We start from the raw sequence: 131,923 nt of genomic DNA on the forward strand, positions 1-131,923 counted from the left end.
GGAGCAGGCCGCCGGTCGTCGCCGCGCCGCAGAGCCAGCCCCGCCGCCGCCGCCGCCGCCGCGCCGCAGAGCTGTTCTCCCCCGCCCGCAGGAGAGAGGTGCCGCCCCCGCGCAGCCGGCCCCGCGCCCCCCGGGAGCCCCCGCCTCGCGCGCCCCCGAGCAGGCGGCCCCGCCCGCCGGCCGGGCGACCCCCTCCGCGGGGCTGGGACCCCCGCGCCGCAGCCCGGAGGAGGGGGCTCCTTCCCGCCGGGCGGCTCGCCGCCCCCAGCCCGAATCCTCGTCTCGGGGAGGATCCAGTGGCCGGGGGGGGGGAATCGGTGGGCAGCCCCCGCCCCAGGATTGGTGCCTCCTCCTCGAGGTGCGAATGCTTTGATCCTGGTCGCAAGTTGGAAAAAAATCTCCCCCTTCCTTAAGAAGCGGGTTGAAGTCCTAGGATTATTAGGGGTTCAGATATCCCCCCTCCCAAGCCCGTGTGGGCGAGGGGTGACCTCCTTACTAGAGCCACCAAAGCCCCCTCCCCCCCATTCTGGGATCCCTTTTGTGCCATGATAGGTTAGCCCCCAGTATTTTCCCAGTTTCATGAATGGATACAGGTAGATTCCCCCCCCCCCCCCCCGCCCCTCCAGTCTCATTCACTGCAGTCACTTCTGAGGATTAGGATTTGGTGGATGGGAGGAAAGGGGGCACTGGGCGGTTGTTGGTTATTTCCATGTGCCCCCCCCCCCCTCCCGGTCCACTAACCTGTTTAGACTCATGAGGACTAGAGGGGTGAGGGAGCCATGTTTTTCTATGTACCTAGTCAACTCCCTAATCCCCCCTAATTTTGGGGAGCTTGGTCTGCAGAGATGCCCTTTTTGGACATTCCTACTTTCTCCCTCCCCTCCAATTTAATGGGGGGCGGTGTTTAGTTGTCAAAGCCCCTGGCTTTGCATTGCATAAGGTAAGGTGCCGGTGACATCTTGGCGAGAACTTAAGGATTCCTGCACCTCACCAAAGCTGGCCTCAGTGCGTGTGCGTTGGAGGAACAGGTCTTGGCATTGCCCTTAAGTGTAGATTGCTACCCCCTTCCGGTTGGTGCGAGTGCTTTGGGGGTGCAAAACGTGTTGCTGGAGGGGCTGCCTAGCGCATTGAGCCACACGCACGGAGAACCTGTTCCTTCTCTCTCCTTCACCTTTGTCCATAGTGACATCTTGCCCTGGCCCAGCCCCTTGCCATTTTCATGAGGTTCAAGCAGCAGGATTGACAACAAACCAGCCTTTTTCCAGAGAATAAAGTCTCCTTTATCCTGGCTGGCTTTGCTGTATTAATTGCTCATAAATATAAATATTATTTTCCAAGTGTCACGAAAGATAAGATACACAAAGTTAAACAGCTCCTTGGAGCCATGAAATTGTGATGAAAGAAGGGTGAGTGATAAAACGGAAGATGAAAAATTTTTTGTTTAAAATTGCCTTTCCAAGTCGCTTTTCTCAAAGATGCGTGGGCTCAAGGCAACAGACAGAAAAACATAGAAAGCGCTTTTTGCAAAACCAGTCCAGCGCATTCCTTCTGATTCTTTTAAAATACTTTCTCAAAACAACAGTGAGGTTTTGTGCTGAAGCTGATTGAGAGAAGCGGGTTGTTTTTCTCCAGGGCCTTGGGGTAGAAGTGCCCTTCTGACTGGCTTACACCCCAGTGATAACACCCCAGAGAGCTTTGGCTTGGGGCAGTATAGAAATGAAATTAATAATAGTAATGCAAAGTATCCCATTTGCTTGTTTTCTTAAAGCTGGGAATGAATCATTAACCACAGCAGGAGAAACCGAAGTGAGTGATGTGTCTTTCTGCAGCAGTGTTTGATGAGTGGAAAGGGGAAAAAGAGACATTTGCTAACAAAGCCTTCCTTTCCCTTCCCCCACAGTAACACGGCTGGATGGGTGTGTGTGTGTGTGTGGGGGGGTCCATCACCGCTTTCAGCTGCATCAACCTGGCATGCCTTGCGCTGAAATAATGTGCAAGCCGAAAGAGAATGTATCTTGGTGGAAATGTTCCAAGGCATAGTTCCACCACTGAAATTGCTGATAAATACATATAAAAGCTGTACCTACAGAGTTCAGGTAGATAGACCTAGGAAAATAAGATGGAGCATAATCTCCTTTCAGTCAGTGTTCTGTTGATTCCGATGATGAGGCGCACATATGAATTGCCCTGTTGGATCCAACCAAGGTCCAGCTAATCAGGTAGCCTGAACTCATCAACAAGATGAGAAGGCCTGGCTTTCACCTAGTAGCTCTGCCCCAAGCAGCTGATACATGGAATAATGGCTGGCAGCTCCATTGATAAGAAAATTCAAGCACAATGGGACTAAATGCCATTCACCATTTTTGCATTATCACTAAGATTTCTATACTGGGCTGTCTGCCAGAAAGCCATCAGGGCAAGGTGGAGAAAATGAAGCTTGACAACAATAAAAGCAAGAATATTTAGAGCAGTGGAAACATTCAGAGAGTGTGTTTATAAAATGTTTAGTGGAAAAGGTGCATCTTCACGCCCTTTCCAAAGGCCAGGAGTGTAGGGACCCAATGGTAATGCTTGAGGGACTGCACCCCACGGTTTGCGGGGTGGGGGGACTCGGGAGGGGCTGTTTTCCATGCACATGGGCCCTTGCAGGCCGTGGTACTTTCAGGAGTGAGGCAGACAGCAGCTTAGAGAGCCAGCCAGGTCCCAGTGCTGGGGTTTCCTTTGTGTTCAGGTAGGCACATGATCGCTTCTTTAGGACTGTAAAAGTTCAGACCAGAATCAAATCTCTCTCTCGCTCTCTCGCTCTCTCTCTAGAACTTTTATATCCTGTCTGGTACTGAGAACTCGGGACCATCTTACAATAAGCAGGGTGGAGCACAGCATCCAAATTAATTGCCATACAATGAAACCCACATTAAAATCACTCTCAAACCTTAAGCAACCAGTTCAAGTCCTTCGGGATGGGTGTAATATTTCCCAATACCATGCACCACCTTTTAAGGCTCAGATTATTCTTTAGGGGAGGGGCATGGGTGTTTTGACACCGTGTGTCTTCACTGAGTCTCCCCAGTCATGCGTGGTTGAGAAAAGTGTAAAAACCATTTTCTTTAGAGAGCCAGTGTGGCGTAATGGTGTGGACCTGCGAGATTCAGGTTGGCTCACTGGGTGACTTTGGGCCAGCCACTCACTCTCGGCCTATCCTACCTCACAGGGCTGTTGTTCCACAGATAAAATGCAGCTATGTAAGCCGCCCTGGCTTCCTTGCAAGAGGAAGAAAAGCAGGCTGTAAATGCAAAATAAAAATAGTGTTAGTGCACCCTTACAGCTGGCCAGCTAAGAAAGCTCAGCGGGTTGTGGGGAAACACACGAAGGTGGCTCCATCTCCTCCCCTCCAGGTTACCAGGAAGATGTGCGTCAGTAGACCTGCATTTCCTGGTGCTTCAGACTGAGGCTGATGGCCAGTGCTATGCCTTTCCGTGTATAAAATTATGACTTTTCTGTTCCCTGGCAATTTGACAGCATATAACAGGCTGAACTGCTTAACTGAACTGCTTTATCAGTTGCGCTGTTTTCTTGCAAATTGGTTTTAGCTGTTTAAGTTGTTCTAAGGTGCAGTTCTTTGTATGCTTCAATCCCTGTGGTAACAAAATATTATATTAGTGGTTCTGTTGCTTTAAGACTTTTCCACTGTTTTTAAAATTTGTGCTGTGGAAAACACTTATAGTTGTTTTTATTGTATATTGGTTCTATTTAGGACTGGTAGTAAACTAGCTTCAACTATTGGATGCTGCAAAGTTAAAGAAATTAAATAATGAAGCCAGCATTTACGCAGCACAGAAGTGTTCTAAGCGCTATACCTTCATTTTTTTTTTAACAATTGCATCTTGGCGGCAAAGAAATTGCAAGTACCATTTTACTATTGGCACTAAAACTTCTCACAAAAATGATGATCAGCATTGAAGCAAAAATCCAAACTCCTACACTGGGCATTTCCAGTGAAGGAATTGGTTGGTAATTGGCCTTTTGATATATTTTCCTGTATAACTTTGTTTGCTCTTATTGTAACCTGGCATACTCTGTTTCCCTGTCTATGAGATACTCTCATAGATGTTGATACAAATTAACTGTAGGTTCATTACTGCTTGTTTTTATACACCTTGATTTCCTAGAACAAGAAGCCCTTTTCAGCATTCTGATATTATCAAGAAATAAATCCTGAGCGGTTTGCCAGTGCATAAACATGAAGTGTATTGATGAAGCATTTGCCATGTGATCATCGTAATATTGCCAACTCTAGCCAGAAGTAAATAACACAGAAGTGAATTTCCTTGCCTTGAAGCAATTGTGCACAAGAAAGCAGCTGGGTCTTGTTCAAACCCTACCTGCATCCGTGCTCAGGTGTTCATTCTCCCCCTGGTGAGGTCTGCCGGTCTCCTTCGTTTCTGCACCTCCTTAAGACTTGCCTCGGCTCCCAGGCATTTGACAGCATAGAATGGGCCTCTTAATTCAGGTGATCGAACAGTTATTGGTTTTTTATTGTCACTTGGATCTAGAGGTTGTAAATTATTTGTTATGTTTTAATCCCTGTTACTGGATACCTTGAGTCCCTCTTTCTCTTTTTGAGAAAGGTGTCAAAATCAATATGTGGTAACAGCAGCAAGTCCCATAATGCCTGACCATTGACCGGGCTTATGGGAGCGTTGAGTGGGGGCTTATGGGAGTGTTGAGTGGGGGCTTATGGGAGTGTTGCTCACACTCTGGGCAGCACCAGGCTGCTCAAAGCGGGTACAGGAGAAATATGTGTTTGGAACCCAGGAGATGGAGGCACAGCATTTCCAGGCACCCTTTGAGGTGCAGAAGTAGCAGTCGGATGGCCACAACCCAGTTCCTTCCAGATGCGTCTTGCTACAACGCTCAGAATTCCCAGCCAGCGTGGCCGTCGGAAGTATAGCTCCATGCATCTGGAAGGCGCCGAGTTGAGGAAGTGCAGTAGGCATAGAAAAGAGTAAGGCACTCTGTTTTCTCTTGCTCCGCTTTCCTCCACAAGTTGCTTTCTTGATGCTGGTATTTAAATGAACGAAAAGCAAGCAAAATCGCCTCAGACCCCGCACTGAATGTTTGCACGTGTTGTGAACTGGTTCCCATGTTGCTCTGCGTACACATTCGTTTCTACATTTTCACTGCTCGTAGCTTTGTCATCTGCTGCTAAGTGGAAAGTTTAGTCTTTCCTTCACCCTTTTAATCCCATGTTTACACGGTGGTGCAGCACTTTTCGCAAAGTATTATAGCGAAGGAATAATATATGAGGTTAAGTTGAGGACACCGTGGGATTCTGCAGTATTGAATTTGGTGGGATGTAAACAGCCATGTTTATTTTAAGTATACTAGTTCAGTTTACCTGAGGGATAATTCCTTGTGTCACCCAGTGAGGCTTTTGGGTTTCAAAATATTTTTGAAACATAGCAGCATTTTGTCAGCATAGGTGAAAACTTGTACTTTGGAGGAAATAAAAATAAGTTTGTTCTTAGGGGTGTCCAGAATGTTTACTCTTGGCTGGTCAGTTTCCTTGTGTGTTTCAGCTTATTTTTCATCCAGGAAGAAATTGCATTCCTTTCATGGATTGTCGCTGAAAACTAAGTGACCTTAGAGGAAGTGGTCCGAGTCGGGGTAGTGTGGCAACTCTTTGTGGCTACTTCCCCATGAGGGATTGTCCTGCCGTGAGAACCCACTCATTTTCAGAAGGGAAGCATTTTATTTTTGGATTATTTGAAAGCATTGCCTGAATCAAACAGTGTCATAGATTCATTTACAGCAAACAGTAGGGCTATGTTCAAACACAGTTGCAAGACCAAAAGTCTCATTACAGTTAGAGGGAATTACTTCACAGTAAATTGGTTTAGTAGTGTGGTCTCCATTGTTGTTTCAGCTGAAGTTGGAAGATTGGCGATGCTCCATGATCTGCTCATAATTTGAGGTCGATAAGTGGGCATTTATGTTGTACATCCTAGTATTAAACCCATAATCTAGCCTTGTTATGGTGTTAGGATGTTGTAAAACAAGGGTATTGTTTTTCCCATGGTCCAGCTATGGTCTAACAAGCAAACCCCTTTACAACTATTTATTATATTATATCTCATTTTATTCCTTCCAAGGAACTCAAGGCGGCTTACCTCATTCTGTACCTCCACTCAGTCTTATCCTCACAACAACAACCCTGTGAGGTAGGTTGGGCTGAGAGACAGTGACTGGACCAAAGTCACCCAGTGAGCTCCATGGCTGAGGGGGGACTTGAACCCGGATTTCTTGAGACCCAGTCTTGCACTCCAGGATCAGTGCTGAATGCAGGATGCATAACTGGAGAGAAACCACAACCTGGTCTGTGAGAGGCTCTGCTTTACATTCAGAAAACCCATGGATTCATCCCTGCCTTCTCCAGTAGTTAGGGAATAACCCTTTCTGGAATGCTGTTGCTGCCAGTCAGTGTTGACAATACTGGGTTGGATGGAGGGAGGCTTGGACTCTGTATAAGGCACTTTTTGGCATTCCCGCATGTGAATACAGCTCCTGTGTCTCCTTTGTTATAGATTAACATCCTTTGAGCAAGCTTTGGAATGTCAAGTCAATTGACCGGCCAGATACTGCCAAACTGCCAATTGACTGATGGGTCAATTGACCATGTGTTATTTGATTGTGGTCAAATATTGTCCAAAGATTCTTTGAAGCTGAGAAGACTCTTTCCTGCTGTTTAGGATGTCATGTTTATGCAAGGAGAGAAGTGAGAGAACCTTGGCCACCTTGCAGTGGATCTCATGGGGCAGAGTTCCCAGCAGAGCATCGCTTGATGTAAGCTCTGCTTTGCTGGATCCGACCAAAGGCTTGTCTAATTCTGTTGTGCCCAGTTGCTTCCAGGAAGCTTAATATGAGGCAGTAGCCCCTGGTGTACTTATGTGCTGTCACGTCGTCTCTGATTTATGGTGATCCTACGAATGAAAGTCTTCCAAAATGCTCTATCTAAGACATCCCTGTTCTAAATCCAATGCTGTGGCTTTCTTTGTGGAGTCGATCCATTTCTTATTTGGTCTTCCTTTTCATATTTTCATAGAAGAGTTGTTGTTGTTAAATTAGATTTATATCCCACCCCGTTAGCTGGAAAGGCTCTCAGGGTGGGTTACAAGAATCATACAGTTAGAAGGAGCCTGGAAGGTCATTGACCCCGACCCTCTGCTCAGTGTAGGACTTAAGTCTCTCTTCCAAATGCCAACTAGGTTTGAGCCCACTGAACTTCTGAGATTCGGCAGGATCAGGCCAAGGAAGAAGGATCTTCCTACCCCTCTGACTTCCCCTGGCATGATTGTCTTCTCCATGGAGTCGTACCTTCTCAAGATGTGTGCCAAGTTCAGCAGCCTCAGTCTTTCATTTTTGTTTCTAGGGAAAGCTCTGGCTTGGTTTGGCCTAGGATCTACTTGCTTGTCTTTCTGCCAGCTCAGGGTATTTCTTCCACTCAGCTTGCTTCATTATCCAGCTTTCATGCCCTACACAGTGATCAGGAATCCAAGAGTGTGGACGATCTTGGCCTTAGCCTACAGTGAGATGTCTTACCTTTTGATGCTTTTCCCTGCTGTTAATGAGCAGCAATTGCTTAACTGGGGGGGCAGGCTTTATCTGAACTTGGAGGTTCCCCTCGGGTTGAATTGCCAGCAGATATCCATCCATTCTTTCTTTCATGTCCGTGTGACCGTCCATGAGCCCAACAGAACCAACAACTTCCTAAAGAAGAGAACAAGATGGCCAAGCACCTTTTTGTGAACTTCACTGACCTGCCCTGGACTAGAATTGAGTGTTTTCCTTGGCTTTTCCACTGGTTTCTCATTGCATTAGTGCCAGTTGCTTCTAACACATCTTGATTTTGTGCCCCTTTGGTTACCCTTTACCTGTCCCTCCAGGTGCTGCAGCTGTCTTCCCAGGAAAGGCCCCCCAATCCCCGTCAGTGGGGTCCCTGCTTTTTGCACCTTCTCCACATCTCCAGAAATCCTTTTAAGATGGGAGTGACCAGAATGCTGCACTTGAACTGTGCTGTAGAGGCTACTGTTTTAAAAATAATTGCATTGTTTCTCAGCCAATGTTTGGTAACTGGCCTGATTAAAGTTTTCAAGGGAATTGAATGCTTTAAAATCTTATTATTTGACCAGTTGCTCAATCAATTCTTGTCTTGCTAGATAAGACAATTAAATCTGCCTTGAGGGTGTTCAGGACAGATACACTTCATCATAAAATCAGTAGAGAGGATCCCAATGATCTTGGTTTGTTTTGGTCTTTTGGGGATTGGCTTTTGGCTTTTAAATTTGCAGTGCAATCTCATTTTACTGAGTTCAGCGGGATTTACTTCAAGATAAGTGTGTCTAGGCTGCAGTAGACAGTGGTCTGGCTCACATGTGAGAACAAAACATGGCTTGTTCAATTGATGGGTTGTTGGGGCTTTGCTGAATTTGCCATGTCCTAATTCGGCACTCTGGATTATTGAAGATTAGACAACCCAGAGTTTGAACCCATGGTTTGCTGATGCATTAGAACTCCAGGTTGTTTAACCTTCTTAGCCTGCCTTGCTCTGTTTGGGTATCGTGATTAACAACCATGGAGTGAGTTATTCCTGGCAGCCCTGCCTTGCCCATTTATGGGTTGTTTGACCCACGGACTGGCATTATGTGTGAACCAGGTCAATGGTAGAAAGAGTCCATGTTGAGCTCTGTTTCTAAACTTCTGTGGTTACAGAGGAGAAACTCATTCCTTCATAGGAGGAATCAAACTTAATTTTATAAAGTTTGAAATGGCCCTCAGGTTCTGTTTCCTAGAGCTGTAGTATGCAGGTTTAAAAATGGGAGGCTATACAAGGATTTTTTTGTTTTACCCTGGCAACAATTTGCACCCGAAGCAGTGAGGAGAGTGGAGCCCGGCCATCAGGAAAGCAGGGGATGAGTGCCCGGGCGTGCGTGGGGTGGGTCCTTGCTTCCCCACACGCTGTCGGCGATGTGTGAGTGGGGTTTCGCGGGAGGCCATGCATCATCCTGTTGCTTCGGAGCGGGTTTGGAATGTGTGTTGGGGATACCAGCAGGCAGTGCTTGAGGACGGGTGCATTTGTCCAAAAAGATGCCGGACTTCATGCGGAAGGGCTGCAGTGAAAGGCTTGCGTGCAGAAGGGCCCTTAAAGTCTTTAGCACGTCCAGGTAGGGCTGGAAAGCGGCTGCCAGTCAGGGCTGACAGTACTGAGTCAGGTGCACTGTGGGTCTAGATTTGCTCGGTGTGGTTGTCATCTGGAGTTGCTTAGTGCCTGGGCATTCCTGCGAGGTCGCTGGTGTCCACACTCTGGCTTGCCGAGGCACGACCCTGCCCCAGGGAAGGTGAAGCTAAACCCTGGCTCCGGCTCCATCCCAGGCTGAGGAGGTCGCTGGGGCATGCCCTGCAGCTGAGCTGGGCTTCGGAGGCACTCTGAGCCACTCCGGAGCCATGACGTGGGGGCAGAAACCTGGCTAGTGCTGAGGGCCAGCCTGGCCAGCGATCAAGGCTCGGCGCTGGTAGGGTTTGGTTACGCCAGGTGCCACTCAAGCTGCGGCAGAGGCAAGGACCTCCTCCCAGGCTTACAACTTGGGAGGACAGGGAGGTAGTCGAGCTCTAAATTCTGGCGTACACAGGGTGGTCCTGTTGCTAAGTAGGCCAGGACTTCTTAAACCGAGTTACGTAAACTGAGTGCGCATCACCTAGACCTGGTGGAGTGCGATTCCCATAATCCTGGAGCATTGTCCATGCTGGCTTGGGCTGGGGTGGGCTGGGGTGGAGCCCAGAGTACCCGGGAGACCCTCATGTGGAATGTCTCCCAAAATTTTATTCCCTGCTCTGGGATTCTGCACTCAAGGGGTTGGTTTGCAGAGCTGGTCAGGAGCTTTGATGCAAGCAAATTGAAACGTGAACCTTGAACTTTCTTCTTTATTGAATTATTATTTTTAATTATTTTAAACATTTATATGCCGTCCTTTACGACAGCGTCTCAGGACGGCTTGCAACATTAAAATGCTTTGGAAGGAGTGCCTAGTAAAAGAAAATAGTGTGGGAGAAGAACACTTCCAAAAGCACGGCCTGTTTCTATAGAACAGGTGGAGAAAGAGTTAGGAGGGTCCGGAAGTACCGTAGTTTGAATGCCATCTTTGCAACTAGGGGGAAGGATAGCTTTAAAGTCCCTGCACATGTTTCCACATTGCAAACTTGCTTGTCTTTGTGGGAAAAGCATCCCTGCTGTTTGCCAAGATAAGCCTGGTGCACGATTTCCCCATTCCTGCTATGTGTATTCATAGCAGCAGGTTGAAAAATACGTGCTTGACCTAGAAATTGTTCATCTCTGTAGGTGTGCTACAGAGAAGCTTTGGATACTCCTTTTGGAGAATGTGTAAAGTGTTCTAAAGCAGAAACCGAGAAGCATTTTGACATGCTTTGGAAAAGGGGGGAGTAAGAAGCAGCAGAGCAAAATAGAGTCCTATTTGAATCACAACAACATTTGGTATTAAAATGCAACTGCAAAACTGCCAAAAGGAAATTACATGATTAACGCAGGGTACCTATTGCCAAGGGATAGAGTTCTAGCCAAGAATTGAGCTGGATTTTGATCTGATAGGGTTGCATAATCAAATAACTTCCACTTCAGAATATTTAAAATGAGGAGCTCTTTCTGGGGGCATAAAAGGCTGCTTTTTGGAAAGTAAGGCAGGTGTCTTAAAAGTAGAAGGACATTTTTCTGGCGGAGGGAAAAGAGCAACTGCCTAAACTGTTGGCAAACCAGCCAACTTTGCCCAAGGCATTTCCGATTAGGAATGCAGTCCCTCTAAGTTTCTGCGGGACAGGGTGTGTGTCTGCGTGTTTGTTTGGTTCTGTTTGAGTGCAGGGTGCTAAACTGTCTTCCGCCTCTTCAGGACATCTCTCTGAGGTACAGTATGCTTATGGCTCTTAAACAGAGGGAGGGCCGAGGGTCGCTTCATGGAATAATTTCCCCAGGTGTGTCCTTGATTAGAACCCCTGTCCAGTGCCCCCTTGGACTTGTCCGGATCGGAGGCGAGCTGCATGTTTCGCGGTTTTATAGCCCTGCGTGGCAGCATCCTTGTTTTTCTGTTTGCAAAGCTGGACTCCACTGCTCTGTACATCACCTTCCGTGCACGCTGTCTTGCAAGTGGATTGCAGGAGAATGAGAGAACCGTGCTTGTCAAAGAAGAAAAACAGGAGCTGAAGGATTTTAGGAGGGTTCTCTGGATGAATGGACACATCCTGCTCTGGACTGATCTGTGTATCACTCTGGCAAAGGTTGATGCAGCCATGGGGTAGCTGATCTGCGGCAAAGAGGAAGGACGAAGACTCCCTTCCGCGCACTTTGGGTCCTCTCCTCTCGGCTTGCTTTAGGGCAGGGGGAAAAGACGTGGCTGCTAGTTACGTGTCCTTTGGGTCTGGTGCAGAAGCCCCTGGGAAGGTTCTTTGGGGCTTCGGGTATATCTGGCCGTTGAGAAGCCGTGCGTTGCCATGGCAAGGAAGGGTCTAAGCTGCCTCGCATCAAAACCTCCTCTGAAGTTTACAATGCCAACAGAAACTCATTTCCTAGCGATCCCAGCTGCACCGGGGCTGCAGGAAATACGTCCCGTGGGCATCACACTGCCTTCTCTCCTCATTGGCTGCTTGAGAGAAGCATCCCACGGCTGCAGAGGCAGAGCTGGACCTTTTGAACCCGGCCACATCTGGAGCTGTGGCATTTGAACCGGCACCTTCTGCAGGCTGCACAGCTGCTGAGCCCCCGAGTTCAGGCACACCCTGTCCAAAATATGGGACATTTGCACATCCGTGTTGACTGCAGGGCGTCCCGGTAGTTGTCTTGTGTCTCATTTTGTGTATTACCTTTCGGGGTGAAGAGCACGTGGCCGGGGAGATAACCCTGCTTCTGTCCTGTGCTGCAGTCCCCATACCGCTTGTGGCAGGCACACACCAGCCCAGCAGGGGGACACGTCTACCAGTGGTCAGTCTCTGTGTCCAAATGACTCCTGGCCCCTCCTTTTCTACCCTCCCTGCACCCCGATTGCCCCCTCCCTGTTTTGTAGAGCGAAAATCGGGATCTTAGTTCAGAGGCAGCTTTGAAGAAACTGGTGTGCTTTCATTCAAGGCACATCAAGGTGCTGCGTCTGTGCTTTCAGACCGTTCGGGGCGATTATGCAGCTGCCGAGAAGCCCGTTCATCTGTGTGCATTGATGGGTGTCTGTCTTTAAAAACTTAAAAAAAAAATTAACACTGAAAAATAAAATACTAAAATACATCAATACAAATAAATATATCAATAACGACAGCAAGTGACTCCAGGAAGGTTAATAATAGCAAAGAACTGGAAGGAGAAACGGGATTTCCAAATAAGCAAATGGTATAAAGAAATCTGGGATATGGCTGTTAATGATAAAATTAACCCATTGAGTTAAGGTGAAAAAAGGGCTGACAAGTAGGAATGAGATTAATGATATTTGGAGGTTGCTTGTCGAGCACATATTAATAAATGCGAAAGGTATCAAACCTTCGGGTGACTTAATGCAATTTTGGGTGGAAGGGGTTAGTCCTGAATCAAGGAAGCATGGAAGAAGGCATTGAGGAGGAGGAGGAGGAAAGTGAATATTTAATAATTATGTAGCCAAGGGGCACCGGTTGTGTTTATCGACTTTTTACTTGTTTTTGTTTTGTTTTGCTTGTTTAAAGGCTTTTTAAAATGGGGCTTTCCTGGTTGGTTCAAAATTTCCAGACTTTTTCCGTCCTGCCCACCACAAGCTAGGTGCAAGTACCACACTATCCCCATGCCCACACTGGTGCAGGGAATGGGTGTGTGTGTGTTGACTTGCGGCATAAGACAGCTGTGCTATCCTGCTGCTCCACGTGCGTAGCTCAAAATCGGGGCGTCAGGGCGCTCCAACCCCAGAGGTGCAGACAGATGTGCAGGCATAAGAAGGGAAAAGGAAGAGTTGCACAAAATAGTGGGTGTTTGTGGAGGTGGAAGTGAGGAAGGGTGGACGGTGCTTGTTGGAGTGGCGAGTCCTTTGTTTTGGAAATTCTTTAAAGTTTCAAAACAACAAAAATTGAGGATCACAAAAAGATCCCCATATGGGGTCCACATGAGTGAATAATTGCTCATCACAAGCTTTAAACAGGTTAGTTACCTCACTGTAAAATGTGAAGCCGTTGTAATGTATGTTTCATGTCCGATGTGTTGAAAAAGCACGGGGCAAATTCACAGAGCTTTTCCTGGGCTAACGGAGTGGATCTTCCAGGATAACATGGGTTGCAAACCAAATAACAGGACATCTTCCTGCTCCGATCACATCTTTGAAAAGGCATCTGCCTTGCTAGAGTTCGAGGCCTAAAGCTGAGGTAGATTTGGCCTGATCCAGCTGGGCTGTGAGCGCCCGTGTGAGCTTTGTGTGGCTGAACTGCAGGCGGGACAGCTGTGGCAGATCAGACCCCGGGTACCATCCAGCATCCGGAGTAGCCTTCTGCTCCTCAAATGAGCCACCCCCTTTGAAAGCCGTCCAGATGGTGGCTGGCAGCATCTCATGGGTGTGATTTCCATGGTTTAACTCCGCATTGTGTGAAGAAGGAGTTTCTGTATTTCCTTCCATGCCTTTTCCTCAATAGGGATGGATGTGGGAGAGGATGGGAAATGGCGCTTTCCCGGCGAGTGTTGCGCCCGAGAATCGGGAGAACGTGCTCTCCCAGCAGTCTTGAAGCCAGATCCCGGCGAGCCGTGCTACAGCTGTGTGTTTGTTGGCCCCTGTCGTTTCCTCTAGCCTGTTTCCAGCTCTTCAGCTCTTAGGAAAGAGCCGTCCTCATCATTCTCACGTCGGCTGCCGAGCTGAGTCACCACCTGCCGCAAGGCGTCCTTTGAAGCTGGGTGATGATGCAAGCAAGCAAGGGCAATTTTGGGTTTCCTGAGCCAAGCAGGTTTGGGAGCAGTCGTATTAAAAGGGGGTCGCTCCAGAATTGCCGGCAGCATGTCCCAAAATAGGCACGGATGAAAATGCCAGTCTTTGAAAGTGACTCTGGAAAGGGACGGGCTGGAGAGGAGACTGGGGTCACCTTGCTGTCTGATTTTAATTTTCCTCGACCAAGTCTTGGTTGTGAGGAAAGATGGGAACCCTTTTATATACCGTCTTTTCATCTTCTCATGTCTTTAAAAGCGGAAGCCCATGTGGAAAGGGGAGGCATCGTTCATGTGCACATTTTCCCTCTGTTTAAAAAATACGAGGAAGCCTTCCATTCTTTTTCAGGACTGACCTTTAACAAGTCGCAGCGGGGAGCAAAGCAGGTCAGAGGGTATAAGAGGACCTGTGCCGTGCAGTGAGAGGTGATCTAGCATTTCTTCCTTATGAAACAACACCCTCTACAAATTCATTTTAGACCACTATTCCATTTTAGACCCGGGGCCCAATCTGATGGGTAAACCCTCTCGCCTTTTCTCCTGTTTTCTGCCCCTCTGGTCTCCTTCCTCCTCCTCTTACCATTGTCTTAAGACACAAGTGACTGGCCAGTCTTTGATCAACTCATAGGAACATTGGAAGTTCCCTTTGCTGCCAGTCAGTGTTGGCCTTTGGTCCATCTAGCCCTGCATCGACCTCCCTGGCTGTATCCGTCCACAGTGGTAGACCAACCCCACCAGGTGAAGACCACTGTTAACCAATGAAGTGGTGCTGGTAATGTTTTGGGTCCATGTTATGGACTCCCTGCTTGCTTCAAACAGGACAGGTGGCCTTTGACTTGCTTTTGGGATGGTCATGGGCAGCAGCAGTGAGTCGAAAATGGCTTGGATACTGGGGTTGTGTAGATAGGCCTCCAAGGTGTGTTCTTGGAGGCCTGGTTGTCAGCTGACGAGCCAAACATGGGCTGCTGTGTCATGGTTCCTGCAGTATTACAACCACATCTTCCCAGGTCTGTAGGTCTTAGCCAGGTGGGTGATTTGAAAGCCTGTCCCTTGGAGAATTTCCTAAAGTTGAAAGCCAGCTTTAGGCTGATGGGTCAGTAAAACTGGAGTCCTGAGAATTTTGTGGGAAGCATGATGGAATGCTTCTTTCTATATGTATCTACCGAATCCTTAAGGTTATCCATGAACACCTTTTCTGGTGCTCTCTCATTCTTCGGCCCAGGAGGGTAGCAACAAGAAAGAGGGCTTTTCCAGGGGTGCCTTCCTCGCTCTGAAAAGCTCTTCTGGGGAAGTTGGCCTGGTGCCCACATTGCTGCCGTTTCATACTTCTCTGTTCTCCCAGGCTTATGAAATATTTTGCCACTTTTAGCGGTTAAGATTTTAGTCCATGCAATGTGGTTTTCATGCAATATATATCTCTCTCATATTTTATGCAATGATGGTGGGTTTATTAGCTTTATGTTGTTTTCTAAACCATTGTTTTCTGTTGTTTTCTTGGGGTACCATTTGTAGTTTTGGTGGTATTGTTCCTTTTTACAGTGTACAGTGCCTAAAGAAATGAATCAGGGAATCATGCAGTCGGAAGGGACCCCGCGGCCATCGGGTCCACCCCGCTGCTCGCTGCACGTCTCCCATCCAGATTCTGACTGGGCCTGGCCCTGCTTAGCTTCCGAGATTAGGCAGGATCAGGGAGTTCAGGCAAATGTGTTATAAGCAGTTTAATAGATAAAATAAACAAGCCACTATTTGATCCAGTCATCCACTTCCCGTCCTCTCTTGCCGCTTCCTCTCTCTCACTGATTAATTCGGATTTGACTGCATCTCTTGTTGTGACAGCTTTCGCTTGCCTAATACCCAGTCGGACTAGATAAAGAACCCCACTTTTGATGAGGCATAACTGGGCCCCAAAGCCCAACAGTGGAAGGAATACCCAGTTCACCTCTGCTTACATTCCCACTCTTTCCCGAGATTAGTGGATTTCTGAGAGCAAACCCCACAAGGGGAGTTCCCCCCAAACTCTGCAAGGCTGTGATCCGTGCCTCTTACCTGGCCGAACAGGCCGTGATCTGGGGGCTGAGATGCCCCTGTTTGCTGTGAGCAGACATGCGCTTTAGCATATGGTGCTCTGTCCATATGGTAGCAATCAGCACTCTGTCCAGACCATACGCCAACATGTGTGGTGTCTTAGTAAATACTCTTTTGCTTGTCAAGGAGTTCGTTGGGTTTGGGGGAATAAAATTAGGAGGCATCTTGTAGGGAATCCGCTCTGCATCTTGTAGGGAATCCGCTCTGAGAAGTTCTTTTTACCCTGGGGGCATGGCTGCTTGCAAAGTTTTCTGGAGAGCTGTGCTGAGAACTTGCCAGACTGGGATCAAAATGTGCTTCCATCGCTTTTCAGTCCAGCCTGCCTGCGGGGTATTTTCTGGCATAACCTTCTTCCTAGAGATAGGAAACAGATGATGATGATGATTTAATTATATTTATACCCAGCCCTTTTTCCTGCTCAGAACTCAAGGCAGCTCAGGTAATCCTCCATTTTTTCTCACAGCAATCCTGCAAGATAGGAGGGTGTCGATAGACTGGGCTAAAGGCATCCTGTTAGCTGAGTGGGAATTCGAACCTGGATCTCCTGAGTCCCAGTCCGACACTCTGAACACCTGTGCCATGAGGACTCCTGATCTAAAGCGTTGACGCTCAACCCAAATCTGGCCTTCCAGGGTTTTGCAAGTGGCCGGGTGCCCCCTTTCCTAGCCCACAGCCCTTTCCCTGCAGTTGCTGATCATTTGGTGATTTTCCAGGTTTTGTGTGGTAGCCCCGCCAGTGTAACAGAAGGAAACACGTCTTTCCTAAGGCTTTGCTCCTGGTGGTATGAACTTGAGGGTAAAGTAGGCATGTGTTTGGGTCCTGCTATGTTACATTTTGCTTTGCCCACCGCTGGTTCCTGAGAGCTTCTCTGAAGTGCAATTCAGTCGTCTTCCAAATAGAAGGTGCACTTCCTGACTGATGCACGGGGACTGGTCTGGTCAAAGGCATCTCCTGTTCTAGCTCACCTTGCAAGGTGGCCAATGAGGTGCACCCCCAGACCTTCTCTGATGCTCAGGAGATCATCTGGCAGCCCAATTCATTTGCGTGCCCCTCGCCTTTCCTTGATTGTTGTGGTTGTCATCCATGGAAGATGCTGTTATCTGTGGCTGGTTGGTTATTCTGCTAGGAAGGGCTCCAGGTGCGTTGGACTGCAATTCCCATCATCCCCAGGTAGCATGGCCAACAGTGGGCTGAAAAAAAAGAACACTGCAGTCGAACCCATCTGGTGAGGATCTGGTTGGGGATGAATGTTGTGTGGACGTGAGGCAGGACGGCCACCGGGAACAGCCGTGAATGCAGGTCATCGGATGCCCCAGAGGGCTCCTGGTTGCCCTGCAGCCCAGCTGGAGGGTTTCTTGGAGGCGGCTGCTTGGCCAGCACATGAAGCAGGATCCTGCATTTGATCTTGGCCTGGGGTCCTTTCCAGGAGGACGCTTCTGCAGCAAGCCAGCTTCCCTCGCGGGAAGGTGGACGTGCGGCATCTGTGAAGGAACGTCTCAAGGGCATCTGTGCTGGGGAATGTCCCACCTGGCCGTGTGGCGGCAAGCCCATCCTGTGCTGGCAGATCGCCTGGTCGTCCATTTCTTGATTTTGGAGCTGAAACACACACGCTTATTCAAACGACACTTTGCCAGACTTTCCTGTTTCAGAGTTTATCATGATTCCAAAATGCACATCTCATTCGTTGGGTGTGAAATCTTTAAGAAAACTGTCGCCTTGTGCACCGGCCTTTGACAATTTTTGGCAGGCATCCAAGCGGAAGAGCTCACGAGTTCTCAGCTATCAAGTACAGGGGGCCAGCACAGAAAAGACCCTTTCCCCAGTGACTAACGTCCCACCACCTGAAGGTCACATGACCCGGGCTAAGAGCTTCAGTGATAACCCAGATCACAGCCTGCAATATTTTCTTGGCCTGTGGGAGTGTTTGGAATTTGAAAATAGCAGTCCTTTGTGCCAGCTGCCAAATGCATCAATCGGACAATGGACGGCAAAATATATATGGCAAGCTCTTGCATTTCTAGAGGTGCTCACAAGAGAGGAGTTGAATTCCTAGATCCTGGACTGTGCAGAAATGGATAGATTGACTTTATCATTGAAGGAGAAGGAAGATACTGACTTCTATCAAACTTGGGACTCTTTATTATTGGCTACAGAAACGGGACTTGGCATAGATTTAAATATGTTTTTAAGTTATCATGAATGGAAAAAAGAAGGGTGTGGGGGCTGACCCAGTGGGCTCGATGTTTTTGATGATTGTAGTTTTCTTTTTGTTTTTTAGGATTATAATTTTGCAAATAAAACTTATTTAAAGAGAGAGAGAGAGAGAGAGAGAGGGGTAGGATTAGAATTCCTAGCAATAGGGTTGGAATTTCTGGGCCCAAATGTGTTTGTGCCCAGCTCCGTTTCCTTGCCCTGTGCAGTTCCACAGATTTTAAAGCCGTGGATTCTCTGGAAACCAGAGGGGCAGCCGTGTGTGTGTTTGCTGTTGCTGTTTTAAATAAAAGGTAGCAAACAACTGATCATTTGGCAGCAGCTAACTGTGTATATTCATGGTTGTTAGCAAGCTTGTCTTTGGCTGTTAGGAAGGTGTCGTGCAAGTGGGGAGCTTGTACTTCGTGGCTTTAATTTTGAGGATGCTTGCAAGACGAGCCTCTCACTGCCGAAGGGCCTGGCTTTGTTGCAGTAGGACAAGCCCTCACTGCTTGAGGCCAGGTGCGCCCGGCGGACAGTTTTGGGCAGTGGACTTCGGAGAGGGATCCACCCCATCTCTCGATTCGCTTCAGTTCCTTTGCACCTTGGCTGATTTTGCACATGGGGGGAAAAGGGCGATCGAGTCTGGAGAATTTCCCTCCCTGCGTTCTCCATCAAAGGGACGTGGGTGGCGAGGCTGGGAAGATGCCTTTGCTTGGGATTTCAGAGCATCTGAGAGTGGACTGTTGCTGATACCTTTATATTCCTGTCATGTGCAGCAGCTTTTCTAGGCTTGAGCATATGTAGCTCGGGATTTATTTCCTGGAACTTTAAATGTCCTTTGTTGCTAATGGAAGTCGCTTTCTTCTCATGCAGGGAACAGTTTTCAAAGGGGATTGAAGCTGAGGAGGAGAGGATTAATCCTTTCCCTGTAGGGGCCAATGGAAAGAGTGTTGTTGTTGGTGGTGCTGGTGGTTGTTGTTATTATCATCATCAATATCATTGGCTGTGCTGATGAAGTTTATCAGTGAGGAGGGAGACTCTTGTGGTGGAGGAAAGGGTTAACCTGCCTTTCTCTGGACACTGTGTCTCCCCCCCCGCAAAAAAAATCCTCCCTCTGCAGTTCAGCTTAGCAAAATAACCCACTGATGCCAGTAGAAAGGTTGGACCCCACATCCCAAAGTGCCCAGCAAAACTCCCATTGGTGTGGTGTGTGAAGCTGGCATGATTTTAACACTGCAAAAGGACAAGGAGGATCGGGGGGGGGCACGCACACGTTCCTCCCCCCAGGAACCACACCCCCCTGCCGCCATCCCACATGGGAACGAAAAGCATCTGGATTGGCGTGAGCTGGGAACAGTTTTAGTTCAGCCCCCCCCCCCCCGCCAGCTCTGCCTCTTCGGCGTTCTTTGCATTCCGTGGCCCGTTTGGGAAGGCGTGCGCTGCAACGTGATCCGGGTTGGGGAACTTTTCAGACTCCTTTTGTTCTCTCAATTTGTGTTCCTTCTCTGCTTTCTATTATTATAGCCAGCGCGGGGTGGGGGTGAGCGTGTTCGACCGGGGTGAGCGCAGTTCTGGCGCATGCTAACATCCTACTCTCATCCAGTGGGTTGTTTAAACCCTACACCAAGCCGGGGCAACTGGGACGGCCTAACAGCCCTTCTGGGATGCCTGGAAAACCCCTTGGCGAGTGCTGGATTTGGAAGGTGTGTTGCTCCACCGTGGTCTATAAGCCACGTGTTGTGTGAACCCCATTACTGGGAGCGGCCTCCTCCGTGGATTTGTGGAATCCCCTTTGGAAGCTGTACAGATGGGTGCCCACCGCTCTGGCTTGCGGATCCAGATGCCATAGTTTGACCGTGCTCTGGGACAAAGCCCTTTCTTTGGTCCGTCCTGAATCTCCCACCAACCACTTTCATGGGATGTGACCCCACTGGGGTAGAGTCTTATGGGAGATTAAGGAAATGCTTCCTTCTCCACTTTTTCTCAGACCTTTTGTGTGCTCCTGCCAATGTGGAGGGGTACGTGTTGAGGCCTGTAGTCCAGTGAACGCCCGGGGCAGGCTCCTGGGACTCCGGTCTGTTTGCGGCAGCCCTGAATCCGGGTTCCTGCATTTATGGCATGCTTGTCTGGAACCGAGCCCCAGGCACTGTGCAGGCGGCGAGTCTCTTCCACGCCATTTGCAGGGGCCCGTGTGTTGCTCACACAGCCTCGGCCGCCATGGAACCCTGCAGGATCGCTGGTGCAAGCAGCACCCCTCTTCCCATCCACCTGTGGCGACATGGATGAAGGTAGCCGGTCCTGTAAGACTGGGTGGAGCACGAGAGGATCGCTCAAGGGGTGGGTGCCGGTGAGTTTCGTTCCAGCCCTGCCTGTACCATCTCTCTCTTCACTTGCCTGTTTTCCAGGCGAAGCAGTCCCAAATTTTTCAGCTGCTCCTCAAGGGTGAGTGGTTGTAGAGTTGTTGGCGTTGTCCTTTTCTGTCCTTTTCCCAGTTCTACACTTGGCTTGGTCCAGTGGTCTCTCCCACCTTGCTCCTCACTGTTGCAATCAGCCCTCAAGACCCTTTCCAAATCGGAACTTAAGCACTCCATCCGGCAGGGCACGGCATCTCAGCAAGCACTGCTTTTTCCTGGTGGATCAAAGATCTGTAAAGTGCTGTGGATTTCCCTCCAAATATACCTAATGGCTCTGCCTGTCTCTGCTTTCTGGGTGCTTTACATGTTTATGTTTTTATTTGCAAACTTTTAAGGTATTTGCTGATGCTTTGAAACTGCCTTTTCAAATTTATTTAACTGGTTCATTTTAAAATGATTTAAATTTAAGTTTAAACGGTTTAAGCCATCCTGAGACGTTTGTAGGGGACGGGATAGCAAAACTTTTAATTAATAAATAGAATGAATAAATTGAAGGGACGTTCTTCATTTTATTGCTGTGTATTGCACTTCATCTTGATCTTGGAAGGTGGCAAATAAATCTATATTCCATAAGCAAAGAGGTCACCAATACCCACATTTGTTTATGTAGGTTGCAGAAGTTTTCTTGATGCAGCACCGGAGAGCCTGGATGTAAATTTTGTTTTATTTTTGGAATGAAATGGACACACCCCAGGTGACTGCAGCTCCCGTCCCTGTATCCCTCCCCCCCTTCCTGCAATGGCTGCACACATCAGTCCAAACCATTGATTTTGGACTGATGTGGCAACTGATGCGGCAGCCCAGCTTGTGGGTGGCCGGCCCCAGCCAGCGCTGGCAAACAGCAGAGCCAAAACGGGAAGGAGGCTTGGTGCATCCAGCTGGAGTCGCAGGCCATGTTTCGGAGGAACAGGTGGCCGGGGTCCTCGTGGGCCCGCTCGGTGCAGCACCGATGATCCAGCGAGGGGAAACGGGGCCCGTTGGCACAACGTGTGTTTGCTGTTCTTGCAGCCCGGCGGGCAGCTCTCGAAGGGGGCAGGAGATCCGGCAGCATTGAGCTTCCCTCTCCAGGCCAGCTTTTCTATTAATGCGAAGAGCATTAATGCGTTCTCTTCCAGGCAGCGCTGCTCGCTTGGAGAGACAGCGTGAGCTGTAATCTGAATGCGCTGTGCAGAAAGTGATCTGAAGAGGAGAATGTGGAGCGGGTGTTCGCGGCCGCCGGCCTGGAGGACTCGGAGCAGGGTGGAGTTTCTGCTCCCGGATTGAGCCTGCCCGAAGAGGATGGACGTGTCGCCCTTGACCTCGCTTGCGTTTGGGCAGATGAAACCCGAACAGACGTGACGTAATGCGGAGGGGGGGACACAATCCTTTGTCCGTTCGTGTTTTGGAGCGGCTCGGACCTGCCACGCTGCAGTTGCTTTGTTTTGCCTCCCCCAGCAGCCCTTGCCATAGGTTGGCTTGCGGCACAGCTGTTCGCTCAAATGCCTTGGGGAAAGGACAGACTGGGTCATGATCCTGCCGGCTGGAGCGCCTTCCTTCAGCTTCGGCTGATCCATCAGCTGCGTCCCTTCCTGGAGAACGACTGCCTGGCGACAGTGACACACGCGCTGGTAACTTCCCGATTAGATTTCTGTAACGCGCTCTACGTGGGGCTGCCCTTGAAGACGGTCCGGATACTTCAACTGGTGCAAAACTGAGCTGCCAGGTTGCTGACGGGGACTGGGTGTTGTTCTCATATAACCCCAGTTCTCTGTCAGCTCCACTGGCTCCCGATTGAAGTCCGGGCCCAATTCAAGGTGTTGGTTATGACCTATAAAGCCCTAAACGGCTTGGGACCTGGATATCTAAAGGAATGCTTGCACCCATATATGCCCTCCCGCCCCTTGAGATCAGCAATGGATGTCCTTCTCCGGGAACCCTCAGTGAATGCTATTAGGAGGGCGAGTACCCGGAGGAGGGCCTTCTCTGCGGTGGCGCCCCACCTATGGAATGCGCTCCCCAGAGAGGTCCACCTGGCGCCATCATTATTTGTTTTTCGGCGCCAGGCTAAGACCTTTTTATTTAAAACTTATTTTAATTGCTAAATTATTGTATTTGTTAGGATTTTAAATTAGCTGAGAATGCACAGGGGGTTTAAAATGTTTTTTTCTTTTAAATTGTTATATTGTTATTGTTTATGTATTTTTTTTGTATTTTTTTGTGAGCCGCCCCGAGGCTTTGTTGTGATGGGGGCGGCATAGAAATGTTTTAAACAAGCAAATAAATAAATCAGTGTCTATTTTGCAATGAAGTGGTCCCAATGTGGGTGTAGCAATTTGGTACCAAACGATCTCAGTTTCTTAGTGTTTGTTATTTTTGCAAACAAATGAAAGTTTCTAGTCCTTAAGGACGGGGCTGGGAAATTGGTGGCTTTTTTGTAATCTCCAGAGCTTGGGAGCCAAGGTAGTCCTATAGTACAGGGGCAGTTTTCACAGCTGGAGCATGGAAAGGTCAACAGAGAGAGAGGGAGGGAGGGAGGGAGGGAGGAGCCTTTGCACAAGCAAAGTCGGTGGAAGTAAATGTGTGAATTTGAAGAAATTTCCAATTTGCTCATGAAAGATGGTACCCTGTGGTGAGCAATTTCATACTGTGTGAAGGCAGGGTGTTCCAGATGTGAGAGGTAGGTTGCCGTGTCACGGGAAGAGGCAGGTGCTCTTCTGAACAGTTACTAGTTACCTTTTTTCTTGCTGTGGTCCTTTCTGAGGAGGCACCGCTTGGGTTTTAGAAATTCTGCTTTCTCAAAATAAGAGAAAACATGCAAGTTACTTTTGCTTGTGCTGTGAATGCGGCGTACAAATGAGCAACAGCGATTTCTCACTCTAGTGATTCACATTTGGACTTCTCACGTTCCCAGATCTCATTGCAGGATTCCTTATGGTAATGGAGATGAATTCCAAGTTCAGCTTAGAAACATAGACACAGAGTGAGTCAGAAGGGGCCTCCCAGGCCATCTAGTCTGACCCCCAGCTCCAGCCGGCTCTGCTTACGACATGCCCACCATGTGCACGTCATGGTCTGGGCCTCTGCATATCTGTGGAGATACGGTTGCAATAAAGTTGATGAGCAGATAATTATTAAATCACTCATTCATAGTATTGTCACACAATCACTCCAAGCCTTGCAATTTGTTTGACATGCCATTGAGGAGTCTCTGACTTAGGTGACCCCTGTGTATGACAGCGCTCCCGAGTGTCCCACCCATGACATCTCTGCTCAGCAATTCCAAATTCAAGTTTGTGGCTTCTGTGGTAGAGTCCATCCATTTCTTACTTGGTTTTCCTTTTCGTCTTCTGCCTTTGACTTTCCCTAGCATGGGTGTCTTCTCCAGGGAGAAGTTGTCCAGGGAGCGGTGCCTTCTCTCCAGCACCATGCTTTGAACAGATCCATTTTCTTCTTGTCAGCTTTCTTCACTGACCGTCTTGCACATTTATTATTTTTTATTCACTTTTCGATTTATATCCTGCCTTTTTCCTACAAAGGGCTCAAGGCAGCTTACATCTCCTCCGTCTTATCCCCACAACAACAACCCTGTGAGGTAGGTTGGGCTGAGAGTCTGGGCCTGGCCCAAAGTCACCCAGTTGGCTCCATGGCTGAGTGGGGACTCGAACCCAGATCATCTGAGTCCCAGTCCCATGCTCTTCACCACTACGCCACACTGGCTCTCCAGTACATCCATACATTGCAATCGGGAATACAACAGTACTGTATTGTAAATTGCAAATAGCTCTGCAAAAGTGACGGACACATATTCATATTTGCCAGTGAACACATTTTAACATCTCTTTTAAATTTCCAGGTGTTTAGTTTGAGAGAATCCCATTAGCTACAAGATTCCTTTAATGTAGGTTGAAGAACCTGTATTGCCCATGGAACTGGCAGAATTCTTTCTACAGGTTGGCACCAGTATTGGAGGAGTGGGTCACTCGTGAGCTTCCTTGTGCAAGCTCTTGTTTTGGCCTTTGTTGGTACTTTTGCACCACATTCATTTTAGCAAAGCTTTTTGGTGCCTGTAGTTCTTCGTGTCAAGCAAGGCTGTCTTGGAGTTGGCCTTGATGGCCCCGATTCAGTGCGTGCCTCCGTTAGCGCTTCGTTCTGTTATTTCCAGCTTCGTTGGCAAAATCCAGATGAAGCGAAGGAACCGCTGGTGAGAAACAACCAAAACAAAACACATCTGCCTTCAAAACAAGCCCAAACTGTTGTTGCGTTGAGTTCATACAGAAATTTGCAGAAGTGGCGTTTTAGAAGTGCTGTCTGTTTCCTTCTGTATTTGTGCATATCCTGAAAATTATGTGTAAAGAAGTGGGAGCCGATGACATGGCAAGACCAAGGAGAGAAGGAAGACGGAGAAGGCCCCTCCCTTAATTCACTGATGGGAAAATCAGCCCCAGCCCTCTGGGGTCTCCCAAAGGGTCACCCCTCTTTCCCTTGTCCCTACCACCGGTTGTTTGCCCGTGCCATTCCCCGTCCCCATTCTAAGAAGTTCACATGCCTCCCTTCAAGCTTAAAGACCTGCATCTTGAAACTAAACTGTGCTGACTTTTTATTTGTCTTTGCCATCAGCTCCTCCAAAATGGAAACTGGCCCTCGCATGAAAGGGCTTTTCCCTCGGCCTAATTCTCCTCTGTTTCCCCATGTAAGTGTCTCACCCCAGATCTGGGAAAGAACAGCGCATGGTGCTGGGGGGGATCCTGCGTTCCTGCCCACCGCTCCATCGGAGGGCACTCTGGGCTTGATTTGAGCACAGCTTAAGGGCAGAGCTAATGTGGCAGGACTGGGACTTGGGAGATGCAGGGCCTAGCCCTGCTCAGTGACGGAGCTCCCTTGGATCAGGACTGCCTCGCAGCCTAGCCAACCTCTCAGGGTTGTAGTGAAGATAAAATGGGAGGGGGTGACTGCACGGGCTCCTTGCAAGAGGCTATCAGTGCCTTGAATAGATAAAATAGCTGTCTGCATTCCTCCCCAGAGCAGTTGCTTGGGTGTGGGATTGCCTGAAGGGAAGGGCAAGGCAGGCCAGGGCAACGCAAGACATCCACCCAGTGGCACGGATCCGTGGATGCCAGAGAGACGTTTCTTGCCTGCTGACTCAGACCAAAGGAGCATCACGTCCAGTGTTCTCTTCCTATGGCGGCCAGGTGCTCAGGACATTCATCTGTGTGGCACAAGGGCAGTGGCACCTTCCCACCCATGTGCCCCAGCAACATTGCCTCTGACACTGGAGTGGCACAGAGCCATCAGGGCGAGTACCCTCAGAATGGCCTTTTCCTCCTCAAATTCATCCAGCCCTGCTGTAAAGCCATCCAGATGGGAAGCCCCAGAGAACTCCGGCTGTTGGGCAAGACAGACATTAATTAAATAAACAAAATAAATAGCTGTCACCGTACCCCCCCTCCCTCCCTCCCTCCCTCCCTCCCTCCCTCTCTCTCTCTCTCTCTCTCTCTCTCTGTCTCTCTCACCTTTCCCCCCTGCTTGTCAGGCCAGGTGAGTGAACGGTGAAAGAATGACTGCCCGCGTTCAGGCACCTTGTCTTCCGATCAGGTTCCTTCATGCTACTGCCCGTCTCTTGCACCCACAAATACCTTCACGCTCCCCGCCGGATGTCAGTGCCACGAGGCTCGTCCAGCCCCTTTCCTCCCTTCTGCCCCCCCCAGCTTCCTTCCCCCACTGGCATTCTCCTCACACTTCCACTGCCCTGCCTTTGGGATCCCGGTTGTCAATTCACTGTCCGTCCTGAACGTCAGCGGCAGGTCATGAGGTGCCTCTGGGCACCGGGGAGCCCTTGGACTCCTTCATGGCATCCTCCTTCCAGCCTCCTTGTTTCATAACACGTTTTCTTGCTGACAACATCCTCATGCCGCCAATCTCTGTGGGTGCCGAAAAATGTAGGTTCAAAGGAGCTGTTTATTGGATGGGCTGCCTTGGCCTTGGACTCAGTCTTTGGGACTGGCTTGTTGCCCTTGGCCTTTGTGGCGGCACCCAGGATGGCTTCTCGGATCGCCTGGTGTTCCCATAAAAAGATCTCCCGTGCCAGATGTGCCCCATATTCAGCCCCCCAGCCCCCGTCTCTGCACTCTGCCCGTCGGGAGCATCCCCCTAACCTCAGCCCGTCTCTGTGCCATTTCTGCCAGAGAATCTGACAACTTCCCCTTCCTTCACAGAAGCTGACACAAATATTCCGGCAGTTGCTCTCCACCATCTTACAGGCATAGGAATGGGTTGGCAGGACCGATTCTTCTCTACCTTACCTCTTCTACTAACTCTTAAAACCAAGCAATGAGGTGGGGTTTTGAAAATCATTTCAGCCTCCCACAGAGGAACTGAGAAACCCCTTCTGGCTAAATGACTTCATGCCCCTTCCATTTCTCAATTTTGGCACATTGTATAATGTGATCAGGACACCCTCCTGGCCCCAGAGCACTGCCATCCACTCAGTTCTGTACCCTTCAGCATGTTTTAGAAGTTTAGACCTCTTCTTGGTGCCGTAGATCTTAATTCTTTGGTGGATTCAGTGTGGATTCACATGGCGGACCCTGAAAGGTGGAGTCTTTATGGGAGCCTGGCTGCAAAACGAACCCGTTTCTGTCATTTTCCTTGGCTTGGATGTTCAAACTGTGGCTTTCATAGAGGATCGCCCAAACTGTGCAGTATTTCTTCTAGTTTGAACTCTTCTAAACTCTTCTGGTTGTTTATGGGACTTGTATTGCTCTGACAGGGAGGAAACATTTCCTGCTAACTAGCCTGAATCTGGGTTGCCACAACTTGAACTGATTATCCCGTGTCCTGCACTCCGGCATCAGCGAGAAGAGATCTCGACCTTCCTCTTTGTGGACCTTTGTGACCTTCCTTTTTATTTACCCAGACTTTTAGTGCTTGAACGATTTTATTATATAATATAGAATTGCTTTTTTGCATATTTTTATATGTTGAAATTATATTATCTAATGTGCTGTTATGCTTTTGGTTTTGTATACCGTCTTGAGATCTGTCTTGGATATAGATGGGGTAAAAAATGTTTTAAACACACACACACACCCCTGTGCTGCTTGCTTTAAACTCCAAAAGAGAAGGCCGCGTGGCTTATCGCCTGTATCTGCCCTGAAGGGTCTGCTGCAACTCATGAGGAAGAATGTTCCTTAGTCTTTGTCAGAGTGAGTCCTGTTTCCTCCTTTGAACTAATACCAGCCTCAAGCCGTTTCTCTTGCAAAACACTCTTTATTGCTTTCAAATGCAAACCATCCTGATGAGTCTCTGAGCATACACAGAGTGGTTTGTTGAGCCCAATGTAGTGATCACATCCCGAAACTCTCCTTACGAGCAAATTTGTGCCCCATCTTTGGGAGGGCCCCTCTAAACGCAGGTGCCCTTAGTCTCCACTTGTGCTCATCTGATTGGGCTTCTCGCCTTGCTGGCCCCTTGCCACGAGATCCATCTCTAGGGGGAGGGATTGACCCACATCCACATGGGGAGCTGAGTTCCTCATGCCCTGCAGCCCCTCCCCCTGGCCATCCACCCAGGCCGCTCCCAGGAGCAGCCCGGCCCTTGGGACAGTCATCTCCTCCTCCTCTGGTGGCATCCCAGGGCCTTGGGCCAAGACAGGTGCTCTAATCTTGCAGAGATGTTCCTCCTCCTCCTCCTCCTCCTCCTCCTCCTCCTCCTCCTCCTCATAGGCTTCTCTGACGCAGCCGGCGTCCTGTGGGAATGCTTGCCCAGGCCTGCCATTCTCCTTGCTCCCAAGAATTGATAGTTAGAGATGGGGGATCTTTGCAAGAAAATATGCTGGCTGGAAGAAGCAGCCTTGCTCCTGTCTGCTTTTGCCTTTAGTCAGTGCAAATGAGGCGACATCTTTGGGAAGTGGTATTTAGATGCTTAAGGGTGGAATCCTTTGCGTGTTTAGGCAGAAGCATCTCACAGGAATCAGAGGATGGCTTCCGTCTGGGGAAGGGAGTAACGTCATCCTCTGGTGTGGCTTTGAGACTCCTAAAAACAGTTGTTTTCACTCTTTGTTCCTCGTTCTTAACTGACTCATCCCAATTCTCTGCTGCATACAAGAAAATGAAAAAGTCACTTTCATGGTGTTATAGACTCAGCCAGACACAGTCCTGAAATCCTGCTTTGGAGATGGTGTCGCAAACGATGGAGGCCCAGCAGCTTAGCTACCTCGTGGGCAATCTCGTTTGTGGTTGTTTTAGGACCGGCCAGCCTCCCCTTTGATGTCCAGTCCTACTGTCAATAAGAAACAACTGGAGACCGTCTGAATGAACTTGCTCAGAGGCCGCACTGGCCAGGTGCATGAAGCCTTGAATGTTACCTGACCCGTGCGTGCAGAAGTGTGTTAACACAGCGCACTTGCAGTGTGTCTGAGATGCAAATCGGACTGCAAACAGAAAGCAGGGGACCATGCTTAGAAAACATGCTTTACTGCTGTAACCTGCCCAGGAGAGCTGTATGGCTAACAGGGCTGGTGAGAAATTTAATAAATTGATAAAACAGTAATGATGACCCAGGGATGCGGTGGCGCAGTGGGTTAAACTGCTGAGCCGCTGGGCTGGTTGATCGAAAGGTCGACAGTTTGAATCCGCAGACAGGGTGAGCGCCCGTGCTCTGTCCCAGCTCCTGCCAACCCTGCAGTTCGAAAGCATGCAAATGCAAGTGGATGAAAAGGTACCACTTCGGTGGGCAGGTAACAGCGTTCCGTGCACCTCGGTGTTTAGTTATGCCGGCCACATGACCATGGAGACTGTCTGCGGACTAACGCTGGCTCTTTCGGCCAGGAAATGGAGATGAGCACTGCCCCTGAGAGTCAGGCATGGCTGGACTTTAATGTCATGGGGAAACTTTTACCTTTTAATTGTAACCCACGTGCCCCCCAGCTGCCTTTGGGCCAGGGCGGACATGTACATGCAATGCTCAAGGCAAGGCAATGTATCAGCAGAGCAGAAAAGAAGATGCTGATTTGCATGGAATTTGCAGGTGCAGTTTTATTCATTTTGATGGCAATTTTTGAAGTGTAATCAAAACGGGGAGAAATGCAGAGCATCTCAGCCTAGTGGGGGAGATGGTGATCAGGGAGACCTTCTTGCACCCATCATGTCCACCATGGGCTTATCCTGCCCACATTAGCATGTAACTCCCTTAAACTCTGCCTAGCAGAAGCCAAGACTTCCAAAGGCTGGGGTGCCAGGCTGACATGCTTTCTGGGGGTGGGGTATGTTCTTGCATGTTCCCTACCCCATTCACAGCTCTTCCTCTGGGCCTCCTCCAGCATCTGCCTCCGTGTACCCAACGTGTATTGCCATTCATATGGAGCTGCTCTGCTTGTAAAGCCAGGCCTAGCTAGCAGATCCTGGTCTTTAAGCCCCAGAGCGTATTCTTTGTGGTTGCCAAAGAAGCAAAGGCCCGGCTTGCATCATTCCATTGCTCAGCATGTTTTTGCCGCGTGGTGTCTGGATTTTTTTCCTTGACCACAAAATTGCCAACTCAGTAGAGCCTATAAGTCTATAAAAAGAAGTGCAGAGTTAAAAATTCTGTGCATCTTCTGAAAATGACATCTCTGATGACCGGGTGGAGGCCTTTGCCGCTGCCAATTCTTTTCTCCCCCAGGTTCAGCAACATTTATATTCCAGGCTGGTCCTACTTACCCTCTCAATGTGTTCCACTTACACTGCTTGACTCCTGTGTTAGACCTGCCAGTCCTTGAGCTTCTGAAATTTCTCCAGAATTTGGCTGTGCTGCAGCAAGAGATTGGGAAGGGTCTTAAAGGAAAGTGGGGAAAGAGCAGAGAGAGAGAGAGCAAGGAGAAGGGGAGACTCGCCGGCCGAATGCTGTGACCCCAACTGTGCTTTTCCTCTGCAGGTTCCTTAGAAAGAGAGTTTGGACGGCATGCAAAGTAGTGAAATATCTGCAGAGAGCACTGATGATCCTCTTAGTAGTGGCCTCCCGGAAAAACGACAGCCGCGAATAGTAGTTATCGGTGCCGGGCTTGCAGGCCTCTCGGCGACAAAAACTCTTCTGGAAGGTGGTTTCACGGATGTGACTGTCCTCGAAGCATCTGACCGGATTGGAGGCAGAGTACAAAGCGTGAAACTCGGTAAGGAGACCGTTTCGGTGGGTTGCTTCAGCTCGGCCTTGCTTTGCACGAGGCGGTAAGAAGCTGCCCGGTGCGGTTTAGCCCCACCACCAGCCGTGCACTTGGGTGTTCAGCCATGCTGGCCGCGTGACCACAGAGACTGTCTGTGGACAAGCACTGGCTCCCTCGGCTGGGAAACGGAGATGAGCGATCGAGCGATGCTCGATTCCCTGGCAGCCCATGCGGAAGCTGCAAGTTGCAACAGTTCTCTTGCTGCTTGGCTCTGGAGCGTCTAAAGTTGACTCCCTCTGAACCTCAAGTTTCCATCGTTCCTTACCTTTGGTGGCCCGTACCATGGCTTGGTGGCCAAAACGCTACCATCCAAGCCCAAGAGAGGTATTAGTACTCTAATTTTTTAACAAGTTTGGGAAAACTAACTCTTAGGAGAAAAACAGACTGGTTTAATTTCTTTAGCGGCTTTTCAGCCGGCTCTGCCACCCTTCCAAATATCCCACGAAGGGTCTTTGTTTTCCACAATCCTTTGTTTTTCACCCCTGGTGCTCTTGCTTCAGTGAATCTAAAACTGCCGTTGGCCGTGCTGCTCAGCAAAAATAACAGCTCCTCTGCATTTGTGTCCCTATAAATAGTTCAGATTCCAGAGCGGGAGCTCAGTGAAAACAAAAAAGTCTTGTGACCTCTTAAACTGGTAGCAGATTTATGGTGGCAGTCGCGTCCTGGACGGCAGCTTCCTTCATCGGATGCGCCAAGTGATCCTCTCCATCGGTCGATGCGTCTCTAAACGCGGGTAGCAGGCATGTGTGAGCTCTCGCAGGTGTGTGTGTGTGTGTGTGTACAAAGCAAAGCCCCAAAAGTCATAAACCTGGTGAGCCCTGCCTAGAAGCATCACAAACTGTACCTCTTTCCCTTCATGGCCACCCTGGCTGGGGATGCTGGGGACTGTAGTTCACCATGCTTGGAATGCAGCAGAGGAGAGGGCTGTTTTATGCTTTCATCCTTTCTGTCCATGTAACGCACTCTCCTTGGGGCTCCCCCTGAAGACGGTCTGGTACTTCAGGTGGTATAGAATAGAGCCACGAGGCGACTTACTAGGGCTGGTAGACAAGATCACATAAAGCCAGGCCTAAATTAACTTCACTGGTTAGTGACTGAAGTCTGGGGTCAATTTAAGGGGTTAACCGTGATATGCTTTGCACAAATGTTGTAGGACCTGGATAGCTGGAGGATCTTCTCCTTCCATAGACACCAGAGACCTTTCAGATCTTCTGCCAAGGTCTGTCTCTGGAAGCCCTGTTTGAAGGAGGCTGGAAGAGCGGCTGCCGAGGGAAGGGCCTTCTGTGTGGTAGCGCCCCGGCTGTGGAACCTGCTTCTAAGAGCGGTGCGCCTGGCGCTGGTGCTTTACTCGTTTGAGCACCGGGCCAAAACCTTTTCATTCACCCAGTATTTTAATAGTTGAATGGGTTTGTACGTTGTATTTTATAGATTTCAGACTGTGTTTACTCAGGCGCCAGTATGGTTTTTGTCCTTTTATAAGCTGTCAAGGGATTGAGTTTGGATATAAGATGGGGTAAAAGCGTTTTAAATGAATAAATAATAAAGATATATCAGCCAATGCATCATCGAGTGGGAGGGTGTGACTTGGTGTCCTGCAACAGCAGGGGTTGGACTCGATGGCCTTCATGGCCCCTTCCAGCTCTACTATTCTGTGATTCTATGATCGTACTTTATCCCACATGAAATCTGCTAATTTTTCTGGCGCTGTGCTTGCCTCCCCCCACCCCCTTTCCCTTTGCAGCAGCGGACGAAGACAGCTGCCTCTTTGGAAGGAGTCAGAGCTGTCTCGGTGAATTTTCTAATCCTTTAGAAATCCTTCAAAATGTGCCCCGTAAATTGGTTACGTGCAAGCAGATGCTGTGGCAGTTCCACAAGTCTTTCAGGCGGAGGTGCAGAACCGCTTTCAGGCCAAGGCCGACTCTCTCGGGGGCCACATTCCAGCGGTGGACTGAGCCAAAGGCCAAAGAGGCAAGGCCCGAATCATGGGCATGTTGCGGCTTAGTCTTCCATCAGGGACTAAGCCCCAGGAGAGGCGGTCTGGCCAGTGGAGGGCAGGTTTGGCCCCCGGGCCTGAATTCACTCCCCTGCTTTAAGCTCTTGGGCTCTTTTGTTATTTATCTGTTGTCTTGAGAGCTGAAAGAAAGCTCCAAGCTCCAATGTGAGCTGAGGGTCAACTGCTAGGGAGCAAAAACACGGGGGGGGGGGGGAGCAAGTCCCCCTCACCACCAGAGGCAACCCGGGAGGGACGGAGCATGCCGTCTGTGGCAGCGTAGGAAGGGAACATGAGATCCTGGAAGAGGGAACGGGCTGCTGGCAATTGCAAGTGCTTTGCACAGCCGTGTTTTTGTCGCAAGCCCGATACGTAGCGCTGATGTGCTGGGCCCATTTCTTTTGGCAACCCAGAGCTGGCTTAGAGCAGATCCTTTGTTCTGATCCACCAGGGCAGGTCTGATGCTTGCTTATTTATTTATTAGATGTACCCTACCCTGCGCTGCAGCTCCTGCACTCAAATTTGTGGGTTGAACCGCTTGCCCCGTTCCTACCATCTTGATTTCCTTTTGAGACATGTTTGTTTGTTTATTCCATTTTTATACTACCTAATATCTGAGGTTCTCTGGGCAGCTAGCATAAGTTTTGCATAGAACTTCGCTATCTGTCAAAAGGCACACCGTCCTGAACTTCTCTGCTTCCACCTTCTGAGCCCCAGTTTTCGGACTTCATGGTTCCTACAATATATTTTGGAGGCATCTCTGTTTTCTTCTGTCGTTTCTCTCCTTGAATGAAAAAGGAAGAATAACTCCAGGCTGTTTGCAAACCCCACTCATGCAAACAAGACCCCTACTGCCTGACGATGGGCACAGAACGTTGCTGATTTTGGAAATGCAGAGTGTGGATTGTGTGGGTAGACAGTGCAGCTGGATCGGTGGGCATGGATTCTCAGAGGCCCAGGCGCAAGGGGAATGGATTTCTGCTTCCGTAAAGGCAGGTCTCGGATTTCTGTCACTTCATACCCTCTCTCAGTGGCTGTGATCCCCTTAAAATTAGAAGGGTCTTGTCAGAAAATGGAACAAGTGGCAGCTTGGGGGTCTGTGCATCAAAGAACCTTGCCGTGCTGTGCAGTTGTGCATAAATGCTGGTATGTTTGTACTCTTGCACTGGGAGCTTCCTCTGGGGTTCCCATCTATATATAAATGGCATAGTGCACAATGCATTGATTCCCATCGAAGTGAGCGGAAATCAAACTCCACCTTGAAATGGTTTGGTCGAAGTTAGTTTGTTTAGGGGCCAGTTGCTTTATGAATACCTGGATGGAGAGAAGGAGGAAGATGTCCTAGATCAAATCAAGCCAGAGCTTAACCCTGCCAGCAAAAAGGACAAAACTGAAGCTGTTGTACTTTGGGCACATCCTGAGAAGGCCGAACTCCCTGGAGGAGACAGTCATGCAAGGGGAAGTCGAAGGCAGAAGAAATGGAGGAAGACCAAATATGAGATGGTTCGATTCCATAAAGAAGCCCCAGCCTTCAGTTTGCAAGAGCTGAACCGGGCTGTCAAGGGCAAAACATGTTGGATGGAGCCCATTCAGAGGGTGGCTCTAAGTCAGAAATCTTTTCTTTGGCCACATACTTAGTCGGTGTTGTGCGTTTGCGCTCTGGCAAGATTCCCAGGTGCGCATGAGAAGTTCATCATTTTGGTGGGACAGATAGCAGAGGGTCTGAGGATGATGGGGAGCTGGCTGAACCAGACAGGGCTCAGAGCTTAAACTCTGAAAACTTGGAATTGTTGCAACGGACAGTCTGAGCCAGTCTCTCTGTACCAGACTGAGCCTGCTCTGGATGTAAGCAGCTCAAGGGCACCCATGGGGCCCAGTTCCCCTGCCTTTGGGAAGGAAGGACCAAAACATCCGGAGAAAGGAGATTTGGGGATTTGGGAATGGGTAGTCTCTCAGATGGAGAGTTCCCGCCTCCTGAGGAATTGGACCAAAGGACCCGCCGCTACAGCTGCAATTTGTTTGTTCGTTTAAAACTTTTGTATACCGTCCCATCACAGACGCCTCGGGACAGTTCACAATAACAACAATAAAATAAGATAAATATAAAAGTAAGTAGCACAGCGTCCAATGTTAAATGTAAAACCACAGGTTAAGATAAATTAGCCATTAAAATAGCGGGAAAATAGAAAGGTTTTTACCTGGTGCTGAACGGAAAGAAGCGTTGGCACCAGGCCAACCTGGCGGACCTCTCTGGGGAGCGTGTTGCACAGTTGGGGAGCCACCACAGAGAAGGCCATCCAGTTTGGGGCTCGGAGTGCAGAACGCAGGCGTGCCCGGTTCCTAAGTGCCCCTCCCTCCAGAGACAGATCTGAAAGGCTCATCAGCAAAGCTTTGGGTGAAGGGGAGCAGAGAGAGTTCAACTTCTCACTTTGTGCATGCTCAGAGACTTGCATTTGCTTGGAGACTTCTGTGCAGAATACAGAAGAAGTGCCGGGGAGGGAATGCCGAGCTCACGACGGCCGAGGGCACTCTTTTCGTCTCCCTTTTCGTCCTTTTTCGCTGAGCCCTGACATCACGCTCTAGAACAGTTGATAAACACGCAGCAGTAAATTAAAACTTGGACATCTGACAGGCTTTCGTTAGGGAAGCGGACAAGAACGGATGCCCAACAAGTCCAGCATCCGGCTTTTCAATGGAGAAACACAGACGCGGCTAAACTCTTGGCACTGGCCTTGGGATGGGAAATGGGCCATAGACCGCCGATACGCTGTGTTAAAAATACTCCCCTTCCCTGCGTGTGCTGCCAGACAGGAGGGAAATGCTCAATATTCCAAGCCCTTAGGGGGCCATCATGTCTCTCAACACACCTGTGGAACATTTCCTGGTTGTGGTCTTAGAGGGAGAGAGGGAGAGCACATGGGATCCAACCCTGGCATGCCCATCCCGATTTCTTGTGCCGACTCTGCACATTTCCTCCTTGGGAAAGGGCCTGGGGGTCTGCGCTGTGGGTCCTGCATTCCTGCGGGAACACAAGCCCCGGGGTCGTCTGTGCAAAATTCAGACTTCTTGCAGATCCCAGGGGTGTGAATTGACCCAGGGCACCAAGGTGTGTTTGCGTGCAGGCCTCTTTGGAAAACAGCAGTGGCTGCTTGTTTATTTATAGCTTTTCTGTGCCGCCCTATTCCAAAAGCCTCAGGATGATAATACAAGGCAAAACACAGCATCGTAAATCCTCGGATAAAACCCAAGTAAAACAACCATTAAGATTTAAACTGTTGGGAAAATAGATAGGTTTTGCCCTGGCACCAAAAGGAATAGAGTGCTCTGTAACGGGTGCTACCGCAGAGAAGGCCCTTCCTGGGTAGCCAATCCTTTGATCTTCAAGGAGGGCTCCTGAAGAAGGACCTCGCACCCAGGTCTTAGGGTTGGTATTGAACCAAAGGTCCACCTGGTCTGGCATTCTGGGCTTCCTGGCCACAACTCAGGAAACCCACAGGCAGGACATGAATGCCATCGGGACTGAAGTGCATAGAGATGTTGATGGCGATATAGCTGTCAGGACCGGTAGCCACTGATCGCCTTCTCCTCCGTGAATTTGTGGAATTCCTCTTTCAAAGCCATCCAGATCAGCCATTCCTGCCTCTTGAGGCAATAAATTGTACCTGCAAATGAATGGAGAATATTGATGGTATGCTCACAGTGAGGAAATGGACAGGGGAAGAGGTGGAAACGGGCTTGTCGGTTTAAATTAACACATGAGAACCAAGAGAAGAAACAAGGCAACTTTTGTATAATCAGTTTGATTCTGTTTATTGATTCTTGGAGGAAGAATTCCTTGCCTCCCAAAACACAGAGGGTTTTTTTAATGTCCTCAACCCAGGGAGTATTGGATTTGTTTTTAAAATTGTAAGCAGTTTCCCTGCTGTCTTCCCCTTGCCTTTTGATATATTGCAAGGGAAATTAGTACTTCTTCCCAGCCTGGGGAGCAAAATCCATATGAAAACAGGTAACGGCAGCCTGCAGGTCAGATTCACGTAACACTGTTTGTGTGAGCATGACTGTCAGTGGGTGCCCACATGGAGGCGAGGCGGTTCTCCCTTTGTGCTTCTGAGCAGGCCTTTCACTCCTGATTGAATGTGTGCATTTAAGGCTTGTGATTAACTTCACACTTGGACGCTGGATTCATCTGCTTTGAGGCTTATTGTTGGAGGAAGATTGGTTAATTGACTTTCCGAGGGTCCAGGCAGTCTTGGCTTTTTTTAGCTTTGCTTGTCTCTTTTCTGCAGCAACTGCTGCTGTAGATAGAAGAGAACAGGGGCCGTTGGGATTTCTTCTTGGAGCTTCAGCAGTGACCCTAAATGATTTCAGAGGGACTGATGCTGTTGTGGAAGGCCAGGCGCTTGTCTTGCTTGCAAAGCAAGGGTCCAACTTGGCTGGGTGACCCTGTATATCAGGGCTCGCAACTGAGCCTGGTTTTTGCCTGGGGGCAAGAGGGAAAGCTGCATTCAAAGTGTGGTTTTCTTCCCACTGGACAACTGGTCCCAGCCTAGCTATTCCTGCAAACTGCCTTTGAAGCACCCCTGAGTTTAAACAGCAGCTGAAAGGAGGAAAATGTGGTAGGAGGAGGACAGAGATAGAATTTTTTAGCATGCAAGTGTTCTGCAAACATCTGTTACTTGTCCCATCCTGGCTGTGCTTTTTCCCCTTTAAAGGCCACTCCTGTCTTTTCCTTCTAGGATTCTAACTTGGAACTGTCTCTCCCCCTACCCCGCTTTGCAGAAAACGCGACTTTTGAACTGGGAGCTACGTGGATCCACGGTTCCAATGGAAACCCAGTCTATCATCTAGCAAAAGATAATGGCCTACTTGAAGCTACGACAGACGACGAGAGAAGCGTGGGCCGTATCAGCCTCTACTCCAAGAATGGGGTGGCTTATCACCTCACAAACAAAGGTCAAAGGATCCCGAAAGATGTGGTTGAAGAATTCAGTGATTTATACAACGAGGTTTGTACTCAGCAGCGTTTGAGGCTTGTCTGGGTAGACACACCTGGCGTACGATACGCAGGCAACAGAGGTCGGCCAGCTGGGTCTCCCAGCTGTTTGAGACTACATGTCGCAGAACCTCTGAGCATTGGCCATGCGGGCCTGGGGGTGACCGCCGCAATAATCGAAAGCATCTGGGGGGACACCAGGTTGCATAAAGGCCAGAGAGACACTGCCATGTCTTCCAAATATATTTTAAACTAGCAGGCACTGAGCCTTCGGCACTGTCTTTATCTCAGGGTCACATCATCAGCTCAGAAAGGTTTGCTTTTCTCCAGCAGCCAGCAAAGGCCTCTAGAAGGCCAGAACCTTTCCCATCCCTGTTCTCTCTTTTCAAATGGAGGCGTCAAGGACTAAACCTGGGCCATTGGCCTGCAAAACGCCGTGTTTTTTCCAGGCTGCAGCCCCTTCTTGGTCAGGGCACTTGGCAAGGCTGCTTTGGGGAACTTCGCGGAATGCTCAGGGCTTCCTAATGATCTCTCAGGATTATTGGTGACACGCACCATCACCAGGCTAAGACAGGCCAACTTCTGGCTTTCTTTTTCATGTCTGGTGATGTGCAGCATGGTTGCGCGCTTACTCGGAAGTCTGCTCCTCCAGGTTCTAAGTCACTTACTCCCCCGTAAGTCTGCATCTTAGCCTCTTAAGGGGTTTCGAGCTTGGAGTTCCTCCATCTGCCTGCCTGTGATGGGATTCGGTATAGGAAGTGCTTCGGATCTGCTAGATCGTCTTAGAACCTTCCTCATGTGACTTAAAATGTTGGGAGTAAAGCCACACAGCTGATTTAGGAACCTGCTCCTCTCTGCTTTGGACTTTTCAGCTGTTGGCTTGGACACATTTTTTCTTTTGCCGGCTGGGCACAAAGAGGACACAAAAGGCACAGGGGAAAGTGCGGAGGCTAATTTAGCCTTGGCCACTCATTAGCGTCGCTCGAATGCAACCTTGCCGGTCTGGCAAGCATGTGATCTGCTGAAGGCTGGCGAGCTGCTTACGGGAGCCGAGAACCAGGCAAGGCTTCTGGCAGCTTTGAGGTGCTTTTGGCTCGCGGTGGTTAGAGCTCTTCGAATCACAGGGTGCTGGCCGGACTCGCTTCTGCATTTTGCACAGGCCTGCGGTGCGGCAAGAGCGCAGCTAGCTGCAGGATGCTGGGAATTGTGGTCCAGCGCATCTGGAGCGCCCCAGGTTGGGGAGAAGGCTGTTTTAGTGGGGAGCATCAATGGCAGGCACCTGTCCCTTTGGCATGACTCTGTGGTGGCAGAATCAAGGTCACGCCGCCCCGCCTTGCGGAAGGGCCACCCACCCAAACGTGTTGCCGAAGCAGAATATGGCATTCTGGTTCCAGGGGCTGATCGGTTGGTTGGGTAGCACAGCCTATCGATTTAGCTTGCGGCACAGTCTCTGTGGCACATCAAGATGTTCAAGGAAGCTCAGTAGGGGTGCCAAGGATGTATTAGCAGAAGTGGCTTTAGCATTACAAGACCTGTGGGAAAGTTCCTCATGTTTCCAGTGAAGCCCAGGAACATCATTCCTGCATGGAGGAGCAGAAGCAAACAGAACTGAATCTGGGTTGTCTCACTTCAGATTGCCAGTGAGGGTTCACGTGGGTGAATCTGCAATCTCCCTGCATACAGAAAACTAGCATTTCAGGAAGAGGTTTTCTCAGTCAGCTTCTCCCTGATGTGCTAGATTTCCGCATGCAGGGAAACGTGGCTTTGAGAGTGGGGGTGGGGTGATCATGGGCCAGTCACTATCTCAACTGCCTGATGTCCTCCAGATCCTTTGGACTTTGGCTCGGGTGACCAAGTCAGGAATTTTGGGTGAACAACAGGAATTTTGGGGGCTGTAGTCCCAACCATCTGGACAGTGCCAGATGGAGAAAGGCTTGGAGCAGAGATGACAGTAATCTTACTTTTTATGGGTAGCACCTTTGAACATTCAGAGTGCTTTGTTATGTTGTTCCCGCAACAACCCCGTAAGGTAGGCCAGTGTTGTCACTTCTGTACAGGAGAAGGAAAGCTGAGACTTCCTTAATTGCAGATCAGCCTCCTAGTCACAATACTTCACTGGCTCTCGGCAGGTATTTCCCTGCCAGGTCAATCTGTAACTTTTCCCCAAGGGGCAGTTACCGGCCTCTGCTGTGCTGAGCTCAGAGCAATCCTTGCCCCGAGGCTGCAAAACCGGAGACATTCTCTTTGCAAAGTACACCTGCCTTGCCATTTCGCAGCCACAAAGCCACTCTAGAAGCCCTCGAGTGAGTTTGAAAGCTTAGCTTCTGCTCACATTAAGGAAGTCGCCCATCACCAGGCAGCCGTCTCTCCTGATGCCTTGTCATGGGGTCAGGAACTGGGCAAGGCGACCTCCTCCTCTTGACCCCCCCCCCCCGGTCCCATCCATCCTCCCAGTGTGGAGGGACGTGGAAGTGGGAAGCAGAACAATCGTGGTCCTCTGCTAATCGTGGGTCTCTGCTCTGGGTTGTCACCTCCTCTTGGTGCACCTCTCCCAGGTCTATAACCTGACTCAGGAGTTCTTCCAGCGGGGTAAACCAGTCAATGCCGAGAGCAAGAATAGCGTGGGAGTCTTCACGCGAGATGTCGTGCGCAAGCGCATCAAAGCTGATCCGGATGACTCGGAGGCGGTCAGGAGACTGAAGCTCGCCATGATTCAGCAGTACCTTAAGGTGAGGCTTGGGGTGTGAGCGGGGGTGCCGTAGCCCCCCAGGGTGTGGGCAGATCTCTCCCTCTGCCGGGAGATCCCTGGTGGACTTGCATTAGATCAGCTTCCTGGCTCCCAGCAGCGATGGTAGGATGGCTCAGAACGATTTCTTGGGCCCAGAATCCTTTGCTGCTAGTCCCTTTTTATTGTGAGCGTCAGTAGGAGCGGTGCGGAAGGGATTCAGCGAAATGCAAGGCCGATTTCGCAAGCCTGACACCTGCCCTTCTTTGCCATGGCGCTGCCTTTCCCAATCTGGTGCCCTCCAGCTGGGTTGGATTACAACCTCCATCATCCTGTAGCCAGGGAAAGGCTGCTGGGGCACCCAGGCTGGAAAGAGCAAACCGGCACAGAATCTCTGTATTGACACCTTCCAGGTGTGTGTTATTTCAGGCCTCGCCTGTCGTCGTATCTAGGGGAGTCAGGTCCCCGCCTGTCGTGAGGTCGTAACTCACGTCTCCAATTAACTCACACAGCAGCCGGCCATAAAACTAAAGACTCTTATTGCTGCTTCCTACACGATTTACGATGCAACAGGTAAGCTCTAATGGGGAACTCCCAGCAACGCAGTTGCCCCCTCCTTTCTGAAGTCTCTGAGAAGCCCACGTGGGATTAGCTTTTCCCGTCACGTCTTTCTGCTTGCGGGCGGGACAAACCTCTGTCCTGTCTTCTCAATTGTTCCGGACACCGTAAACTCCTCCTAAATTGAGCGTCTGCCAAATTCACTGTTACCTCTTCTTGATCTCCTGAACTCTGCCCAGCAGCTTCAGAGTCAGGAGGCGGGGGTGGGGGGGCAGCTTGTTCAAACACCTCAGAGTCAGGATGAGGAGAAGCCACCCGTTCAGAAGCCTCATCGCTAGGCTGTGGGGGGGGGGGGGCTATTTGCTCAGCGGTCTCAGAGTCAGGCGGCAGAGGGGCTGTTTGGTTACTGGGCCCCAAGTATCAGCCCCCTTGTTCCAGTGTCTGATTCTCATTGTGAATGTTTGACTCTTTCTCGCGAGTCGACGTCTCTGTCGAGCCGTCAGGCACGACACCACCCTGAAACCATGTGCTTACTGAGTAGAGTCGTCCCATGCCCTTGCTCCCGTAAGGAACCCGTGGCGCTTTACGCAATCCTCCAGCTTGCCACATGATCCTCACAACAACCCAGTGAGGTAGGCTGGGCTGAGCATCAGTGACTGGCCCAAGGTCACCCAGTGAACTTCATGACTGAGCGGAGATTAGACCCTGGATCGTGGCCCAAAACGCTGACCACCGGGAAACGGCGGCTCTCCGTTGGCCGGTGCGGCAACTTCCAAGTTCTCCCAGGAAGCATCCTCTCTGCTTGCAGCCGCTGCATTGCCGACTCCTGCCTGCACAAGAGGTGCAGTTACCGCAGCGTTCCTCGCGCTTCGAGCGTCAAGAGACATGCTGGGGTCCCTGTCGCCAAGTTGCCTCATGCGCAGAAAAAGTGCGCCCATGCACGTCCTCCTCTTTGCATGCAAGGGAAGGGAGTGACCCCGGTCGCCTTTCTCTCGGTACCCAGCAACGTTCTGTGGCTCGAAGCGGTTTGATCTTGGTGCACCTCTCTCCCATGCTCGGATCCAGGCAGGGAAACATGCAGGAAGGAATGGAAAGCCACAGTGAAAGGGGAGATGTGCATGTGGGAGGTTTTCCTCCTCTGTGCTCCCCTGTTCCTGGGAAATCTGGTACCCGCTGCTCCCCCTGCCCCACAACTGAGATGCGAACAAGGCAGAGTGCAGGTCGGACGCAACGGCCCTCCTTTTGTAACTTTTCAGGCCTTAGTCTCACCCTAACAGTGCAAGAAATTACCCTGGCCAGATCCAGGTGGAAGCTGGTCTAATCTTTCATTTGTCTGTGGTTTGCTAGTTATTTCTGGGAACCTGAGCATGGATCCTCTTGTCTTTTTTCCTGGGTTTGGGGGTCCATTTGCCGTCTCTGCCCCCGCATGCAGGTTCGATTTATGTTTATCTAGCCATAATCCCTTTTAACGGACTTGTAAGCTCTTGGCCACTGCTGTGTTATAATCATTTGTTTGTTTCCTACATACCTGTCTGTGCTCCTAAATAGCCAAGCTGTCTGGGCAGTTTGCAGCATGATAAAATACCAGACCTGTAACGTTCAAAATCATAACAAGAAAAATCACTGGTACAACTACCAGAACTTGATTTAAAAAAAAAAAAACACTAAAAAGCCCCATCATGTGCTATAAACGGGTGGCCAAACCGAGGTGCACGAGCCGCATACGGCTCTTTGAATTTATTTTGTGGCATATCACTTGCTGTGCTCAAACACCTGACTTTTTTAAATAATAATAATTATTACATTTTTATACTGCCCATAGCCAAAGCTCTCTAGGCAGTTGACAGCAATAATCATAGAATCATACACTCAAGTCACCCATCCCACTTCTGCCCAGGCCTGACCCTGCTTAGCTTCCAAGATTAGGCAGGATCAGGCACTTCAGGCTACATGGAAGCTACATTTACCATATGAGGCTCTTTGGCTGAGCGAGTGCCCCCCCCCCCCCCCCGTGTTTGAGAGTAGAGGAAAATCCCAGCCTGGGCCCAGGAAGATGGCACTGTTGGCAGCAGATGGACTTCTCAGTGGAGAGCTTGCCACTGTTGTTCACGGAGGGGGCCCCCACCAAGGAGGCCACCCGCCTTCTCCTCCTCCAGGCCTCTGTCAGAGGAGGACTTCAGATGGGTTCGCCCCAGGAGAGACATGGGGTGTCATCCCAAGCTAAATAAGGCTTTGTAGGGCTGAAGGACCATCTGGAATTGAGTTGGACCAGGATCAGGATTCTCTGCCCAGCTCTTTCCTGCAAAAGGTGCAAAATGGACACGGGTCTGGAATGCAGAGTTCCTTGTTTCTCCGAAGCAACAGGCTAGAAAGAGCAGAAAAGAATCTCATGCAGGCTTAAGAAGAGAGAGCGCTTAATGTCTCTCCCAGTCAAATTGCGCCAAAAGTAGACTCACGCCTGGCGTTTCTCCTTCTTCGGCCTCACCAGCTGGGGGACAAATCGCTCAGGCTGTTTTCTGCCCGCTCTTCCCCAGGTGGAAAGTTGTGAGAGCAGTTCCCACAGCATGGATGAGGTCTCACTCAGTGAATTTGGAGAGTGGACGGAAATCCCCGGGGCCCATCACATCATCCCGTGTGGCTTCGTGAAGATCATAGAGCTCCTGTCCTGCTCCATCCCGGAGTCGGTCGTTCAGCTGAACAAGCCAGTCAAGTGCATCCACTGGAACCAGCCCATCAGCACGGAGATCGAGCGCGTGGCGGACCACAACAGTGACCGCAAGGGAGGAGAAGACGTGGGCTCCCACGTCCTCGTGGAGTGCGAGGACTGCGAGTTCATTTTGGCCGACCACGTCATCGTGACGGTGTCCTTGGGAGTCCTGAAGAAGCATCACGAGAACCTGTTCCATCCCCAGCTGCCAGAGGAGAAGGTCCTGGCCATTCAGAAGCTGGGCATCAGCACCACGGACAAGATCTTCCTGGTGTTCGAGGAGCCCTTCTGGAGCCCCGAGTGCAACAGCATCCAGTTTGTCTGGGAAGATGAGGCAGAGGCAGAGAGCCTCACCTATCCGGAGGAGCTGTGGTACAAGAAGATCTGCAGCTTCGACGTCCTCTACCCGCCGGAGCGCTACGGCCACGTCCTGAGTGGCTGGATCTGTGGGGAAGAGGCCCTGATCATGGAGAAGTGTGATGACGAGACTGTGGCGGAGACCTGCACGGAGATGCTGCGGAAGTTCACAGGTCTGCGCCCCCTTGCCTTCCCAGGGAGCTCGAGGGGTGGGGCGGAATGGGTTGCGACTGAGTCGCGCACCTCTGTGGTTTAGCCCTGCCCTGAAATAACTGGGTGGATCTGGGCCCCTGGCTCTGCCTCTGCCCTTATCGGCAGTTTGTGCCCCTGCAGAGATGTGTCCCAGCAGTGATGCCCTGGAGATGTGGGGAGCCGCAGCTGAGACCCTCGAGGTGCAAGGTGTTCCGATACTCAGCCCCAGCCCCGTCCCATTTGGGGCTGTTCTAAGTTTTGTTCGAAGGACTTCTGCAAGTAGGTTTTACTGAAGCTCCTCGGGCTGGTTGCAGAGTGAAAACCATAAAATTGTTGTTAGTCGCAAAGTTGTGCCTGACACTCTGCGACCCCATGGACAACATTCCTCCAGGCTCTCCTGTCCTCCACCATCCCTCCGAGTCCACCCACGCTCACCCCCACTGCCCCAGTGACTCCCCTGGCCACTTCATCCTCTGCCGTCCCCTTCTTCTTTTGCCATCAATCGTTCCCAGCATCAGGAACCAGTAAACCATAAAATACAGGGCCATAAAATACAACGCAGTGGCTTAAAGCTACGTACAGTAGAAAAAGAAACGAGAAACCAAATGTAAGTCCAGCAACAGTGCAGGCTTCCTGGAGGAGGAGGAGGAGGAGGAGGAGGAGGAGGAGGAGGAGGGCCTTCTCTGTGGTGGCACCCCGACTGTGGAACACGCTCCCCAGAGAAGTTCACCTGGCACTAGCACTTTTTTCCTTTCAGCGCCAGGTGAAACCCTTTTATTCTCCCACTATTTTAATTGTTAATTGTCTTAATTTGGGGTTTTTATATGTATTATTGGATGCTGTGCTACTTCTATTTTTTAATCTTATTTTAGTGCTTTTGTTGTAAACCATCCCAAGATGTCAGTGATGGGATGGTATATAAAAGTTTTAAATAAATAAATAAGTAAATAAACTTCAAATACAGTAACAGACATAAATAATGGGATGAAAAGGCCTGGGAAAATTAAAAAAGAGCACAGTGTAGCTGTCACTGGGTAAATCCATCTGGGAAACTCATTCTGTAACTGAGAGAAGCTTTGAAACGACTGCAAGAGGATCAGCGCCTCTGAGTCAGACTTCCAAGACGGAATCACACAGGCCTCGAATGTTGACTCAGACGTGACCTTCAGAGCAGAAGCCCAGGTTCACTCTGGCCTGGTGTCACGGAAAATACTGTTTGTATGGAGACCGTTAGACAATTCGTTGTAAGTCTCTCTCTAGGTCATGCCCTCTTTGCACGCATTTGATGTCTATTTTCACAAGGTCAGCGTAAAGTTCCTAGTCAATATGAAGGCGTGTGTGGGCTTTTCTGCTGCCGAGGAAGCTTTGGTTTGCTGTGATCGTTTTAGTAGGATTAGCCAAACGGTGGTCGCAGTTTCTCACTGAGGCCTCCATCAAAATATGGAAACTTCACGAACACAATTCTGGCTGATACCCTTTCTTTGAAGGCTCCCTTTGGATAGCTGGGTTTCTGGTTCCCAGAGATGCACCCTTTCTTCGTATTTGTTTCCCAATGGTTTTTTTAAAATTATCGTTACTTTTATAAAATGCCTCTCCAAAGAGTCGACAATAAAAGCAGTTTCTTTCTCTCTTGGTGTAGGGAATCCAGACATTCCAAAACCTCGGCGGATCCTCCGATCCTCGTGGGGCAGTAATCCGTATTTCCGTGGCTCCTATTCCTACACTCAAGTTGGGTCGAGTGGAGCGGATGTGGAGACCCTTGCGAAGCCCCTGCCTTATTCGGAGAGCTCCAAGACGGTTGTGAGTATTCCCCGGAGTTGAGCTTTTGCCAGGAGGTGAGAATAGGGAAGCGGATGGCAGCTTGAGAAATGTGGGCTGAATCTTCCGATCTCTAACCGTGCAAACACATCATTGCAAAACATGTCGCCGTGGAATGGAGTCCAGCAAAAACGGCCAGTGCACGCTGGGTCTGGTTGGCCGCCAAAACCGTCATCCATTCCCTGGACACGGTCTGGGGTGTGGGGTTTGTTGACATAAGGAAGGGATGCAGACTCCTCCTTGTTCCGAGTGCAGCGATGCATTTTGGAGCAGCTCCCGGGACTGTGTCCCAGTTGGGGTGGAGCAGGCCCCAAAATCCCAGCCAGTGTTAGCACCGCTTTGTTCCCAGCAGCAAGTAAGCCTTTTAAATCGAGGGTTGGGGGAGTGGGAGAGCCAGGAGACCACCACACGCCTGGGAACCGGGGCCAAGGCATGGCCCTTGGAGAACCCTGGGGACCAGTTTGCTGCCCCAGGACAGGTTTGCTGGGCCTGAGGCTTAACAACCAAGGTTCAGTTTGGATGCCAGGAAGCACTTCTTGACAGTCAGGACCCCCAGGGTGTAGAATGGGCTTCCTGGGGAGGTGGTCGGAGCCCCATCAGTGAGGGTGTTCAAGGATAGGCTGGACGTCCACATGGTGGGCATGTCGTGAGCAGAGCCGGCTGGAGCCGGGGATCAGACTAGATGACCCAGGAGACCCTTCTGACTTGCTCGGTTTCTGTGTTTCTAACCCTGGCCTAGGGCTGTTGGCTTTGCAGACTTCCTTGGCTTACCTGCAGTTCTGTCTCAATGTGCATGTCTCTTACCCTGCTCTCTCTGCAAATGTGTTTTTCACACGCCCCTCTCTCTCCCCTCCCCTCCCCCACATCTCCAGCCTATGCAGGTGATGTTTTCAGGTGAGGCCACCCACCGGAAGTACTATTCCACAACCCATGGTGCTTTGCTTTCTGGCCAGAGAGAGGCGGCTCACCTGATCGAAATGTACCAAGACGTCTTGCAGGGCAGGAACTGAGAGGGCTGTCCGAAGAACCACTGACTCGTGATTCCTTTTACACTTGTGTGTTTAAACAAGTCTGCCTTCCTTCCTTGCTTCCTTCCTTGCTTCCTTCCTTCCTTCCTTCCTTCCTTCCTTCCTTCCTTCCTTCCTTCCTTCTTTAAAATGAGTAATCAAAACATTTTTATCTTTTATATCAAAGTCTTAACCATTTTAACTCTTAGTTGGTCAACTGTGGTTTCTTTTTCATGTACTGTATTGTTGGCAGGAAAGGAGGACCTTTCCCTCCTTGGGTGGAGGTTCTGTTGCTTTTGTGTACTTTGATTTCTGACTGCATCTTGGGGGCTGCTTTTCTTTCTTTCCACCCCCTCCCCCGTATTGTAAGTGCCTTCTATATTTCAATAAATGTTGTAATAACCACTTTGCTCTCGTGATGTTCGCATTCATGTCCATGGGGCTTGCGGCAGAGACCGTCCCGTGGGATGGTGCCGATTTTCCGATGCTGTGTTCCCTGGTGGCCACTGAGGATCGCTCGCCTTGTCCTCGTAGAGCACTTGATAGCTGGCAAAAATCTCGCCTGCCTTCAGGTCGCTGCGCTAGTCACTTGCGGGCCCCCAAAGTAGAACGGTCAGTCCTGGAGGAGATCAGCCTTGACTGCTCTTGAGAAGGCCAGATCCTGAAGATGGAACTCAAATACTTTGGCCACCTAATGAGAAGGAAGGACTCCCTGGAGAAGAGCCTGATGCTGGGAACGATTGATGGCAAAAGAAGGAGGGGACGGCAGAGGATGAGGTGGCTGGATGGAGTCATTGAAGCGGTTGGTGTGAGCTTGGGGGGACTCTGGGGGACGGTGGAGGACAGGAAGGCCTGGAGGAGTGTTGTCCATGGGGTCACGATGGGTCGGACACGACTTCACGACTAACAACAACAAAAGTAGAACGGAAGAAACGCTCATGAAGAACATCCCCTGTTCTCTGGGAAGCAAGTGATGCCTGAGCGCCTTGTCTGTCAGTCATCTTAGAAGTTCCCAGAATTGGTGTCCACCATGTTCAGGGTATTAATTCGTCCCACTTATAAGTCTCACTTGCATTCATAGTGAGCGTCCCCAAAAGATCTTCTCTAGCTTGGGCCGTAATCTGCGGGTCTACCGCTCCCTGTCCACTGCTCGGAGCACGTCAGGGGTGGCTTTCCAGGTCCAAGGACCCTGGGAAACCTAGGGAGCAAGCCAAGTCCTTTGCACGGTCCCCTGGAGCTTGGAAAAGGCATGTCCTGGGGCTCCTCGTAGCTGGGGCGACCCTGCGAGAATTGCGCGGAAACATACCGGGGGTTAGGAGCTTGGAGTTAATGCAGATACGGATAACCAGTTGCAAGAGGACACCCAGGTAGTAGCATTCTTAGGAAAGGCTTTCGAAAGGAAATCCTTACAGCAAGAAGTAAACCATGAGGTTGGGGAAAGCAGTTCATTTTAGACGCATTCGGGTAAGAGCCAGTATTTATACAGGGGTTAGTAGTGGAGCGTGCCAGTGGATGTCCGTGTTCCTAGCAACTGCAGGCAGTTTCCAGGGCAAAGCGAGCTGGCATCGCATGATCACACCAGGGACCAGAAAGGCAGCTGTGTGAGTGAGCGGCCCCTGAGCCAGCCTTCGGTGCGGCCCCCGGGGCCAGCGTGGCTCTGCACCCCGGAGGAGGGAGATGGTATTGCCAGCTCCTGATTGTACGCTTCCCTCGTGCTGCCCTCTCCCAGTAGCTGAGCTTGTTTACGTCCACCGTGTCGTTAAGTGCACCATTCCTCACGCTCCGGAAAAAGCTGCCTGCCCTTAGGCTCCGGGTTCATCTTTCTCCCGCTGCACTAAATTTAGCAATTGTTTATAGGCTGGTGTGTAAAATTAGACATGTTTACAGTCTGAGGAGGAGGAGCTGTGTGCCTGAAATACAGATCGACCTCAGGAAGTGCCCACCCAACCTCTCCTATTTGATACCTTCTGTCCAGGAGATGATGATAATCACACTTCGTATTTATATTCCATTTCCTGAAGTGCTTGGAACACTTGGCACAAGCACTGCCACTCTCACAACAACCTGGCAGGGTGGGCCAGTATTCTTACACCCATCTGGGAGATGTGACTTGTGAGAAAACGCCTTGTCAAGAAAGGTGCTTGATGGTGTGGATTTTAGTATTTCTCTGTACCTTTGTGTGCACAACTGGCACAACTGAGGCAGGCACCATGGCTCAGCGACACGGAACCTGGTTTGCATCCAGAAAGTCCCAGGTTCAAATCCTGGCATCTCAGGTTGGGCCAGGAAGCCCCCTGCAGAATAATCTGGAGTGTCAGCTGTCCTGGGCTGGCCTGGGTGGGCCACAGGGCGGGATCTGCCTCGAGCTTCTTCCCCAACCTGCAGCACGAGCAGGGATGCAAGGGGGGAGCCCAGACAGGATGTGCGAGTCTGGGGCAGACGGAGAAGGGGCCCTCTGACACAGTCCTATATACCTGCTGGGAAAAAGCTGCGAGTCATAGGAGCTTCCTCCTCCCAGTTTGCAGAGTTCATTCCCGAAGCAACCTCACCTCTCTGCAAAGGCCGGGTTCAGCTCGCAATGTGTGGAAAAAATCAGAAATAAGTTCCTTTGAGCATGGACAGAGTGCTTGCCTGTGGGCACTCGGCTGTGCTCCCACAGCCACCATCGGAAGGGCTGTGGCTGACCCGAGCTGGCGTCACCCAGCTGCGCGACGCCTCTTGCTTCCGAAATGAAGCCACGGAGGGTCGTGGGTGAATGGGGACGAAAGGAGGACTTTGGATAATAATTCTGAGGTTGCACTAAAAAGCCGCAGCAGGTGTGATGCCCGTGCTCACACATGCTCAAGCATTCCTCCTGTTGTGTGCAGAGTCCGGGTACCGAGCCCCCGTTGGCACGGCAAGGGTGCACTAGTGACCCTGCTGGCGCGGAGGGCGACTCTCGGAGGGAAGGGGGCCGTTGCCACGTGATCCTCATGTGGCCTGGAGCCGTGCTTCGAAAGCTCCTTGCTTGTGACCTTTCCAGGCGTGTCACAGACCGTACAGCTGGCCCTTTGTGCGCTGTTTTCCTCCGGCTAGGCACATGCATCTATTTACTTTCTGCCAATCAAGGGCAGAAGGCTCAGGATTCTGGAGAAGTGGGAGTCTTTAGGCGGTAGCACAGTGAGGCTTTTGCAAAGAACGTTTCCAGGCCTGGCTTGCAGCGGACGGAGGGTGAGCTTCAAAAGTGGCGCAAGGCTGCCATCTGGTGTGAATGAAATGAACAAAATACCGCACAGCAGCACTCGTGGGGCTTCCTCTGACTAGGGAGTGGTTTTTGGAGATGGTCGCTCTCCGGACCCCAAAGGTACAAAGCTGGGAACAAAAGCTGGAAGGCTGAGCACCAAAGAATTGAGGCCTTTGAACTGTGGTGCTGGAGGAGACTCCTGTGAGTCTCTTGGACTGCAAAGAAATCAAACCAGTCAGTCCTAGAGGAGATCAGCCCTGACTGCTCTTTAGAAGGCCAGATGCTAAAGATGAACCTCAAATACTTTGGCCACCTAATGAGAAGGAAGCACTCCCTGGAGAAGAGCCTGATGCTGGGAACGATTGATGGCAAAAGAAGAAGGGGACAGCAGAGGATGGGGTGGCTGGATGGAGTCATTGTGGCAGTGGGTGAGGGCTTGGGTGGACTCCAAGGGATGATGGAGGTCAGGAGAATCTGGAGAAATGTCCATGGGGTCATGATGGGTCAGGCATGACTTTGTGACTAAACAAACAAACAAAAACAGCAAGATGCAGACTCTCCTGGGAGGACTCACCATCCCAAAGGCCGTTGCTGTTTTTGTGACTCCAACTATGCGGCCTTGCAAAGAATGGCTTTCCTTGAAGGTTCTGCCTTCTCTGTTTGTAGCACATTATCTCCCTGGGCTCCTGGAAGTATAAGCAGTGCATGTTTAATCAGGGTTTAATTGTATGTTTTGGGTTTGAGAACTGGCTTCACACTGACAAGCACAGTCCAGAAGGGGAGGAGGAACAGCAAGACTTATTGTAATGTAATAGATCTGCCTAAATTGAAATTCTGCAGTGACCAAATGCCACCTCAGCCCCTGCACTGGTTTTCAGGTGAGGCAGGAGAGAGATTAAAAAGCCGAGGGCACAATCCTTTGGCCTCTTGAGATCATCTGGGAGGCTGCAGGATCTTTTTTGGAGCCAGCCTCCCGCCTTAGCATTCACCCTCCAAAAACGGTGTCCTTGCTCCACCCCCTTGCAGCCTCCATAGAAAGGAACATGCTGGCTGCCTCCCTGCCCCCAGGTCAGAGAAAGAGGCGCACTGGGGCAGCAGGAGAAGGAACTGGGGCTGTGGAGTTGCGGCAGTTCCAACTGGCACCCCAGCTTCCTTCTGTCCCCCTCAGTGGAGCTAAACCTAGACGGGCAAAAACAGCTGGTTAGGGAAAATTCAAGGTGCATGGTTACACAACAGTTGGTGTTTTGGGGGCAATACGATTGCCTTCTCCATGTTTTTCATGTCCCTGTCTATGGCTTTCCTGCTGCTGCTGAAATTATTCTTACACCTGGTCTTAACTTGTTTAACAGGTATTCTATTGATTATTCTATTTTTTTTAATTTGACAGTTTAAATGTGTTCTTGGAAACCTTGGGCATTTTCAATCGGGCAGTTATTTATTTTTCGATTTATATCCTGCCTTTTTCCCACAAAGGGCTCAAGGCAGCTCACATCATTCTCCTCCTCCATCTTATCCCCACAACAACAACCCTGTGAGGAAGGTTGGGCTGAGAGTCTGTGACTGGCCCAGAGTCACCCAGTTGGCTCCATGGCTGAGCGGGGACTCGAACCCAGATCTCCTGAGTCCCAGTCCCTTACTCTTCACCACGACACCACACTGGCTCTCTACAAATATACAAATACTGTGGAATCGCCCTTGAGCGTGCACTGAGATACTGGGATGAAACTTGCAAATAGGCAGGTTTGCAGCACATCTTTGGGAGTTCTGACATGCTGAATCTACTTTCACGGAGCTGGAGTGTGAGCTTGATGTAAAGAGCTTTTCCTTTCCTGCTCTTTGGCTGCACAACCTCTAGATGCCACTGAGGTGTTAGTGGAATAGCTCTGATAGGTGTGAAAAACTAGTTTTACTTTCGCTTTCTGCCTCTTTCACAAGTAAATGCTGCATTTCCCAATGCTGGAAACAGGCAGAAAAAGTTCTTTAGGAAGAGAAACTGGAAGGTGTGACATTAGCTAAAAACCCATGCTTAGCCACGAGGGGGGAAAGATGAGTCTACAATAACTACCTCATGCAGAAAAGCCCGTTATGTGAAGCCTGACATACATCATGGTCCTTAAGGAGTGGAATCAAGACCTGAATGGGCCCACTGAACCTGCCACCTCAGGGTGCCTCTCTCTCCCTTCTCCCTCTTTGATCCCAACGTGGGCTGGACACCCATGGACACAGGATGGTCCTCTAAAATAGGCCACATCACCACCCCCTTACTGCACCATGGGGTTTGCGGGCTGCTTGAAACGGGCTTCTGGCTCAGGTTAGGGTGCTGACGTGGCAGAGCAGGTGGGGGTGCCTGAAGCCTCGCGGGGAAGGACCATTGCCCTCTGGAAGGACACCTGCCCCACGGCAGAAGGACTCGGGTTCAGTCCTCGGGACCATCCTGCTGGAACTCCTGGAACCTGTGCCGGCCAGCGTGGGTCATGGCTGCACACACTGTTTGAACTGGGGGGGCACCTATTGTAGAAGACCCGTCCCTTGCACACTTTGGATACACTTCGTCTGATTCTGAGGCGAGGAGGATGAAGGGCAAGGGCTGGGGGAGGACTTTGAAGCTGCCCACTTGCCTAGCGAAGCGTCTCAGGCGGAATGTGAGAATCAGGCTGCTTCGGAAGGGGTGGGAAGGTTTCCAGGATGGGAGGCTGAGTCCTCGACCCAGCAAGGGGGCGGTGGAAGAAACGAGCTGCTCAGTTAGAGGGTCTCTGCACGCTGCTGTCTTGCCCTCCAGCAGCAAAAGCCCCCCGAGAGTGGAGTCCGAAGCTTGGCTGAGAGGGAGGGATGGAGGAGAAGGTTCCGATTTGAAGCCAACTCTTTCCATGGGCAGATGCTTCTCCCTCAGTCTTGCCAGGGGCTGATTTAGAGTCCATACTGTTCTGCAGTCTGCCATTTTCAGTAAAAGGTGTTGCACTTCAAAGGTGTGTCTGGAATTTGGAAACGAGAAGGAAAGAGAGAGTCCGCCACACAGATATGAACAGGGAGAGAGAGATCCATGGAGACTCCTTCAGTAATTTCTCCAACCCCCCCTTCAAAGTTTTCCAGGTTAGTGGCCAGTTTGCAGGACTCCTTTCCTAATGAATACCAAGGCTGATGCTAATTATGGGAACTGGGGTCCCTGTACCTCTGCATAGCTATTTCAGGAGATGGAGGGGCCCCAAGGGGGGGTGGTTGGGAGGTCTGTGCTTCCGCCAGCCCAGTTCACCCCCCCCCCCCAACAGGACCTGTTAACACAGGTCCCTTGGCCGCAAATATTTCATGCTCTGCTGACTTGGTGTCCGTGGGGTCCGTGACCTTGGGGACCTGTTGCCAAGGTTGGCTCTCTTAGCTTCTCTGGGCTGCTCTGATGGGGCTTTTGGATCGTTACGGCCCACGCAAAACTTGCAGAACAGCCCAGGGGTGAGGAAACGATGCAGGTCACGGTCCACAGAAGCGCACTGCTTATATAACACTCTGTTTTAAACAATCCCCCCAACAGCAAAAAGCTAATTTGCGGCACTGAGGGCAATGACCCTGCCGGAGCGCCCGGACCAGAGGGCTTCCCCGTGACATCCTCCTGCTGCGATCCCAGTAACGGCAAAGCAGAAACGGGGCTTCAGCCCTCCATCAGGGTGTGTGTGTGTGTTCTCGCTTAGTTTAGTGTCATTCAAACGATTCTGTGAAGCGTATGGCATTAACGATCGCCAGTTCGCTGTTAATATGGGGCAGAAACATCTGTGACTCTCGTCTAGTCCTGACAGAGACAAAAGCGGAGGCACAGAGAGGGTGAGGACTCCATGCCGGGAGGAGATGCTTCTCCTAGCAGAGTTTCCGGCGAGTGTTTCAGGTCCGCATCTCCAGTCTTTTCCTGCAAAGGCTTTGCTGCCGGTGGAGCACAAAGGCCAGCAGACAATGGCACCATCAGAGGTGTCCCTTAAGGTTAGAACCGGTGCAGCGAAGGGCCACTAGGACGGTGGCTGGTTTGTAGGGAAAGCCATATAGGAATGACTGACAGAGCTGGGTCTTTTCAGCCCTGAGAGAAGGAGACTCAGAGGGGACCTGTTAGCGACGTACAGGTGTGTGAGGGGGTGCCACGCAGAGGTGGGGAGAGACCTGTTCTCCCCTGCAGAGGAAGGCAGAACACGCTCCAACGGAGCAAAGCTCAGGGAGCCAAGGTTCCATTTGGATGCCAGGAAGCACTTCCTGACAGTCAGGACCCCGAGGGTGTGGAATGGGCTTCCACGGGAGGTGGTTGAGGCCCCAACAGTGAAAGTGTTCAAGGATAGACTGGACATGCACATGGTGGGCATGTCGTGAGTGGAGCTGGCTGGAGCCGGAGGTCAGACTAGATGGCCCAGGAGACCCCTTCTGACTCGTGCTGTTTTTCTATGTCCAGGACTCCTCAGAGCAGACCAAAAAGTAGGAGGCCCCAAATGCAGCGAGTAAAGTAAGATATACTGGGTTGGATCTCGGATCTGCCCTCTGCTCACATGAGGTCACTCAACCTGATCTGGGGGGATTCTCACGGCTCACTTATCTAGCAGGGCCTCCTCCCTCTCTGCGGAGCTTTGGCAGGGGTCTGGCAAGGCTGACATGGAAGGAGGGGATGGGGAAGCTCACTTCCATTGGCGCAGTCGCATGGGGAAGAGCATTTTGGAGAACCACCACACTGAAATCTGGCCCAAACTATATCCCATGAGGTGTTAAACTGAGGAGCTTGACTCTTTTACCAGATGACATGTGCATATTGGGTGGGAGGTCTCAAGTTCAGAGTTCTTCCATGCAAATTAAAACCTCCTTGCATCTAGCAAGCTAGCACCTCAGGGATAAACCTCAAACAGAGTCTTCTCCCTGATGTGCTAGCTTTCTAGATGCAGGGAGATTTGTTTTAATGTGGGGTAGCATTCCAAAATGACCCTCCTTCCAGCACATACATGGTGGGTCTGCCCACGATAGTCATATTCTCAAGCAGCTTTTGGTTTTCCTGGATTGTCCCCCATTGTCTTGTTAGAGGAGGAAGTTTACTTTGGATTTCAAAGGCAGTTCTAAGTGGAGGAACCTTGAGAAGCAGCAGGCATTTCCAGAGGCTGACCATATAAAGGCAAGGCACCACACTTTTAACACAATGCATTTTCTTCAGCGGATTTGTGTATTTGGTACAAATAAACAAAAGTTAATGTGCATTCTGGTTTTGCAAAGGCATACATAAATCAATCCAGCAGAACCATGTGGCAGGAAATAAAACCTCACTCCAGCTGATAAAGACACTTGCAGATTTTAAAAGGGAAGGAGCAAAGGGCATGGGGAAACGAGACTTAAAACCTCCAAAGATTTGTTAAAGGAAATGTACACCTATGTACACATCTGTAAACAATAAAATACAAAGGTTATCAGATATCAGTCTGGTATAATTGCAGAGAAAGTCTTCTTTCTTCTTTTGTCAGCAGTGAGATTTGGCTGATCCATGGGATTCCATCAACAGTGTCAAGCAGTTTCTCGTATCGGAGAAAAGAAATTCTTTGCGTGTGGGGTCAAATAGGAAAAGGCACCCATACCCCTACCTGTGATCCATGGTCCACAGTAGGTGCTTCACTTGGTCATTTAACAAATTCCCACTGCTGAAGAGGTAAGTCTGCTGAATAACGGGATGGAGGCTTGTCTCCTCAGCGGTGGGAATCACTGCTGTGAAAGGTCCAAGAGTAGCGATCGCAGTGTGCCATGTTCTCTCCTTCATGCACATAATCCTTTGGTGCATTTTTTGACTTGTGAAGCCGATCAGAGCACACCTGTCTTTATGAATTCTAATCTCCCCCCCCCCCCCCACTGGTCCCCCACCGCACCTGTGTAATCCTTTGCGGGCTGCAGTAACTTCACCTGAGTTTGGCCACGCAAGGCGGCGGAGGCAGCTGGTGAGGGATTGTTGGGAAAACCTGAGCCAGGAGTCCCGGCAGGAGCACCTGAAGACTTCTACTTCCCATGGATCTAAGCTGGGCTTGGGGTTTTTGGGATATTGCAGCTTCTAGCAGAGGACGGCACAGAAACCAGTCAGCGGCCTTTTGACCTCTCTCCCCATTTTCTCCTGATAAAAGGAGAACAGCCAGGGGAGATCTCGGGAAGGGATCCCATTCGCACGGTGCTGGGGCACCTCTTTCATTCCGAGGGTTGAATGCAATTTTGGAGAAGCTCTCGGGGTGGGGGGTGGGGGCTAAAGGCAAAGGGGGGGGGGTAGCCGAAAGCACAAAAATGTCAGCAACTTTTTGCGTTAGTCTCTTCTGCCAATCATGCATCCTTGCAAGAGGAGTGTCAACCTTCTGGAATTGGGGAAAAAACTGTGCAAAAGGCAGGAAACCACCAGAACATCTTCAGGGAGGTGGAAGAGGGTGAAAAGAAGGGAAAGAGCTAGAGCCCAGGGGTCTAGATTGGCTCCTCAGCAAGGCTGGATTTGTCCCACACCTCTGCGTTCCCCACCCTTCATGAAGGAGTTAGAAAGTAATATTTTGGGGAACTTGACAAAATATGAGTCGTCCATCATTGTCACGAAAAGGGCAACCATTTCCCCATCTTGTCACTGAGTATTCTCAATGCTCCAGGATGCATTGTGTGTGCGTGTGTGTGTGTGTTTTCCCAAGATGCTTCTGCAGTGCAGGAAGTGTGTGAGCCATTCCGAGGGCACGGCCCTCGATGATCTCATCGCATGGCCAACTCTGATTGGCTACAGAGCGCTATGACATCATCCTGTTTACAGCACGACTGTTGGCTACTTTGGATGAAATGACAGGAAATGCGTGACATGTCTTAAAAAGAATACGTCAAACTATACGTCAAATAAAAGCTATTTTTAGCCTGCAAATCCAAATAAGAAATTATTCGGTACAATCCCTGCTGCCACGGTATGTTCGGTGCCTACGAAGCGTGGCGCTTGTTCTGCAGCGTGAGCTCCCCCTTCGACCCTCCGTTGTTTGCAGAATGCTGCGGATTCCAGGGGTCCCTCCCACCAAAGCAAATATATTCCGCACATTCGGACCTTTGCAATGACTTCCAGTGGAATCTTGACTGAGTGCCAGCTGGATTTTGATCCTCAGTCAAAAGTTTGCCCATGAAAACATCTACAGGGATTGTTCAATGACTGTGCTGCTATTTTCAGCTCTTGGGTTTGATTCATAGTTGCTGGAGGACTTGATTGGCTGGCCTCCACCCAAGTCCAATAAACAAGCGGAGGGGAAAATACATTTCCCACCAAGATGTCCCACTGGAAATATTGCCACTGACTTAACAGGTTTGGGGTCCGGAAGGTTTGCTTACCTGCTGCCTCTTTGCGAGTGAGATTTGGCAAACTTGCCTCTTATCACTAAACCACGGAAGGGGTTGTGTGAATTCAGGCAGGGCCCATTTTGCGTGATGCTGTTGGCTAACTGTGGGGGACATATTTCGACAAACACCAGAATGGCTGCCTGTAATTCATCCTGTACTTTGACAGCAAGGAAGAAAGAGAACAGAAGCAGTCCTAACCTTTCCTTGGGTCTCTCTCTCCTTGCTGTTTCCTTTCTTCTGTCTTTCCTTCCTTACTTCCTTCCTTCCCACCTGTGTTTGCCTTTTTAGAATGCCACATTTATTTATTTATTTATTTAAAACATTTTTATGCTGCCCCCATCGCAACAAAGCCTCGGGGCGGCTCACAACACATGTGTGGCGACAGCATCCAGAATAATAGGGCAAATGCCAGGGCCTGCAGGTCCTAGAGAGGTAACTCTGGGATGGACCCCAGTAACCAGCTTGTCCCCGCACTCTCTTATTTATTTATTTTAACTAGGGTCCCTGGCTGGTGTGAAGCCAAACACTGACAAAGGCTTTACCCGCCTGCCATATTAATTTTCCCAGAATGCTTCTGGGGCCCTCTTTGTCATGGCAGCCCAGAAGCATTCTGAGAAAAGGACTATGGCAGGCAGTTGCGAGCTTAGCCAGTGCTTCTCTTTGCAATGTGCCTGCCACCCTAGAAAGAAAGAGAGAGAGAGAGAGAGAGAGAGAGAGAGAGAGAGAGAGAGAGAGAGAAAGAGATAAGGTAGGAAGGAAGGAAGGAAGAAAGAGAGAGGGAGGGAGGGAGGGAGGGCCTCAGTCTTCCCAGTCAGCTAACTGGAGGGGACACTAGGCTGGTACAAGACGGTGGCACTGGAAAGCACTGCTCCAATCCGGCACGAATTTTAACCCAATATAGTTTTCAAATGTGTGAACCCAGTTAGAGGCTGGTTCAAACTGGAAACCTTACCAAGTTGTGCCAGTGTGTGTTTTTTCCTTTATTCAGCATGGAAGCATGTGGGGATTCTGTCACGCCGGACTAAGTTAGAAGTAGAAAGTGGAGGCTTCTGTCGAGAGCATCTTAAAAGCTCAGGAAACTCTGATGCCATTCCAGAAAGACCGGCCTTCTTGCCTATGTGTTTCCTCAAAACACGAGCGAAATCAGGGTGTCCTATTGTATCTTTCCCATCCCTAGTGCCTTCCAGCCCTCTGGGACTTCAGCTCCCATCAGACAGCTTGCTACACCTGGGGGTCAGACTAGATGGCCTGGGAGACCCCCTCTGATGTGCTTTGTTTCCATGTTGCTATATCTGGAGGGCACCCATACAAGCCAGAATTCTGCAAAGAACGGAGCTCAGAATAAAGCTTTGCTGTTGGGTGAGTTTATGCAATGCACTGTTCTGTCTACGAGTATGAACTTGCATCCTTTATTTTGGATCCTGTTACCCCTTCCTTGGACTTTTTTCAGTGTCAGATAGTTCTGGCGCAGGCCATGTGATAAGTTTGGTCCTCTGTACCACGGCATACCCTTACCCATCGCAGAAACAGATCTATTTTGGTGCTCCTTAGTAAACCCTTGCCAACATCTCTTCTAGGCCTCATGAACACACCCTGGAACTCCTACTGGACTCTTGCCCCACACAGCCAGTGGGGTTTTTCTTTGCTGTCCACCTGTCTAGGATGGAGGAGATGCTGCAAGGAGAGCACCCCAATGAAGATCACCACTTGCTCCATCCAGGAAGCCATGGAGCCATGGACTCTCCAGGGCCGTCAGCCAAGAAGGTGCGTGCCCAGCCTGGCTCCTCGACCAGAAGCCCATCTGCGACCGGAGATGCTGTGGACTGAACAGGGCCGCCCGTGGGCGAGGCCTGTGCTCCACCGTGGAGTGAAGATGGCTTCTTTCCTCAGTCTACCCATCTCACACACGGGCTGCACACACCCTGGACAGCCAGCTGTGTATAAAACAGGAACAAAACACAACAGAACAAAACGGAAGCCCCTCCCCCCAAGGGTCGTGGGGGTGGCTCTCCCTGTTAGCATTAAATATCTGTTTCTTTAAGCCCACAGGACTCAGAATCCGTTAAATCGTCATACGTGTGATAGTCAATACACTCCATGAATTCATTCGGGATTCCTATGGAGACCGATTCCACTTCTGTCTTGTACGAGGCGGCCGCCCCTCCTTTCAAGGAGCCCGCCCGGATCTTGTTGGAGAGGCTGTTCATTTTCTCCTTGAACTGCGTTGTCGGTTTTTGGAAAGGGGAGAACATTCTCCACCGCTTGAAGTTCAGCGTTCTGCTCCTGCCGGGCCTTTCCAAGCTGCCCGAGTTCAATATGAAGGAGCCATTGAGGGTGGACACCCGGGACCGGGGCTCCCGGTCGGAGTCTTGGCCGGAGCCATTCATGGAGGCTCCCCGCCAGTGGTTATCGTACACTCTCCAGATGGGCCTTCTCCGCCGGCGGCACTGGCATTTCAGGAGCCGGATGAAGGCTCTCTTGAACTCCTTGCTGGAGCAAGGGTAAATGATGGGGTTCACGCAACTGTTGAAGTACCCCAGCCAGAAGATGATCTTGAAGGACATTCCCTCGGGCTTCACGGAAGGAAAGAAGGATCCTGAAAGGAAGGTGCAAAAGGACACATGAGCAGAAGAAAGGCCTGCTGGCCCATCATTCCCTCTGGGAGTGACGCCCGGGAAGGTGGTGGAGGTGAGTGCCAGTCCTCCAGGAAGCACCACTTATGCGCAAGGTAGAGGTGGAGGGAACTCCGAGTTTTATGGGCGCGCATCAATTGCTTTAGGGAAACGATCATGGAAACTGGACTCCCATGAAATCTGGACTGAACCTGCTCAGAAGCCATGGAATGCTGACTGACTGTTTCTCGGGAAAGGCTGAAGACCACGTGGAATTGGGGAGCGTTGCTTGATAGCCCAGCCTGGACCCTCAGGTCCACTCCAGCGCAGTCCATTGCATGGAAGGACTCTTGGATCTTGGTCTTGCAGACCAAATCTGGTTGCCCGTGGCTCTCCAGAGGGCCACGTCCCCTTTCCTGACTGCCAATTGTTTGGTGGATCCCCGTATTTTGTACAACTCTCTTCCTGTTCTAAAAGGTAGAACTGTCTCTGCTAAGGGTTAGCTACCATTAGTAAGAGCATTAAGTCACAATGTACTGATATTTGAGACATTTTTGGTTCTGTGTCTTCTGCCTTTGGTCTCTCCCAGTACTCCCTGATGGGGAGGCCTCAGGTTTCTCTCCATGAAGCTTTTAATCCACCACTTCACTAAGGCTTCTGCTTCCAGATTCTTCACAGGAGTAAATCAGCTCCTTTACCCATATTTTTATGCCCACCTTTCTTTTTTTGCCTTTCTAGAGGTCTCAATGCACAACCACAAGGTGGCAGTGTGGTATAGTGGAACTGCAAAAACACACACGATTCTCATTGAGGTTCATTCCCTCATTTTCAGACAATGCTCGGTTTTCCTCGCCCCACTAAAAAACCATGAGGGAAGACCTGGAGAAGGAGTACAGCATGTAAAGCAACCATGGGCGAAGGTGTGGGAGGAATCATGTGCATATCATGAACGTGTTGTGCAGAGAAGCCCCCTGCACGGCTCCTTCCATGTCAGAAGGTCCTCACTTGAATCTCCTTCTTTCTCTAGAGGTGGATCCTTCCCTATCTCAGGACGGAGAGTGCCATCTCAGGATGCAGGATGCGGCTGGGCGGCCTCTAGGAACTGGTGCTCGCCAGGGCAGCCTAAGGGCACACCTGGGCTTCTCCCAGACGTCTGGGAAACTGGATTTTTTATCAGTTTCTACATCACCCAATAGCTGGAGCTCTCTGGGCAGTTTAAAACAACACCTAAAACACAATCTAAAATGCAATCAACATTAACAATGTAATAATAAGTTCATCATACACCAATTAAAAGCAAATTAATGCACTTATAACAAGTTACACCAGCCTATATGAATTAACTGGACAAGTGTTTGTGCACCTCACAAAGCTTCAGGAACAGTGGCACCGGGCAGGCCTTAGTGGGGAGCTCATTCCATAACTAGGGCGCCAGCACTGAAAAGGGCTTCTCTCGTGAACCTCAACAGCTGAACCTCTCCTGGAGGTGGCAACTGGAGGCAGGCCCCAGAGCTTGGTCAAAGCGTCTGGGCAGGTTGTGGCTGGAGAGGTGCTCCATCAGGTACTGTGGTCTCAAGCTGTGTCGGACTTCATAGGTTGAAACTGGCACCTTCCCCACCCGCGGCCCGTTGAATGCGCCGGACTGCAACTTCCAGCCTCGCTGGCTGGAGGATGCAGTCCTCTTTTACAGAGGAGTGCTTTACCTTTGAAGGCATCTTCCATTTGAAGGGCTGTCCAAGGACTAATATCCGTCAAGAGTGAGCACCTAAGCAGCGGACGGAACAGATGGACACCCGGGTCACCTAGACACCATTTCGGCAGCATCTTCCGATACATGGTATTTCTGCTTTTCTAAACACACACACACACACACACACACACACACACACACACACACACACACACTAGCACATGCACATTTAAAGCAAACAGATGCCTTCTTTTTCCTCTTTTTCATTTTGGCGATGCGTCTCCTCCTTTAGGGGGTGATTCCCATGTGGCCAAAGTGCCAACACATCTGGTGGCATCTGGCTGGAGGAGGCTGCCTCCGAGTATTTCTAGAGTGGCATCCATGTAAGTGCTTTTGGCCCAGGCTTAACTGAGGTATTAGGAAGAGATTTGTCTGTAAAAATAACCCAGGAAGCTCCCAGCCTGACTTCCGTTGTCCTCCCAGACCTTCCTGCACAGGAAATTGAAATCCCAGGGACAAACCTGTTGTTTGCGATGTACCAATTGTGAGGTTTGTGATGTTCCTGCCTCACTGGGAATGCCTTCCTCTGCAAAGTTTAATTCCCCTTTAATCCTGGATTTCTCTGCCTGGAGTGGCTGCAGTTCCTCACTCCTGCCAGCAGAGGGACACGTGGACCACCCTGAGCTTGCTGGGCTAGCGCCCAGGGAACTCTAAGAATAACTTTCTGACTCAGACTCAGTGTCTTTTAATTTTAGATGAATCATGACACTGCGTGACTGTGGTGTTAATTCGTATTATGGGTAAATAACATGCGCTTCCAGGCACTGGCGCTAAAGGCCAGTGTCAAAACAGCTTGCAGGGGGGGAGCGTTTGGCACCGCGGACAGGAAAACCTGCACATCCTGAATGCAAGAATGAAAGCACACACAAACATCATTTGCCGGCCGATCCAGCAGCTTCCGAAGTCTGGTAATAGAAACGAGCATCATGGTTTCCGGTACCCACATCAACGGGGGCCTGTGATTTACGAGCCGCACTTTCAAAGGGATTCCCGGGTAAGCCTCTTGGCCTCTCCGGGATTGCCGGACCCTCAAGGGGAATCTGGCTCCTTCCCCCCATGGTCTGTGCGACGGAAGCCAGGCACACGAGGACACCCGCAATGGTGCAGAGGGTGTTGTGTCCTGGCTACAGGACCTCCGCCAGCCTTGTGCCCCAACGATAAGTCAGACTGCACTTCCCATCAGTCCCAGCAGTGCCAGCTCTGGGGCAAGACCCACCCTCAAGGAGTGGGTCTTCTCGCTACCTGGCCACCAGCTGCCCTTGCTCCACCTCCTCTTTTATCTCTTTGCTGCCATTTGCTTGATGGTAGAAAAAGTCAATTGCGAGTGAGTGGGCCGTGGCATCTCTTTCCTTTTCCCTGCGACGGTTGTCTGAGCCAGAGCGAGAGACGGGCAAAGAACCAGCTGCAAGGGTGAAGAGGAGGCACAACTCCAGGAGGTCCTTCTCAGGGGGCCCCTGCTGGGGTGTGGTCCCTTGGCAGAAGCCCTGTTACGCCTGCCTTTGACCCAGCCAACCTCAGGGGGTGTGTTTCCACTCTGGTGGAGGCTACAGGCTTGGCAGAAGACCTTGTGGGCATCCCAACGGATTCCTTGGTGGGCATGTGACGTTCTGTTCCTGGAGTGAGTTTACCCACCCTTGATTCCTCCGGGCTGTCATGGAGCCACTGGATGGCAGTTTTGCATGCCAAAGACCCTCTGCTCAATACAGGGAGGGCTGGAAGAGACCCTGAAAGCCGGCAGGGCCACTGCCAGCCAGCCTCAAGGTGAGATACCTCCTTGTGTGGACCAGCCGTCCAGGTGAGATACCTCCCTGCGGGCCAGCATTCCAGGATCAGCATGCGGGCAGGAAGGGAGAAGCCAAGTCGAGCTTGCCCCTGGCCCCACTGCTGGTTCTCTCCATCTGGGGGAAGAGGGTTTCAGGGTCTCTTCCAGCCCTACCTGTGCCATGCCAGGCTCTGCTTGCTTGGTCGACAGGTGGCACAGCAATGCCAGGATGGACATTCAAAGCCCCGGACAGTTCTAGATATTTGAGTGTTCTTCTCCAGGGGCCCCTTCCAAAGGAAGAGGTCTTTTTGGTTGTGGCACCCTGTCTGTGGAGCGAGCTCCTCAAAGAATCGCACCTGCTGCCTGCTTTGTGTTCTTTTTGGCACCAGGTGGAGCCTGTTTTTATTTCCGCAGCGCTTTAATAGTTCAGCTCTGCAACCTTCTTTTTATACATCCCATTTTATTCTCCATTCCGTGCTGAATCACAGCGATTGTCAATGCTATTATGGTTTTACTCTTTTAGCTGAATGAATGTTCCTGTCCTTTCAATGTTGGCTAAATTTTAACTTTTGTTAGCTGCCCAGGGAGCCTTGGCTGTTGGGAGGTACCAAAATAAAATAATACATAAATAAATAAATTTGTGCCTGACCATGTCTTCCCATAATGCCAGCCCTTGAACTCGGCCTCCTCCCTAACCTCTTTAGAGGGTCACGAGGATCAGCTTGCTTCCACTGACGCGTAGGAAGCCAGCCCTGTTGTGATTTCAGACCTCCTGCTTGTTCCTCTGCAAAGGGTCCCGGGCATCTGCCCTGAAGTCCTACCCCACCGGTGCCATTGTTCCCAGAGCTTCTGTTGCACGTATACCAAGAGCAAAGCACGGTACCTGCGTCGGGCAAGGACATCCCTCCCCGCTGCACCACTGCTCCGGGAGTATTTATGAAGATGCTACTTCTCAGTGATCTGCTAAATGTCCTGTTACACAACCAAATGGAGATTTATTCAACCCTCGCCTCCCCGCTCAGGCAAAGAACGGGGTTGTGTGCCTGTGTCTCTGTGTGTTTGCTTTGTCGCCCGCGAATCCGGCTGCTCATTGATGAATTACTTGCCCGCTACTGAACGCGATGCTGGGCCAGCCATGTGAGCTGCTATTCTTGGCTCCGTTCATCCTCGGGGCTACATCCGTTCTGAAAGCAGCCCCTCTGCAGTAAATGAATTTGTACCAAGGGAGAAATTGGCCCCTGCCCTACATGGGCCTAAGAGAGCCATTAAGTCCTTCCGTGGATTAAAATGTCTATCAATGGGACATGGCCAGGGATATTTATTATCCTCTAAGCGGGATGAGTTGAACTGCTTGATCGGATATATAAAGTCGCTGCATGGGCTGAGAGGTATTTGCCAGGAGGAGCAGGAGCTGCTGACCTGGGGGCTCAATCCAAATTTTGGGGGCTCCCACCCCACTCCAGCATGCAAGGGGCCCCTCTTGTTCTGAACTGTAGTAGCTTTCTTCTCTCTTAGCCAAGACACAGGCAGGAAAGAAAATGGCAAGTTTATTACTATGCCCTCATACTTTTCTCCTCTTCCATATTTCTGCCTACCCTGATTTTTCCAGAATTCTTCTGTTAGAAATTGTTTTAGAGGAGGCAAGTAGGAAAGAACTGCATTTGCACAATCTAAGGACTACCCAAAGGACTCTGTCATCCTGGTCAGCTGGGGTCTTTCCACCCAAATATTCCAAGTGCCATTTTAAATGGGAACTCAGATGCCGAATACAAAAGCTTGGCTGCTTTAGGTGCACTGGCTTCCCTTCCTCCTTTCAGAAGACTGCTGTCTATTTCAGCTGTAAGCCATCCATCACAAACCTGGCAGCGCAAAATCCCACTGTATTTCTGTTGCTTTAACTCCCATTGCATGTTGAATGTAATCAAGTAGGAAGCACCATCACATCCGATGCTCAAGTCTTGCCAAATAGCAGCAGTTTGGTATCGAATATCATGGGTTACAAGGGATGGAAGGCCCATATTAGACGCTGTGTGGCTAAAATTTCAACAGACTGGAGAATATTCAGCAATATTTCCCAAGGGAAAGCTTTGGAGGGAAATCTATTGAACTCTCTACTTGTTAAGATTGTGCTAAGATGCTGTCTGTTCCACATGCTCTCTGACACTCAACAGCCAAGAGCGTTGATCTAGTTACACACAGGATAATCCATGCCAGGAAAATGGAAACAAGCTTCCACCTGGGCGTAAATCACCCTTGGGACGCCTCAGTATTTAGAGCAGGCAATGTGTGCCGGATGTCTGCTCTCACATCCTCCCATAATGCAGTGGTTTTCCTTTTCAAGGCTTCTTTCCCTCATTGATGTGCCAAGAAACGTTGGCTGGTTCAGAAAACATGGGGCATGCTGCCCAACCATGGGTTGTTGTTGAAATGGGGGCTATCATACTATCCGAACCCAGCTGCACCAACAAGCCGTGGCTTGTCAACCATGAACAGCCTACAAAGGGAACCTCTTGGTTGTTCCAGGGCTGTGAATGGTGGGTTGTTCACCATGGCTTGTTGTCTTTGCTGGGTTGAGTTGACACAATAACCCATGTTTCAGCAACAGCGCATGGTTCAATGACAACCTAGGCTTAATCGCTAGGGGAGGGGTGGGATCTTGTGTGGATTGGCCCAGTCTCTATCATGGAGCCCTGAATTTTGGAAAAGAGTCAGGGGGATAATTTAAGGTAGGCATTTAGTTCAAGAAGGGGACTGTCCAGGCCTGTGCTAGCCTTCCCATTGCCTTGAATTGACATTAGCAAAAGCTTCCTCACTGTCAGAGCAATATGGCAGTAGAACCAGCTGCCTGGAGGGTTGGTGGCTCTCCCACACTGGAGGCATTCAAGAACGTGGACAGCCCTCTGAGTGGGGTGGTGTAACGTGGTGTCCTGCAATAGCAGGGGGTGGACTCAATGGCCTTCATGGACCCTTCCAACTCTGCTCTTCTAGGATTCTATGACATCTTGGATTCTCTACTGTCAACCTCCCGTTGTTGCTGTTAGTCGCGAAGTCATGTCCGACCCATCGTGACCCCATGGACAACATTCCTCCAGGCCTTCCTGTCCTCCACCATCCCCTGGAGTCCACTTAAGCTCAAGCCAACTGCTTCCATGACTCCATCCAGCCACCTCATCCTCTGCCGCCCCCTCCTTCTTTTGCCATCCATTGTTCCCAGCATTAGGCTCTTCTCCAGGGAGTCCTTCCTTCTCATTAGGTGGCCAAAGTATTTGAGCTTCATCTTCAGGATCTGGCCTTCTAAAGAGCAGTCAGGGTTGATCTCCTCTAGGACTGGCCGGTTTGATTGCCTTGTGGTCCAAGGGACTCGCAGGAGTCTCCTCCAGCACCACAATTCAAAGGCCTCAATCCTTCGGTGCTCAGCCTTCCTTATGGTCCAGCTTTCACAGCCATACATTGCAACTGGGAAAACCATAGCCTTAACTATATGCACTTTTGTTGGCAGGGTGATGTCTCTGCTTTTTAGTATGCTGTCTAGATTTGCCATCGCTTTCCTCTCCAGGAGCAAGCGTCTTTTAATTTCTTGACGGCAGTCCCCGTCTGCGGTGATCTTGGAGCCCAGGAAAATAAAATCTGTCACTACCTCCATTTCTCCCCATCTATTTGCCAGGAAGTGAGAGGACCGGATGCCATGATCTTAGTCTTCTTAATGTTGAGTTTCAAGCCTCCCTAGGGAGGGATTGGTGCACACGGACCCTTTGCTTAGGGTGGTTGGTGGGTTCCACACTCTGGAGGCTTCCAATGCCCACTTCTAGGGAGTGGCATGAGAGAGTCCAAAACATGGGGCTTGGAATGACCTCCCCAGATGCCACTTCTCTGATTCCAGCTCCACTTTCCAGAACCAGATTTCGGGCAGGGAAGAGACAGAAAGACAGGGAGGAAAGAACCGAAGGACAAGGCCATGTGGTGGCATGGCCAGGATGCTGGACTTCAAACAGGAAGGTCTGGGTTCAAGTCCCTACTCTGCCATGAAGCTTGCTGGTCAGCCGGTCTGCTTCACAGGGCTGTTGTGAAACATAAAAGCGGGTGGGGAAAGAGAAGAGACACCCTTTCAAGTGTTAAAAGCTTTGTCAAGGCAGAGTTGGCTAGTGAGTAAATGCTTGGATCTGTCTTGATGATTCTGGTATCTTCTGGGCAAAACAATCCAGCGTCTTCTGGGCAAAAATAATCCAGAGCAGTTCCAAAAAAAAAAAAAAAAAAAAGAAGGAAAAAAAACCTTTGGAAAGATGAGGCTTCACACAGCCTCATGATGCGCGTGGATAAATGGGCCTTGGTAATGCCCATGGAGGTGTTTCCGGTGGGACCTCCTGGACTCTGGCCCTCCCACTGCACTTCAGGCATCCCAAGATCAATGCCTCCCCTTTTGGGTCATGGTGTCGCTGCTTCGGCTGATCCTTCTATTTTGACTTTTTATGGCTGGCTTGTAAAAACATGATTACATTCTATTTTTTTACCTATCGCCTTGGTATCAACACATGCAACAAACGACGACGAAAACAAATGGAACAAGGAAAAACTCCGTGACTGGTTAGGACGGGACGGCGGTGGAACGCAGGGGCCAGGGAGGCGACAGGCTCCCTGCACAGCCGTCTGAGGGCGATGCTTCAGTTCAGAGCCTGCACTGAGAAGGGGGCTAGACGCGATGGCCCTCCGGTCCCTTCCAGCTCCAGCGTCCCACGATTCCTTATTTCTGGTTGCTTAGATAGCTATTTCCTGTATTTATTACATTTCTGTCCTGCTTATTTTTCCACTTGCAAAGCACCTAAGTCAGCTTACGTGATCACAGCGACCTTGCAAGGTAGGTTAGGCTGGCAATCAGTGACTGGCCCAAAGACACACTGTGAGTTTATGGCCAGTGGTGCCGGGGAGTGGGGGACTGGGATCCCGAGGACCCGAGTCCCAGTCCAGCCCCAGACCAGCTGTGGGTGCCTGTGCCGTCTATTCAGACGAAGATGGCTTTTATGATACACATAATATTGCATGTACAAGCTTCTTAATCTCTGTAAAGCACCCAGAGGACTTCGACTATTGAGTGGTGCAGAAACGTAACAGAAGACGTGACGGGACGGGACACACGCCTCGTCTTGTCTGCCTCCCTTGCTTGAAGTGGGGCGTGTGACTGAGCGCAGCATCGCTTCCTGCCGACCTCTAGCGGAGTGGAGGAAGCCAGAATCCAGCTGGTCAAAGGCTTTGGGTCTGCCTTTGTCCCTTCCGCCCACCTCAGGACGCAGCCCGTCCAGACCTGATGAAGGAGTCCAAATGCCCAACATTTTCAGTCCAGGAGACAGAGCAGGCAGGAAAAGAGGCTGTGGTGGAGCCACTCAGAGACTGGGCCCTGGACCTGAATTTCTGCTCTGCCACGATCTCTATGAGGGGTCTTTGGCAAGACGCCCAACAAATCTGATAACAAGACCGATCTACCTTATCGGGTTGTTGTGAGAATTATGTACGTGAGGGGCTGTGAAGAGTCCAGAGGGGTAATGGTCAGCCTTCTCCATCCTGGTGCCTTAGACAACGTGGCCATCGCCTCCAGAGGAAACCAGGGTGGGCCATGCCATGCAATGGGGAGACCCTGTCTCCCCGGCTGCTCCATCCTAACCCAGCTCTCCGAATTTGTATCCTGCCGGTCCAAACCAAAGCCTCACTTTGATTTGAGAGAGTTTTTCTTTCCTCTTCTCCAGGGATGCACTTCCTGTGAAAGAGTAAGACATGACCCTGGGAAATTGCAGGGGTGGGGCGAGGCAGGGTTGGGGGGTTCACGCCCAGGGGGCAAGAGGCAGAAACAGCAGATGCTGAAGCCATTTGCCGAGAGACTTGCAGAAGACTCGGCGATGGATGGCCTCCTCTGTCCCAAGCCTCTCTTGTTTGTTTGTTCTTCCTGCTTCCAAGTTCTCCCTCCCTCCCTTTTCCAGGAATGTGAACTTGGAAACAAAGCCCAGCGGGCTACAAGCCTGTGATCATGCAAAGCCGACCTGGCCGCGGACTGTCCTGCTCGGAAGGACGAGAATACTTGGAATTCTCAGCTGAACTCCCATTCATTCCATCCTTATTTATACCACACCATCCTAGCCTTAGATCGCTAGGAAACACAGAACGGTCTCTGTAGCCAAGGAGTTTACAACTCAGTTTCCCCAACCAGGCGCCCCCCAGATATTTCGGACTGCAATCCAGGCACTCCTGATCAGGGGCTGGATAGGAGCTGAAGTCCAAAATGTCTGGAGGTGTCAGGCTGGGGAAGGCTGGTTCTATATAGGTGCTACAGAAACATTAGAGAAGATTTTCCAAATTTAGAAAAATTAGAGAAATTTTCCAAAGGAAACCTGCTGAAACTAAGGAAGAGACTACCTTGCCCAAGAAGCCAGTGTGGTGTAGTGGTGAAGAGCATGGGACTGGGACTCAGGCGATCCGGGTTCAAGTCCCCGCTCAGCCATGGAGCCAACTGGGTGACCTTGGGCCAGTCACAGACTCTCAGCCCAACCTACCTCACAGGGTTGTTGTTGTGGGGATAAGATGGAGGAGGAGAATGATGTAAGCTGCCTTGAGCCCTTTGTAGGAAAAAGGCAGGATATAAATAAATAAATAAATAAATAAAAATAAATAAGAGGGGAGAATGGGGGCCCCTTTCTTCATCTACATAAGGTAAGATTGATTAAATCTGAGTCCCCGTCCTCCAATACGTGTCCTTAAAAATCTTTTGAAGCACAGTCTTCATCATGGATGAGAAGAACTGGAAAAGGTTCCAAGGTCCTGGAAGTCCGAGGGGAGACTTTTAAAGTGTTCTAGTTTCAATTTCTTAATGTTGGCAGCTATGCAAGAGCATCCGTGTGTGGAAGATGGGGGTTGGGAATCTCTTAACAGAGGTTTTTCCTTATTTTTAAAACCCTCAAATTCCAAGGGCTGCTTTGGGGAAGGTCCATGCTGTGCTGAATTAATTCAAATGTCCACTCTAGCCGAAGTTTATGACCTCTGATTCCTCTTTCTCTCCCCTATGGATTCTGCTGGGAACATTAAGTGGATGATTATAAGATCTCATATTCCATCTTCCCCCCCACTGGTAAGGAACAAGCTCCTCCCATTTTTTCCCTTTAGCCTCACAGCAACCCTGCGAGGTAGGTTAGGATAAGAGTCCACGATTGGTCCAAAGTTGCCCAGTGAGCTTCAGAAAGGAATGGAGACTTGAACCTAGATCTCCCAAGGACCAGGGCAAGACTCTACCCACGACACCACCCTGTTGAAACAGGGCTCAAGGGTCCCAGGCTCCTGGGTCCCAGTTTATTTCCAAGCACAATTTGAAAAGTCGCCACCCCGAGACGCTTGTAGGGGACAGGATAGAAGAGCTTTTAATAAATCAAATAAAGAATAAAATAAAAGTCTTGGGGTGACCCTCAGGCATTTTAGATCTTTTTATGTCCCCATTTCTCTCTCCTGCCGGCTTAATGGAGGGCATCGCTGCGTTCGCATGCATGGTGTTATTATAGTTTCGGGCTGCGAGAAGCTGCGCTGGTGAGAGAGGGTGAAATGACTTCAGTCGAAGCAGAGCGACGCCTGGAGGGCCGTCATCCTTGCACATCCAGCAGGAAGGGAGAATGGAAGCCCCCCAAAGGGGAGACGAGGAGGGCAGGCCGGTCCTCCTGGGCATCTTGGGCCGCTGGCTCACCAGGCTCCCGATCGGTTCCTCTGCAAGCTCTGCCGGGGTGGCTTGCCAAAAGGAGCGCGGGTGACCGGCCAAGTCCCAGCCTTTCCCCAACCGGTCCTATGTGAAAAAATGCACATAATTTCCCATAAAGTCCTGACGGCAGCGTCCCGTGAGCGACACAGGGGTCCACTGGATTCCCTGGATGTTTCTGCTGGGCGAGCCCCATGCTGCCTGCTTCTGACAGGGCCGGAGCAATTGCGGTTGCAGAGGACTGGCTCTGTTCTGGCTTGAGAAGAGGAGAATGGGAGGGGTAAACCCAGGACACGCTGAATGGGGCCTGGTTTGCTCCCTTGGCCTCTCACTGCCTCCTGCCAGAGGGAGGACAGGGTGGGCTTTGTCTCCGGACTTCCAGGAGATGGATTTACACTCCTGTGTACAACCAGCAACTTTCTCTAGGAAGTTTTGGCTTGTCCATCTCCGCTCCCCTTTGTCTCCTTCTGGAGGCTGCTTGCTCATTCTCAGCTATTTGTGTTCTGCTTGCAATGCATCTGATCTATTTTTATTATTAATGTCCTCGTCTTTCTTCCCCTTGCAAAAAACAACCACCACCACCCCTGAGGGGGCTTACATGGGCTGCCTTCTCTTTATTCTTACAAGAACCCTGTAAGTTAGGTTAGGCTGTGAGTCAGTGACTGGCCCAAAGCCATCCAGCCCGGTTCATGTCCTTGTGGGGACCAGAACCCGTAGCTTCTGAGTCCCAGTCTGACATTCTCACCATACTGGTTATCTCGTCTGGCACACTTGGCCACCCCAAGTGGAGAAAGAGCCGGCCAGACAATGAGTGAGTGAGTGAGTGAGTGAGTGAGTGTGTGTGTGTGTGTGTGTGTGTGTGTATGGTGTCAATTCTAGGGGGAAGAATACCTGGAGAACTGAAGCCCCCATCTTCCATCTCTGGCATTGCCAGGCAGGGCTGGGAAAGATTCTTCTCTGGGGTCCTGGACCAGCGAGATGGACCACCGGTTTTGCTCTCACAAGGCAGCTTCATAGTCAAGGGATTCTGTGTGGGGTGTGATTGAACGGTGGGTCGCAGCTGCAACACGGGCTCTCCTGAGCCCGGCCAAGAAAACAAGGCAGCGTGAACAACCCACCACTCACAACCCGGCAACAGTCTGTAGTTCACGGCGAGCAAGCAATGGCTCTTGGGGGGTGTTTTCCACTGGTGGGTGAAACGGAAGGCGAAGGGTGCAAGACCAAAGGGGCAGGGCTAGAAATGCAACAGCAAACCCAAAACCAACCAAGCAAACCTCCAAACCCAGCACATGTTAATTTACCACCAGCACGGAGAGGCATTTCAGCCTTTTGATGAGAGAAAATACGGCACAAGTCCAAGAAGTGAACGAGTGATGGGACGGGGGGAGCCGAGGGAAGGGGGCCTGATCCTCGGGGGAGAGCCGCTCCCTGTCCCGAGTCCCCCCAGCCCTGGCATTTCTGCACGACACACTTCCACTGCGTAGAGTCGTCTTTCCCCAAGGAATGCCAGGAATTTGGGTTCTGTTCGAGGCTGCGAGGGGTGTCCCAAAGGCCAAAACAGCGTTGCCCTCGGACGACAATTCCAAGGATTCTTTGGCAGGGAAGAGATGGCCATTAAACTGAAGCAAGAGCGGGGCGCACAGCTGCCGTGCTAGCAAAACCACCACGCTGCTCTCCTTTCCCTGTCCTTAGTTCAGACTTTCGGAGAGAGGAGCGCCAGATCACAAAACACTGGAACAATCACTCACTGCAACGATGGCGCACATGGCCGAGTTTGTCTGCCCCTAATCCAAATGCTCTGGACTCCTCCATCCCATCACGCCAAACACCCTGGCTCGACTCCAGTGCTCAGTGCCTCTCTGGCACCCCAGTTGTTGTGCAAAAGCCTGGTCCGGGTAGCCTTTGGGACTCTTAAGTGGCCTCTTTGGAAGGAACTGTTTCTGACAGCAGCGATTGCTCAGGCTGATGGCATCCCGGCCGAGGCCCTGGGAAGGAAGGAACGCCGTGTTCCCTGCTGGGGCCGGAGACGGCGAAGCTGCGTCTCTGCCTCGAGATACCTCTCCCAGTGACCCCGTGTGCAGCCCCTGCTGCCAGCTCACTCCTGGCCGGCTCTCCGGTGCGTGCTGCAGTCCACGGAGATGGGAAAGGACCCAAAAGACACAGGCTGTGCCTGAGGTTATGCCCAAATGAGGGAGGGTGATCCCGGGACAGGCTGCGGCTGGCGTCGGCCGGGGGCCTGTCTCTTGGCTGGAGGGACGGGCGGCAGCCTAGGGGCACCTTGGAACAGCAGTGGAGACCCTCTGGCCCAAGGGCCACCGCGGCTGCCTGGGGCCCCCGGTGTGGCCCTCCCAGGAGGTTCTCACCTCCCCCGCCCACACCGCTTCCCCTTGCCCACCATGTTTCGGTGGCATCCCAGCTGCTGTTCCAACCCCCCCCCCCACACACACACACTTTAAAAAGGTTGTAATATTTCTTCCACGGCTTAATTACTGGCAGGAAAAGCTTTAAGCCACACTGGTGGGGGGATTTTTTGCATGAGGGGTGGTGAAATTCTTGACCCCTTTCCCTCTGGATCTGGCTTCTCTTGGGGCTGCAATATGGCCCCTTGCATCTCTGCCAAAAAGAATTTGGCCCTCGGGCTGCAAAAGGCTTCCGGCATCAGCCTTAAAGTCAGGGACATGGATCACAGGCAAGCTGTCTCGGTCCAGGGCCCACTTCCTCGGATGCACAGAGCGGCCGGAAGCGTCGACTCCAGGGGTTTGATCTGGATTTAAGCTGGGTCAGCCCCACTGTGGAAGTGGACCTCTGCAGACCCCTTGTGAACGCAAACAGCGAATCAGCCGATTCTGCCGAATGGGGAAAGCTGTGGTGCGTAGGGTGTGGGAGAGGACCACTTGCTAAAGCAGGTCCTTCCAGAGGTGGAGCGCCTTCCCTCTGCGAAGGCCCCTTCTCTTGCAGATCCCGGATTCAGTACCAGGTCGAAATATCCCTGCTGTTCAAAATCAAGCTGGTGCATCCAGTGAAGTGGGCCGCGGCCCACGAAAGCTTATGCCAGAGTCCATTCTGCAGCTGTGGGAGGCCAGCTTGGGGCAGGATTCTCAAGTGATCTGGCTTTATCTATTCCTTTGGGCTGACAGACATCGACAAGATTTACCTTCTCTGAAGCAAATCCCTGGACACATTTATGAGCCTTTGCACAGACCTTGGAAGGAGTGCAGCTCGCTGGGACACGGGAAACATTTTTCGCAAGACCTCAGCCCTCATTCCAAGAAAGCTTGCATTGTCCCCTGACGTGCTGGGTCAGAGTGGAGCAAGACCTCAGCCACGGACTGAGAACCCGTGTTGCTGAACTCGAGTTGCTGACCTGAGAAAAAACGTAGAGCTTTTGCAAGACTGCAGCTCCTTTGCCAAGCAAACGAGCAAGATACGGCTTGCAAGAGGACAGCTGCAGAGCTGTGATGATTAGAGTTTGTAAGACGGGCAGGTGGGCTTTGATTCATTGTTCAGCCATAACAGTTGGCAACATGCGTGTGACTGTAGCATGTTACTTGTGTCCTCAGTTGGGAAAGTTTGCTGAATGCAAGGACAATATTTGTGACAGGAGCCCAGACAATCTTTGTGCCCCTTTTAAAGCCATCTCTGCGTCCTCTTACACAAGGCTTGTTAATCTGGTGCATCTATTTTTGGTTTCACTGCAGAATGGAGATCCAAACACTATGGAGGAACCTTCCCTTCCCTTCCCTTCCCCTCTAGTTGGCACCCGTGCTGTAGTGGAATAGCACAAAGATCCACGGAAAAAATCACACATCCATTGACTTTCACAATGAAATGCAGCCTTTTCCCTGAAAAAATGAGCAAACAAAACAAAACAAAACAAAACAAAACAAAACAAAACAAAAGCAACCCACCCAAACTGCTGGTTAAATAGAGAATAGAAAGTGGAGGGATGCATTGTTACTTAAACAGGGATGCCTTGTTACTTAAACAAACCCTAAACAACCACGTGCAGGGAATGACGAGCTCATGCAAAAAGTTTCATGTAGCAAAGCCGTGCATGATGGGGTTACAGGGACGTTGCCTGTTAAATACTAGATAAGACCCTATGAATGGGTTTGATGAGGCAGGACGGTGTTGCTGAAGCTTAGGAGGTTTGGATCTGGTGAGTATTCTGGGATGGCTGACTCTAGAAACAACATGTGTCACATCCAGAGACCCAAGGATCCTCTCTTTGCCAATGCGTTTTGTCCAGTCCCCTTCTCCCCAGTCCAGGGAGTATTAACTTGGTGTGGAGGGAAATCCATTCTAGAGATTCTCAGAGAAATTTTAACGTTAATAGTATAAACACTGATATAGTGCTTTGAAGTGTTCTAAGCAGTTTGCAAGAATTATCTAGTTGCTATTCTCACAACAACCCTACAAGGTAGGTCAGTATTACCATGGTCCAGTATTACTGGAAGAGGCTGCGGAAACTGAAACTAAGAAAGAGATCACCTCATACGCTCCTGGTATGCAGCAGAAACAAGATTCGAACAAGTGACTTTCTAATTCATTGTTCGGCTTTTTAGTTACTTTAGTACACAAGCTCAGAGTCAAATTAGACATTATCTCAAATGCAATTATCTAAAAACAACAGCTTTCTCTTTCTGTGTCTCATCTCTAAATATATATTACTTTAGAGTAGGTACAGAAACTCTAATTCAGATCTTAAAAGCACTCCCTGCCCCACTATGAAGACCTCAATCCCAATTCCGGCACCAACTTTAGAGTTTACCTGGGAAAAACGCTTCCGTCCGGAGGAGCTTTTTCGGGTTGTACAAGGGCTCATTCATACTGGCCCTAAGAAAGATCCGGTACACCCTCGAAAGCCCGCTGAGACGACTTTGCCAAGCATTTCAGGGAGAAAATTGCTCAGATTCGTCACGAGCTGGACTCCACTAGCGACTCAGAGGCTTCTGGGGAGATACCAATGTCGCCGTCTGGTCCAAAATTGATGGATGAGTTTCAGTTACTGCGGCCTGATGATGTGGAAAAGGTGCTTGGATGAGTACGTCCCACCACTTGCCTATTGGACCCTTGCCCATCTTGGCTAATAAACAACGCCAAGTACGGGACAGGGACCTGGATCTTGGAAGTGGTTAACGCTTCTCTGAGGGATGGCTGGGTACCTGCCCCTTTAAAGGAGGTGGTAGTCCGACCAGTCCTGAAGAAGGCTTCCCTGGACCCAGAGATGGCCACCAATTATAGACCAGTGGCCAACATCCCATTTTTGGGCAAGGTGTTGGAGTGGGTGGTGGCGGGACAACTCCAAGCTCTCTTGGATGAAGCTGATTATCTGGACCCATTTCAGTCCGGCTTCAGACCCGGGTTTGGTACTGAATCTGCCTTGGTCACCCTGTATGATGACCTGTGCAGGGAGAGAGACAGGGGGAGTGTGTCCCTGTTGGTCCTCCTGAACCTTTCAGCGGCTTTTGATACCATCGACCATGGTATCCTTCTGGATAGGCTAGCGGGACTGGGGGTCAGAGGCACTGCTTTGCAGTGGTTCCGCTCCTATCTCAATGGCCAATTCCAGAAGGTGGTGCTGGGGGACTATGGCTCTGCGCCATGGCAGTTATGCCATGGAGTTCCACAGGGGTCCATTTTGTCCCCTTTGCTGTTCAACATCTACATGAAACCGCTGGGAGAGGTCATCAGGAGGTGTGGGCTGCAGAGTCATCAGTACGCTGACGATACCCAGCTCTACCTCTTGTTTTCCACCAATCCAGGTGAGGCAGTGGCTGTACTGAACCGGTGCCTGGCCAAGGTAATGGGCTGGATGAGGGCCAATAAACTGAAGCTCAATCCAGACAAGACGGAGGTCCTGTTGGTTGGTGGATCGGGCTTCGGAGAGGGTGAATTGAACCTAGTCCTGAATGGGGTTGCACTCCCTCTTAGGGACAAGGTCCGCAGCTTGGGAGTGCTCCTCGACCCAGAGCTTTCCCTGGAAGCTCAGTTGACAGCGGTGGCGAGGAGCGCTTTCCTTCAGCTTCGGCTGATCCATCAGCTGCGCCCCTACCTGGAGTACGACTGCCTGGCGATGGTGACACACGCGCTGGTGACTTCCCGCCTTGACTTCTGTAATGCACTCTACGTGGGGCTACCCTTGAAGACGGTCCGGATACTTCAATTGGTTCAAAATAGAGCTGCCAGGCTGCTGAGGGGGACGGGGCGTTATGTTCAGATGACTCCAGTCCTCCGACAGCTTCACTGGCTTCCCATTGAAGTCCGGGCCCAATTCAAGGTGTTGGTTATGACCTATAAAGCCCTAAACGGCTTGGGTCCTGGTTACCTGAAGGAGCGCTTACGTCCGTATATGCCCAGCCGCCCCTTGAGATCTGCGGGAGAGGCCCTTCTCCGGGAACCCTCCGTGAAGGATATTAGGAGGGTGAGTACCCGGAGGAGGGCTTTCTTGGCAGTGGCGCCCCACCTATGGAATGCGCTCCCCAGAGAGGTCCGTCTGGCGCCATCATCATTTGTTTTTCGGCACCAGGCAAAAACCTTTCTATTTAAGCGTTATTTTAATTGCTAATATTATTTATTTATTTTACATCTTTGGCCAGGACGTCTCCAATTATATTGTTTTTATATTGCTATTATTTATTTATTGTTGTGAGCCGCCCCGAGGCTTTGGCAAATGGGGCAGCATAGAAGCCTTCTAAATATAAATGAATAAATAAATAAATAAATCCCTTAAAAACGGCTTTAAAATAATGTGCATTTTGGCCCTGAATGGCAGCAGCTCTTTATTCCAAAGAGATGAGCGTCACGCATGGCATAATTAAGCCCCGTGCCTGTCCTTTTCCTCGACAAAGTGGCTGCCCCAGTTGGGCAAGGGAGGAACGATCCCCTTCCCCACTACTTGCTCCTGGGCCATGTATAAATGGGCTCCCCTTCGCAGGTCATAAAGACACGGTTTCCCAGCAGCTTGCCTTTTCTCCATGCTCATCATGTGGCGTTCCAGGCCGGGATGGCTGAAATGAACGGTTGACTAGGTCAGGCCATCTGCCGTCGTTCTGCCCTGGGGAGATCACCTGTCCAGCGCACCTGCTGCTTGCGGGAGCTGGGGCTGATCACCTTGGACGGCCAGGCTTCTCCTGCCGCTGCAGAACGCTCTATTTGCCCACCAAGCGGGATCCAGCGAGCTGCAAAGGGGCAGCGGCAAGGGCAGTGGGGTGGAAGGAGGCCGGAGACTTATCTGAGAGGTTTGGGGGCTTGAGACGAAGGACAAAGAAGACAGAGCTCTGGTAGGGCCGTGATGTCACAGCGGGGTGCTTTCCGAAAGCATTTCCAGGAGCCTTAAAAATCCTCCCTCTCCTGAGCACACTTAAAACAATCCCCAAAACTTTCTGCCATCACTGTTCAAAGCCGAGAAGGATGGGAAGACCTGTGTTTGGGACGTGCCACTTTCCCCCTGAGTGAAAGCTCCAAAAGCCCTCTTTCCCCTAGAAACTGGAGAATTGCCACCTTGGGGTGGTGCTGGTGCTGGTGGGGAGCCTTGCAAACCGTTCTGACCGTCATTGCCCCCACCGCCACATTTTTCTCAGTTTCATTCGCATGCTCCAGTGGCCGGGAGAGGAAAGTGGCCACGGAAGCACGGGGTCAGGCGTGAACGTGTAAGCGAAGTGATGTGAATGCAAAAAAGGCAAATGCTGTTTTGGGCTGCATGCCTAGAAATATCACTTTCAAGCCATGTGAAGGACTAGCTCCCCGTTTCTCAGCACTGGTTAGGCTCATCTGGAGTCCTGCGTCCAGTTCTGAGCACCAGAGTTGAGGAAGATGCAGACAGACTGGAAGAGGTTCAGAGGCAAGCAAGAAACAAAGAGACGGAGTGAGTCAGAAGGGGCCTCCTGGGCCACCTAGTCTGACCCCTGGCTCCAGCCAGCTCCACTCATGACATGTCCACCATGTGCATGGCCAGCCTATCCTTGAACACTCTCACTGTTGGGGCCTCAACCACCTCCCATGCCATTCCCCAGGAGTCAGAAAAAAAGGGAAAGAAATCTCCCTGAGGAGAGACTGAAAGAACTGGGCAGGTTTAACCTTGAGAAAAGGAGCTATGATTGGAATGTTCAAGTTCTTGAAAGGTTGTCACATCAAGGAAGACCAGAACCTGTTCTTGATCGTCCCAGAGTGCAGGACACAGAATAATGGGCTCAGGTTACAAGAAGCCAGATTCTGGCTGAACATCAGGAAGAGTAAGCGACAATGGACCCATGACCTGGGGGAGCTGCTGTTGCTCCCAGCCTGGAGGCCTTCAAGATGCAACTGGACAGTCATCTGAGGCAGATACTTTGAGTCTTGCATTGAGCAGGGGGCTAGTCCTTATGACCTTCTTGGCCCTTTCCAACTCTATTTTCAAGGATTCTAAGTAAGGACTGCTCATCCACTGGCCACCTTGATGGTCCTGTTGCCATGCAACGTCTGGTCATTTAATGGGGACCTTGTTAGTCCTACACATCAGAACAAGTTGCTGCTTTTAACGTTCAGTGTCCTAAATGGCCCAGAGTCAGGCTACCAGCAAGAAACTCATTCCAGCCACGCTTCTGCTTCTGATTATTATAGCTGGACTGCTGCTTTCTTAGTCTGGTACATTTTGATTGCCACTCTGATGTTAGGTTTTCTTTTTCAGTAGAGATTTTATCGTGCCCATCACACTGGTTTTGCCAGTTAAAAGGCACGGTGTTGACTGAAAAGCATCCGTATGTCTGAACGGCAGTTAGATCCCATCGCGTGGAAAATTGGGAAGACGGGTCGGTTCTCCACATACAGTCAGCATGACACTTTTGCCAAAGGTCTGCGTCTCTCAGATGCAAAGAGAAGCCAAAGGCACCACGCTCTTTCAATATCTGAAATTCTCTTATAGAGTGCTTGGCCTGAGTGAGTAGCAATTGTGTCTAGCTGCAGACTCGGCCGAGCCTGGATAAAAGTCCTTCTCTGAAACTTCCATATTACCTTCAAGAGTTCTTATTTCACCTCAGGGAGGTTTTTCTACCTGAACGGAATTATTTCTGCTTGTATCTCCTCTGCCACCTAGGCCTTTTTGCTGACATCTGAGTTTCCTCCAAATATTATCCACCTTTTAAACGGATCGATTTTGACACGTATTTGCATTTTAAGAAGACCTTGATATTTCAGATCTTGCTGCAGATGCTGTTTGAAACAAAAGACAACTCAAGGGAGTGAGCCAGCCAAAATTAAGCACCATTGAGCTCACTTGGAGAGACTGAAGCACAGGTACTCCCAGTGGAATTAAGTGGACTGCATCATGGCTCCCAGTTTAAGAAGTGCAAGGCATCCACACAGTGGAGGAAAGAAAGATCATCTTTAACACTTTCCCTCTCTTCCACTTCCTAGCACAAGAACACACCAAAGTAAAGTATTTTGCAACCCCTCTGATTAAAATTTATGTGCATCAATTAATCAACCAAAGCGATTAATCAACTGACCTTCTCGTATGCTCTCAGTGCTTAGTATTGTGGAAGAGGAACAAGTACTGTTCAAAAAAGCATCTTTCATGCAGAGAAGAGTTTGTCCATGGTGCCATCCATGAATGTTGATCATGATTCAGGTCTTGCACATGGGTGGATAACCGAACATGCTTACTAACTTGGGTTACGTTCCGCTGCCTGGGAGGGCTCTGAAATGCAGGCCTGCAGTCCCATTTATTGGACTCGAAGGGAAAGTGGGACTTACGGATGCTCTGTAACCTGTGGCGGAGCTGCGAGAATCTCAGACGCACCCTATTTACTTCGCAACTGCAGCACAGGCATCTTGCTTTGCTGTTCCTTTGGTCTGAAAGATCAAATGGCACAAGGTTGTGCTCCTCTTTGGGACTCAAATCCACCAAACTTCCCGTGGAGCATAGAGCACATAAATAGGACAGCATCTTTTTAAAATAAGAAACATAGAAACAGAGCGAGTCAGAAGGGGTCTCCCGGGCCATCTAGTCTGACCTCCGGCACCAGCCGGCTCCGCTCACGACATGCCCACCATGTGGACGTCCAGCCTATCCTAGAACACCCGCACCGATGGGGCCTCAGCCACCTCCCATGGAAGCCCATTCCACACCCTCGGGGTCCTGACTGTCAGGAAGTGCTTCCTGGCATCCAGATGGAACCTTGGCTCCCTGAGCTTGGCTCTGTTGGAGCGTGTCCTGCCTTCCTCTGCAGGGGAGGTCTCTCCCCACCTCCATGTGACATCCCCTCATGTACCTGTATGTCGCCAACAGATCCCCTCTGAGTCTCCTCTTCCCCAGGCTGAAGAGACCCAGTTCCCTCAGTCTTGCCTCATACGGCATCCCCTGCAAACCGGCCACCATCCTTGTGGCCCTAGCAGAAATAAGGGAAATCCTTTCCTAAGAGAACCCCCAGATCCCATAATATAACATCCTGTTATCTGCGTGAGGCATCACGGAGTACATTCATTTGCACAGCACCTCTAATTTTGCCGAGTTGGGAAAACACAGTGTCTTACTATTTTGCAACACTTGTTTGCGCCACTAGACCTGGGGAGGGGGCAGGAGGTGAAGCCTCACCCAGTGGAAATAGCTTTCCGCGGTTCTACCAGGCATTGCTTGCACCCCTTCAAGCCTAACTCTGATCATGAGGGTCAGAAACTTACTTGCCTGCATGTTGCTTTTCTACATTCCATTTTTCTGGGGATCAGAGTGTATGCCTTGGCCTCAGAGAAATGATTCTATTTTGGCTCCCTTGTCTTGCAGCCCAGTGGAAACCCTTCAAGTCCCTACTGCTGCTGCTCCAAGAAACTTGAGCATCGCATTAACGTTGCCCCCGTAAGCAGTTGTTTGGGCTTTGGTGCATTCATGTTAATTGAACAACACTGAAGTGCATTGTGTGGTTGTTTTATTCCCCGTAGGCGACAGCACTGGACCACTGCACGGAATGCCCTGCAGCGTGTTTTGAGAGAGAAAAACCCAGTATTTCCCACCCTCCCACTGTGCTTTCCTGAGCGAGCAACCTGTCTGATGTCCAGCAATGCGTTGCACATGCCGGTTGCAACATGCAGTGTGTGGGAGAACTGGGTGAGAACGGCGCTTTTCATCATGGGATATGCCAAGCTTAAGCATGTACAATATCAAGAGAGGGAGGACTGCAGCAACATCCCATGAGCAGACATGAAAAGCTGGAGCCTCCCAATGTGAAATCTGTGCTGAGAATCATAGAATCATAGATAGAATCATAGAATGGTAGAGTTGGAAGGGGCCATGAAGGCCATCTAGTCCAACCCCCTGCTGTTGCAGGACACCGAGTCACACCATCCCACTCAGGTGGCTGTCCAGTTTCGTCTTGAATGCCTCTAGTGTGGGAGAGCCCCCCACCCCTCCAGGCAGCTGGTTCCACTGTCCTATTGCTCTGACAGAGAGGAAGCTCTTCCTGATGCCCAGCCTGAATCTGGGTTGTCGCAACTTGACCTGATTATTCCGTGTGCTACACTCTGGTGTCAGAGAGAAGAGATCTTGACCTTCCTCTTTGTGACAGCCTTTGAGGTACTTATAGAGGGATATCATAGAATTATAAAATTGTTGAATAGTAGAGTTGGAAGGGGCCATGAAAGCCATCGGGTCCACCCCCCTGCTGTTGCAGGACACCAAGTCACACCATCCCACTCAGGTGGCTGTCCAGTTCCTTTCTGAATGTCTCTGGTGTGGGAGAGCCCCCCACCCCTCCAGGCAGCTGGTTCCACTGCCGTATTGCTCTGACAACGAGGAAGCTTTTCCTGATGCTCAGCCTGAATCTGGATTGTCACGAACTGATTACTCCATGTCCTGCGCTCCGGCATCAGCAAGAAGCTATCTTGACCTTCCTCTTTGTGACAGCCTTTGAGGGATTTATAGAGGGATATCACAGAATTATAAAATTGTTGAATAGTAGAGTTGGAAGGGGCCATGAAGGCCATCCAGTCCAACCCCCTGCTGTTGCAGGTCTCCACGTTACACCATCCCACTCAGATAGCTCTCCAGTTTCTTTTTGAATGTCTCCAGTGTGGGAGAGCCCCCCACCCCTCCAGGCAGCTTGTTCCACTGCTGTATTGCTCTGACTGTGAGGAAGCTTTTCCCGATGCCCAGCCTGAACCTGGGTTGTCACAAACTGATTACTCCATGCCCTGTGCTCCGGCATCAGCAAGAAGCGATCTTGACCTTCCTCTTTGGGACAGCCTTTGAGGGACTTACAGAGGGGTCTCGTGTCGCATGCTTGGGGCAAAGTTCAACACCTGCATCTCATACCCCATGGACCAGGTCGCCACTTTTTCACCTGGATGGCCTGGTTCAGACTTCCCCAGGCCTGGCACTCTCCCTTCCAGGCAGCAGAACCCATGGCCATCCCATCTGGGGATGATGGGAGCTGCACTCCAACTTATCTAGAGGATATCTGCTTTGGGAAGGCAAGAGCCAGGCTGACATCAAGGGTAAGTATGACTGGGCATTTGTCGTGGTCCCAGCCCCTTGCAGAGGCTTGTTTCCCGAGCTCCATGGAGCTGCCTCTTCTCCCATTTGCTCACCTGCTTTGGCCAAGGCATGGGGGGGGGGTGCGGGTGCTGAGAAACCCGTCCAGCAGGCATGGGCAAGAACATGTGAATAGCAGCAGCTGCCGGCCACCATGGTGGGAAGACCAGCTCGCCACAAGGCCCACTGAAGACACCCTGCTGGAGGGCTCTCCAAAACCCAGAGCTGGCACTGGCAGGAGCTCAAGAAAGAGGACACAGCAGGCTTATTGGGACAAGAATATCTCCAGCCACATCATCTGGGGGAGAAAGCGAACTAGAGATGGAAAATGGTCTGTTATGGCTAATGCTCATTAGAGGGCCTTTATTTGGAACGGGACTATTTCCATTTTCAGCATCAGTACAGCAAGGGAAAGGGGACTCAATGTTATGTTCCACTGAGCAACTCAGCACTTACTAGGCTGGGATTTAAAACAGTTTCTCGATGCTCTGAAACAATCCCTTCCTTCTGCCCCCGAGTACACGACTCTGCCTTTGCACTTTTATTATGGAGATACGAAGGAGTAGGCAACCCCCACCACCAACGCACGGATCCCAAAAGGTGGCCAAACCCTGTGCTGAGAGAAGCAAACTGCAAACCCACGTACCTTTATCCCCACATCTACATGATTGTTTTCCTTTTGTATGACACAGCCCATACTGCCTACTTAATGGGGCTGCAATAGTCACACTGTAATTCTATATAGGTCTACTTAGAAGTAAGTCCCATTCCATTCCATGGGACCCGCTCCCGGAAGTGGGTGCATGATTGTAGCCATAACCAATCAAACAATTGGAATAAATGACTAAAAACCTTTTAAAGGTGCAAATCTATGGATGTTTAGATAGAAAAAGTCCTAGGAAAAAGTCCTGGGCATTTCTGGGAAGTTTAGGCCTTTTTCTGTCTAAATTTGCTAAGGATTGCACTCATAATTTGATTAAAAGCCCTCCCGATGAACGATGCAATGCCATTTTTGAAATAAAAATACATATAAAACACCCCCCCCCCCATGCAAACGTAGGATTGAACCTTAAAACAAGGGATGAGGATGGGCTAGGAAATGAGCACCCATCTCATAGAAAGTAATGTTTTCCATGTTCCTGTTATAAAATACTATGCAGGCCAAGGTGGGTGAGAACTGAAGTTTTCAACATGGGAGCTGCCAAGCTTAAGAACCTACAAGCACAGACCTAAGAATAGATCTGTGGTAAGTCTAGAGAAGAAGGACTGCAGTGAGGACCTACGAGCTTTTCCCACTGTTGGGCCATCCATGTCGCGAGGCCACATAGATGGAAAAATCGAGCTTCATGTCTCCTGAGACATTCTTTCCATGGGAACTGAACCCCGAATGAATGCTGGGACCCCGAAATCTCACCACCCAGCCGTGTGGCATATGCACATTACGGGACAACAGGGGAGGAACTTCTGTGTGACGGAGGCTGCGTGCATCTGAGCTCAGTTGACAGAGTGCCTGGCACTTGATTGAGTCCTGAGTGTCCAATTATGCGTCTACTGTGGTATCTGTGATTAAGATGGAGCACAACCTGTCAGATGCGGGTTCATTTCCAAAGCTCTCATCTGCTGCGGCCCCTCAGTGAATTGCCACATAGGTTGCCTCTGCAATATTAAACATTTCCCCTTAAAATGGAAAGCCTGCAATGATTGTGCTCGATCCCCTTCCCCCTCTTGTTTATTATCAATATTTTAAGTGGAGATGAGTTCCAAGATTGAATAGAAGCCACTCTGCAGGTAAAGGAATGGTTACACTTGACAAAAAATATTTAAAAAAGGAAGAACGTGCAGCTTCCTCCTTTGACATTTTCAGGATAATGTGGAGTAGAATCAAAGCCTAGAATATCAGGAGGAACTTCAAAGGACAAGGAGGCAAACTGATGCAAAGGTTGCAGCTGGATTGCTTGTCAAGATTATTCCCTGGAAACAGTGTCGCGCTCTTAAGGCTGCCTTGACGTCTCTTTGCAAACTGGTAATTCACTGATGGGCTGAGATAAACGTCTACATTCAGTGGAAATGTGTGTGGTTGTGAATTCTACAAGGTTGTCCAAGTAGCTGCCCCCATTTTCAGAAGCACAACCATCTGTGGCTGGGAGCTGAACGGTTCTCTTTTGGATTGGTTTTACCCATGATAGAAAGGTGCATCAGAAGGAAGTGGAAATGAAGCGATACAGCCCTGACAAGGCAGAGTGGTGTGTGCAAGGCCAAAATGCAGGGGAAATGCCATTGCTGAATGTTCCTGGACTCAAAGGAAACACAATAAGCTCCCTTCGGAAGCAGGAAGTCAGCCCATGTACTAGAAAGGTGGCTGGGCCACAGCCTTTCTCCTTGAGATGCTAATTCTTAGCTTGCAGGACTGCTGATATACTTATATTGGAAGGAGCACCTTCTTCCCTATGTGCCGACCCACCCCTTGAGATCTGAGGCAGAAGCACTTCTCTGGGAGCCCTCCTTGAAGGAGATTAGGAGGGTGGCTACCCAGAAAAGGGCCTTTTCGATGGTGGCACCCTGACTGTGGAACACGCTCCCCAGAGAGGTTCGCCTAGCGCTTTATTCTTTTTGGCATCAGGCGAAGACCATTTTATTCTCCCAATATTTTAACAGTTAATTGGTTTTATCCTTGTTTTTATCATTATTTATTGGATACAGTGTGCTGTCTGTTGCCGTTGCTATGACTGAGTGTTTTTAGTATTGGGGCGGCATCTACAAAATTCAAATAAATGAAATAAAACAGGTTTGTTAACAATGGCACCTACCAGCTACACTCAGAAGTCAAACTGTCCACTCCACTATTTCAGGATCCGACCATCTCTGTGTGCCATGGCTAGTGCCAACCTGAGTCACTGGAAGCCCCCAGTCTACAATTGGCTGCACTTCTGTGAGCTGACAGGGGGTCCCCAAACCCTTTAATCACTGGGAAAGAGGTAAAACCATGGTGATCTGCTTGCTTCAGATGCTCCATGGACTGGCGCAGCCGCTGTGCGTTGCGTCTCTCTCGAAGCACACCAGCATGGAAGGGAAGGGAAAGAAGAATAGAGTCTTGCAGCATTAATTGTGGCACACACTTTTGCAAAGATCACTTCTAATTTAGAAAGTGCCTTGCTCCTTGCTTCCCTGCAATGAACCTGCCTGCCTCTTGCAACTGCTGTTGGGCCTGCCTTCGATTTGTCCTGCCCTTACAGGGGATGAGAGATGGGGCCTTTTCGGGGTTGGCATCATATTGCAGAACAACCTCCTTGTGCAGATTGGCTGCAGCCCCTCCCTCGTTGCTTGAGATGTTCCTATTTCTGCTTCAAATCTATTAGCTCTTTTTGCTTTACTTCATTTTCTTTAAAAATATTGGCATTACAGTGTCGCTTTTAAATGCTTTATTGCCGTGTACCACCTTATTTTTACTTGATTTATTGCATCTTTGATGGTTTTGTTTTGTAAGTGGCTTTGCTTATTTATTTACTCTTTCAAACAGAAAACAAGGTAAAATCAAATACTAGTAATGCAATTGTTATAGACTTCTGGCTTGGATTTTGCCAGCCCAAGATTCCCTCAGGAAAATGTTACTTCAAGGCGAATACTCTGAAATTGTATGACAATTTCTTATTGTTGCACACTGATATATCCTTTCCTCAGCTCCCTAAACCCTCACTTTGGAGGCTGCTTTCTGCCTCAAACTTTCCAGCTGTCCTTTCCTGGTCTCCTTCTTAGCCTCTCATCTGTGTCGGCTTCTTGGTTGCTTTAGCTGCCCACCTTGTGCTTCACCTTCCTCCTTCCCCTGAAACCCTTCCACCACTGCCTTCTCCTCCTACCAACAGAATGCAGGCAAAAGCTTGACTTTTTCCTCCCATCACAGAAAATACATCACTCTCTTTCAGTTCCTCCCACATTCACCCTCAACAGTTGCGATATTTGTGAACGTTCTGTGAAACCACAGCAAGTCAACCCCTGGCTACAAGGACCGATTATGAACTCGCTCTCTCTGCATCTGAAGTTTGAGGTCTCCACTGAGTAAATTGTTTACACCACAGCATTGCATGGAAATGGCTTGGAATTTGGCACATTCCAGAAAAAGCAATTAGCAAAAATTGTTTTTCTGCAGAGGTTGCCGTTCTTGGTGCAATTTCCTGTCCTTGTGGACAGGAAACTTTCACGATCTCCATCCAAGAATGTAACACTGCATATCAAAATGGCCAAAGGACATCCAAGACTTTGGGCTCCACCTCTCAATTACATCTCAGCTCATCACCAGATGCAAACTAATGAGTTACGGTCCAGCTAGTGGGTCCTAGAACAATCAAGCCAGAACTTTCCTTGGAAGCAAAAATGACAAAACTGAAGTTGTCAACTTTTGGTCACATTGTGAGAAGGCAGGACTCCTTGGAGAAGATGGTAGAGAAAGCCAAAGGAAGGAGAAGACGAGGGAGACCAAAGAGGAGATGGATGGACTCCATCAAGGAAGACACAGCCGGGAGCTGGCAAGACCTGGCCAGGGTTGTCATGGATGGGACTCATTTTGGAGGGCGCTCATGCATGGGGTTGCCAAAGTCAAAGATGATTTGATGGCAGATAACCGCCATAACACTAAAACACCACTAATTTTAGGCCCTGGATTCAGCAGTCTTCTGGAGGTCTCCTTAAAATAACCAGATGCAAGGACCTTCTGTTGTGAAGTGCAGAACTAACATTTCGCGTTCTTCCCACCACCACCGTTCCAAGCATTATTGCTGCTTCTATGTTCCTGATATATTACAGCAAAAAAGAAAAAACTCTTTTGGCCAAGCCTGATCAAAAGAGGCAGAAATACTCCGAGTAGATGTGGTTTCGGTTTTTAAACTCACTTAATTCATACCCATGGGAATAAAATAGAATTCACATCTACCGCTCAAACACTAAGCACATTTACTTGGGAACAAGAACAATTTTGCTGCAAAAAAGGAGAATATACTGTTTTAAAAATGAGCCTTTGGACCCATGTGCATCTCTGGCTGGCCAGCAGCTTGCAGAATGCTGCAAAATAACGAAGATGGAAAGGATGCTGAGGTGAGCGGTGCGGGGGCCATGGCACACCTGTGGCAGCTCAAGTGCAGAAACAGTTCCCAGTCGCGTCTTCCAATGGTAGCACCATTGCTCCCAGGCAGGACTGGGCCATATGGACCATGGTTAGGGGACAAGTGGCTGGAGAGCAGCACTTGTGAAAGGGACCTCGTGGACTGGTTGACTGGAGGCTGAACATGAGCCAGCAGTGTGATGCGGTGGTCAAGAGGGCGAGCGCCACCCTTGGTTGCATAGCCAGAAGTGTGGCTTCTAGATCAAGAGAGGTATTGCTGTCACTCTATACGACTCTGCTGTGCCTGCAGTTGGAGTATTGTGCTCAGTTTTGGGCCCCTCATTACAGAAAGGATATAGCCAGGTTGGAGTCAGTGCAGCGTAGGGCCACAAGGTTGGTGGCCGGTTTGCAGGGGATGGGGTATGAGGCGGGGCTGAGGGAACTGGGTCTCTTCAGCCTGGAGAAGAGGAGAATCAGAGGGGATCTGTTGGTGACATACAGGTACGTGAGGGGGTGTCACATGGAGGTGGGTAGAGACCTGTTCTCCCTTGTAGAGGCGTTCCAATGGAGCAAAGCGCAGGGAACCAAGGTTCAATTTAGATGCCAGGAAGCGTTTCCTGACAGTTAGGACCCCGAGGGTGTGGAATGGGCTTCCAGGGGAGGTGATTAAGGCTCCAACAGTGAGAGTGTTCAAGGATAGGCTGGACATGCACATGGTGGGCATGTTGTGAGTGGAGCTGGCTGGAGCCGGGGGTCAGACTAGATGGCCCGGAAGACCCCTTCTGACTTGCTCTGTTTCTATGTTTCTTTATCCCTCCTCATCTCAAGGGCACAGGAACAAGAAAAATTAAATCAGGGCCCCATCAATGTCTACGGTCCTGGACTGCAACTGGCTGTCTTTGGAACAATCAGTTCTTCCTTCAAGTGCAGAAGGTCCAGATGTGCAGTGGGGCTTATGAAGGAGTGGACTAGAAGCCCCCCATAATGCCTCCACCAGCCAAACTGGATGGAACCCACGGCCAGCCAGGCAAAAGTGGGATAATATCTTAGTGGCTGGCCCCAGTCTCCGTAATTCCCAGGATGGCAGCATGGCAGGAAATAGCTTCTGCTTTGCCATTTTTAAGCCCAAGTGACTTTATGTGAGCATTTTATTTGTATGGTGTAATGCAGCGTCCCAACATTTCCACTGTTTGCGCTGTGATTTAGTATTGTGGTGACCTACCGTTATGGACAATAAACTGGAAAGGACTTGAATGTTTCGGAGCCATCCTGCAGAGTACGTACAAAAGAGTGGTAGAATTGTGGGTGACGGCTCTTCCGGAAGCATTTCTGGGTATGTCTTATTTGCAGGGGCTCCTCTGGGTTAAAAATGGAAAAGGATAAAAGAATTGTCCACCAAAGAGAAAATAAGCACAGCAGGAAAGGAGCTGCGGCTCCAATCTATCCCTGTTGTGCATCTTTTCCACTTGAAAATATTATCTTCATTTGAAGTGGTATAGTCCATTCTCTCATGTCGGGCCTCTACCACCCCATTCTGTGCAGTGTATGGACCCAGCTGAAGGAATATCTGCATCGGGGTGAGAGCCGGAAGTAGATCTAGCATACAGTACCAGAGATCTGGATCCAGGACTTGGACATGGTGGAAAATTGGCAGCCCGTAAGTGCTCCCCTCACACCCCTAGCCTCTAGCGTGGGTCCTACCACCCCTCCCAGTTTTGGAAAAGAAGCCAAATTCATCACATTTATAGCTCGCAAACCCACTGTGGGGTTTTTGCCACAGGTGTGGTGCGGTAGTCCTTGGGGGATTTGGCGGGGGGGGGGTGTGATAAACGGGCCCTGAAGTTGCCCGACCTGGACTTCGACTGTCACCCACATTCTTTTTTTAGGGACCACCCAAAACGTAGTTCAGCTTCACTGTTTGGCCCAGACCTTTCAGAGGAAGTGACTCCTTCCTTTTACTTCTGCCCCACAGTGCTGGTTAGCAAGACCCAAAAGGAAGGATGGACAGATAGACGGACGGAAGATGCTCCTCTCCCAGCTGATGCCTCCACGTGCCATTTGCCCTTGCCGCCATGCTGAGAGCACCCAGTCGGGTTGGGCAAGCCAAACACTCCCCCCTAAATGGGTCTTTGGGCCACGGAGCTGAAACGCAACAGCCGTAAAATCTCCCATCCATCCAGCCCAACAAACTGGGTTTGGGAGATTGAATGATGCAGCTGTAGCAACTCCAAAGGGCCTCTCTAGCTGGGGTTTTGTTACTTGTTCATTAAACTAGTAAAATAATATAGTATTACTTGTTTTGCCTTGCAGGACAGTTTAACAAGACTGAATGGACTCCGAGAAAGCTGCCCATTGGAGAAGCATTACGCCTGCCCTATTCAGGAATGACATCCACAGGCCCGAGGCCCCCGTACAAAACTGACAGCTGGGGGGTCCTGGACCCAGCAAAAATGCAGGAGGAAGGGTGGGGGCACTTTCCTCCGCTCCTGAGGTGTGAGCTGGGATTTGTTTCTTTTTAACTGGGGATGAGGGAACCCAGTGACTTGATGTGAAGCCATATCACACGGCCATTAAAAGGAAGTGGTGATCATATAACAAAGGTGCCACAGGTTTGGGGTTGAGATTTTTCTTTTTTTTGGAGGACCTTGCTTTCGGTAAGGGAAACTTGCCTCATTATTCCATTGAAAATTCGTTTAGAGTACCCGCTCCCCATACGGGACAGTAGGATGAACCTGTCGGCACGGATTGCTGAATGAAACAAAGCAAAAGTAACACACTTTGCTGAATCAGAAACAGAAAAGACCCTGCCCCAAGTCAGAAGTTTTATTCACCAGAGGAGATTAGGCCTAGCTTCTAACAGAATGAAACCACAACTACTACTTGCCATACTGAATGTGGTACATGTTTTATGTACACAGAAAAGGAAGCTTATTGGCTCCAACAGTGTACTAGGACCCCACCCCATGACCTCTCCTTTTACTCACTCTAATGCAACCCAAGTGTTAAATAGCTCTGCTCCTGAGTTTCTCTTTCTAATGCACATACTAAATGCTGGAAAGAACAACTAGGAACAATCTGACCATTACTTTGCATCTTGTAGGGCTATCATCTCCTGCTGCTGTTGTGACGGACATCACAAAATCTTAAGAACTCACCAGAGCAGTTCACTTCAATATTAGGTTGCAGCGTTGTGAGGATATAGACAACTGTCGCTATCCAGGAAGTCATTTTGGAAGGGCATAAGTAGGGTACTGTTGGTTCAGAGCAAAGGCTCATGAGGGCTAGCATCTTGCATCTACTCACATGCTTACAGCCAGTTCAGAGGCAGGACAAGGGACCTTTCCAGAGCCATTGCTGTCACCGGAGGGGTATTTATGGCATGCCAAAAAAGAGGAAACAAATCTCCAAGAAAGAGTGCAAAACAGGACACCCGTGTGCAAAAAATGTACACGTGCTAATTCAGACAAACAGATGCAAGCTTTATAATTGTTGTGGTGCAAATACAAAGGCAGCCCATGAGACGCTGACATGGAAGACAGTGCCCTGGCCACCTGTGTGACATCCAGTGCTGTCCCGTTCTCTGGTGACCCTTCCAGGTCAGGTGGCCACCTGGTGCAGCCCAGGTGGCTGCAATGAGAAGGAGTGTCTCCTACCAGCTTGGCTGGTGTCCCAGCTGTGCCCATCCTGGGACGGGTCCCCCCAGCCACAGTAACCCGTGCACTGGCCAAGCTGGGAAGGCTGGGGGGAAACTGAAAACCCTAAGAAAATCCTGCACCCCATCCCACCCCCACAATTTCTAAAAACCAATCGTTTTATTCTGGGTGTTTTCTAGACCTCCATGTTGCTAGTTACTGGTAACCACACCGGGTCTACATAGGCCCGTCCTTAGGCACGGCCTGGGGGCCGCTTTGCTACCAGCCTGGCTTAAAGGTGTTGGTCTTAACCTATAACTATAATCTCTAACTAAGTTGGTCCAGGATATTTTTCACCAGCCTTCCAGATGTGCTGGATTCCAACTCCCAGGATTCCCAGCCAGCATGGCTCTTGGGCACATCTGGAGGGTGCCAAGTTGGAGAAACCCACCGCAGGAACCTCCTTCTCTATGCATCTGCTGCCCACTTCTGCAACCAACCTCACAGACCCTTGTGGTTGTGCCCCTCCCACAGCCAATGGGTGCAGGCTGAGAGAGAGTTGTGGGCACTCTCACAAAATGGCTCCAGCAGGGCATTCTGCTTGCCTGTTCAGAAAAGGGCTGCCAGCAGGACAGAGAACACTGAATTCACGTAAGACCAAATAGGCGAGATGAAAGCAAAGGTATCTTGCCGAAGAGCCAAGGTATGAGGCGGTGGGGGTTTCTTTGGAGTCGCAAACCCTAAAGCAGGGTTTCAAACCCAAACACAACAGTGCTGCGAGGCTGTTGTGTTATTTCACAAGTTATTTTTGTGAAATTCAACAAATCTTAAGCAATACAATTAAAACTGGGAGGGCCTTGCTGGGCACTAGGACAGGTTCCCACCTAGTCGTCTCCAGATGGACCGTCAACCTCAGACTCCCCAGCAGCTATTTCTGCCTTTCCTCACTGGAATGTACTCTGAAGCACTGGCCTTTCAGTTGTCCTTTCCTGCAGCTTTTGCAGCGCCAGTGTTTCCTTTTTAAGCTGGGGCATGTGGGTACGTCACGACTTTACGCAATGGCATTAGATTTGCTGCGTCCTTTTCCGGGTAAAGTGTGCCTTTTCGTTGCTGCAGCAGATGGCCTCTGTTTTCTGTGTGTTTTCCACCACAACCCCTTTGCCCTTTTCCTTGGCAGCTCCGCAGCAAGGAGTATTCCAGAAGGGGAGCCTGGATGCTTCTCTGCCATCTCCCTCCGAGTCCGACTGAAGGCCTACAGGGTCGAACCCGTCCCTGGCCCAAAACAGCTGCACACACGATTTCTCTGTTCTTCAGCCCTGGCCCTGGAGCAGAGGTCCAGCTTTCACAGGAGGTCTCCAGGATCAGCTGGCCAGATGTCCACGCAAGGCCTGCAGGATGCAGCTGATGGATGCTCTGCAGGGCAGCTGTCCTCGTGGAATCAGATCTCAGAGACCTTGGAGCCCAGAGGGGCGAGCCGCTTTCCGCCCGAGTGCCAACACCCATTTCGTGGAAGCGTCTGGGCACGTTCCAACTATGGCTGGGCTGGGAGGTGCTGTGTGGTCCCAGGTGCTTCTAATGTCAGCCTCTCGCAGCCTAAAGCCCTCCCTCCCGGCCACTGAGCAACAGGAACGGTATTTCATCTGTCGGAAATGTTGCACGGGGGCTCAGGAACCGGGTTCTAGTCTCCGGTCGTCCTTGAAGCCCACTGGGTGACTTTGGGCCATTCACTCACTCTCTGCCTGGCCTACCTCACAGGGCTGTTGTTGCGAGGATAAAATGGAGTTAGGTAAGACACCTTGAACTCTTCACTAAAAAGCCCAGATAGCAATGCAATGTGACGATAATTACAACGATAATGAAAGGAATTTTAAAAATCTGCCAATCATTATGTGACCATTTTCTCTGCCTAGATAGATGAGATCTGTCCAGTGAAGAAAAGGACAGCTGGAAGTAGCAGGTCTTTTCTCGGCTTAAACACACGTGGCATTGTGCCTTACGATGATCAAGGAAAGGCTGCCACGTTTTGGGTGTTTCGCTTAGAAAGATGACAAGGCGAAGCACAATGAGAAATGCATAAAATGGCGGATGGTGTGGAGAAAATTGAGAGGCTGGGTGCAAGAAATGCAGACCCCCCCCCCCCGTTTCACAGTACTGGACAGACCCCCGGAAGAGAAGGCTATCCGTGGCGGAGTTCTGACAGGGATAAGTCACCCCGAGCTGTGTCCCTGTTGGTGGAGAAGACACCCGGGAGGGCGCCTTGCCTTCACGTTCTGCTTGTGGGCTTCTCCGAGGGATCTGTTGGCTACATGGGCCCCTGGCCTGATCCAGCCGGGCTCTTCTCAATTCTTGGGATCTTCCTCAGGCTTTGCTGGGAAGATTCCCCTAAACTTTGCACCTCTTATCTAAGCAGACCCGCTTTACTACACCTCTGGAATGTCGGGACCAGGGTGCGGCTGCGTGGCAGAGTCCTGCAGCGGGTTCAGAGGGCCAGAAGCGAGAGCACGTTCGCTCGACAGTCCAGGGCCGACGCCAGGGAGATGGCAGGTCCCAGCACAGAGTCCAAATGTCACAATCCAAAGGCACATGCAAAGGTGCGTTTCCAGGGAGACTAGTTGCGGCCACAGAGGATGGGTACAGGCACCTGGGGATCAGGCCAGTCTGGAGACGGGGGAGGAGGCAGGAGCAGGCAGGACCGGACCGGACCGGATCGAGGCAGGTGGGCAGTCAGGAAGTGGGACGCAGGCGAGGCGATGCCGAGAGCCAGCGTTCAAGGGTCGCAGTGCAAGAGGCCCGTCCGCTGCTCCCCAGGCCCTGCAGCTGCAGCAGTTGCTCCTCAGCCGTTCCCTGCAGGCGCCTGCAGGGTCTCCAGGCCCTGATCCTGACAAGCAGTCTTCTACCAGCCCAGTCCCAAAAACGTGCAGGCTTTGGGGTCACCAGCTTTCTTGACTACAGACTTTCACCAGCCTTCCCTCCTGTCCTATTTTCCTGCTCCCCATTACCAACCCACATGGTGAGAAGGCCAGACTCCCCAGAGAAAGCAGAGTTGCCAGGGGAGGTTGAAGGCGGAAGAAGAAAAGGAGTGTGAGATGGACGGACCCTCAGATCAGCTAAGCAGGGCTGGCATGGACAGGGCTATGGGGTGGTCAATAAATACATTTGTGAGCCGCCCCGAGGCTTTGTTGCGATGGGGGCGGCATAGAAATGTTTTAAATAAATACATACATAAATAAAAAGGACATTTCAGGGGGCTTTCACTCTCAGGGCTGCCCGAAATCAGAGAAGACCTGACAGTGCACAACAGCACTGCACACCCGATAAAGTCAGGAGGTTTTGCACGAGCGTGTGTGTGTGTGTGTGTGTGTGTGTGTGTGATTGTTGAGTTGGCCTACTACAAGTGCGTGGATTTTGGAATTTTGCCCATCACCTCTGCTCTTGAGATCGGTCAGGAGATCCCATGTTTGCACAAGCCTGCACATTTTTTTGCACCAGGCTGTGTGATAACCTGGTGTTCTTCCTCTGCTTATTTCTTGAAGGAAAGACAGGAGGGAGGGTGCAGGGAAGCCTGGGGTGGTGGCAGCGGATGACCTCAGCATGGTCTGTTTCTGCGCATGCTGCTTTGCCGCTTCTTCAGGATCTAGAACTTCTCCCACTGAACCCACTGAAGCCTCAGCAAGCCTGGTTTCTCCCGGAGAGATTCCCCTGGAGCGCCCGTGTGCGCCACTGCTGCCGCTTGGGTGCAGCCCCCCAGGCAGCCCCCACTTCCTGCTGCCTCCCCCCGGGTGCACGTCCCTGGACGGGTTCCTTTTACATCCTCTACCAGCACGTTCTTTCCCACAAAGGGTTACGCAAGCCCAATTTTCAGCACGGGAGTAAAGCTTATGTAAGGCAGTGGTAGGAAGGCCTGACAGAGGTGTGAAAATGAGTGCGAAGCAGGTGACCACAGATCTTCCTTGACAGAACAGTTTCTGTGCTGGGGGTGCCTCTGATTCGAAGGGCTGCCGCGTCCTGGTCTGGTTCCAAGATGAAGGAGGAGGATCCCAACGAAAGCACTTGACCGGGAAGCCATGCAGGCCACCCGGGCTGTGGGTCAAAGCAGGTGTCCGGCTCGCAGGCTTTTGCACAGCGCTGCTGCTGTCGTCACCGCCAAGCCACAAGCGCCCTGGGTGTGGCGGCCCTGCTCGGCTCTTGTCAACTCACGGCTGGGGCTTCCTTGATGACTCCATCCACCCATCAGATCCTCCTCCTCTTCTTCCTTCAACCTTCCCTAGCAGGATGGTCTTCCTCTGCCTTCTCGGGAATGTCGTGCTCAAAGTACGGCAGCTTCAGCTGCTGCCACTTTGCTTCCAGGGCAGGTTCTGGCTCGACTTGTTCCTGGATCCACTTTCTTTCAGGATATTCTCAATGCTCTTTTCCAGCACCACATTCCAAACTCTTCCATTTTCTTTGTTTAGGGTGCCATGCAAGATGTATGGCATTTCGACTTAAATTATACAAACTTTTTTTTTAATAGGAGCTAAATATGCACATGTCTGTTTCATGCAGTTCTGTGTCCTCCTCATTTTTGGCAGCCTACCAGTGGAAATTTATTCACACACTGTCACAGTACAGAAATGAATGGGTCACTTTTGGAAGGGAAAGGATGTGTGCGGAAGAGTAAAGTACTTCTTCATATCCTACAGAACATTAACTAGGCAATGGAACTCATTACCACAAGACCTTGTGCTGACAGCTGACATTAAACACAAACGGACAAACCAGAATTGATGAGGCAGATGAAGGATGCATGGCAGGAAGCTTGAACAGTCTCTATTCTCTCTGTAAGCTGAATGGACCATCTTAGCTTTCAGAAATGGTACCTCTGGAGCGTTCAGGTCCTAGGATCCCATATCACTACCACCACTGGGTAAACACCCAGGGTATTTTCCTGGTTGCTGTAGGCAGCCAGAATGCTGGTTTAAGGAATCCCTTCTCAGACTCAGCCATTTATATGTATTAAATATATATATAAATATATATATTTATATTTATTTATTTATTACACCCCGGACCTGCTTACTTGGGCTTATCCTGCTTTTATAATCACACCACCCCTGTGAGGTTGGTTATGAAAGGAGAAATGCCTCCCAGTGAACTTCCCAAAGGAGTGGAAATTGAACCTTGCTCTCCTCTGCCCAAGTCCAGTCTCTGTGCATGACACAACATTTGTGGATTTGTAAACACCGTGTGCAGAGGAACCTCAGGCAGGACTCTGAGATTGCAACTTGAGCCCTTTGAAGGATTCCTTACTCGTAGTGCAAAGGCAATCATTAAAAAAAGCATGGGGCATTCTTGCCATTTCACAGACGGTGGAAACTGAGGCAACTTTCTCCACTCATGGTGCCCAAGGGCTTCCTGAGCTCTGTTCCGCGGCCCTGTGGTCCTCGCCCGCTCCTCCTCCGCTCAGCATTCTGCACAAGAGGCTTTCCAAGTCCACGCCACCTTTCTGCTGCAAAGCGGCTTCCCTGGAGGGCCAAAGCAACGCCTTCGCTTTTGCCATCTGTCAGGGGGACTCGGTGTGCACCCAGATGCATGGGTGTCGCTCTCCTGGCTGCAGCCTTCTGGCTTTCAACCAAACGCATTAGCAAAGGGCCATATCAAGAGGGCCATCCATTAAAATTAGCATTGCGAGCTGTTCCCCTTGATAGCATTGCGCCTGCCCTCCAATGTGCCAATATATTGTGAGACGTTACGAAATGCGACTTTCTGTGTTTCGCCAGCAGCTCTCTTTTTCTTGGGGCAGAGGGCAAAGGAAAGGAAATGTTCTTTTTCCAGAGGCTGTAAGTAATGAGGATAATGCAATGTATAGCGCAGGCGGAGGCACCCAGTCCCCCTCCAGATATTTCAGTCTGCGGCTCCCGTAATGGCTTAGCATTGGGAGAAAAGATGGCTGTACGCAGAGCCAGAGGACTGAGTGCGTCCAACTGTTGCCTGCAAGGGCCCGGGGGCCAAAGCCCCTTTCAGAGAAGCTCTTGGGGGGCTCACTCTGCTGGTGGGTGGTGGGGCTAACTGATCCGCTCTTGCTGCCAGGAGCAGAAGCAACGCACCCTTTTAGAGGGGGAGAAAGCTGCGGAAAAGCCAGGAATCCAGCAAGCAATTCCCAGATGTGGGGAGGAGGTGGAGCCGAGGCAAGGGGGGTGGTTGTATGGCGAACCTTAGGGGGCAGGAGGGGGGCGCAGGCAGGCCAGGTTTGGCCCATGGATGTGAGATTCAAGACTCTTGGCCGAGGAGGGATGCTGCCACAGGTAGGTGCTGGGAGCACCGCTGGGAGCTTGTAAAGAACCCCACACTTGAAACCAAGAGATCACAGCCAGTGTGTTGTTGGGCTAAGCATCTTGGATCGGGATTCAAGAGATCCGCGTTCTGGCCCTCACTCAGTCACAAAAGTCACTGGGTGTCTGGGCCAGTCCCTCACTCTCAGCCTGGTCTACCTCACAGGACTGTTGTTGTGGGAATAAAATGGAGGAGAGGAGAACTTCGTGACCCGCCTTGGGTTCCTTCCCATAGAGAAAAGACAGGCACAACAGTAACTTATAACTAATAGCGAAGAGCTAATAAATATGGGAAGCCTACATTTTGTAATCTGTATTCAAGAGACAGCACATGTCAGATTTGATCTCTGCCAGGAACATGCAGGGTTCACGATCTAAACAAAATGAAAACAACTGTTGTAAATAAAAACATCTGAAATTGCTCAAGAGCACACAACTGATATGCTTAAAGAACTGGATCTTAATATGCAGAAAGAAATTTTATGCACCTTTCATAAACAGTATAAGATCTTTTGGTGGGGCTTATTCTTCCTTGCCTATTTGGATCTTATTCTACATGGCTTCTCCATTTTTAAATTATATAATACAGGATAAATCAGATGGTATTTACTTTCTTATTTCTTATATTGATAGCCTACCTTTCTTCCCGCAAGGCAGTTTACAAGGCCCTCCTCTTCTCCATGCTATCCTCACAACAACAACCCTGTGAGGTAGTACACTGGGCATCTGCAATTGGTCCAAAGCCATCCAGGGAACTTCATGGCTGCATAAAGGCCTGAATCTGGATTTCCCAAGCCCCAGTCCAGCTCTTTCACCACTACATTGCTCTGGCTGTCTTTTGCATGCATAGTTGACTTGAGTGATTCAGTTAAAGCAAGCAGTTCTGTCCTCTTTAGCATTCGTGGGTGGTTTACACAATCAGTTTCGCCTTCTCACCCTGCCATCTGTTAAAGAGGGACAACAATATTGGCCTAAAGTACAGGGCTGTTGTGACAACACTTAAGAAAGTAGGAGTATAAATAGCAAGTGTTATTAGATGTGCTGACAAAAGCGAGCCAGAGACACTGCCTCCAACCAAGGCTTTCCAGCTCCGTTTCTCCATTTCTTGGCTCACTGGGGGTGTAATCAGGTATTAATATACCATGCAATGTCCCCACATTTAATTTAATTACTCCTTTCCCAAGTGGGTGGCTCAGCATTAAAACGTTTTAAAGGGGACATTCTGTTTCTAAAGTGCCGGACAATAAATGGCTTTGATGACAAGCTATATTTCCTTCGGCACTATACTTTGATCAAATAAGAGCCCCTATTTAGCAGGCAGGTTTTAAATTTGGGTTGTTTTTAGCCAGCCTGAGTCCATCTATTTCTGTAAAAATGCCGGGCATAAAAGAGAAAGTATATCATCATCGAGAACAGCCGCACAATTAAAACTCAACATGCACCTTCGCTTGAGAGCTCAGCGACAGTTTTGTTTGTTTTGTCCTGATTGTTTCATTTTTTGGGGGATGGAAGAATAAATGAATGTTTTGTATCTTTCTATTTGCTCCTGCAGAGTCAATTAAAAAGCAAAAGGAGGAATGGAGAAGAAAGCAACAGTTAGGCGGCAAAGCAGCCACTGCAGCTCCCTGGTGCGTATATATAAAACGGCAGCAAAAGTTGTAATCTCATTAATTATGTTACTTGAGCAATCCAATTATGAGCACAGCAATCCAAGTCGCCCGTCTGCGGGCCGCAGGAGGTTTCGGTGGGATGCAAGGGCTGGGGAGCCCTTGGCACTGAAGGCAAGAGCAGGGGGCTTGGAGCAGCTTCCCAAGGACGAAAGGTTAGGGTTCAGGTGGCCTGGCACTGGAAAATGCCAAGCCCGAGGAGACAGGATGGAGGCGTGCAAAATGATGCATGGCCTGGAGGAAGTGGAGAAGGAGATGGGTTTCTCTCCCGCCCATAACCCTCGAAGCAGAGTAGTGGGAGCCTCGGGACACCTGCAAGGAAGCTGGAGCAATGGCCACCGAGATGGCTTCAAGAAGCAATGAGACAAATTTCCAGAGTAAGGCCATCTGTGGCTACTAGCCCAGGTGGCTGCGTGCTGTGTCAGTTCTGGAGGAACAGGAGCAGGGCGTGCCGAAGGGCTCCTGCCCCATCTGTGGGTGTCCTATCGGGAGCTGGTTGGCCCCTGTGTGAGCCAAATGTCACCTGGACCAGTTTTCCCTCAAAGGATCAGCGTGCAGCTGGCTTGAACTAGGAAGCAAGAGGGGTGGGGTGGACAGCCTGAATGGTGTGGAACCAGGCCTGAATTGGCAGCTGTATATGCACCTGGTGAATCCAACCGGGCTGCCCCTGTGGAACTGCTGGCTGAAGCCTTTTACCAAGCACAGCGATTTGCTGCAGCATTGCAATGAGGTGTGTGAGGAATCCAGTGGAGGAATGTGCTCATGCCTCAAACAATGTGCTCATGCCTCAAACAATGTGCTCATGCCTCAAACAATGTGCTCATGCCTCGAACAATGTGCTCATGCCTCGAACGTTCTGCTCCTCCAACTGACTTGGTCTGATGCATGTGAGTTTGCTTTGTTTAAAATGGGCTGCAGATTGCTTTTTTTTTTTTTTAAAGTCAGGGAAATTTGCCTGAAATTTGGGCCTCTGAGCTGCAGTTTGTGCAAGTTTGTGAAAATTGGGCACCGATCGGAAATTAGCAGTCAGAAAATTCAAGGCAGCACTTGGGTAAATGCAGAGGGAGGATGAGGCTATCAGATCTACATGCTACAGTGAGACAACCAAGGCTTGAAACTAATGAATCTGCCCTAATTTGTGCAAATTTCTGTGATTTGCATAAATTTACACAATTTGTGCAAATTGCACCAGAGACATATGAGCTGAAGCACCCTCACCCCGCCCAGATTTGGCGCACTTTTGGCTGTGGGGTTGGAAATGTGTTGAAAGTCTGTTGGACTCAAATGGAAAGAGTTTTTCCACTGTCACACTTCCCTAGCCTTTGCCCTCTGCACACGATCAATTCAAGGCAAAGAGAAAAGTGCTTCAGACTCTTCTTTGGCAGAAGCCACAAAGTCTATTTGGCATCTTCCAGTTGCTGTCTTGTTTGGCTTTTGGACAGGCAGAGCAGCCTCATTTTTCCAACTCAGATCCCTCCGTCCTTATTCCAGATAGGTAAATGCTGAGTCATAACTGCTGAGCCGTACTGAATAAAAATAGAGAGTCATTTTATCTCTTTTCAATCAGATAAACTGTCTTATGTTAAATATATCTTGGGGAATGCCAAATGAAGCAGTAACTTCTTGGACCATCTGCTTTTCCCAGTTTCTGAATTAAAACGTGCACAGCCTGTGGCTAAATGCTTGGCCTCTTGCTCCTGATACAGATTTTACTCTCTGCTCCATATTTACGGAAAGAAAGATTTACAAGGATACTTAGAAACATCAGCACACCATTCTGCACCAGGAGTTCATTACAGAGAAGCCTATGCAAGATATTTCTCCCAGGTGGGCTCCTATGCTGAATGCAAAGGAGGCTTCCCCGCTCTCCTGTGCGGAGCTTGCAAAATTATAATCTATTTTATTTTCAGTCTGGAATAATATCATGCAGGATTGTAGAGCTGTCGTTTGTTACGCATTTTGCCATAAAGCCCCGATTACCTCTGAAGCTCAGGAAGAAGCCCAAATTCTTTAACCATGTATCTTTCCTGACCCTGCTTGTTACAAAAATCTAGCTTCTAAATGTAGGTTGGCAGGCAGGTCTGGAAGCTTTTGTGAACTGGGTGCCAGTTTCAGATCCAGGAAAAGGGGTTGGCCTGATCCTGTCCCTGATGTGCAGGTTTACTACATGCAGGGAGATCTCACACACACAGTCCAAAGTTGCTGCCCCCCACACTTGGGGGATGCTGTAGTCCTGGCCCTATGGGGTAAGTTTAGGAGGCCTGAATCAGAGGTGTGGGACCTCTGATGGAGGAGGAGGCCATCCGTGGCTACTGGTCCTGGTGGCCCTGTCCTGCCTCCAGCGCCCAACTGCAAGCCCACTTGGGCTGGATTGGACCCCTGGGATCTGGACCCCTGCCCTGAGGCATGTGGGCGGGGTCTGTGCTGTGGCCCCTCCCCTAGTCACGACCTCCTCTTTCTCAGAAATGGGGCATGGTCGATGAGGGTGGAGCTACAGCACAGGCCCCACCCCCAGGGCTTGCAGCCTCTCAAGCGACCCTTGGGGGCTGCGTGTAAGAGGCCGGGTCTGAGGAAGCCCCCTGTGTGGAGCCTGTCCGGAGCCACATCGGCCAGTGGGGCAGATTTCCGTGAGGAAGGCAGGATGTGCCACACACAACAGACATCTCAACAGAGCCCGGGGCCTGAGGAGCTAGTTTACTGCTTGCAGGGATTGTAAGAATGGCCACTCATCTGAAGTGCCAGATCCTACCCTCCCACACTACCAGTTCATGGCAGCATGTAGTCAGGTAGCTATTTATTTAGAATTTTTGTATGCCATCACTTATTTCTTAAGTAGGAACTTTGTTTATAGATTGAGGCCCCAACCCCTTTTTAACCTCAACTGCATCTTCTTACTGGTTAAATCTGTCGCTCCCTTTTCTGTCTTCAGTAGACAAGCTGAGCACTTCTGCCCCCGTTTCTGTCAACTTCAGGGCTATTATTTTGCATACAAAAAGGCTGAATGAATCCAGTTTTTCCTACCATACAGTTGTACTGCAGGATTCTTTGCAGAAATGCGGCATTTGGTCCTGGGCAAACGATTCAACATCCAGAAAGTCTCCATGTCTTTCTTTTTGAAAACAAGTTTCTAGTCCTTATGGATTCAACAAAAGGCTTGAAAATATATGGGTACTTGATTTTGGTATTATCCCACCGTTTTTCCAGCCAGAAACTCAAGGCATCTTACATCAGTCCTGTTCTGCTCCATTCTATCCTCACAACAATCCTGTGAGGTAGATAAGGCTGAGATCAGTGATTGGCTCAGTGAGTTTCGTGGCTGATGAAATCTCAAAAGCTAGAAGAGGGGATGAACAGGAGTTCCAGCCATTGTTCCCTGGAGAACTGTTTTCCCTCCCCAAAACTGAAGGGATGAGGAAGATGTGGCCATCCAGATCTGTTTTCTATCAGCCCCAGTCAGCATGGCCAATGGTCATGGATGATGGGAGCAGTAGTCCAACATCTGGATGGCTCCAGGTGCTTTACCCCACTATAATTGAATTGTACAATAGAAACAACTCCACATCAGCAGCCTTGATTGTGCTTTTCTAAATACTGGAACTGATAGATAGATATGCTATTTTCCAGAATTTATATAGGTTAAGAATGTAAGAGCCTTGCTCGATTCAGACCGAAGATCCATCTAGTCAAGCAGTCTGTCTCCTATGCCGACCAATCCACTGCCTTCAGGAAGTCCAGGACAGGAAGGCAAAACCCTTTCCTGGTTACTCTTTCCCTGCTTTCCTCCTCTCTCTCTTCCCCTAGCACCTTAGATTTCTGAAAGAGGCCCATCTCCCAATTCTCCTCATGGGGAGGGCAAGTTAGCCTCCAACAGCAGCAGAGCCTTGTTAGCAATGGCACCAACACCGTCGAATGTGTACAGATCCACACAGCCTCTTCCCCGCTTACTTTCAGGAAACGGGCAAAACCTATTTTGTTCGAATGTCAGTTTAGCTAACCCAGGCAGTTTAGCTAACTGAAAAGACAGCTGTTGATCTTTCACTCCTTTGTCTAACCCTTTAAAAGATTTTTCAGGGTACTGGCCCTCATTGCTCCTCCTGGCAGTGCGGGGCCTGCTGATCTGTTTGGGAAGAAATTCTGTACATGGCATTGCTTTTTCAGAGTGCCTAAAGGTGTTTTGTGTCTCTGTAAGCACTTGCTGTTTGGGCTGATGGAGGGGAGGAAGTTTCCACTGTCCAAATTGGGGGCAGGAAATGGGATTTTGGGGAGGGATTTTTTTTTTTTTTTTTTGAGGGGGTGGGATTCAAACCCACCTCTGCCTAGTACAAAGTTGGGAACCTTGAGCCATTCTCTAGGTGCCTCTGCTAACCCTGCAACATCCGCTCCTTGATGTTGTCCCCAGACCAGTGGGATCCCTTTTACCTAGGAAGAGGCTTCCTGGGCAGAACTGGGCTGCAGCAGGAAGCTGTTGTTTGGGCAGGTGGACCTGGAGAAAAAAGCTGCAGGACAGACTTCTCAGGGTGGGTGAGGTTTGTGGCATCACCTGAACTGCAACCTTCATCAGTTGCAATGCGAAATATTTTGGGGCGGTCTGGTCTTGAATGAACAATTTACTAACAGCCTGCTCCTGGTAGAGATGAAACTGCTAAACTTGTTTGTTCCAGATTTACACAGCAGCCTGAAGTTCTTTTTTTTGGTTGGGGGGGAATGGTGGCTCTGGGGACTGTCATGATGAGTACTGGCCCCTCAAAGTATTCCACATCACACCTTGGTGGGGTGACGTTCCCCCGCTAGTCTTAAAGGGACCCTCCTGACAAGTTGAACTCTGCAGTGTGTGCGGATGTGAAGGAATCAGGAAACAGCCATCCATACTGAATTCACTTCAGAAATCTTTGCTTTGCCAGAATGAATGTTTGCCACCTTGCCAATGAGAAGAGAGACGGGTTTCTTGCTGTCCCAGGTGAGCAACTCACCTGTTGAGCAGTCCTTTGGTGGGGAAGCAAGATATGCCCAGGTACTGAGAATCTATTTGCAATCTGGGAGGTGCATCCCAGAATCCTGTTCAAAGGAGATGCTCAGGTGCACCTCTTGGATTTGTCAGGGCAAAGGATGCTGGGACAGGCCTCTAGTGCAACAAGTACCTGGGACAGGTTAGCAACATGTTCTGCACCCTGAGGCCAGGACGCCAGGACACTTGGCCAAGCCCCACATGAAACAGAAAAAAACAGCAGGCCCTAGCACAACACATTTTAAAATAACCCGATCATCCATTCCACAGTAGGCCTCAGGGCAGTAAACATCAAAGGGTGCCAAGCCATGACACAGGGTGATTGGCGCCTCCTTTGCAACCAATGCAACCTCAGCTGCGGTGACTTACATCCATGCCACACTAATCGGTCGTTACCTTTCAGCTCACATGCCTCTTACATTGACGTTTTGTGCCCTGTAACCGCCTTCAGAACTGCTGGCTAGCAGGCAGGGTGGAGATATTTTAAAGGAGGAAATGAAAAATGACAGCAGCTCCTGCTCTCACTTAGCCTCAGGGCAAGAGGAGCCTGACTCTGTAAGGGAGACCACACTGGTCCCGTTTGACAGATGGGGTGGCAAGAAAGAGAGAGACTGATGAACCCCAAAGAATCTTCCATATCTAGAGCTGAACTGGGCATTAGAAGCAGACATCTTGTGCCCACAGACTAGCCCCGTCTTGGTTGACACCGATCCCATTGTTGAAAAAATTACGCTGGTGAGAACCCTATTTCTAGACACATTTGGAAGAACGAGACACAGCAAGGCCATAACAAGGACCTTTCTCCACCACCTTGCTGGGAAATTGGGATTCCCTGCTCAACACAGGAAGATCACCCAAGGAAGCCAAGATGTTCCACTTACCGAAAGACAGTACGAAAAAGAAGGGCAGCCAGCAGAGAATGAAAACTCCAACAACGATGGCGAGCGTCTTGGCGGCTTTCTTCTCCCTGGAGAACTTCAAGAGGCGCACGGAGAGGCTGCTCCGGAAAGTGTGCCCTTTGCCTCTGGTGCTGGCCATGGAGTCTTCGAGGACGCTTCGGCAATGGATGCGGAGCACAACCTCCATGGACTTGCCCCGCTCCTTCTTGACCCCGGCCTCCAAGCTCTTGGTGGTCCTCCTGGCCACCACGTAGATGTTGAAGTACATCACCAGGATGACCAAGAGCGGCAAGTAGAAGGAGAAGAGGGAGGAGAAGAGGGCATATCCTGGCTCCTGGGTGATGTCGCAGTGCTGGTCGTTGTCCGGCGGAGGCTCCTTCCAGCCCAGGAGGGGCCCGATGGAGATGACCATGGAGGAGAGCCAGACCACCACCAGGATGATCACAGCCTTCTTCTCAGTCATGATGGTGGGGTACTTGAGCGAGTATTTGACCCCAATGTACCGATCCACCGAGATGATGCACAGGCTCATGATGGAGGCGGTGCAGCAGAGGACGTCCACCGCTGCCCAGATGTCGCAGAAGATGCGGCCAAAGATCCAGAGGTCCAGGACCTCCAGGGTGGCTGAGAAGGGCAGGACGGTGGTGCTGAGGAGCAGGTCAGCGATGGCCAGGTTGATGATGAAGTAGTTGGTCACCGTCTGCAGGTGCCGGTTGCAGGCCACGGAAAGGATGACCAGGATGTTGCCCACGATGGCCGAGAGGATGAAGATGGCCAGGAAGACCCCCACACCCACGGACTGCACGGTCAGCTGCAGGACCAAGGAGGAGCTGCTGTTGGAACTAGCATCCTCTCCCTCCCAGGACCCGTTAAACCCGCTGGACGCCTCTCCCGAGTGGCTCCCATTCAAGCTGGCATTAATCCGCTCAGAGAAAGTCATTCTTTTCTAAAAAGCTGCGGTCTCCATGTGGCTGGCTGGTGGCAGGGATGCTGACGGAGGAGCAACCGCCACGGCGGGCACCGGCACCGGCACCGCCGCTCAGCTCCTCTCCGGATCCGGACTTTTGCCCCCTGTCCCTCTGTCGCCCGCACCGCACGCGCAAGTGAAAGCCAGGAGTTAATTCCACTTCTCTCCCCCGCAGCCCACTTGACAGTCCCTGCAAACGCGGACCCTCTCTCCGCTCGCTTCTCTTCACGTCACTCTCTGCCCCCCACCCACCATCGGGGATGTTCTTCAGGACCTACCACCTCCGCGCTTCCCCCGTGCGCGCACAGCTTTCTCTCGCAAAGGCGCTGGATCTCAGCGAGTCCCCCTCCTTCCCTGCCTCCCTCCTACAGGCTCCGCGGAGCGTTAGGAGGGGCGTGCGCGCGCGTCCGCCTGCGCGCGTGAAGTGTCCTCTGCCACGCATTCTCCTTCCCCAGGTCCTCGTCCGGCAGGTGTGCGGGGCACCTGGGCAGCTGGGCCGCTCCTCCCCCGCCCCCAGCCCCCAGCCCCCGGCCGCGGAGAAGTATTTAGGCAGGACCCGCCCCGCCCGCGCCGCTTCCTCGCTGGCGCCTCCGCAGTGCCCGCGCGAGGCTAAGGTCCCTCGCGGCGAGCGTCAAGGGAGCGGGCTGGCTGGGGGGCCGCTGGGGGGGAAGGACGAAGCGAGCCTCTTGCGCGCCCCCGCCGCACCTCGCTTCATCCGGGCAGACGGGGCGGCTGCGGCTGCGCTGGCCCAGGCGAACCTCGCTCCCGACGCCGGCGGGTCCGTGCCGCGGGCATCCCTCGGGCTCGACGCGGCGGCGGCGGCGGGCGCGGGACGGACGCGGTCGGGCCGGTGCCGCGGAAGCCCCGGGGGCCGAGGCGGGCGCGGGGCGGGAGGCGCAGCCGCTCAGGTGTGCAAACTTTGCGGCCAGTTGGCGGCGGGCGCGCCGAAGCGACGGGGGCGGAGGAGCCTCGGCGGCTCTCCCGCGTCCGCACTCGTCCCCCCGCTCGGTCCGCGGCGGCGGGGCGGCTACGCGCCTTCCCAAACTCCTCCTCGGGAGGCTCGGGGGCTTGGGGGGGGGGGGTTGGGCGGTTTGGCGGAGGGAGGGAGGGCGATCCAGCGGTCCGGGGCGCAGGAGCGAGCGCGCGCGCTGCGGGGTGCGGGGGGGAGGATCCGCTCGGCCCCCCGCGCCGCGCCGCGCCGCTTCGCAGGGAGCGAGCGCTGCAGAGCGAATGCGCTCCGGGTCGCTGGAGGGTTGTGTGTGCGTGTGCGTGTCGAGTCGAGTCGAGGGCGGGGGTGGGTGGCATGCGCTGGAAAGCGACCGAAAATAGATTCATTGAAGGATTCCCAGGTCCGCGGGCGAGGCGCCGCGGCGGCGCTAGGGGGCAGCAGAGGGCCGGCTGCGCCTCTCCGCGCAGCTCCCGGCAAAGCGGGGCGCCCGCAGCCCAACCGGCCAATTGCAGTCTCTTCTTGCGCATCATGGGAGCAATTATCCTGGAAGGATCCCCCCCCCCCCACACGCCCCGCTCGGCACGCGCCTTCCCTCCGACCTGTCGGATTCGTTTGCGCATCGGCGGGGGGGCTGGGGCCCACTGGCTTGGCAGCGTCCACGTCCCCACGGAACCTGCTGTACCTGCTGGGACGCATTGCACAGTAGGGGACCACGGACAGGAGGGTCTCCTCTTCCTCGTCCTCGCCCCATGGCTTCCTTGCTCACCGGCTCCCTGCCTGTCGAGCGAGCAAGTGCTGGCGAGGAGCAAAAGGGGGAAGTGCAAAAGCGGCCGCTGCCACTGGGGGCGAGGTTCCCAGGAAGAGGGGGCCGAAGAGGGGGCCTCGCCCGGGGCCCCCCAAGGCCTTGGGCCAGCATCGCTGAAATCGCACCTCAAGCGCAAGTCGGCCCTGTGTGTTTGCCGCCAGCCTCGGGTACCAGGCTGTCTCTCTGCGGGCGACCCTGAGAATTAATTTGGGAGAGTTCCTTACCTGGGGTTGGGGTGGTGCCTGGGGTGGTGCTGGGCATGGCTTGTGTGCCGGCTTGCAACTTCACGCTAGTCGCCATCTCTCAGCCTTGCCTACCTCACAGGGCTGTTGTGACGATGGACTGAAGAGGAGGAGAATTTCCATGGAGGAGTATTTTGAGGGCCTTTGGGAGCTGCAGGGCTCCAGACCTGTCCCTGGGCCCTTGGTCCTACTGCTGACATGGATTATGTGTGTCTGTGTGTGTATGTGGGGGGGGGGGTGTTGCCAGAAAAGGTAGCCCAGGAATTTAGCAAAGAAGTGCCTCTCTCGGGAGTCGGGAGCCAAGAACCACACAGGCAAACCCATGTTCCTTTGCTTTGCTTTGAAAAAAAACATTTCCCCATGAGCACACTGAGAAGCAAAACTGCAGTTGTATCCACCAGCGGAAACAATGCTGCGTATCATACGCGTCACGTGCCTTTTTAAGAGGAAAGAAAAAAGATGACACAGTTTGTAAAATGGTGAGGTGATGTGGGGAGAGGAGGAAGGGCAGTGGGAGGAAGGAGCAGAAAGTCTCCGTCCCTCTTTTTTCCTTAAAAAAATCCTATTCCGGAAGTCACCAGACTGTCACATGTTTATTTTGAAGAAAGAAGGAGCTTCCCCCTTTGCGGGTGTCTTTCTTGTCACCCGCAAAAGAATGAGGAGAACAGAGGGAAGATGCGGGGCCAGGGGCAGAGGTGGGATGCAGCCCCCTGGCCGAGTGCCCCCCCCAAACCTGGGAGGCCTTCTTACCCCCACTTTCATTTGCATTTAGCCTCTGATTGAATAGTCCGTCTGCCAAGGATCCCACCTCCCCACACTTCACAAAACGCGGGAGCTTCACGCTGCTTGTGTCAGGTTTGAATTGACCGGGAAGGAAATCCCAATGAAATGAATGGGATTGACTTCAAAGGAACGGTGTTTCGGTTGAGACAGGAAGTGTGATACAAACGGCAGGTTGCATCTCGATTTCTCTGGAGGAAGCCAACCCATTTACAAGCTCAGCTGCTTAGGAGGTTTGCTGAGGAAAGCAAAGATGGACTCTGGTATTTCTATCTCCGCTTCCTCCCATGCCCTTCCTAGAATTCATGGTTGTCTGGACAGGCATTGGCCCAATCCAAGATCCACTTAACTTCCTTCAACTGTTGCTCTATTGCTAGTTCAATTGCTGCAGAGGGAAGGACTAGAACCAGCATGTGGGCATTGAAGAGCAGCAGATCTTGGCTAAACTTTAGGAGAAATGACCCAATGAGATCTGCTTGGCCACGGAGCAGGCTGCCTTGGGAGGCGATAAGAGCATCTGAGGGGCCATGCGGGATCTCACCAAGGTCTCCTGTGCTTCACCATTCAGCTTAGAGGAAACCCACAAGGAAAACGTGAGTTCAGCAGCTCCATTCTGCTCACCTTCTCTGGAGACCAAATGACCATCTGCCAGGGATGCTGTGCTGGGGTCTGACACTGTAGACGCTGCATTGACCCAGGGGTTGGACTAGATGACCTCCAGGAACCCTTCCAGCTGGCAAAGTGTGCGATTCAATGTGTCATTTGATCATGGCCCTAGCCTAATCCTAACGTTATTGAGTGAATGCATTTAATTTATTTAGGGAAACATAATGCATGTAGAACTGTAGCATTTCATTCCTATGGGACAGGCATAGCATGGAGCTGAGTTTGCAGCCTCTTCCTCCCTTGCAGTGCCTGAGGCAAAGGACAAGGAGTGTCCCTGCTCCCAGTCCATGTACAGGAGGCGACTGGACCCCAGTGGGCTTCAGCAGAGGCGGCGCAAGAGCTTCCTGAGGGCAAGGGCCACTTTGGGGCCGCAAAAGACCCACAGCTGTGTGGCCCAAAAGACAGGAATGTCCAAGGGGGCTCTTTGGGGCCCTTTTCAGCCAGTGGGTCAGAATCGAGAGACGATACGCACACTTGTGGCTAAAGATGGAAGCACTATCTTAGCAGACCATAGCAAAGAGCTTCTATAGGCAGGGGAGAGCAGAGCGCCGTGGTTGTCTCCCTTCTATCATGGCGACCCCTCAAAGACATTACACAGGCTCCTTGCTTGCACCCAGCACCTCCGGTCAGCATTGAGGGGAGGTTCTTCTCTACAGGGGCTTTTTGGTGTTTACCATAATCGCACCTGCTTCTATTAAACTAGACCAGCCTTCCCCAGCCTGGTGCCTTCCAGACTGCAACGCCTAGAATTTCCGGTCAATGGCCCTGCTGGATGGGGATTCTGGGAGTTGCGGTCCAAATGCCTCTGAAGGCCTCCTGGTTGGGGAAGGCTGAACTGGACAGAATGAATATGTTTTGTACATAACTCACTGGGAGAGAATCTGAAAAGGTAACTGAAGATGCACCTTGGGCCTTCCTATACCAGGCAGCTGACCTTGGCCAGACCCATCTGGTGGTAAACAGCAGGGTCAGGTTGGCCAAGGAACTGCCCAAAGCATGGGCCATCTCTAGCTCAAACCCACCCAAACAATGGGCGATGAACATCTAAGCAACTGAGGTGTGGCCAACAGATCAGTGAGGGACCTTCTCAAGCACTTCAGCTGACCCTTTAGATTGTACCCAGGACTCTTGAGAAACAAAATTAATGCACAAGGGAGCTCTAGACCTCCTTGACCAGCTAGCAGCAAGCAGCAGTCAACAGCCAACTCCGTCTCCTGTGGAGAAGTGGTGAAGAACAAGGATGGGTCTACGGAGGAGAAGCGGACATGTGGGTGGAGTGGTTGCGCCCCACTGTCTCCTCATCACCATGCTGACATCCAGCATCTGCCGAACTGCTGGGCCAGCCCGTCCCACTGCTGTGGCTTCCTCCTCTTTGCCCTCCCCAGCCAGGGATGCTTCTTTCGAGATGGCTCAGGAGGGTGGAAGGCCGGGCTTCCAGAGTTCGTTGGAGTTCCTGCTGGTTCAAGGGCTGCCTTCAGGAAACATGGAGGAAGCCAGGTCTCTCTGGGCTGGGCTGCTTTTCCTTTATACCCCCTAAGATCCAGTGGTCCATGCTGATAAGAGAGCCTCCAGCAAGATTATCTATCAGGAAGGGGAAGTCTGGAACAGTGATGCCTGCTCAGAAATGAAGCTTCACAGAACTGGAACTCTCGTTTTACAGTGTGTCTTGTACACCATTCAGAAATAGATGAATGATTTCTGTGTCCTTTCATTCTGAGGAGGAAAAACAAAGCTGCAGAATTCTCCTGGGGTGCACCCAGTCACACTGAAGCCCCAGCAAAGAATTCAAAGAATGTGGAAGTGCTTTGGTGAGCATGACTTTCTGAGAGTAAGGCCCTCTCTGACACTTTTTTGTAATCAGGTCCAATCCACCATCCCACTCCACCCTGTCTTATTCTGCGGAGATTTGCTCTACCATGCATTTACTACCCTGTTTCCCCAAAAATAAGACCTAACCAGAAAATACATAAGACCTAGTGTGATTTTTCAGGATACTCCTAATATAAGCCCTACCCCAAAAATAAGCCCCAGTTAAGATAGCCAGACAGATGCATTTAGTACGTCCGTTGCAACACAATTTGGGGTTTGGAGAGTTAAGACGATGTTCCAGAAGAAGATGACATGACTGTATTTGAATAAATGTAGATTTTTGTACATAAATATATGTAGATTGTTGTACATGCAAAAATAAGACATCAGCTGAAAATAAGCTCTAGAGCGTCTTTTGGAGCAAAAATTAACATAAGACCTGGTCTTATTTAAGGGGAAACAAATGCTCTATGATATTACATGATTTGCATTCAGAAGTTCCCAGATTTCATGAAGCTGAAAGGACTGCAGTGAACAAATCAAATTCTGGAGACCCTACATCTTCCAGAAAGTCAGTGCTGGTTGGTGTGGCTGCATCCTGGATTTCTTAAACCCAAAAGAAACCTAAGTAGGAATGCAAACTTTTGGAGCAGGGGTTCAGAACCTTTTTCTTCCCAGGGGCTGAAGGCAATTTTAGAAAAGATTTTAGGTGTTGTATTTAAGTCCTCAGCAGGGCCAAAGCCAAACCACCCTAAATACCAGTACATTTCAGCTTAAATCTCTAACTGCTTGTGCATTAACCTTCCAACCTTATAAAAGAGGTGGCTGGGGAAATGCTGGGATGCTACCCAGGGATCAGTGTCTGGGGAAATGGGAAAGGGGGCAGGATGGGGGTCCCCAGAGATGAACTCTGCACCCCTGTTTCAGAGCAATGCAGAATTCCTGCACAAGCCTGAAGGAATGTAACTCAGCAGCTTCTCCCTTCAGTGCCAGATTGCCAGAATACAAAGGTTGCCAGGGAGCTTTTGTCTGAACCGATGGGTGAGCGGAGGCAGTGTTAGGGGGTGGCCCAGTGGGGCTGAAGCCCCACATCTTTCCTCGGGAGCTACGCATCTCTGGGAGCTTGCCTGTCCCACCACTCTGCTGCTTATGGCCAGTTGATAAAATAAGCTAGAGAGTCTGTGATTGTCTCTCTTGCATCGGATCCCACTGGATTTGCTGGCTTGTTGTCCACAGGTGCGTCACTTCCTGCTTCCATCCTTCAATCTTTCTACTTGAGTTTTTTTTTCCTGAAAACAAAAGCCATACACTCTCTGTGCATCCTTTTTTGTAGGAACAGGAATGTCCTAAAACACACATACATGGAGAAAGAGATACAAGAGGGAGGGGGTCAGGCTTTAGGCACATGCAAATTAGTATAAGTAAATTTGTAGGGGGTAATTCTGTGGGTTGTAAAGAGATCAAACCAGTCAATCTTAAAGGAAATCAACCCTGACTGCTGTTTAGAAGGCCAGATACTGAAGGTGAAACTCAAATACTTTGGCCACCGAATGAGAAGGAAGGACTCCCTGGAGAAGACCCTGATGCTGGGAACAATTGAAGGCAAAAGAAGAAGGGGGCGGCAGAGGATGAGGTGGCTGGATGGAGGCACTGAGGCAGTGGGTGTGAGCTTGGGGGGACTCCGAGGGATGGTGGAGGACAGGAGAACCTGGAAGAATGCTGTCCATGGGGTTGTGATGGGTCGGGCACAACTTTGCAACTAAACAACAAAATTTTGTGGGTCTGAGGCTTTTTGGTGTTTAGCCCTGATGCTGAGGATGTGGTGTAAAAAAATGCCGTATGAAGAGAGAATGGCTGACTTGACTTGTTTTTCCGCTTTTCTTCCTAAACCAACAAACCAGTCAGTAGAATTTGTTGCGCTCAGAAATTGTGCGAGGGCACAAGCCTCTCCATGCTCAGAACGGCAAGAATTGCTCTACAATTCCCTGTGTGTCTCAGCCAGCACGTTGCCTGGAAGGAGTCCGGGAGTTGTAGGGTCTCCTTCTGTTGAAATGCACGTCCAATTCCATCTGAAACCAAGCCTGGAATGAGACCACCTTCCTTGCCTGGTTTGAATCTGAGTTCGTTTATTTGCACCTGCGAAATCCCATATCTTCATGCACCACTACTCAGTTTTGGGGGCTTGACCAGTTCTCCAATGCTGCACAAGTGGAGCCAGATAGCAGGGGGTCATGGGGTAAAGCTGCGTTTCCCTTGTCATTAGGGAAGGCTTAGGGCAGCGCCCCATCCCTCCGACGTGCATAAGGGGCTGCCTTAGGACTGGAGTTGATTTTATTGGTTTTTTACTCAACTATCTGTCCGGTTCAGAAAAGGATAACCAAGAGTGCAAACTTGACCTGGAAAAAGGCTAACAGCATCCAGCATGGGCCATGCTGGGCACTGTGCGCCTTTTTAAAACATGCATAAGATGATGCCGGAAGCAGCCGTCTCAGTCTGCTGCTTCCCGGTATGCTTTTCCTCCTCTGGCACCCAGGGCCACCCGTCCTTCCCGCATGCGTCCGGTGCTGTTCCCAGTTCATCGCTGGCTGCCGGAGCTCATGACAACAGATTGGGAAGCCAACGGTTAGCCATGTCATCTGAGCCGTGTTTACACAAACTGCGGCTTTTCCCAGAGGCAGCTGCTGAGCTGGCTAAGAATGATTTACTCCTAATGAGGCTGCTTTTACTGCCTGGGGCTGCAGGCCTCCCCCCTTGGGGTTCTGTTCAGCAGAATGGTTCCTGAGCTCTGAAACACTTTCAGTAGTAGCACTGATGCACCTTGCCAGAGGGTTTCTTCTTCACCTGGTGAGTCACACCTGCTGCGGAACCTTGTCTGTGAACCAAGAAATCTATAATCCCATATTAAAAAGACACAATGCAAATTAGAGACATAGAAACAGAGCAAGTCAGAAGGGGTCTCCTGGGCCATCTAGTCTGACCCCCTGCTCCAGCCGGCTCCACTCAGACATGCCCACCATGTGCATGTCCAGCCTGTCCTTGAACACCCACACCAATGAGGCCTCAACCACCTCCCGGGGAAGCCCATTCCACACCCTCGGGGTCCTGACTGTCAGGAAGCACTTCCTGACATCCAAATGGAACCTTGAGCATAACCGAGCATCATTACGCATGTTCATTTTGCACACACAGCTTTGGTTCAGAATCCAAGATGTGGTCGTTTCCCCCATCACCCAAGAAGTGGGACATTTGGGGCAAGAAAGCAGAAGAGCGATGACCATGGAAATAGGCCCGGCCATCTGGAGCAGGGCTTCATGGAGTGGTTTGGCCCCGCTGGATAAAGACCGAGCTGGGCAGGAAGAGGTGGAGGGCCCTGGGATGCCACTAGGATGTGGACCGATGAACGCCACCCAGAGGGCCACACAAAGCCCAGCCGGTGAGAGGAGGGGGACCAAGGATGCGCTTCAAGGGATGCACTACCAGGAAAAAAAGGCAGGCGAGGAAATGTCAGCCTGGGACATGATCCTGCGGGTCCGGCTGGCTCAAGGGGTCTGGCTGGGAGGGCGTCCAAGTGGGGAGGGCAATCTGATGAGAAAGACGGCCAGCCCAGCCAAACTCCAGCAGGGGCTTTGAATGCCCCACCCTTGACACCAGTCGAGTGTTGGGAATGAAAGAGTGAGCCCTGCTCCAGATGAGCCCTGCTCCAGCCCTGCTCCAGAATGTAAGAGTGAGCCCTGCTCCAGCCCTGCCCTGCTCTTCTTGGTGAGCTTCCCAGGGCCAGGCCGGCACCGGCTCTCTGGAGGAGGACTGTGATGGCTGGAAAACAGGGAGCGTGTGAATCGAGGAGGAGGCTGTGCCATCTCCAGGTGCTCCGGTGGTCCATGGGAACAGGCAGGGTTTGGAAGTGCAGTGAGGGAGGGGGGACAAGGGAGAGGAGGAGGACAAGCCCTGCCTGGTCCTTGATCCCAGGACGTGATGCTGGGACACCCAATTAGAGGGCCCATGTAGATTTAGGAGGCTAGCCTTTCTTCAGAGGACTCTCCTGGGGTGGGGGGGGGTGGGGGTGGTCCAGAGTGACTGAAAATGAGAGCTTTTGAAGTTGTGTGGGTCCAACAACTCACTTTGTTCATGCACAGAGACTCACCTTCTTGTGGCTGTAGCTTGTGAGCTGTGAATCGGAAATAAATATTTTGCAAAGAGACGGTCGGTTGCTTGAAACAAACGAGCAGAAACCCAGCCCCTGACTTCGAGGCACAAGACATAAGCCTCTTAAGAGAATGTCAGAAGCACAGTGCCTTCCCCACGCCTGCGGTAGGTCAGGGCTGGGTAACTCGGGCCATGAGCCAAATCCAGCCTCCCCAGGTTTCCAAAACGGCAGCACCCTGTGCCAATGTTTGTTTGTTTGTTTATTTATTAAAAGATTTTTATGCCGCCCCATTCGCCGAAGCCTCGGGGCGGCTTACAATGTTCCTACTTCCTTTCTCCCAAATATGCATCGTTTGGCTTTTACCAGCTTTTGTGGATCCTTCCCCCTTCTAAAAGGTTTCAGCACCTCTTCTAAGATTTAATTAGTGGCAGTATGAAGGCTAAGCTCAGTTAGGGCCAGTGTTTCGACACCCTTTGCAGTCTGGGGCTGGGACTGTTGGCTGTCGGCTGTGCGCATTTATGTATTTATTTGTTTAAAGTTTTTATATGCTGTCACAATTGTAAAAGTCCCTGGTGCAAAAAACAAAAAACAAAGACCAAAACCCAAAGCAAACCATAACAACAACGACACACGACACACGGCATCCAAAAATAATGATAAAAACAAGGATCAAAACAAACATCATTGCAGCGTTGCTCTGGAGAGCTTTTCTGCAATGGAAAGGCCCTTGAAGGACACAATTCCACCCCCACCAGCTGCTTCCCAGTGTAGAGAATACTGAACTAGCTAGGATAAAGGCAGCTTTTTATATAACATTTCAAACACCTTAAAGTATGGGACCCAAAATAACCGATCCTTATAGGTGATTTTTAATTGCTTCCTCCTCCTCCTTTGATAGAAGGGCTTCTAGCACGTTTCATCCCTTCTTTTTCAAGACCAAAGAAGGGCGAGCGCTTACAGATCCGGCAGCTTGGTTTAATTTTAGACTTGGTCTGCCCCATCCCTTTAGACCCATTGATCCATGCATGTTTGCATCTCATATGCATTCGATCAAATAACCACCATCTGAAGCTGCCATATGTTCTCATGAGTAACGGGATGCAGGATGTTGACAAGAATCGCTATTTTTGAACGCTTCCAACTTTGTCATCCGATTTAATCAAACCAGATGCTGGAGAAAACATTTGCTCCTCCCAACACGGAAGCCCACAGTGAGATTTAGGACAGAGTAGAATAGCAGTAGAGCTGGGGGGGGGGGTGCCCTGCAAGGCCATCAAGTCCACCCCGCTGCTCCACTGCCACTTGGGGTCACCCCTCCAGTTGCAGGCCCTCATATTTCCAGCTCAGCAAAGGTGACTCGACATGTGAGTTCAATGGTTAGCCACATGGGCATGTGGGAGAGTTAATCATAGAATCATAGAATAGTCTAGTTGGAAGGGCCATGAAGGCCATCGGGTCCAACCCCTGCTGTTGCAGGACACCAAGTCACACCATCCCACTCAGGTGGCTGTCCAGTTTATTTCTGAATGTCTCCAGTGTGGGAGAGCCCCCCACCCCTCCAGGCAGCTGGTTCCCCTGTTGCATTGCTCTGACCGCAAGGAAGCTTTTCCTGATGCCCAGCCTGAATCTGGGTTGTCGCCACTTGAACTGATTATTTTGTGTCCCACACTCTGGCATCAGCAAGAGGAGATCTCAAATCCAAGGCAAGTGTTTTGTAGGATGGCAAGTCTTATTATTGAAGGGTAATTATTGAGGGTTATTGAAGTTCTGTACCCCTGATTGAGGCCAGAAAGTGGCAGTATAGAACTTCACGGCCAGGATCCCAATCCAGCCCCCTGGGTTTTCCCAGAAGGCCATGCCCTCCCCTGGCCACACCCCATTTCTCCAGACCACCCATTGTGGAATGGCTTCCCAGCTTTGGTGCAGCTCATCCCAGATTTGAAAAAGCTGGAAGGCTTCTGCTCAGACTTTGGCAATGGCAACAGCATGAGCTTTACGAGCGTCTTCAAAATGGACTTCCATCTTGGAGCTAAAAGAGGTTCAAGAACCGTACTTTAACCCTTCCTTGTCATGTTGCTGTCAAAATTCTGCCTCTCCAGCTTATGAATGCATCCTGCTGGTGCCGAGAGATCCATCCATTTCAGGGCTAATTGCACCTTCAGGGAGCAGAGTTTTGCAAAGGTATGATAGAGAGGAAAGAATTATCAGGGGCTGGAAACAAAGCCCCATGAGGAGAGGCTGAAAGAACCGGGCATATTTAGCCTCAACAGGGGAAGAATGAGGGGAGCTGGAATAGCACTTACAGGTACTTGACAAGCTGTCACACAGAGGAGGGCCAAGGTCTCTTCCAGATCATTCCAGAGTGCGGGACACGGAATAATAGGCTCACAGTATAGAAAGATAATAGGAAAAACTTCCTGACTGTTAGCAGTGCAACAATGGAGGTTATGGGGTCTCCCAAACGAGAGGCATTCAAGACGCAACTGGATGGCTGTCTGAGAGGGATGCTTGGACTTGGAATCCCGCACCAAGCAGCTGTTGGTGTCCCTGCTAGCCAGGTGACCTACAGACCCACCAAACCAAGGGCCAGTGAGGTTCAGCCAGGCGGAGATTCATTCAGTGTCTCTGCTCAGCTGAGCAAAGCAAGCGGGTGTCCGCTCCCCACACGCAGGCAGGCAGGCAGTGCACCCACACATCCCTCCTCTTCCTCTCCTTTTCCACTTAATCTCGCCCCCATTGTTCCCCACCCGATCCACTCTCGGGGTCTACCCAAGCCCCTTGCGGGGTTGGCATGCCCACTGCAGGTGGGCCTTGTGCAGCGCTTCCCTACGTCCAGCCCCCTCACAGGGGGAGCGTGCCCATCCTTGCGTGGGGGTCTTTCTCCACTCACTGCCTCTTTCTCAACATTCTTTTGCCTTCCCTTTTTCCTCTCCAAAGCAAGCAGTTATACAAAAAGCAAATGGTGTTTGTTAGGCTAACCAAGCTCCTACGCAAGCGGCTGTTTACAAAAGCAAATAGCATTAGTTAAGCTAAAAGCAAATAGCATTAGTTAAGCTAATCAGGCTCCTTCACAGCCCTTCGGCCCCTCCCAGCTCTACTATTCTGTGATTCCATGAATGAAAACTTCTGTCCCATGGGCCATGCCCCATCTAAAGAAGCTATTTCAAACTCATATACCAGTGAATTGCTTTCATGAAGTTAAAATCCCCTTGCATAGCAAACAAGGGGCCACCTTTGCTAGAGTTCTGCCTCAGAGCCCGGCTGAGGGTTTGAATGTTTTGAATGCAAATAAACTCACATTCCCAAGAGCCGTCGAGGGGAAAGAGTCTACCTAGCAGTTCTCCCTCCCCTATCCCATACTGGTTGTTTTTTTAATCCCCAAGATCCTTTGTGATCTGGCAGCATTCAAAAGCGCCTGCTTGCAAAATGAAGTGGCGTGATCCAGCGAAACCTCATACAAGGCAGCTAATGGCTTTTGCGTTTTTGTTTCTTTGCTTGTTTCCTGGGAACAGGAAGTCTTGACAGCATCTGTTGCAAGGCAGGAAGGGGGGATATTTGAACCTCTGCCCTTTCAGAGATCCTCGAGATCTCAGTGGCAGAGGGGAGGGATGAGTGCGTGCAGTTGTGTAAATTATTTCACATTTGCACAATGTAAATGTGTACGTGTTTGGCTCCTGGCCTCCTCATGGCCCCCTTTTCCTGTTTGTCCTCAAATGTTCTTTGGATGCGGGCTTCCTAGAGAAACCCAGTTGCCCCTCTAGGGGGCAAAACGCACCTTTGGGCAAACTGATCCGACCGGGCTCTTCTCAAGGGAAAGAAAAAGGGTGGGTTACCCAGAGGTCCTGATGGACAGATTGTCAGGACAAGTTGACCCACTGAAGCCAAGAGAATGTGTAAAAGCTTCTCCGGGCGCATCCAGCAGGGCGATATTGCCAAAGCATACCGGAGAAGCGCCGTAGCGCTGATCAGAGCTATTAGCTGCCTGATGGGAAATAATAGGCCGCATGGCATGGCGGTAAACCCTAACAGAATTGCTGAGCAAAGTGATTATCCATGCTCGCGGTAACCAGCTGTCCTGCGTGTGTAACAGCAGCCCTCTTTACCTGCTGTGTAGTCAGATGCAGCGGCCACCAAATCAGCCACCTGCAGAGGATGGGCAGGTGTGCTCCCTTCCAGAGGGCCCCAGTCCTTCCCGCCTCTCTCATGGGCCTTGCCGCACCTCCGCTTCGCCAGCTCACTCCTGCCCACACCTTGGCGCTTATGCCATCCCCTGAAAAGCTTCCCTGCAGGCCACAGTTGTAGCAACACCGGTGGGCAAGAAACCTGCCAAGGAGGCCTGCTTTGCAGGCTCCCCCGCTTCTTGGGAAGCTGGCAGCCTGGGATTCATTGCTTTCGGCCAAGGATGGTGAAATTCTTATCCCCAGAGGCCAGATGCACGGGGCTGGCACAGGCAGGGAGGGCATAGGCTGGGAACAGCCTGCAAACAGGGAGGAAGCCCCGGGGACAAGGCACTAGCTGGACTGGGAAGGGTGGCGTCCCTTGAACTGCTCTGCAGCCTCGCAGGACTTGCTGGTGAGAACCCAACTCACTACAGCCCTGGGTGCTGCGTTCCGTGCAAGGTTCGAAGCACGGCACATGAGCGATCGCCACTTTGTATGTTAGTGTGATGATGCAGCCGCAGTCGGGATTAGGACCAGAGTGTGCAATGGGGGTGCGGGGGAACTTTCCCACACAGGCACTCCAGACCCTGCAGAAAGACAGAAGGCAGACCACCCGACTGTTGTAAGTTCCTTTCTTTTTCTGGCCACCGCAACTGAAGGTGTCAAAGTTAGGGGCAAGGGACACTGGGAGATCCCTCCTGCCCCTTCTTCCTGGACCAGGGCCCTGTATGCTTACACTTAATTAAAAAAGCTAGACCCAACTGGATACCAGGAGAGGAAGCTTGGCCCTGAAAGTGTGGTGCTTGGTCATGGCGGAGGCTTGTGCCGTGAGCCAGGTGGTCCCTCCTCAGCAAGACAGACTCTCTACACAGAAGCCTCTAAGCATGCACAAGTCTCTGAACATAACAAAGAGAGATGTTGACCCCTCTCTGCCCCCCTTCACCCACAGTTTTGCTTATGAACCCTCCTGGTCTGCCTCTGGAAGGAGGGGTGCTGTGGAACTGGGCATGCCAGCATTCTGCACTCTGAACCCCCAGCGGGGCCAGGCTGAGGCTGTAGTGACAGGCCCTTGGGCCCAGCTCCTCAGGAGGTGGCCGTTCTCCATCCGACAAACTACCCATTTCCAGAGCTCCTCCCTCTGGATGTTTGTGCCCATCTTCTCCTTCACTCCCGCAGGTGGGCAGCCTGGACTCCATGGGTGTCCTTGAGCTGCTTGCCTGCATCCAGAGCAGGCCCTGTCTGGTACTGAGAGGCCGGCTCAGACTGTCCATTGCAACAATTCTTTTATCAGCGTTTGAGCTCTGAGCCTCGTCTGGTTCAGCCGACTCCCCATCATCCTCAGACCCTAAGCCATCGATTGTACCAAAATGGTCAGCTTCCTCTGCACGCCTGGGAATCTCACCAGAGCGTGAGTGTCGGACAGCTTGGAGGTGCACAGAGACCTCCAGGCCTGGTGCAGACCAGGCGAGCGGCGCTCCCAATGGCACGAGGGACCCAGGTGCTGCCTGCAGGTCACTGCTCTGCAAGGGCTGGCATTTTATCATTGGGTCACCTAAATTGTTTAGGTGGTTGTCCCTAAATGACATGGAAGAAGGGGTGAACAGTCTGCTGATCAAATTCACAGACGATACTAAAACGAGCAGTGGCCACAACTGAGGAGCAGATACTCCAGATCCAAAAGGATCTGGACAGACTGTGGAAGTGGGCAGGAGACAACAGGATGGCGTTCAATGTGGATGAGTGCAAAGTCTTGCACTTGGGGCATAGGAATAGGTGTCATAAGTACAGGTTAGGGGACAAGTGGCTGGAGAGCAGCACTTGTGAAAGGGACCTCGGGGTGCTGGTCGCCTGCAGGCTGAACGTGAGCCAGCCGTGTGATGCGGTGGTCAAGAGGGCGAACGCCACCCTTGGTTGCATAGCCAGAAGTGTGGCTTCTAGATCGAGAGAGGTATTACTACCACTCTATACGACTCTGGTGTGCCCGCAACTGGAGTATTGTGCTCAGTTTTGGGCCCCTCATTACAGAAAGGATATAGCCAGGTTGGAGTCAGTGCAGCGTAGGGCCACAAGGTTGGTGGCCGGTTTGCAGGGGATGGGGTATGAGGTGAGACTGAGGGAACTGGGTCTCTTCAGCCTGGAGAAGAGGACACTCCGAGGGGATCTGTTGGCAACATACAGGTATGTGAGGGGATGTCACACGGAGGTGGGGAGAGACCTGTTCTCCCCTGCAGAGGAAGGCAGGACGCACTCCAACAGAGCAAAGCTCAGGGAGCCAAGGTTCCATTTGGATGCCAGGAAACACTTCAGGACAGTCAGGGCCCCGAGGGTTTGGAATGGGCTCCCACGGGAGGTGGTTGAGGCCCCATCGGTGCGGGTGTTCAAGGAGAGGCTGGACATGCACATGGTGGGCATGTCGTGAGTGGAGCCGGCTGGAGTTGGGGGTCAGACCAGATGGCCCGGGAGGCCCCTTCTGACTCACTCTGTTTCTGTGTTTCATGTTGATGCCCCATGGGTTGTCCAGCTCCATGGCTAGATAAGCAGCGTTCATCTGTCTCACAGGCGTGTTGCGCCAGCGAGCATGGGGATGGCTTGGTACGCGAGCGTTGGAAGCGTCAGGATGTTTGGCTGCAGCACATGCACATTTCCCATGTGAGAATGAATGGGTTGCAGTGTGCTATGTATACCAATTCTTTGGCAAGAAAAGGTGAAACTCTCATGGGAATGTGGATTTTGCAAGAGCCATGTGTGCATTTTTTTTAACCCATCCCCGGTGTCTCTTGTAGGAACCTGTTAGAGAGGGAGAGCTAGTTCAAATCTGAGTATTCTCTCTTCCAGAAATGCTAATGCCTGACCTTGGGACCGTGCCTTCGGGGAAGCGACATGATCAACACGGCTGCGTCTTGAACACAAAAAACCGGGGTAAGAAATATGAAAAGGTGAAAAGGAGTAATCACATCCTTTGACGGCTGAACTGTTCCTTTCATGATGTGGCTTTAGCATTTAGAAAAGTGACTCCTTTTGATTAATGAAAGGGTGCCGCGAAGGAGAGAAATGCATCAGGACTGTGCCGGTTGACACGCCGATGACGCACTGATGGTTGAAGCGAACGCATTAGTAGTCCCGCTGCGCGGAAATGTGTGGTGGGGATTCACCGTGGTGTTGTATGCCTCTGCTGTTTACTATTTGTCAGCCAAGTTGGCATGTAAAGTCATTAGCGAGACCCCGAAACCCACTAGTTGAATCAATCTTTCTAATCTCTGCCAATAAGGATCCTGAGAAATAATAACTCAATCTGACACAAACTTACTTTCCAAATGAGTCACGGAAACGGCTGCCGAGAAGAAAGTTAATACCATGCACTGGTGTCAAGATGGCAAGAGAGGGATGGCGAGAGGGGGAACGCTTGTTTAAGGAAAGCTTCTTATGATTTCTAGCTTCGGCTTGTGTGAGAGGCGTGTTGATGTGTGGATTGCCTGCTATTTTCCGTATAGACCAGCTCTGGTCTCTTGGTGAGCTACAGGGCGGTGTTAGCCCCCCAAAGGAAGCTGATCTGGTCCCATGAAGCCCTACCAAGGTTTAGCCATGGTTTAGCTCTGCTCAATGTTCTCATGGGAGCTGGTCTGAAGCAAAGAGCCAGCAAGAACCTGCAAGCAAAAGAAGCACATCACGCAAATAGAGCCAGGATAGCTGCCTGGGGAGTCAGTGTGTCTTCACACCACAGTGACATCGCTCCCGAGCCAGCGTGGGGGAGTCTTGAGATGGGAGACTTGGGTGCTGGGAGTTGCAAGCCGGTGTGTTCGGAGGGTGCTGAGCTGTGGGGAGGCAGCGCGAAGTGGGGCAACTAGGGGACTTGACCTTGAATTTAGACTGGCCGGCAGGAACAGCACAACTCTGGGGGTCATTCAACCTGTCACTTTTGCCGCCACCCAGGAGAAGGCTTGGGAGTGAGGAAGGTGCCTGTGGACACAGCCTGAAAGTCGGCCGTCGTGTAAATCCCAGCCCGGTGGGTTGCAAAGATGGTGGGTTTGCAGGTCAAATTCTTCACCCCCTGCTCCGAGCACCTTCCCTGGACTGGTTGGTAGGATGTCCAGCACAGGCTCGGCCACAAGTCCCTTCTTGCTTGGGCAGTTGCTGATGCTCCGAGCCTTCAGGAAGGGCTCACCGTTGACCCTGCTACTGACCCCAGCTGTGGGCTGCAGCCACTGGGGCTGGCGTCCACCGCTGTAATCCCCCCACAATGCCTCTGGGGCCTCGGCGTGTCATGGCTGCAGACTGACACTGTGTCCATCACGGAAGGCAGTCGGATTGTGGGTGTCAGCAGCTAAAAGCCGTCTAAACCCCCACGATCCCCTGGCAGCTGCCATGCCTCTGCTGCCGTGGGAAGATTGAAGGAGGGAGAGAGAGAGAAGTGGGGGGGAGGGAGAGAGCAAGCGAGCGAGCGAGCGAGCAGTGCCTGCTGTAGGAGAGATGCAAGGACCAGACTTATGGAGCAATGTCAGCAGCAAAGCGCAGAGCCCTGCTGTTCAGCCTTTCTGTGTGTGTCTTGAAAGAGCCCTAAGGGCACCTCTGTTTGTCAGAAGGGGTGCATTCTGGGAGTGAGAAAGCCTATTGCTCTTGCGGTGCGTTCCCCAGGCCTGCTGACGGGGGCTCGGAGCAGCAGGAGCAGCGGGGGGGGGGGGGGCTCAGAATGCTGGCCAATTCCAGATGTTGAGGCAAGAGAGGCAGAAGTGCTCGTGTATGGGAAACAGCCAAAATGGAATAACCAAATAATCACTAATGTGGAGCTATTTTGGAGGGAATAACCAGAATGTGGAGCAATCTGCAGGGGACTTGGAACAGGGAGTTTCCCAGGAACTGATGAGGTGGGTATGACTCGACCCCATGGCACGACATTGGCAGAGCAGGGTGGCCTAATTAGAGGACTGGCATGCAGAGAAGAAGTGTGTCGGTTTCCGAAAGGGGTCCCACAAGGATGGGGCCCAAAGATGCTTGTAAGGAAAGTTCTTGGACGTGATTCCTAGTTTGGGTTCAACGGACTGCTCTGTGCATGCTCAGAGGTTCGTTCTGGACGTTTGTCCATCTGGAAAATGCTTTGGTCAATAAAGAAGGTTTTGCGAGAAAGGGCTGTGGCACTGAATGTGCAAAGTGGGGAAACACAGCTTCCAAAAATGACTCGCGTGGGCATGGGGGCAGGAGGTGAGGACGCCAGCTATCCAGGTGCATCGGAGGCTGCAGGGCCAACCGGGGCCCCTGGATCTTTATGTTGCCGGTGCCAGTGGGCCGTTGGGTGGTGGAGCAGGCGGCCTCCCAGGGACGGGGGCTCTGGCTTCAGCGGACCGCCTGCTAATATTGGAGGGGAAGGGAATAAACAAACCATGCCAGGAGGCGCAGAGCCACCGTGGGGCAGAGGTGCTGTTGACCCCGCCTTTGGTTGGATGTCCGGAGCAAATCGTGGCAGGGATCTTGTGGCAGAGCACTGATCGCCTGGTTGGGATATGGTCACCAGCTTTAGAAATTGCATGAATCCTGACTCATTGAAGGACGCCTGACGAGTTTGTGACTAAAGTCTGAGCCAGGGAGTTCTCTGCCCACTCGCTCAGCCACTAAGCCATGCCGGCATTGTGCTAAGTCCCTGTTTTGAGTAGTCAAGTACATCTGAGCCTTTAATCCCTTTTAAAAATAGAGAAAGGAATTCGAGTCAGTATGTTTTTGGACTTGCTCTCACCGCTGCATTTTAACAATTAAGAGTTGTTTGGATAATAAGGCAATCTCTTTCCTTTTAACTGGCATGGCTCAAGCCAAACACACACACCCAGAGTGTGCCAGTGGTGTCTAGACTGCGCCACGTGGAATTACAATAAATGATGGTGGCAGCCAAAGGATTGGATCCTGCCCATCTGCTTTTCTGTCTCACTGCTTGCATGAGTAAGGAAAAACCAGCAAATGGGCAGTAGGAAGCAAGGAGCTGATTGGCTGGAGGGAGCAGTGTGGTACAGTGGTTAGCGTGTCAGGCTATGGCTGGATTTGATTCCAGGTTCAAATCCCTGCTTAGCCATGACGCTCACTGCTAACCATGGGCCAGGAGTGAGCGCACTCTCTGCCCCACTTCTCAGCTTTGTGTGAAGGTAAAGGCAGCCATGGGCAAGCACAATATAGGCATCTGACGCAAGAAAGATGGAGAGTACGGCAGGTGATAAATAACACTCCACATGCCGCTCTCTGAACTGCCTTATTCCATACACCAAGACATCCCAGGGATGCAGCACCTGCCTGGCATTTTGCTTTATATACAGGTAGGTTGTGTATAGGGGACACTTGCAAAGTAAAGTCCTCCAGAGCACCCCATGGGTGGAGGCACAGATTTTACCTGGCTCAGAGAAGTTGTAGGTGAAGCACACGGCATCAAAAGTGCCATGCATACATATTGCCTACTCTGTTTCCCTGAAAATAAGACCTAACCAGAAAGTATGTAAGCCCTAGTGTGATTTTTCAGGATGCTCGTAAAATGAGTCCTACCCCAAAGTAAGCCCCAGTTAAGATCATCAGCCGGACGGATGCATTTAGTATGTCTGTTGCAACACAATTCTGGGTTTGGAGAGTTATGACAGTGTTCTAAAAGAAGATGGCATGGCTGTATTTGAATAAATGCAGATCTTTGTACATGAATACATGGAAATAAATGAAAAAAATAAGACATCATCTTATTGAAAATAAGCCCTAGTGCATCCTTTTGAGCAAAAATTAATATAAGACCCAGCCTTATTTTCGGGGAAATACGGTAGATGGTGCCATTGGTAGAGAAAGGCAGCATAAAAGGTGGGTCAAATGCATGGCATACATGCTCAAACAACAGGTGTGGGTTTCTGACATAAAAGTTCCCATCAGCCAAAGGGAGAACCCGAATCCCAGATGCTTGGGCTGGGCAATCTATAGCTTCACTCAAGTCTGACTCCAAAGCACAGCCTTGTTAGGCATTATCTTGCACCAAGAAAACTAGCAAGTCAGGGAGAAATCAGACCTGGAGAGCGTTTTTTCTGACCTCCAGGCCTTTGCATGTGTGTATGGTGGGGTGTAGGACTCCTAAAATTGGTGCCCAGGCCATGCCATAATGGAGTTGGCCATGGAATGACAAGGGCAATCAATTCGGAGGAGAGAACAAGCTGCCAGCACCGTGCATGCATAACCTTTAAGTTGCGATGTTGCCAGTTGTTGTTGTTGTTGTTGTTGTTGTTGTTATTATTATTATTATTATTATTATTATTATTATTATTAACATTTCTATGCCACCCCTTGCCGAAGCCTCGGGGCGGCTTACAACACAATAAAATACATTGAAATACAATAGAACATAATAAATTACCATTAAATACAAAAATACAAAAAATACACTGAGTTATAAACATAATAATATAAAATTAAAATTATCAGTATAAAATAAGTAAATAAATAATATAGGAGGAGAAAGAGAAGGAAGAAGAAGTTGCCCTGGCCAGATCATATATTTTAACAATTAAAATGATGTTTAAATAAAAAGGTCTTTACCTGGCGCTGAAAAACCAGTAACGACGGTGCCAGGTGGACCTCTTTGGGGAGTGAATTCCATAGGTTGGGCGCCACCGCAGAGAAAGCCCTCCTCCGAGTACTTACTCTCCTTAGAAGAGCTCAGGCATCCATGCTCAAAATCTTGACCATAAATTTATGTTTATGAACATTACAGGCACGTTGGTCTTCTTCAGCAGCTTTGGACAACAACTCCCAGAAGTATGGGCAACAAGGGGGATATTCAGGGATTTTGGGAGTTGTAGTCCAAAATAACTGGAGGGTGCCAGATTGCCTGGCCCTACATCTGACCTGAGGAAAGGCTGCTTTTCGGGATCAGTGCCCCAGCCGTACTGCAGCCCAGATGCCTGCTTAAAAACCAGCTGTTTGCTTGGCAACCAGCCATAAAAACGATCCCTGATTAATTCTGTTCTTCCCCTCAGCACAGAGGCAGAGGTGCTGCTTGGGAGAGAAGTCCTGGGACAGTGGTGGCGAACCTATGGCACACGTGCCACAGTGCGCACGGAGAGCCCTCTCTGTCGGCACGCGAGCCAAGTCTCCCAAAAATCGACCCAGCATCGGATAACAGCGCACACAGGGGCCATGAGCATGCTCGGAAAGGAGCAATGGTAACAGGCGATGAACTCACAAGCCACGAGGCATTAGACGCGACTCATCGGAGCTTTCGCATGGCTGGCAGTGCGCTGCCAAGGATGAATGAATAAATGAATATTTGCTTGGACTGGCTGTGTTCAGGCTATACTGCAGGGTTGGCATTTGCGAAAAATAAGTAGGTTTTGGGTTGCAGTTGGGGCACTTGGTCTCTAAAAGATTCACCAACACAGGGGTTAGGGTTAGAAAAACGAGGTGTCCTGGCACGATTTTGATGGTTTAAATACATTTAGAATGGGCAGAAATGATGAGCTGCGCAGAAAAAGCTACCAAAGGATGGCTTGTTCAAATTTGCATTATTTTCAAAGGTATTTAGCCCTGTATTAGGGTTAGGGGTGTGCACCAGGGTAGGGTTAGGGTTAGAAAAACGAGGTGTCCTTACATGATTTTGATGGTTGGAATGCGTTTAGAATGGGCAGAAATTATGAGCTGTGCAGAAAAAGCTACTCAAGGAAGGCTTTTCAAAATTTGCATTATTGTTAGGTGCACCAAGGTAGGGTTAGGGTTAGAAAAATGAGGTGTCCTGGCATGATTTGGATGGTTGGAATGTGTTTAGAATTGGCGGAATTGATGAGCTGTGCATAGAAATCTACTCAAGGAAGGCTTCTTCAAATTGGCATTATTTTCAATAGAGGTTTAGCCCATATTGGGGTTAGGGGTGTTTACCATGGTAGGGTTAGGTTTAGAAAAACGAGGTGTCCTGGACTGATTTTGATGGTTGGAATGGGTTTAGAATGGGCAGAAATGATGAGCTGTGCATAGAAATCTACTCAAGGAAGGCTTTTTCAAATTCGCATTATTTTCAATGGAACTTTAGCCCATATTAGGGATAGGGGTGTGCAACAGGCTAGGCTTAGGATTGGTAAAATGAAGTTTCCTGGACTGATTTTGATGGTTAGAATGCACTTAGAATGGGCAGGCATGATGAGCTCTGCGTAGGAACCTACGTAAAGAAGGCTTTTTCAAATTCGCATTATTTTCATTGGATTTTTCGCCCTGTATTAGGGTTGGGGGTGTGCACCAGGGTAGGGATAGGAGTAGAAAATGAGGTGTCTTGCCATGATTTTGATGGCTGGAATGCGTTTAGAATGTGCAGAAATGATCAGGTGTATAGAAGAAGCTACTCAAGGAAGGCATTTTCAAAATTGCATTATTTTCAATGGAACTTTGGATCTGTATTAGTGCTAAGGTTTTGCAGGAGGGGACAGTTAGGGTTAGAAAATCGAGGTGTCCTGGCCTGATTTTGATGGTTGGAATGTGCTTAGAATGGACAGAAATGATGAGGTGTCGAGAGAATGCTACTTAAGAAAGGCTTTTTCAAAATCACATTTTTTCCAGTGGAACTTTAGCTTTGTAATAAAGTTAGGGGTGTGCACCAGAGTAGGGTTAGGGTTAGAAGAACAAGGTGTCCTGGCACGATTTTGATGTTTGGGATGTGTTTAGAATTGACAGAAATGATGAGCTGTGCAGAGAAAGCTACTGAAGCAAGGCATTTTCAAAGTTGCAATATTTTCAATGGAACTTTAGCCGTGTATTAGTTACTGGTGTGCACCAAGGTAAGGTTAGGATTAGAGAAATGAGGTGTCCTGGCATGATTTTGATTGTTGGAGTGCGTTTAGAATGGACAGAAATGAAGAGATGTGCAGTAAAAGCTACTTAAGGAAGGCTTTTTCAAAATCGCATCGTTTCTTGAACTTTGGTCCTATATTAGGATTAGGGGTGTGCACTAGGGTTGGGTTAGTGTTAGAAAAACAGTGTCCTGGCATGATTTGGATGGTTGGTATGTGCGTAGAATGGGCAGAAATGATGAATTGTACAGAAAAAGCTACTCAAGGAAGGCTTTTTCAAATTCACATTGTTTTTCAACGGAAATTTTCCCTATAAGAGGATTAGGGGTGTGCACCAGGGTAGGGTTAGGCGAATCGTTGTAAACCTATGGCACGCGTGCAACAGTGAGCAAACAGAGGCCTCTTTTTCGGCACGTGAGCAAAGTCGCCGCAGCATCACCCCGTTAGCTGAGCTTCAGGTAACAGCACACACAGGGGCCATGCGCATGCTTGGGAAGTTGCAGTGGCACCATTCGATGACGTCACGTGCTGTGGCTCTTTACCTGCGGTTCATCTGAGCTTTCTCATGGCTTGTCAGTGCGCTGCCACGGATATGTATATTTCCTTGGACTGGCTTTGAATTGTTTTTTCTAAAGTAAATTCATGTTTTATTGTAGTGTTGGCGCTTTGTGATAAATAAGTCGGTTTTGGGTTGCAGTTTGGGCACTCCGTCTCTAGGTTTGCCAGCCCTGTGCTAGAAACATAGAAACATAGAAACAGCGCGAGTCAGAAGGGGTCTCCCGGGCCATCTAGTCTGACCCCTGGCTCCAGTCGGCTCCGCTCACGACATGCCCACCATGTGGACGTCCAGCCTATCCTTGAACACCCTCACCGATGGGGCCTCAACCACCTCCCAGGGAAGCCCATTCCACACCCTCGGGGTCCTGACTG

The 131,923-nt window shown here is 50.6% G+C and overlaps 2 protein-coding genes across 4 annotated transcripts; one reads left to right on the forward strand and one right to left on the reverse strand.

Moving 5' to 3' along the window:
• SMOX (spermine oxidase) lies at positions 1–47,591 on the forward strand. Of its 3 annotated transcripts, none has more exons than XM_044429050.1 (7): positions 1–98; positions 30,553–30,787; positions 37,608–37,834; positions 40,377–40,550; positions 43,639–44,341; positions 46,000–46,160; positions 47,051–47,591. In XM_044429050.1, the coding sequence occupies exons 2-7, from the start codon at positions 30,580–30,582 to the stop codon at positions 47,186–47,188; spliced, it is 1,611 nt and encodes a 536-aa protein (XP_044284985.1). In that variant the 5' UTR covers positions 1–98; positions 30,553–30,579; the 3' UTR covers positions 47,189–47,591. The 3 variants fall into 3 exon arrangements, with proteins under 3 accessions (XP_044284985.1, XP_044284986.1, XP_044284983.1); XM_044429051.1 differs by lacking the exon at positions 1–98 and adding an exon at positions 254–358; XM_044429048.1 differs by lacking the exon at positions 1–98 and having other exon boundaries at positions 30,437–30,787.
• Positions 47,592–58,554: 10,963 nt separating this feature from the next.
• ADRA1D (adrenoceptor alpha 1D) lies at positions 58,555–107,756 on the reverse strand. Its single transcript, XM_044429236.1, has 2 exons — positions 106,675–107,756; positions 58,555–60,339 (listed from the first exon to the last, which is right to left on the reverse strand). Exons 1-2 carry the CDS (start codon positions 107,630–107,632, stop codon positions 59,765–59,767), a joined length of 1,533 nt encoding a protein of 510 aa, XP_044285171.1. The 5' UTR covers positions 107,633–107,756; the 3' UTR covers positions 58,555–59,764.
• Positions 107,757–131,923: the final 24,167 nt, after the last annotated feature.

This window comes from Varanus komodoensis, unplaced genomic scaffold (genome assembly GCF_004798865.1).
Source record: "Varanus komodoensis strain SLA01 unplaced genomic scaffold, ASM479886v1 scaffold2, whole genome shotgun sequence".
In the NCBI taxonomy this organism is placed as follows: Eukaryota; Metazoa; Chordata; class Lepidosauria; order Squamata; family Varanidae; genus Varanus; species Varanus komodoensis.

Excerpts from the sequence above, each read along its gene's own strand:
- ADRA1D (XM_044429236.1), bottom strand. The coding sequence starts at position 107,632 with ATGACTTTCTCTGAGCGGATTAATGCCAGCTTGAATGGGAGCCACTCG. Across the intron at positions 60,340-106,674 it reads CTTTTTCGTACTGTCTTTCG|GATCCTTCTTTCCTTCCGTG; the intron begins GTAAGTGGAACA and ends CCTTCCTTTCAG.
- SMOX (XM_044429050.1), top strand. The coding sequence starts at position 30,580 with ATGCAAAGTAGTGAAATATCTGCAGAGAGCACTGATGATCCTCTTAGT. Across the intron at positions 30,788-37,607 it reads AGTACAAAGCGTGAAACTCG|AAAACGCGACTTTTGAACTG; the intron begins GTAAGGAGACCG and ends CCCGCTTTGCAG. Across the intron at positions 40,551-43,638 it reads TGATTCAGCAGTACCTTAAG|GTGGAAAGTTGTGAGAGCAG; the intron begins GTGAGGCTTGGG and ends GCTCTTCCCCAG.